This window comes from Podarcis raffonei, chromosome 1 (genome assembly GCF_027172205.1).
Source record: "Podarcis raffonei isolate rPodRaf1 chromosome 1, rPodRaf1.pri, whole genome shotgun sequence".
In the NCBI taxonomy this organism is placed as follows: Eukaryota; Metazoa; Chordata; class Lepidosauria; order Squamata; family Lacertidae; genus Podarcis; species Podarcis raffonei.
This window is the reverse complement of record NC_070602.1, coordinates 12,497,995-12,629,248: the sequence shown is the minus strand read 5'-3', so window position 1 is coordinate 12,629,248 and position 131,254 is coordinate 12,497,995. Positions and strand designations below refer to the sequence as shown.

Below are 131,254 nucleotides of genomic sequence, written 5' to 3'. Positions count from 1 at the left end.
TCCTGATGGATAAACCTGCCCACTAGAACTGATCTTTCTCCATAACATGCAACCATAGAGGGATGTTAGGTGTCTCCAAACAGCGGCAGAATTGGGCTCTCAGATTTCAGCAGTGCCCTGTTTGACACTATAATTCAGTGCCCACCCACCAACCCACCTCTCGTACTCTGTTCTACAGGATTGTTTTGGGCAGCGCCTGGTGCAACTGCACCAGGCGCCTCTGCTGCAAAGATGCAATCTGAGGTCCCAAGTGGGTGTGACATTGGAGATCTGGGTGGACCAGAGCATTTGGGAAAGGAGAGTTAACCATACGGTATGGGGAAATAGCAGCTGGGGTGGGGGGCTTTGGGGAAATAGTGCAGGGGAAGGGATTAGGCAGTTTTTCCTCAATGCCATACTCCCAATCCAAACTGCCCTGCAGCTAGAAGCGCTCTAAAAATTCAATTTGCAGATCTACCACATCATGTCAAGTTTGGCCCTTAGTTGGCACAGGATGACAGTGGCCCAAGAACCATAGCAATACCAGGTGTGAATGGAGTGTGTACCCAGAATCCTGTTCAACACACAGCCAAGCTGCAGCAGTGCCTTGGCAGGCAACATGGAAAGAGTCCCCTCAAGGCAGAAAAATCTGAAAGCCACCGATGTAGCGTAACAACTTGAGTGGCTATGGTTAGAAACAGAAATGTAGGACAAGCTCGTTTGCATCTTTAGATAGTATAAGACTAACGAAAGCTGATGGACTACATGGAACTGGCGGAAATGACTGGCAGAATCCGAGACCAGGGAGAAGAGTCGGTGGAAGAAGATTGGAAAAAAATTAAAGTATATTTACAGAAATATTGTAAAATTAATGAATGTTAGAAGGATGCTGGAATGAATTTACATGGTTTCAGCAGAAAGGTTATAAAGAATTAAGTAAAAATGGATTGTTAATGTGTCAAAGTGTAAAATTTAAGGTCAAACTGCGTTAAGATAAATTATAGAACAAAATCTGAGAAAGAGGGAAAGGACTTGCTGAAACAGTTAATTGAATTAGAATACAAAAAAGGGAGGTGTGAGGAAGTCGAGGAAATAAGTAAATGAAAGATAAAGATATGAAAATATCGGATGTGGTTTTTTAAAAATGTTTTTGCTTTTAAATGTTTTTGTTTTTTTGTTTTTTTATTGTTCTGCTGTACTGTTTTTTTTTAAAGTATTGTAACTTTTTTATTGTTTGCTTTTTCTTTTCTTTTTTGTAATTGTTAAACTTTAATAAATATCATTTTTTTAAAAAAAAAGACTAACGAAATGTTCCGACAGCTGGAAGGAAAGAAGACAACTGAGCTTGGCCAGGTAAGCAGATGGACTCTTTAAGTTTTTATGTTCTCCCCCAAATAAAATCACCCGTCTTAACAGAACTGGTTCTCAGGATGTTTCCGTGCAAATTTAGTCTTCCTGTTAAGTATTGTGAACTCAGTCTCCTCACTCCCACCCCTTGCCGCTTCAGCTTAATAGCCTTAAATCTCTCACCTGAGTCAGGGCTCTCCAGTCTATGTTGGCACTACCAAGAAATACGTGTTTCATGTCTACAATCCAGAATTTGGTGTGCATGACACCTTGGGTGAGCTGTCCAAAATTAATCCTTTTTATGTGGGCTCCTATAGAAAAAATGTTGTTGTTTTTTAAGAGATCGAAGAACTGTTTCTTGAGACGCTCTCAAGCCGTAACACACATTTACTTCACTGGAAGTCCTTATGCAAATTCACTAAATACCCCCTACAGAGTTGCGGGACTGAGGCACGTAGTAAGACTGTTGATCTCAGAAGGATCTGGAAACCAAGCCTTATGAGGAACGGTTGAGGGAGTTGGGTATGTTTAGCCTGGAGAGGAAGACACTGAGAGGAGCTATGGTGGTGATCTTCAAATATCTTAAGGGCAGCCACATGGAGGATGGAGCAAGCTTGTTTTCTCCTGCTCCAGATGTTAGGACTTGAACCAATGGATTCAAGAGAGATTCTGACTAAACATCATGAAGAACTATCTGATAGTAAGAGCGGTTGGACAGAGAAACGGACTCCCTTGCGGGATGTACTCTCCTTCCTTGGAGGTTTTTAAGCAGATGTTGGGTGGCCATCTGCCATGTATGATCTAGTTGAAATTCCTGTAGGGGGTTGAACTAGATGACCCTCGTGATCCCTTTCAACTCTACAATTATATGTTTCCACGATTGTATGAAATATAATAACAAAACAGCAACTAGCTTTGAGAGGCAGTACGTAATCATCATGACTAGTAGGTGTTATGTACTGAAGTTCTCACCCTGGGCCAGCAGGGGGATACTGTAGATAGTTATGTAAATAAGGGATCGAAAGTGACGTTCAGTGATTGGATAGTTTTAGAAAGTTGCTACAGTTACGTTGTACTGGAGCTCTATATAAGCAGGCTGACTGAGCCCTTCAGTTCAGTTCTGTTCTGGCCTCTGAATAAACAAGAGCTGTTTGAAGAATTGCTGTGTCGTCTGATATGTTCACCCACAACTTAACAGCAGGCTTCATTTAGTTCCCTCTTTGCTCACCTTTTGGTGTGCAACAAAGATATGGCAGTTTTAAGAGGCCCTGCAGTTTAATACTTGTGTATTAATTCTTGTGTAAGATTTTTAGTTGCTGGATTTTATGTTGTTTCAGTGGGATGGGGGGTTGTAAGCATCTTATGACTGTTTTCATGTTGTTCGCTGCTGGGCGGGGGGTGGGTGGGCTGCTCTGCCAAAAGGCAGAACAGAAGTATTTTAATAAACAGTTACCTCTTTTCTCCAGGACTTCAAGATCAGTTGAATGTTTAGCCTTAGATGGCACGCTTGTTGCAATAAACACAGACACGTTCTTCAGAAGCAGGCTTTTGAATTTCTTGAGAACATCTTCACCCTACAGAAGGCAAATCACTTACTTGTATCGAACGAGGGGCGGCACATGCCAAATTCTGCATGGGAAATATCCCCCCAGATCAGGGGATGCGAGACTGGTTGGTTTGTCGACAACATGGTGGTAAAGTCTTCCCATCCTTGAAAATGCTGCCTACACACAGCTGCTGATTTTATTATTATTACCGTATTTTTTGCCCTATAGGACGCACTTTTTCCCCTCCAAAAATGAAGGGGAAATGTGTGTGTGTCCTATGGGGTGAATGCAGGCTTCAGGAAGCTATCCGCAAGCCTGGGGAGACTGGCGCGACTTCCCGCCGGGCTCCCTAGGCTTGCGGATAGCAGCCTGTTCTGGGGGCTGGGGTCGGGGGAAGCTCAGGCTTCCCCCACCCCAGCCCCGCGCCTGGGTGGGAAATAAATTTTTTTTCTTTATTTCGCCCCCAAAAAACTAGGTGCACCCTATGGGCCAGTGCACCCTATGGGGCGAAAAATACGGTATTATTAAAAAACAACCCTTTCTTATCTCACCTGCTTAGACGATGTGTCATTTACTCCAAGGTCTTCTCCAGTCAAGCTCCAATAATAAGAAGCCACATGAATGCTTTCCTGGGTTATATTTAACAACTCCATCCATGCTTGGTATAAAGGCTTTGCAGCACTGCTGTTTGGTCCATAAGGCATGTCCCAAGGAAGGCTTTCCACTAGCTGGAAACTGCAAGAGCAAAGGGGTAGCAGAATACTTCGCAGTCAAAACAGTTGCCGCCAAGACAACCTGAGCTAAGTCTCCAATTCACAGGGTAGACTTCAGGGTGAGAGAAAAGCTTGGTAACATTTTTTTCCTGAATTAGCCACATCTGTATCATAATGTCAGACCAACCAGCCTTCCGGATTGTTTTCAAAATGGCTTGTGTAAAAGGCAAGATGTCGAGTCCCAGATTATATTTTACTTTTAGCTGCCTTAAAACAAAAAAAGCAGTAGTGGAAGTTAGAATCAGCCTTCTAGCGTGTGCATGCTTGGTGTGCTAAATGTGTGCTAAAGAGCCAGTTGAGGAGTTCAGTGATGCATTCCAGCCACTCCGGGAGGGAGCAAAACAATCCCTCTGCTGTGTGTGTGTGTGTGTGTGTGTGTGTGTGTGTGTTTCCAGGCTTTCTGCCTGCCTAGATGTGTGTGTGCCTGCCTGCCAATTTTCGTGTGTCATAAGCGTAGCAAGAGTTGGTGTGCACGTCAATGGGTTGGCGGCGGCCATCTTTGGCACACGGCCATCAGAGGGGTGGCCAACCCTTAAAACATCCCTCAGGATGAAAAGGTTTGGCCACCCTTGACTGAAGGAATTTGCATACCACCCTTCGTAAACATTTATTCCAGGGTAATTTACAAATGAATGGGATAATATAGAAAAGATGCCCTTTGGCTTAGTAACAGACATGCTGTCTGCTGCCTCAGATTGAAAGAAATGTGTTGTTCCGCTTGTGTCAGACAGTTTGTGGCTGCTCACACACAGGACAAGGGCTGAGGCCCAGTGGCAGAAGATCTGCTTGGCACACAGAAGATTCCAGACTCAACCACTGGGACCTCCAGGTAGGGCTGGGAATGTTCTCATCTAAAACCCTGGAGAGCCACTTCCATTGTCAGTGTAGACTGAACTAGATGAACTGATGATCTGACTCCGTATAGGGTAGCTTCCTATGTTCCAGGCTTTGCAATTATGCCAAAATTAACCTATCACATCCAAATTAGAGAAGGAAGGAGTATGTAAAACAAATTCATTCCAATATAGGTGACAGCTGTAATTTTGATCAGTTCCTTTATTCAATCACATACACTTTTCTCTATAATGAATGTGTGTGTATAGGACAGTATCTCTATTATAGATTGGTATTGATTTTGTATTGACTAGGAGAAGAGGGCCTTCTCTGTAGTGGCCCCCTTTCTGTGGAATTACTTCTGCCTTGAACTTGTACAGTCCCAACACTTTTGGATACTCCAGTGGCTTTTGAAGACATATCTCTGTTCCCAGGTCATTCCTGTGAGATAGGACTGCCATACATCTTGATTTCCCCAGACATTACTGGGATTTCAAAGGCAGAGGGAATTTCCAAAAGGTGGCGCTTTGTCCTGAATCTCAGGCAAGTCAATCATGGGATTTTGGGGGGTGTTTTTATTTTTAAAAAGCTCAACAACTTTCAGGGTGTCCTGGTTTTTACTTTTTGAAATGTGGCAACCCTATGTGGGGTGGAATTATGCTGCTTTTGCCCTGGATCACTGTTGTATCTTAGTTGTCAAAGATTTTAACACTGCTTTAATGTGTTTAACGAATAATTGCATGTTTTCTTTTGTGCACCGCCTTGGGATGCTCTGTGAAAGTCAATATGCAAATACCTAAATAAACATGCCAATTAAAAAAATAAAATAAAGTAATACTACATACTGTATCAGGCACATTCACAACACTTCCATTTTAAAAAGAGAAAGATGGCGGCTACTAGCCACAGCAAGTGTGGGAGTGGCCGCCGGGACCACATAACACCGGTCCTGAGAGATCTGCATTGGCTCCCAGTACGTTTCCGAGCACAATTCAAAGTGTTGGTGCTGACCTTTAAAGCCCTAAACAGCCTCGGTCCTGTATACCTGAAGGAGTGTCTCCACCCCCATCGTTAAGCCCAGACACTGAGGTCCAGCGCTGAGGGCCTTCTGGCGGTTCCCTCATTGCGAGAAGTGAGGCTACAGGGAACCAGGCAGAGGGCCTTCTCGGTAGTGGCACCCGCCCTGTGGAACACCCTCCCTTCAGATGTGAAGGAAATAAGCAGCTATCTTATCTTTAAAAGACATCTGAAGGCAGCCCTGTTTAGGGCAGTTTTTAATATTTAATGCTGTATTGTTTTTAACACTCGATTGGAAGCCGCCCAGAGTGGCTGGGGAAACTCAGCCAGATGGGCGGGGTATAAATAATAAATTATTATTATTATTATTATTATTATTATTATTATTATTATTATTCCATGCTCGAAGGCAGTGTGGCTCTGAATGCCAGTAGGTGGGAACTGCAAATAGGAAGAGTGCTGTTCCTTTTTGCGAGCTTCCCACAGGCATCTAGTTGGCCACTGTGAGAACAGGATGCTGGACTAAATAGGCCACTGGCCTCATCCTGCAGGGGCACTTCTTAAGCTGGGACCCAAAAAGGCACTGGAAACACACACACACCCCAGAAAGAAAGAAAAACCTTCTTTGCTTGTCTTACTTGCATGAATCATTGCTTCTAGGGCTGCTGTCCTTCTCAATCACTCTGTCTCTTTCTGTGTTTCGGTCGTCGTTATTGTGGGTGTTGAGAACCCAGTCTTCCTCTCCCAGAGAAACTGCAGTGGAGGGTTTCATGACATGAATTCTTATCACAAACAGAAGCCCAGCCGCTGCAAGCAGTCCAAACACCTGGAACATGGAAAGAACGCGCATGAAATGTTGTCTGGCAGCACTCCTCCAAGCCAGTAGTGATGTATGGAAGTGAGAGCTGGACCATAAAGAAGGCTGATCACCGAAGAATTGATGCTCTTGAATTATGGTGCTGGAGGAGACTCTTGAGAGTCCCATGGACTGCAAGAAGATCAAACCTCTCCATTCTGAAGGAAATCAGCCCTGAGTGCTCACTGGAAGGACAGATTGTGAAGCTGAGGCTCCAATACTTTGGCCACCTTATGAGAAGAGAAGACTCCCTGGAAAAGACCCTGATGTTGGGAAAGATGGAGGGCACAAGGAGAAGGGGACGACAGAGGACGAGATGGTTGGACAGTGTTCTCGAAGCTACCAGCATGAGTTTGACCAAACTGCAGGAGGCAGTGGAAGACAGGAGTGCCTGGTGTGCTCTGGTCCATGGGGTCACGAAGAGTCGGACATGACTAAACGACTAAACAACGACAACAACAAATGAAAGATGGAGGAGGGACAAAAGAGCCTTGCCTTGAACAGCCCAATAACATTCTGGTACTGCTGAGATTTAAATCAGGGATCTTGTAACTCCTGCTCTTAACCACACCAGCTCCTGAGATTGAGTAGCCTTTTGGCAATGTCTATTAGCCCATAGGAAGGTTAGAGTGTGAATCTGTTCCTTCATAGGTTTTATATAGTTAAGTAGATCAAATTCAGGATTTTGATTCTATTCCTTTGGTACACACATAATCCATCCTTTTACCACATTTGCAATTTGGGGAGGGAGGGAATGGATTTAAGTCTCATTTCAGTTCTCAAGCTCAAAACCAGTTTCATTTATTAAACAAAGTGAAACTCTGCTAACCATCCGCCTGTGTCATATAGCAGGTGGATGAGACTTCCTCTTTATATTTTCATCACAGTGCGGTTATAATAAAGTACAGGGAAATGTCAGCGCAGCCCACCTGCAGGGCTGGAAGCAAAACATTTTGCTGCCTGAGGAGGACCTGCAAACGGTGCCCCCTCTCCCCGCAAACCAAAGTGTATGGTGCTCAAGGTTAGGTGGGTTATTTTGGCACCTGAGGCAGAAAACTCCACAAACACCTCTCCCGGGAAGTAAAAAATAAATTAAATAACTAACAACTTGCTGGGCTTTCATTAAACAACCAGAATAGGCAACCTGAGGCAGCCAGGCCACTTCACAGCGACCAATGGCAGAGGCGGCCCTGCCACCCAAATCAGATGATTCTGCTTGGTATCTAAATTTGCTTGCACCTCCACTCCTTTCCCTTCTGTATTATGCTAGCTAGACTGGGAGCCTGTGGGCAGGGACTGTCTTTTAAAAAAGGTTAAATGCTTTATACATAGTAGTAGCACATAGGAAGCTGCCTTATACCACTGGTCAGTATTGTCTACACAGACTGGCAGCAGTTTTCAGACACAGACTCCAGCACTGGGGTATGGCCCTTCTCCACTGACCTACAGCCCTTCTGAGTAGTAGCAGTAGTTGCAGTAGAAGTAATCTCTTTAGGGAAGGTAATCTACCATTACTGATCTCCCTGAGGCAACATTTAGAACCCAGGTTAAACATCCTTAATTTCTTCAACATTTCATCATGGGCCCTGTTTGGGCTAACATTTGCTGTACTATTCAGACATCAGTTAATATATACTGGATGTCATGTACTGGATGATGCAGAGGAATGGAGGGAGGCACCAGCTGGGGAACCCCCAGGGGAAGAAGACTCAGAGCCCAGGGGTTGGTGGTGGGACGATGGGTGTGCAGAGGGAGAAGAGCTGGAGGAAGAGGCATCAGAAGCTGAAGAAGTAACGGGGCGTAGTGAGCAGGGAGAGTCTGTGTCAGATCAAAATCCAGAATCAGAAGCAGGAGAGGAGGGAGGTCAATAGGCAGAGATGAGTCAGGCCGGTGACGAAGCCAAGGTGTTGTCCCCTCCTGCTGTGACAAGCTCCCCTCCCCTTGGGTCTCCCAGAACCAGAAAAGGTATGAAGAGGGAGGAACAGAGACAGACGTGCCGGCGGAGTCTCAGATTGCTTGGGAAGGACCCGGGAGAGGAGGAGGCTTAGGCAGCTATGGAAAGGCAAGGACCTTCAGTCTCCATAACTGCTTCATAGGGGCAAGACTTATGAGGAAGAGTTGCTTTGCTCATTAGACCAGGCACTCCTGAGCAACCTTGTTTCTTCTGGTAAAGAGTTGACTTCATTTACTCTGTGTGTTTTATTGCTGACCCACTCTTGACATCCTTCACTGTGTAGCCTGAAGGTTGCTTCATCCTGTTCTATGGCAACTCAGTAACAGGATTGTCCTTCTGCACCTCCTGAAATGGTGCCTGTCTCTTTGTCCTTCAGTAGTCCCTCACCCCACCCATCACATGAATGACGGTCAAGAATCCAAGAGGAACCTGACACTGAAAGACTGGAGGGGACATTCACCAACCTATTCCCACCCCTCTCTGACCACCCTTCTCTGCTGGCTGATGACTGGAGTGAAGGAACTAGTTTTGAAGTAAGGTAAAGGTAAAGGTAAAGGTAAAGGGACCCCTGACCATTAGGTCCAGTCATGACCGACTCTGGGGTTGCGGTGCTCATCTCGCTTTGTTGGCCGAGGGAGCCGGGTCATGTGGCCAGCATGACTAAGCCACTTCTAGCGAACCAGAGCAGCACACGGAAACACCGTTTACCTTTCCGCCGGAGCGGTACCTATTTATCTACTTGCACTTTGACATGCTTTCGAACTGCTAGGTTGGCAGGAGCAGGGACTGAGCAACGGGAGCTCACCCCATCGCGGGGATTCGAACCGCCGACCTTCTGATCGGCAAGTCCTAGGCTCTGTGGTTTAACCCACAGCGCTACCCGCATCCCTTTTGAAGTACAACCCTCCTAAAGACTTGACACAGAGGGTTATATTCTTCAACCGCAGGACTAAGATTCTGTCTTAGTCAAGCTAATTCAGAGAGACATTTTATTCACCGCCCAGTAGGTGCAACTTGGTTTTATTCTGGTACTTACCATATTAATGCATGTTTGCTCGCTTGGGTGCGATTTCAAACAAAAGGGCCTGTTTGTCCTCAGTGCGTTCATCGGGGAGTGTTTCATGATCTATAACACAGAAACGCATGGCAAGGAACTGGAGGAAATAGAGTGAATGGCTTCAGTGCTCCCAGAAAGTCTACTTCAGATGAAATTGCCTTATGCAGAGTCAGATAGTTGCTCCATTTAGCCCAGGGATGGGGGACCTGTGGTTGTCCAGGTGCTGTTGGACCCCAAGACCCATCAGCCCACAGACAATATGACCAATGTTCAAGGACAATGGCAGCTGGAATCCAGCAACCTCTGCAAGGTTCAACACACCACAGGTTCTCCACCAGATCTACCTCAGCTGGCAACAATTCTCCAAGGTCTCATGTTGGGGGTCTTTCCCAGGACCTGCTGTGTAAGACCCCCTTCATTAAGAGGAGTTACTAGGGACTGATTTTCTGCACACAAAGACATGCCCTCTGTTACTGAGCACCCCAACTCAAACCATCTCTTACCTTCACTAATGCATTTAAGTAATCAGTGACCAATTGTCTCCGAATCATTCAAAAATGCTCACCGTCTTAGGTCGTTCCAGCTAGAAGTCTTTCTACCTCCTTCAGAGGAGGAAGTAACACTCTGCTACTATTTGAGCGGGGTTTCATCAATTGGCCACAAGCCGTGCGTGTTGCTTTTCCTCCCCCACAGTGCCACAAGTGGAACTTCCCCTTTCAAACCAGAATTTCACAGCTGCTAGATTTGAATAATAGAGACTATCTATCTGTGGCTATCTGTGCTACACACACTGCCTCAAGAAGTGAATAGTTTTGCATTAAATCTCTCCAAAAATGTCAGGAGCATTGTAGAGGCATCACTCCCCTTAAGTGTATATACTATTGTCATCTCTGGTCAAACAGGTAATAATAATAATAATAATAATAATAATAATAATAATAATAATAATTTATTTATACCCCGCCCATCTGGCCGGGCTTCCCCAGCCAGCCTGGGCGGCTTCCAACAAAATATTAAAATACAGTATATTATTTTGAGCAGGTTTCTGAAAGGCTGCAAAAACCTGCTTGCCAGAGTACTTTGTGGGATGAGAATAAACACCACAAGCATGTCATAGCACTTTGCACAAACAGAGGGCGGTCGGGAGGACATAATTTGCCTCTTGAGGCACCCCTTTGCAGTGCCCACGTTTGACGCCGTCTAGCAAAAGCTGGTTTTCAGCAAGATCCCAAATCCGTGCTCGATCTGGAAGAGAGCATAAAGCCAGTGTAGGAGTTTAAGGAGTGGGGAAGGAATCGGGCAGCAGGGTGATGAATAGAAATGACACAATAGAAGGCTAGAAAGGAGATTACAGTAGTCAGGGGGAAGAGTTCAACAAGTAGGACCTGCAACAAAATGTGGGATACTTCTTCTGTTCAGGGTCCCAGCCATCCATCCCTTTCAAGAACACTCCATTCCATTCTGCCTCACCCTCGGATTGCCTCCCCTGCCCCGCCCCATCGACATGTGAACACTGAGCATGCTCTGTCCTCTTCAAACTGATTTTTTGCTCCCCCATCCATTGCTTTTCATCCCCCAACTTCATCATAATTCTGCAACCTTCCTCTTGGGAAGCCCTCAAGGTTGTGGAGCAGGGCCAGTCAGGAGTGTGGCAGCTTGGGGGAGAGGATGCAAAGCTTAGAGAAAGCCCTGGGGACCAGTTAGGGAGGCCTGGAGTACTGTGCTTGTTCCCTGAACCTGAGGTTCTCCACTCTTGTATCAAAGGATAAGGCCACTAGCCATCATAGTCATCTAAGCCTTCCCCCAAATTTACATTTGATCCAGGTTGGCTGCGCTCCCAAAAATGAGGTGTATATATTTTTTTCCCTTTTTCACCCTTTCCCTGACGTTTACAGTGGTACCTCGGGTTACAAACGCTTCAGGTTACATACGCTTCAGGTTACAGACTCCGCTAACCCAGAAATATTACCTCGGGTTAAGAACTTTGCTTCAGGATGAGAACAGAAATTGTGTGGCGGCGGCGCGGTAACAGCGGGAGGCCCCATTAGCTAAAGTGGTGCTTCAGGCTAAGAACAGTTTCAGGTTAAGAATGGACCTCCGGAACAAATTGTTCTTAACCTGAGGTACCACTGTATTTCACTGTATTTAATTTATTAAAATTAACTCTTGAAAGGACTTGAGAAAAGATATTTTTGGAGATGAAAGAAAACCTCTCGTGGAAAACAAAAAAGAATGATTTATTATAGCAAATTTATGATAAAATTATATAAAATAACAATTTATTTTGTTTTTAAAGACATCCACAACATCACCTTGGAACAAAAATATACAGATAAGTTGCCTATCAACCAAATGAAATAAATTACCATATTTTATTTTATTTTTAAAAAAGAAAAAATAAGGGAGGATGGGAAATGCCCCACTATGTACGAATTGACGGGGGTATTCCAGATTAAAATTATACAGAGTATTTCAAGAGAGGGTGTGGAAACGAAAGAAAAGACAAGTCACTGAAACAGTTTTGAATTATACAAAGTTGAATTTCTGCTATACAGGCCAGGTTGCATTTGTGTCGCATGCAGATGGAATGAATGACTCCATGAACAGTTTGTGTGTGTTTCTGAACAGCAGAAAATTATTTCAGCAGCATAACAACAGCATATAGTTAGGCACAATTCAGCAAGGGGCACATCAGAAAGTGAACAGGTAGTTAATGTACATTTTACAGCTGCAATGTATACATTTGCTGGATTCAAAATAAAAGAGAAAGACCTCGCATCAGTTTACCAATATCAGTAGCATCTATGCACTCATACACTTTTATCTTTAAAGTAGGTAATCTGTAAACGTTTTCTTTAACTCATTGAAGGATGAGTCGGGGGCCATTCACACATTATGGGTTTTAGGTGTACACCTAAGACCTGTTAAGTGCATCCCAAAATAACAAAGTGTGTGTGAGAGGAAAAGAGGAGAATAGGTCTAACATGCTAATACAATCAGTGCACGCTCCCGTGACAAACCTTATTTTGCCTGTAATGTGTGAAGATTCCCCACGCCCCAGCTGATTTGCAGGTCAAGTTCTCTCAGGTTCATCAACACAAGCCAATTCCACTTCCAACCTCCCCCCAATGGACATGTTTGGTCACTGAACCTGTGAACAAAGCTCCAGAATTTAGGGGTGGGGGTAGAACCCTGCAGGGTGAGTGAATCTCAAACATCTTGGGCTCATCATCTAGGCACATGCCGAATTGTTGGAAGAGAGTGTTTCGAACTTTTGCAAAGACTTTGACCTGGTTAAAAATGGTCCTGCGAATTGCCACTTAATTCAGCTTTGTCGTCATCAGCAGCATGAGAGTGACAGGCTGCACATTATATGCTCAATGCAACCAGGTGCGCTCACTCTTTCGCTCTCAGATATATACATCCATTCCATCATTATGAACAACAAGAATGTAACATGTTAACATACCCAAAATAAAACTCACTCCCCGCTCCCAACATATAGGACCAAGCTCAGTTTTCAGAAAGAATCCTGAGGCAAACTGATACCCACCTCACCACTTAATTTCAACGGGATATGGGCTTTTTATTTCTCTGAAAACTTACGAGCCAAAGATAGATGTTTAGCATAAACATTTGAAGAAGAAAAAAACAGAGCATGACAATACATGTGAAAACAGGAAGGGGTCATTGAGCCAATGGATTAATCCCGAGGCACTCTAGGAAAGAAAGAAACCACAAAAGTTGAAACCCTAAAGTAAATAGGATCTGGACTACACAAGAAGTATCAGGACAAAGAGTTAAGAAAGAGTATGCAGCATAAAACTGGGGATTTGTGTATGTATATGTCAGAGGGACCCAAAGCTGGACAGAGTTTAGAGTCATAAGGTTTCCTCTTTGGCATAACTACATGTGACAATTTAATACAGCCCAGACTGCAGGCCCTGTTTTGATTAACCTGCAATGCAATGTGCAGTAGGAAAACAGACTGGATCACCCTTTGCCACCCAGATGCTAGAGTCAAGAGAATATCCACATGTAAATGTAGTATCTGCCTAGCATGTGTGCACAAAAAAATACCTCACATTTAGACCTGAATGACAGGACCACTGCCCAGATTTATTTATTTTTTAAAAAAAGGTAAACTACAGTGTAGTTTGGGTCTACATCTGTAGACCCTATGAAAGCATTACAACCTATGTGGGAATATCCAAGAAGTTGGCAGATACTATTCTCCTTCCCTATGAGTGTTCTAAGCTTGTTCAAACTCAGCCTATGTTAAAAAAAAATTACAGCATTATATTAAGAGAGAATCACATTTAGACTTGGTGTTGGCAAACACAAGAGTTGTGTTGCATCTCTGTTTCATCATGGGGAAGAACTGGGGAAGTGATACGGTTGTGTGATCCAGCCACCTCCTCTGGGTTTGCTTATTACTTCAAAGTCCTGGAATAATGTCCTGGAATATATTACTGAATAACTTGATCAAGGGGGAGGCAAAAAAAATAATATCTCAGCCTAAAAAACCAAGTGGATACAGACAAGCATTGGCCAGGTTACAGCCTCTTCTCAACCTCTTGTGGGACAACCCAGTCTGAAGTAGGTCTTTAGGTGAATTTGATGTGCTCCACCATTCCCATGTGGTTTACTGATTTCACAGACAGGAACAAATCGGCTGACCACATGCCGAGATCAACAGTTGACATCTCCTCAACGTGGCTGGATGCACCCTAAGCTGAGTTGGCAAACACACACACCCCATGTGGAACTGAAGGTCCGATCCACACCATATATTCAAAGCACATGGCTTCTCCCAAAGAATCCTGGGAACTGCAGTTTGATGGGAATCGTACCTCTGGAAAGGCTAAAACTACAGTTCCCAAGAATCTTTCGCGGAAACCCATGCCCTTTAAATGTATGGTGTGGATTTGACCTATATAACTGAATGTGTAACTTGCTGGGTCCTTCTGTAAATAGAAAGAGCTTTGGAAACCTTTACTGCTGTGTCTCTACAGCAATGGCAGCATTTGTTATTCTAAGTTACACAACCAACTGATCTAAGAAAGACACATGCCATAAAACTAAAACCAGTTAGACATCATGGGTCTTCCACAAGCCGTTAGAGAAACACAGGGAGGCTGCATATGTTGTTCACTTGCCAGACCACTTTGCCTCCTGCCATCTTATAGCATTGTTTTAAACAAATTCCATTTAATAGACTAGCCATCTTCTCTACTGAATACAGCCACTATCCCCAGGCCCACATTACCAGTAGGTTCCCACCTATAACAACAACCACCACAACCCCCTTTCCTAACCCCCATCTACAGCAACTGGGGATCATCAGACTAACAGCGCCCCTCCCCCAGAAAATCATTCAGTTTCATTCATTTTCAAAAAGATGGACACGAGATCTACCCCGGCAGCGTTAAGACATTTTGCGTACAATTTCACAGACTTAGGATGAATACATGAAACCTACTGCTTCATAAATAGCTATTGCAGGGCTGTATGTACAGTCCTCTGTATCACTCTGGCAAGTGATGAAGGGAATTTGACTCTACATTTGCACCTTGTCAGGAACCCAACCAGACCGGGGAGTAGTGAAATTCTCCTTGTCAACTGCCAGGGCCATGCAGATAACCTGTTTGTTAACCAAGCAACACAACAAAGTAACCTAGCAAACAGTCGTTAGGATAAAGAGCATTACCTCTTTGCAAATGCCCAAGATGTTCTAACTGCAATTGCTTAGATTTCCTGTCTTCTCTCCTTACCCACATAAGTCCCATAAGAGATGGGGGTTAAGTATACATAACTGGGGGAGAACCCAAGACTACAGAAGTCAGTTCTAAAAAGAATTAGCTTTCTACCACCAGAAATCATAGATGGTGCTGGTTTGCATCATTAGTCCACCTAGCTTAGCCTTCCCCAGCCTTCCAGATGTTTTAGCCTACAACACCCATCAACCCCCAGGAGTTGTAACACAAAATGTCTGCAGAGCATTGGGTTGGGAAAGACCAAGCTAGTTCAGTACTGTCTTTTTCACAATAAAGACGCACGTTCCTTATTTTATTTTTTTAGCTACTTAGGCAAAAGAGGAATATTGTAATAGAAAAAAAATTCACTGGCATCTCAATAAGTGCAGCCCCCTCCCAGTCAGCAAGCACTAATTTGGCAAGTAGGAGTGGGAAATAATGATTTTTTAAAATTATTATTATTATTTTAAAAATTGTGTTTTTATTAGCATACACCTCAGAATTGCTGCAAAACTATCCTTGGCCTTATCCGAGATTGTATTGGTGGAAGTATTAAGATCATTTCAATAATACTGTATTTAAAAGCCAGCCACTTCACTCACTTAATTCTTACTAGCCAGAAGAGCTCACATATCTGGATTCAACAGTGACAGGCTGGCCATAGTGCTTGAAGTAAACTGAGGTTTCAGCTGTTTGTGCGTGTTGCAGGAGGAGAGCGAGAGCAATACATTCACCATTAGTTTGTCCGGATTTGCCAGCTCAAATTCTCCATTCATATTGGTAGGAATGCTTGACACAACATACAAAATGGGACCAAATAAGGTAACAGAGACAACACGAGGGTGAACTCTGAACCCACCTATGGAAACTCCAGGTGGGATGCTTCTAAGACGGACTCCCGAAATCCACATTCATGCGATCAACGTAAGGCAGTACAAAATTGGAATCTCACCACGATTTGCGGCAACTTTTATTATTGCCAGCCTGCATTTTGGGGTATTGCAGAAGGTGCCGTGCCTGCGATCGGTGATTGACAAGCTGCCAAATGATTGACAAGCTGGCCATTTCCTAGAGCACAAAAGAGTAGCCCAGGGTCTTGCTGGCTCAACAGAGCTGCATGAGAGCCCCCAAGGAAGTTGGAAGCAGCACAAGACAATCCTCAATTTGCACCCCTCAAGCTCTATTAAGGAGGCCTCCATTTAGCATGCCTCGCAGGGTGAGGAACGAGGCTCAAGACAGGATTCCCGTGAGTGCAAAAAGCAGCTCAACCCTTACACTCTTAAACTTCCTACGCATGTCAATGAGGTTTAGAAGCACAGGATAGTGAGTTATGATCAAAATCTTAATTGCTCACACATGGAATACTCAATTCTTTAGCCCCTTCAGAATTCTATGCCGTAAACAGGAGACTTTGTGGACTGCATTAAAAACACATTTTGACCACCCGAAAACTTAGTTATGAAACAACTGCCATGTAATAGTACAAATTTGGCAACTTCACTATACAAAATCCTGACCTTGTGACTAATTTGCCGCCTCCTCTGCACCTGAATTTCTCCCCCCACCCTCTCTCTTTTACTGATTACAATAAGGGAATCAAAAATGCGAACTTAATCACGGCCTCTCCATCATCTGTACTCTTTATTACTCATTCCCAGAGGAATCGCAAAAGCTGTGTGATTGGAAGCGGAATGATTCAATGTCATCTTGGTTTCCTTTTTGGAGATGTTTGCAAATTAACTGCTCTTGGATCTCTGAAAGGAAAAGGGGAAAAAAAAGACTTCCACGGTGCATTGCTCAGCTGACAAGCATGAGAGGTGGGGGGGAATCAGTTTTGGCTGAACCATTTAACGATTTGTATTTAAAATTAAATATACAGCAACAGCCAGCCAGTGCCCCCAAAAGGTACATTTTCAAAATGGAGCCTCTATACAACTAAAACAGACAGCTATAAACAGGCTAAATACAATAACATATCAGAGCTTCGGCAGTACAGAGTGAAGAATACGCAAAGCCTGTTTGCTATGGCACATTGGAGAAATTATGCATCACTTGCTTTCTGTTAAAAAAAAAACCCAGAGTCTGCCTCTGTGCTGAGTATGTGCTGTTCCACAGTGCTAGTCCATTTCCCCCCCTTCCAAAAGGCGTATACACAGGCCTGCCACTCATGCTCACACAGCAGAGATTGTACCTTTTCTTTTCCTTTTCTTTTGTGCAATGTGTTAGCAATCTAAACAACTGCTCCACACGGACTTGCCCACAACCACTCGTACACAATACTAACACCACGGCAAATTACATACAAGAGGAAAAGCGACAGAAAACTTTCTTGCTAGATCACGTATTTCTCCCCATCCGGAACAAACGTAGCATCCTGCAGGCTAGCAGAGCCAAAGTTTGATTTCTGCACATAATTTCTCTTCTTGACAGGAGACAACGCCTCCAACATGGACCCGGAAATGTTGTTAGCAGTCCTGATTTTAGCCGCCACAGACTGTGTTGTAGCAGAAGACATTTTGTTATTGGCGAGCACATCCAAGTTTCCACTTGGGTCAATGATGGCATTTATAACTGCAGAAAAGAGGGGGAGAAAGCCAAGTCAGACTTAAGATGGATTTATAGGGCTACACATTTTCATTCCTTCTCTCTCTCTCTCTCTCTCTCTCTCTCTCTCTCTCCCCACTCAACGCTAACACCCAGTTACTTCACACTTGATGGCTGGCAGCCAAGCAGATCAAAGTCTCCTATTTTATTTTGTTTGTTAAGTATTATCTGTTTTATCACATTTATTATTATTATTATTATTATTATTATTATTCTGTTGGGAGCCACCCAGAGTGGCTGGGGTGGCCCAACCAGACGGGCAGGGTATAAAGGATCTAGGAGTCTTGGTTGACCACAAACTTGACATGAGCCAACAGTGTGACGCGGCAGCTAAAAAAGCCAATGCAATTCTGGGCTGCATCAATAGGAGTATAGCATCTAGATCAAGGGAAGTAATAGTGCCACTGTATTCTGCTCTGGTCAGACCTCACCTGGAGTACTGTGTCCAGTTCTGGGCGCCACAGTTCAAGAAGGACACTGACAAACTGGAACGTGTCCAGAGGAGGGCAACCAAAATGGTCAAAGGCCTGGAAATGATGCCTTATGAGGAACGGCTAAGGGAGCTGGGCATGTTTAGCCTGGAGAAAAGGAGGTTAAGGGGTGATATGATAGCCATGTTCAAATACATAAAAGGATGTCACATAGAGGAGGGAGAAAGGTTGTTTTCTGCTGCTCCAGAGAAGCGGACATGGAGCAATGGATTCAAACTGCAGGAAAGAAGATTCCACCTAAACACTAGGAAGAACTTCCTGACAGTAAGAGCTGTTCGACAGTGGAATTTGCTGCCAAGGAGTGTGGTGGAGTCTCCTTCTTTGGAGGTCTTTAAGCAGAGGCTTGACAACCATATGTCAGGAGTGCTCTGATGGGTTTCCCCAGCCCCTCTGGGCGGCTCCCAACAAAATATTAATGATAATAATAAATAAAAAACATTAAAACTTCAAACATTAAAAAATTCTCTAACCAGGGCTGCCTTCAGATGTCTTCTAAAAGTCAGATAGTTGTTTATTTCCTTGACATCTGATGGGAGAGCGTTCCACAGAGTGGACGCCACTTCCGAGAAGACCCTCTGCCTGGTTCCCTGTAACTTTGCTTCTCGCAGTGAGGGAACCACTAGAAGGCCCTCGGAGCTGGACCTCAGTGTCTGGGCTAAACGATGGGGGTGGAGACGGTCCTTCAGGTATACTGGACCGAGGCCATTTAGGCCTTTAAAGGTCAGTACCAACACTTTGAATTATGCTCAGAAACATACATATGTTCTTCTTTCCCTTTTATCTGTGGTTGGATCTACACTCATGGTTTATAATGTTAAGAAAGAGTTAAGGGATGATTTTCAAAAGGTAAGGGTCACATTACGTTTTGCTAAGAAGGTTAATAAGGCGTTAGTAAATGTGACACTGCAAGAAGATCAAACCTCTCCGTTCTGAAGGAAATCAGCCCTGAGTGCTCACTGGAAGGACAGATTGTGAAGCTGAGGCTCCAGTACTTTGGCCACCTCATGAAAAGAGAAGACTACCTGGAGAAGACCCTGATGTTGGGAAAGATGGAGGGCACAAGGAGAAGGGGGCGACAGAGGACGAGATGGTTGGATAGTGTTTTCGAGGTTACCAGCATGAGTTTGACCAAACTGCGGGAGGCAGTGGAGGACAGAGGTGCCTGGCGTGCTCTGGTCCATGGGGTCACGAAGAGTCGGACACGACTAAACAACAACAACAACAAATGTGACACCAGAGGGCGCTGCAGAGCAACCAGGAACCAGGCAGTAAGGGGAACTGCTGTTACAGAGGAATAACGATAAAGTAATAAATGTAATTTTTGCAGTATGCCCTGTAATGTTTTAGAACGGCATAGGCAATATCGCTCTAATGACGTTTAAAAAGGTCAGTGTAGATAAACTGCATTTAACAATAAACTGCATTTAACGCAAATCAAAGAGAAACAGGGAAGTCAAAATAAGGCAAACCTTCTAGTTGTTTCTGGACTCTGCGGAGCTCCTTCAAAATTGAGCTGATTTCCTAGTAATAAAGAACGATATGTTTAGTAATTCAAACGCTCAAGGGACTGAGAACGCGTTTATTCTATCAGTGAAAGCAATTTCTGTTTAGCTCCAGATCTGTTCAACTTCCCATATTAAAATATAAACTGGGGCAAAGTTTCTAAATTTGCCTCTATTTTTTTTCTATTTAAAGGTTTTTAAAGTTACGTTTGGTTTTTGAAAGCTTCACCCCACCCACCCTCTAGTAGTAGTAAAACTCAATATTTTGACCTTACAAATGTGCAGATATTGCTGCTGACATTTAAGAGCAGCCATGTACCGGTGCCCTTTCGGGAAAAAAGAAGTGTGAAAAAAGGAGACAAAATTAAGAACCAAAATCTGTAACGAGCCAAGTTTTGAGATTTCCGCTTCAGATGCACATTTCAATGAACGTAACAGAAGAAGAGGCTGCCTAGTCCAACATCATATTCTCAGTGGCTGAAAAGATGCTTAGGGGAAGATCTTGAAAGTGACAGCACTTTCTCCAATTGTGATTTCCAGTAACTGATAATCAGAGGCATAATCCTCTTATGAAGTCACTCAAGTTGGTGGTTATTATTACATCTAGTGGAAGCACTTTCCATAATTTAACAATGTGCTCCATTAAGAAATTGCTTTCTTCTGTCTGTCCTGAACCATTCAGCTTCATTTTGCTGGTTGTCCCTGAGTTCTCGCATAATTTTATACACCTCTATCATGCCCCCCCCTTGCACTCATTCTAGTGCCCTGCATTCATCTCAACTGTGCCATCAATAAATAAAAGAAGGAAGATAGGTTTGCGCATGTAAGTCTAAGGGTTGCAGATCGACAAAGACTTCTTGTAAAACCAAGCACACAGTTCAGAGCAAATATTCCCCACCTTGTTTGAGGTCTTTAGAATTGGCACTTCATTTTCAGAGTTAATCTTGGCCTCCATCTCCTCCCATGTCCGCTCAGTATTCTGGAACAGAATTCTGACACACAACATAAGACAATATTTTGTCAAAAAAAGAAACACGCTCAGGAATAATTGTCTCCAATACAGTAATAAACTAGGGTGGAGAACCTGTGGCCCTTTTGGTCTCCACTCTCTCTCTTTTATTATGTATTTTATCTTCTTCTTTTGTATTTGTATGTTGTGAATCGCCCTGAGATCTTTGGGTGAAGGATGGTCTACACATTTAATAAATTAAAAATTAAATTCCCATCAGGCCCAAGCTGGTGATGGGGGTGATGGGAGTTGTAGTGCAACAACTGGACAACCACAGATTTCCCCACCCCTGGCTTATAGATTTCTACCTCCTATATCTGCCTGTCGATGCATTAAGATCATCCTTAGTTACGAGAAAGGAGATTTCAATGAAACATCAGGAAGAACTTTCTGGTGGTTAAGAGCTGTTTGCCAGTGGAATGGTCTCCCTTGGCTGTTTGCAGTTTAGTAGCGCAGAGAGCTTGCTGGGGAGACCATGCATTAAAAAATAAAGGACTCAAAAATAACTTAAACAAGGTTTTAATAAGAAAAACAAAAACTCCTTTTACACTAAGTACATTAACAACCAAACCAGACCCAACCACCAACCCATCCCCCAGGGTAATGGGAGAGCTAGGTGCTGCTCCTTATATACTACACCCAAATGCTGACACACCTTAATCAAATACAACTCAGCAGCACCTGCTATGCTTCACAGCTGTAAAGCTGGGTCTCATTATCTTACTCTGGCCCTTGCTCTGGCCCCTTAAAGACATACACATCGGGTGCAACAATGATGAACCTTTACATTTAAATAAACCATTCAACATTTCCCCTGCGGTTCATCATTGTGGAACAAAAACATAAAGCATACTTTGTACATGTCTTTCATGTGTAACCTTTGGAAGTGCTTTAGTAAAAATGTCTGCAATTTGATTGTCACCTGGAACATATTCAAATACAATCATTTCGTCAGCAATTAGTTTCTTTACAAACTGCAAACGTAACCGTAAGACTCTAGTGCGCTGCGTATTGGTCTCTGAACACAGGATAGCAAGTCCGCTCTGGGAATCAAGGTAAACTTTTACTGGTAGTGTTACTTGCATCTGTAGGTCTGCAAATACTTGCAGATACCATTCTACATCACGAGTGGCCTGAACGCATGCACATAATTCACTCTCTGTTGTGGAAAGACAAATAATGGTTTGTGTCTGGGACTTCCATTCAAATGGACAACCGTTATAACAAAACACCATACCAGACACACCCCTGCAATTATTTTGTTCCACTGCATGAGATGCATCGCAGAAAATTTCAAAACCTTTGTCAATACATGTTGTAAACTGCAACCTATAATGTTTGGTGTGTTTAAGGTACATTACCACTCTCTTAAGAGCAGAGAAACATTGCATAGTGGACTCTTCCACATTGTGATGCATCTTTTAACAAAAGCTTAACTGTTTCATATTTTACGCTTGGTGAATAACACAAATCATAATCTTCGCCTGGAATTTGTTGAAAACCCCTAGCAACTAATCTTTGTACCTTACAACTTCATTTTTGTCATTCATTTTAACTCTATAAACCCATTTTGAATCAATAAGTCTCATATCTGGGGTTTGTGGTACAAGAGACCAAGTGTTATGCTCTTTTAAAGAAGCTATCTCAGAGTTCATAGCTTTATACCAATTTGCAGCTTGTTGCTTAGGTAATTTCTGAACATCATTGTAGCTTTTTGGCTCAAAAACTGCCTTATTGGCATACACAGTATTAAAATGTTCATCTGCAAAACGTTGTGGCTTCTGCCTCTTTCTATCTGAACGTCTTAGTCCAGAAGGAGAGTCAGACTCCTCAGACTTAATGGGACTAAGTGAACCACTAGTTTCAGGTTGTAAATCATTGTCAGATTGAAGAGATGCCTGTAGGCTAAGCTCACGGTCAGAAAACTCAAGAGAATCTAACCTCCCCTCGGGTGCCTGTGACTTTAAATCATCAAACAAATCAGATTCAACAGACTTTTTGTCTTTTTCCATTAATTCAGAAGCACCATTTCCTGCTGCTGCTGCTTCTTCCTCTTCTTCCTCAGTATTATCTATACCATCAGTATCTTGGAAGACAGCAACTCCATTCCAATTTACAGTTTGTATCATGCTTCTGGTAATATGAAATTTGCCAGTTGCTGGTATGTAAATTCTGTACGCCCCCTGCTGGTAGCCCATTAATTTTCCCTGGACACTACGTTCACCCAATTTCTGCTTAGCGGGATAATGCATAATTACATCTGAACCCCAAATGCGTAGGTATTTCAGATTAGGGCGTTTTTTAAACAGCTTCTCATAGGGGGTGACATCTAAACCAGAATGATAACTGCGATTTCTAACATAACAAAAGGCATTGAGCGCTTCAGCCCAAAAGTCTTTGGGCAGATTAGCATCGTGCAGATAAGTTTTAACCCCTGCCTGTAGGTCACGCTGCACAACTTCAACAAGCCCATTTTGCCAGGGACTTCGGGGGCAAGATAACTCATGAGTAGTCCCCTGCGCTTCCAGGAAATTCTCAAAATCCTTAGAAACAAATTCCCCGCCCCGGTCAGAAAACAGGTTCTTAATTGGTTTGTTAAAGTGAGTTTTTACCCAGTTGCAAAAAACTTTGTACTTCTCAAATGCTTGGGACTTCTCAGCTATTGCATAAGTCCAACAATATCTACTATACTGGTCTATCAGAGTAAGCCAGTACTTAGAACCTCCTAATGATGGTGGGAGTGGCCCAACTAAATCACAATGTACACGCTCAAATGGCTCATTTACTTTCCTATCTGAGCACCTACCCTTGCGTGCAACCTTAATCTTATTCTTGCAACAGGATAGACATTGCATAAAAAATTTACATGGTTTTAAGTTGAGGCCATTAACAATATTCTTTGTCTTAATTACATCAGCAAAATTCAGGTGTCCCAGAATTCTGTGTGCCTCGTGGACACACCCGGAATGAGGCCTTACATTCCTCAACCCCTGGCTTGACTGTGCTGCTCTGCAATTTATAGGCGATTGGGAGTAAGTGCGAAAATACAGTCTATATAAACCATCAGATTCCCGGGCATATAATAGACGTTTGTTCCCATCGAAAAACTCACACATTGACTTTAAGAAACGCACAGTTATGCCTTGACTAGCAAAACACCTTACTGATAATAAATTGTCCACTGAAGGGCAGTAAATGCAGTTCGCTATTGTAATGTTTAAAGAGTCAAGTTTAACAGTACCCCTGCCAAGCGACTGCAAGACTTGTGAATTGGCTAAATGTACATTACCAATTTCCTCTTCGAAAGAAATAAACAAGCTTCGATCGTTGCAAATATGCTGAGATGCTCCTGAGTCCACAACAAAAGACTTCCACTTGGCACGTTTAAGTCTTTTACGATCTGTTGTCCTAGCATGGAAAACTCGCGGCTCGTTTCTGTCTCTACTATACGATGTCGGCTGCTGGGCTGACAACCGTGACTGACGAACAGAAACAGGCTTGGGAGTACTTTGCTTTCTTTTGGATCTGCAGTCCTTTGCAAAATGTCCTTGTTTATTGCAGAACCAACAACGCTTTGCAGCTTTAAATGCAGTTGTATCACCACAGGTTTGCATATGGCGTTCCTCATTCTTTCTGGAAATAGGAGTGCTTATGGCACAAGCCTCCCTTCTATCCAACTCGCCCATTAATCTTGCCGTTACCCCTTCCACAGTTAATTGTGCTGGTGGAACAGCAGATATCTGGCTAGCTATACCATCGAAGTCCTCATTAAGGGAACATAGAATGATAAAAACATACTGAATATCAGGTATGTCCATGTCCCTTCGAATTAATTCGCCGCGTATTGCCTCCAGACGTCTCAAGTGTGCTGCCAAATCACCACCAGGCTGCAACTTCGTCTGGTACAACTGCTTGAAAAACGTCAATGCAGATGCTGACTCTTTTCTAACATGCACTGCTGCAAGACTGTCCCACATTTCTTTGGCAGTTTTCTTATTTCTTATATAGACTACTTGCTGGTCGCTGACTGCCAAATTAATTATCGCCCTGGCTTTTGCATCTCCTTTCGACCAAGCATTAGTCACAGGGTCAGGAGGGTCATCAGTTACATAGGTCCATACTTCTCTAGAGGTCAAAAGCGCCTCCACCCGAAAAGACCATAAACTATAGTTCTCATCTGTTAGCTGTGGGAAGACCAGAGCCTTCTCAGCTTCAGGAACCCGGTCAACCATTCTGGAACTCTTCCAGACCCACAGAACTACGCTAACAGGAGAAGGAGTTTTCAAACCTTTCTCAGAGTCCAAAAATATGCAGTCATCCACTCAGCAGCTGGGCCCATAACCAAAGATGTTGGCTTTTTGCAGTTTAGTAACGCTGCAGAGAGCTTGCTGGGGAGACCATGCATTAAAAAATAAAGGACTCAAAAATAACTTAAACAAGGTTTTAATAAGAAAAACAAAAACTCCTTTTACACTAAGTACATTAACAACCAAACCAGACCCAACCACCAACCCATCCCCCAGGGTAATGGGAGAGCTAGGTGCTGCTCCTTATATACTACACCCAAATGCTGACACACCTTAATCAAATACAACTCAGCAGCACCTGCTATGCTTCACAGCTGTAAAGCTGGGTCTCATTATCTTACTCTGGCCCTTGCTCTGGCCCCTTAAAGACATACACATCGGGTGCAACAATGATGAACCTTTACATTTAAATAAACCATTCAACAAGGTTGTGGACTCTCCTCTTCCTTGGAAGTTTTTTATCAGAGGTTGGATGGCCACCTGTCATGTGTGATCTATTGAGAATCCTGCACTGCAAGGGTTTGGACTAGATGACTCTTGGGGTCCCTTCCAATTCTATAATTCTATGATTCTATCAAAGACCGTTCTCTGAGCTCCCCTGCATTCTGAAGTCAGGGGCATTGGGAGGGAGGCAGCAGTTCCAATTTAGGCTTCTAAATGAGCCCACAGAAACTGTATTATAAAGAGAGGGAGGGATTGACATGTATAACGACCTGCTACAGTGCACATTCAGAAGGCCTCGAGGAGAATGTGCACATAATATTTCAAGAAGAGGAAGAGGAAGAAGAGGCGGAGGAGGAGGAGTTTGGATTTGATATCCCACTTTATCACTGCCCTAAGGAGTCTCAAAGCAGCTAACAATCTCCTTTCCCTTCCTCCTGCACAACAAACACTCTGTGAGGTGAGTGGGGCTGAGAGACTTCAGAGAAGTGTGACTAGCCCAAGGTCACCCAGCAGCTGCATGTGGAGGAGCGGGGAGGCGAACCTGGTTCACCAGATTACGAGTCCACTGCTCTTAACCATCACACCACACTGACTCTCGAATTGTCCACATTTCTCTGTCAATATACAGTACATTATCTCCAACAGGCCTTGGGAAATGTGCAGATCTTGGCCGGCAAAAACCTTGCTATTTGAATCAGTCATCTCCTTGAGACCAGGAGCCTGAGGTAGCGTGCAACAGGGTTCCTCCACAGCTTCACCACTGTGAAGTTTAGACTGAGGGCACCCACTCACTTCATTTTCTCCGCCAGGTTCTCTGTGTGTTCCCGGATGGTGTGGGATAACTGGGACACTGGATTCAGCATCAAGTTGTCAAAGATTACCTGAAACGCAACACCACAAACAGCAACATTTCGTTCAGCAGAAGCTGGTGTTTATCAGAAGTGATTCTACAACAGGATTAGACCCCTGCATTTGGAGGATATATTCATGGTGTTTTCCCAAAGGAAACAATGTTTTGTGTTACTGACAACAGAGAAGGGATCAGGTCTTCTTGTAGAACAGCGGTTCTCAACCTGTGAGTCCCCAGATGTTGTTGGACTACAACTCCCATCATCCCTGAGCTCTGGCCTTGCTAGCTAGGGGTGATGGGAGTTGTAGTTCAACAACATCTGGGGACCCACAGGTTGAGAGAGGCTGTTGTAGAACTTCACTGGCAGATTATAACCTGATATGATAAGTGCCAATAGGCTGAATACAAATGGTTGCATGGGAAGCTTGGTGTATACATTTAGAACTTCATAGGATCCTAGCCAATGTACTTTTTCCACACAAGCTGGTTTTAATCTGCTGAAGCTTCCTGAAGTCCTTCCATGATTTTAAAAACAATTTAAAAAAATAATCACAAAAAAGGCTACTGCTCGATCAGCTAAACTGAAACAGGGATAGGAAACCTGTGGCCTTCAAGATTATGCTAGATTGCAACCACCATGATCCCTGACCACTGGATCATGTTGGCTGGGCTTGATGGTATACCTGAAGGAGCATCTCCACTCCCATCGTTCAGCCCGGACACTGAGGTCCAGCTCTGAGGGCCTTCTGGAGGTTCCCTCACTGCGAGAAATGAGGTTACAGGGAACCAGGCAGAGGGTCTTCTCGGTAGTGGCACCCGCCCTGTGGAACGCCCTCCCATCAGATGTCAAGGAAATAAGCAGCTATCTGACATTTAGAAGACATCTGAAGGCAGTCCTGTTTAGGGAAGTTTTTAATGACTGATGTTTTAACGTATTTTTAATCTTTTGTTGGAAGTCGCCCAGAGCGGCTGGGGAAACCCAGCCAGATGGGCGGAGTATAAACAATAAATTATTATTATTATTATTATTATTATTATTATTATTATTATCCAGGATCTAGAAAGTCACAGATTCCCCATTCATGAATTAAAACAAGCTGCTGATAAATGAGGCACAATTCATTTATTTTTGAAGAGCTATCATTTTTAACACTAATGCGCTGCTCCCAAACGACTGTCTACAATAGCGGTTGGAAACCTCCAGGTCCATGGGCCTGATTAGAACGCAAGACCTGAGCCACGCCCAGTTTCCCTACATGCCCTGGGGATCAGCTGATCAGCTTGCCTAGAGCTGTGCTCTATGCGACGTCAGGTGACTGACAGGTGGGCGGCCCTGTAACTGCCAGCTTTGACAACCTGGTGTTAAACTATCCGCTGTGTGGCTTGTGAGCACACTTGACAAAAACTTACCTCTTCCCTGTTTCTCATCCTTGTTTTCCTTGTGAGATCCTCTTCTCGGCTGTCATTCATATTTTGGTCATAATCGTGGAATCCCGTTGAGCCAGGAGGCACCTTCTGGTAGTTCAGGCTTGCTTCTGGTATGTGCTGCACCAGCTTTGAAATACATAACGAATGATGAGAGAATTTATTGTATATCGCCGTTCGGGACAGAGGAATAAAAGTGTAGGGTAAAGCACATAGATCAGTGATGTCCAAACTTTTTTCAAAGAGGGCCAGATTTAATGAAGTGAAGGGCCATGAGGGCCGACCAAAGTTGACAACCTTTTTTATAGGATAGAAATTGTTCACCTTTTTTATAATTTTACCCCAAAATTATAAAATTATGAGAGTATTTTTGGGATTTTACCCCTGAAAATAAACTGCCACAGGGGATGGATTAAACCATCTGGTGGGCAGGATTAAGCCCCCGAAACAGACTCTGGGCATGCCTGACATAGGTGAACACTATGCCCTGCTTCATCTAGGCCGAACTACATGTTACATGTGTCCCAGGGAAATGTCTGGAAATGGCAACCCCACCTCTACTTCTTTCCCTCTTTAATGCGTACGAAAACCCTCCATGTGACCCAATGACATCGCACAGCCCGTTTTCCTGCCCTAGTTTGACAACACCAGCTACAACCACAAGAAAAACTCATAATGTGATGGTGTCCCATCACAGGTTGAGTAGGGAAGAACAGATTATTGATGCAGCAACACTTTCAACAGCATTCCTATGTCATGCGTCTTTTCAGCCTTAGCCATTCCAAAATTTTGAGGCCTTTTCCCAACGCCCCCATTAGGTTTAGTCAAAATTTCACTATCAAAATAGCACAAGGCATTCTGCACACCTTTTTCTATTCAGCTCACTGCTCAGTTAACCCATTTCCCAGGCAGTTCTTACGTTTGTTTGCATCTCTCCAGGGATGGAAGGAAAAAACATGTTCAGTTCGCAATTTAACATGGAGCTACCCAACTCGCCCTTTCCACGCAAATACCCAAAATGTGACAACCAGTCGTTCACCGAATTTTGCGGTGCAGCTCTCCCACCAGCAAAAAATGCTTTAGTAAAGAAGTGTACATTGGGGAAAGCGAGGAGACAAAATGGTTCTATTAGTGCACAAGAAAGCATCAAATTGAGGGGGGAAGTGCTTGCAAACAAGAAAAGTGTATATTAGGCAAAATTGCATAGGAAAAATGTGTACGTGAGGTGAAAGGGACACCAAAAATGCCTACAAATTTTCATGTGGTCTTTTTTTTTTTTTAATGTAAACTGATGTGAAAATGGGGAAAAACAAATTGACAAACGTGAAACAGAGAGAAACCAAAACAGACAGATCTGCACATCCCTACATCGCAGCTGAACTGGGCAAAGCCAGCCATGTGGCAGGCAAGCATGCTCCTAGTCTGCACATGCTTGCTGTCACGTATTAATAGTGCATATCAGCTTAGGTTACCGTGCGCATAAACCCAAGGAACATACAACCCTTACCATTTTTCAAAAAATGCCCTTTGCACTTTCACTGCATTGCAGGGGGTTGAACTGGACAGCCTTTGGGGCCCCTCCCAACTATACAATTTTGTGATGCAGGAACATGCAGAAGAGGGAAGGGGGTTGCACCCAGGGACCACGGGCTCTGCTTCCCCAATCTCTGCGTGTTTGGTGGGAGGTCTGAACGAGAGGCCTACGTGGGTGCAGTGCTAGGTTCCTCAAAGCAGCTTGGGATCCGTATTGTGCAAGGTTGCAAGCCGTGTGGAGGAAACTAATGCGCATACAAACAGCCGGCTCTACCGTTAGGTATAGCTGCCTCAAGTGGCAGATGCTGGGACCGGTGTGTGTGTGTGTGTGTGTGAAAGACACAGCTCTGTGACCACACAGTCTGCCCTAATCTGGCCTGTAGAGCTTAGGTGCAGCGATGGACACTGTCTGGTCCCCAGCGCTGAAGTACCGTATTGGCACGAATATAAGCCGCACTTTTTCCCCCCAAATTCCAATTGTGAAAAGTTAAAGTGCGGCTTATATTTTCAACCTTACACCGCTGGCAAAGCGGTGCAGCTCTTCCCCACCCACCCCGGAAGCAGCCCGGGAGTGTGGGGCAACGGCGCCTAGCCCGTCTACCGCTCCCAAGCCTCCCCCAAGCCGCCGAATTGTAAAGGTGTGGCTTATTTGCAAGTGCAGCTTATATTCGGGCCAATATGGTAGTAAAATTCAGCTGTCAGTCCAGGCAGCTTCTCTATATGGAAATTGCCCTTTGTTTCATGCAGTGAAATGGCTTGAACTAGCCCTGGGTATACAGTTATATGCATGCAGGCTTTCAATTCGGAAGTTCCACCAAACAAGCAGAAATTGGGGCAGGGGGTGGCACGTTTTCTTTGGGGATGGGGCTATCAAGTTCACTCCACCTTCCACAATCCAGCATTCTGAAAAGCCCGAAAATCAAAGGACAAATATTTCACAGGCCTGGCATAGGTGAACAGAACTCTAAGTGCATACATGCCATGTAGATGTTGTGTCAAACATACTCGGGTCACGGGTGGGGAAAGTTGGGGCAGGAGCGAGGAGGACTAATCGGCTCCCTATTGCATCTTTTCCTAATTGAACGTCATCTTTAATAAATGTGTAACATAACCAGATCAAAGAAATGCAATTAATGCAATGCTAGAAAATGAAGGGAGGAAAACAAAGGCAGAGAACGGTGATGCCATAAAGATTAGCCAAATAATAATATTTTTTTTTAATTAAAAAAACCCTACATCCCTAACTTAAAACATATTAATTTGAATGAGGTTTTTTGTTGTTGTTTTTAGAAAGCAACTTTAAAAGCGCTTTAAAAAGTAGAAATAAGTGGGATGGAAAATACACCTGAGATGGAATTGCTGCCCGCAAGGATGAATGAGCAATCTGCATTTAAAAAAAGAAAAGAAAAAGAAGAGATAGAAAGAGAGAGATCAATGTTGATCATAAGAGCAACAGAATCTACACACATATATACAGAGAGGGTGAGCCAAAAGGCAAAAGTACAGAATAATGTAACTGAGAAAGCAAAAGGCAAATCAAAGAAGCGGCAATGTTATCATAGAAAGTTCAAACATAGCATTCAAGCATGCAAAACTGTCCCCTATTGAGTTAGGATCTATGTTGTCTAGAATTGTCTGTTCTGATTGGCAGAACTGATGGCGGTTCCTTCCCAGCCCTGGTACCCAAGATCCTTTTAACAGGAAATGACACTATGATGAGTCAAGATTTACTAGCCAAGGTATTCTCCGGGGGGGGGGGGAACCATCATGAATATGTGCAGATTAAGGTACCCTTCTGAAAAATTATGGAAAACAGAAAATTGTGCAAGATATGGCTTTAAGATGGCAGGGACTCTTGGTTGCTTTTAAAGAGCTGTGTTTAGACACCAAAACTGGACTGGAGCACAGAGAGAGGCACTCAGCAGATGTCCCAAAGCAACAGAGAAAAGCCCTTGAACTGCTGCTAAAATCTTACACTGAGCATCTTTTAAGGACACTGTAGGGTGATCTTTGGACTTGGGGTGGGAGTCAAGCCTGCAGGCTGCTGGACAGCAACTAGTGTTAAGGGAGGGAGGGACAAAACTCCCCAAGTAGACTGACAGCATCAGCCACGACCTCTTGTCTCCGGGTTGGTGATGGGAAGGAGGCAGCCTTTATTCTGGGCGGGGGGTGTCCCCCTTTCAGGTCCCAGGGTGAAATCCAAACCCACTTTGTGCCAGGCTGGGGAGGCTGGATTGCACAGAGGCACTCCACTGGCATAAAGTTCCCCATTATGCCCACCAAATGTGCAGGAGGAGGGGGCATTGCTGTTGGCAGGTTCCCTGCTGCTGGGGGCAGCCAGCCAAAAGCCCCAACATGGGGGTGCAGAGTGGCTGAGCTGGCCCCACCCACCGTCACAGGATGGCATTGGGTTCAATCCAGACCCAATTGCTGCACCATCTCCATTAGTTGGGGTTAGGATTGCACCTATAGCTCAAACAAACAAACAAACAAAACGTTCAGGTAGGGGTTATCATATTTTAACGGTGTTTTCCTTTGAACTTTAACATCTTAGTTCTCCAACCTTTCCAGCAGGTATCCTTATTAATAGAAACAAGATCAAGTCCCATAGTTTACAGACCACCACATGCATCTAAGCCAAGCTTGCTTGTATGAGAGTGGGAGCTACACGGTTTCTGTTCCACCTACAAATCACTGCTATTTCAACCAGATTTTAAAGGTGGGGAAGTACAGCAGGTCTACAAAACACCACACACACACACAAAGACTTCTCTATACTAATTTCTATTAATATTTTACTTACAGGCAATAAAAAGTCCATATGGAACTGAGAGATAAGAGGGAGAATGGTTATTTGGCAGCTTCAAACGACAAGATCTGCAAGTAAGTAATTTAATAACCCAACTTCACCCATTCTCTGCTGGGAAAATATCGCCCTCCCAACTGAGTGACCCGGGTTCTGCCTTGGTAAATCATAATATACCACCACCAGAAGAACATAACAACAGAACTAAGGCTTTTCTGATGGTTTACAGTAGGGGTTCTAAGTCCAGTGTGAGGAGGCCAAGACACTATCTACACATGTATGATTATATTTCTACCCTAAGGTCATTGAGCGGGCTTCATGGCTGAGTGGAGATTCAAACTCTCGTCTCCTGGGTCCTAGCCCAACCCTCTAACCACTAAACTGTGCCGGCTGTATTATTAATTAGCTAAACTTTTCCTGTCTTTGCGTTTAGAGGTGCTGAGTTGGATTTGTTGGCAGTACCCTTGAATAGCTATTGTTGCTAAAAGAGGAATTGCTCTTCTCAAAACTGCCTTGGCAGAACAGGCTCCTCCTGCTCAGGAGCTGCAGGGGGCAACCACTGGACGGAGGTCTCAGACTAGAGAGATGCAGGGCCATGCAAGCGAGATTTCAGTTGCAAAGCAATCACGTTTAATACCTTATTAACCATGTCCCCATAATTAACCAGTCCCCTTTAACCATGTCCTCTGGGCAGTCCAGAAATTGCATTTCATTGAATTTAAATACCATCACGAAAACAATCAATATAAAAGCAGCACCTACATAAAATGAGCAAAAACCAGCGAACAAGGCAGCATAAGATCAATGCAACAATACTACAACCGACCAGGGGAAAAACAAAGTAGTTGTAAGAACTAAAAACATGAAAAGGTCTCCCCGCTACCACTGAAAATTCCCAATGCAAACTCCAGGCCAACCTCTCTGGGGAGAGCATTCTAGGAACAAGGCATCACCACTGAGAAGGCCCTATCCCTAGTATCCATCCAGCTCACTTCACTAGGTGGGGGAACCTGAAAAAAGGGTCTCCAGTGAGTATCTTATAGTCCGGGCAGGTATGTACAGGGGAGGCAATCCTTCTGGTATCCTGACCTCAAGCCATTTAGGGCTTTAGACATTAATCCCAGTACTCTGAATTGGCTAGAAGCCATTGAAGGTGATGAAACATTGGTGTAATGTCCTGATCTTGCCCCAGTCCCCGTTAACCACAGTTGCATGCTCCAAGAGTTTTGGTACTTTTGTTTTCAAGAACAGGAGTCTGTTACCCCTTCCCTCCCTGTCTCCTCTCTCACTTCCTCCTGTGTTGAATTTCTGGTCATAAGATCCTGGAGGAAGGGACCAATTCGCTCGAACTCTGTAAAGAGCCATGCACAATAATGGTGCTATGACAGAGAGTCCAGCTGGGAAGAAGTAGCTCTTACTCCCTCCTTAACTGAAAAGATACACGTTGCAGCTTTACATATGAATGTGCATGCAAAATGAATGATCGTGGAATATAAAACTTGGATGTAATGTAGAAAAGCTAGCCGGTTACTGAATCTTAGTGAGAAAGGGTGTGTGTTTGTGGGGAGTGCACCATGTCATATAAAAATCCCAAAACGAAGCCTTGACTTTCAGTGGGGAGAGCTGACAGCAGATTTCCAATATCCAGCATGAGAATGGAGGTTTCCAATATCCAGCACCAGAATTCTTTGTGAAAGGGAAACTGATTGCAGAACATAGGGAGGAACAAGATGTAACGTCACGGCATTGTGCATGTTCCTACCCCAACCTAACAGCAACCCATAACCAGCCACAAGGAGTGGGAGCAGAGAAACACAGGGTGTGATGAAGACAGGTCACACATTTCGGGAACCAAGCGTCACTTGGAGAAGAGGCAGAACTGGGCACGGGACTGCCGTTACCACCACCCCATGCCTGGCATCCCATCACAGTCCCTGTTCCTGGTCCCCATTATTGGAAGCTGCTGAGTGGGTTGCGGAAATACGGCAGGAGTCTCTGTAACGAAACATTTTGGGGAGAACTGGTTTTGTGTCCCAACAGCTTTTGACCTCATTTTGCTGCAAAAGAAAGAACTAGCGAAAAGGGCATAGGTGGGGTGAGCTAAAGTTAATTTTACTAAATTGAGAGGGCTTGAGAGTGTGGCGTGTGTTTTTCTTCCCCTGCTCCCAAGAAGGAGAGGAAATCAAGGGGAAGGTAGATGGGCCTTAGCAAGTACAGATTTTCTGAAACAGGGATGGAGTCAGTTACAGATAGGTAGCCGTGTTGGTCTGCCAGTCAAAACAAAAAAATTTTTTCCTTCCAGTAGCACCTTAAAGACCAACTAAGTTAGTTCTTGGTATGAGCTTTCGTGTGCATGCACACTTCTTCAGATACACTTCTTCTTCTGTGTATCTGAAGAAGTGTGCATGCACACGAAAGCTCATACCAAGAACTAACTTAGTTGGTCTTTAAGGTGCTACTGGAAGGGAAAAAAATTTTTGTTTTGAGGGATGGAGTCGACTGGGAGCCTCTGCCTCAGCTTTTCCCAAACTTGGGTCTCCACCTGTTGTGGGACTACAACTCCCATCATCCCTAGCTAGCAGGACCAGTGGTCAGGGATGATGGGAATTGTAGTCCAAAACCAGCTGGAGACCCACGTTTGGGAAACGCTGCTCTGACCTAATGAAGCTTCCTCTAACCTCTGTATTTTGCTTGCATTCACTACCGCATAGGTCTTAAGCCGCCGTCTTACCTCTTCCCTTGCTGATATGGTAGAGGCAGGGGTGTTAGGCACAGAACTGTGGGAGGTGCTTGGCCCCGTTCCCGATGAGCTCTGGGAATCTCCATCTCCAGCAACGTCATGAATCTCTCGAGCAAGGATCGCTACGTCCTTCACCAAGGTCTGGCTCAATCTGGAGGAACAGCATGGAGAACTTAAGGACTGAGGAACGTTCAGCTACAAAGCCATCATGCTCAGCCCTTGTCTTCATCTTATCTAGACAGGGGATATACAGTGGTACCTCGGATTACATACGCTTCAGGTTACAGACTCCGCTAACCCAGAAATAATGCTTCAGGTTAAGAACTTTGCTTCAGGATGAGAACAGAAATCGTGCTCCGGCGGCGTGGCAGCAGCGGGAGGCCCCATTAGCTAAAGTGGTGCTTCAGGTTAAGAACAGTTTCAGGTTAAGAACGGACCTCCGGAACGAATTAAGTACTTAACCTGAGGTACCACTGTACTCAAGAAAAAACTGAAACTATAATTCTCTCTCTCACTCATTCTCTCTCTCTCTCACACACACACACACAAAGGGAAAGATCCTTGCCCTTGAAAAATGCAATTTAGCTTTGCAGTTACACTTATTAAATTATCAAATTGCAGAACGTCTATTTTGCTACCTCAGGACAACACATTAAAATCTGGTTCTTGCATCATCTCTTCTGTTGTCTTTTTGTGGGGGGGGGGGGTTAATTGATCATCGTTTGTTTCTAACCAAATGATTTATTAATCAATGACATGTAAATAAATTGGAATTTCCCAACACCTTTCTGCGATACTAAATGAAGCATGAGTTAAGTCACAATTTGATCAAAACTGTCACTTGTCATTACATGGAAATGTCAACTGTTAACATTTTCTTTTTGAAATGCCTGATTGGTGCAACAAAGCAGAATAAAGATAATCTCAGAAACTAGGCAAGTGTGCTCTGAATGTTCAGTTTCACTGATGAAAACTGGTCTCCTGAAAATTTATCAGCTAAAACTTTTGTTGATTAATTTACCAGCTAAAGGGATTGAATGTTGCAGTCCTGTTTTCTATGCAGTGAATAAGATTCCGCAGAAACATGCAAGGTTATAGAAATACGGTACCTTTCAGCTGTTTCCTTGGAAACAAAAAGGCACAAGTAAGCTAAAATGGAGTAATATTCAGAACTGCATGACTAATTGAATGGCTAGGTTTGTCTGGGGCCGAAGCAGTTTCTTCTGGTGCCTCAATTACGTGATTAAGCCCAGTGTAAACAAGGGGGACTAATTTCCCTTTGAACCCTCACTTGCTATTCTAGACTGTGCCTCCCTGTTGATTCAGAAGCCGCGGCAGAGGCGGGAGGCAAAGACTGCAATTATGGGGCGGCTTCTTGCAAAATCCGGCAGAGCACTTTCTGCCCCTGACGCCAGACGGATCACAGGCAAGCATGCAGCCTTAGCTTCTGCAATCTGTGAGAGCTGGTTTCTTAAGCACAAAGTATTTATAGAACACAGAGAGCTGTGTGATGCTTAAGTTCCTGAAGAGCTGCCATCCCTTAAACACCCAGCTGTGCCATTATCAAGAAGACAACGTAACGCACCAGAATGAGCAGACTGCCAGATTTATTCAGCGACTACAACGGCAAGATTGTGTATCGCAACCTTCCCACAAGGCTTCCCCGTTAACAGCTGTGCAACCTGAACTTTTCCTACGCGTTTTTTGACGCATATGATTTTTTAAAAGGAGAATGCTAATAATATAATACTTAACCTTATTATAGTGTTGAGGGGGATTATCATTATCTCAGTAAGCCTTGCAGCAACCTTTCATATTGGTAAAGAAAGTTGCCTTACACTGAGTCAGCCTAGATTGATGCTTACGCTACAATAAATCTGCTTGTTCTTGTAATAATACTTTTTGTAATTTTGATTCTTCTTTTTCAAATCCTATTACTTTATCCTGGTTGAATATTTGTGCAATTTGGTGATATTGTAACCATGTGGTACAGTATTGAGTCACCTCATCGTATGGTCTTAGTTTTAATTGGCCGTGTTCTTCCTTTAGGAGCTGCTGGTAAGTTGCCATTCTTCCTATAGTATTTTTCTTTTTAACCGATATTACTTCTAGCGGTGAGACCCACCATGGGGATTTTGGTTCTAACAACCTTCTATGCCTCACCCAGACCTTGTATAGTGCATTTCTAATTACGTGGCTTAGAAATTCTTTATGGACTGCCACTTTGTTATAAATTAGATAGGCATGCCAACCATATCTGTTGTTCCATCCCTCCAAATCCAAAATGTCACTGTTATCCTGTTATCCAATTTGATCCAATCCTTGATCCAAGTAAAGCATGCTGCATCGTAATATAGTCTCAGGTCTGGGAGTCCAAAACCTCCCCGCTCTTTTATGTCGGTTAATAATTCATGTTTGATCAGTGGCTTTTTGCCTTGCCATATAAACTTTGTTAGGTCCATTTTCCATTTTTTAAAACAATCGTCTTTACCTATTATGGGAATCATTTGAAAAAGGAACAGAAGTTTTGGTAAGATATTCATTTTAATAGCCGAAATTCTACCCCAGAGTGTTAATTTAAATCTTGTCCAAGTTTCCATTTCTCTTTTTGTTTCTTCCCAATTTTTTTTATAATTATCTTCAAACAAATTTATATTTTTCATTGTTATTTGTATACCTAAATATTTCACTTTTTTTACAATTTGTAATCCAAATTTTTCTACCAGTTCCTTTTTCTCTTGATCTCCTATGTTTTTTACCATTAGTTTTGTTTTTTCTTTATTCAAAGCAAAACCTGATACCCTTGTTCTTAAGGTGCAAAATGAATAGTTTGGACAGTAATAGTTTGGAGAACAGGCCCTTTTGCTCAAGCACACAAAACCCTTCATTCCTCCCTTTGCATCATGAGCAACCAGGCTTCTAATTAACCATGGTTTCCCAGAACCATAGTTGCTGTCATATCGACAGTGGGTTGAGTCAAAACCAAAACCTATTGTCCTCCCAGACCTACAATTCCCAGAGTGGTTATCAATCACAGAATCCTAGAATTATAGACTTGGAAGGGACCCCAAGGGTCATCTAGTCCAACCCCCTGCAATCTCAGCTAAAGCATCCATGACAGATGGCCATCTAACCTCTGCTTAAAAGCCTCCAAGGAAGGAGAGTCCACAACTTCCCAAGGGAGGTTCCTCTCTCCAGGCAACACTGGGAATTGTGGGGTCCCCTAACAACTCTCAGCACCCTTCACAAACTACAGCTCCCATAATTCTTGGGGGGGGGGAGCCACGACTGTTAGAAGTGGGGTGGGCTTTAAATGTATTGTTATAGATTTGGGGGGCAGGGCTAAAGCCAAGAAATTAATAAATGGTAGGATTTTGATGATTTGGGATGTGAAGGGTGAAATACAAACTACAGAGGAATTCCTGGGCTAGAATATGCAAATTGACCTGGCGATGCTAGGGCCACTAAGAAACGATACAGGGCCATTGAGAGCCATTGGCAATGCAAGAGAACTGTCCTGCCCCGCTGCCCTTAGTTGTGAACAGAGACTGGAGGTTTCCCAGCGTGTCCATCTTGGGCAGGCTGTCTGCAGCCAGAACTGGTCTGTGACCGTAATAACAAAATAAAATATGTGTAGTGTGCATAGGAATTCGTTCATTTTTTATTTTATTTTTTTCAAAATATAGTCTGGCCCCCCACCAAGGTATGAGGGACAGTGGACCGGCTCCCTGCTGAAAATGTTTGCCGACCCCTGAGCCCAGCTCTTTCTACCTTGCATAACACTACACAATATTTTCCCCCCATTCATTCCTACCTGACCCACAGTGTGCCACCAATGGTTTAGGTTCCAACGGCTCAACACGCCGCCGCAACCCATCTCTCACCTGGCAATTTCGGCAATCTCCGCCGTCTGCGCGATGAAGTTGTAGGGGTCGTGATCGTCGTAGTCTTCGTCTTCCGTCTCCCTGCTGTTGCTGTGCTTCTGCTTATTCAGCCCGGAGCCCCGGGTCCTGGGCGTCTGGGTGGCTGTTGAAGTATGGGAGCGTTTGTGTTTAGGGGAGCTGTGGTTTGAGCCATACTCCTCCTCGGAAGTGGAAGTGTAATCTGAGCCCTGCGGCCGCCGCCTTGAAGCTTATAAGAAATGAATTGGTTTCGGGCAGTGGTGGTGGGGAAGAAGAATAGGAAGGAGAGAAGGCAAAGAAAAAGACTTTTGAGACGGGCTTCAAAAGGTTAAGAAACAAACAAAAAACCGTGAATGCAAAAACAGCCCAAGGAGGAGGAGGAGCAGGAAGGTGAACTAGGAAACTCCTGTGCATCCCACCAAATGCAGAGAACTTTGGAGGAATAAAAAGATGGAATTGTTTGCATTTTTACTGTGGGCGAATACAGATGCCACCTTTTTTTAAAAAACAACCATATAACGTTATCGCACTTCCGCACCTGATCTTTAATTGACTGGCATTCTAACTGACGTTGGAATTTTATAGATTTAACAGGTTTTCATTTCTTTCGCATTGCCCCTTTGTAAACCGATTAAGGGACTACTGCAGTTAAGCGGCATATAAGTTGCTTAAACAGATAATAAAATATGTGGCTCCCTTGACAGGAGCTCATTTGTAGCATAGAGGCAACCTGAGGGTCTAACCTGGGCCTCTCAGGCTTCCCCCACAAACCTGTCAGACTTGGTCCCATTGGCCAGATCCTGCTCCCCACTTCTGCCTTAAGAGCATTAGCGGGGAGACGAGTGAGAATATGGTACCACATGCCCATTTGGATCACAACAAGGAACGTATGTGAGGACAGCTGGCTCCACCTTCAGATTTCTGCCTGACTGGCGGACGTTTGGAGGGGTGAAGCTGTTAAAGGTGATTGATTTATTGCTCAGATAAATCCTGGCGTCCAGCCAGCTTCGGCTGTGCAGCTCCTTGCCAGGCCTCGGACTTCAAAGGCCACATTCCGATGCTCTGAGCAAAACGCAGAGTTAAGCAGCAGCGGTTAGAGAAAGCTGTAAGCTTCAGTGCTTTCTTCAGTGTGCTAAATAAAGTCCACTCAGGATCTTAGCAGCTAAAAGCAGTTTTATTTACAGCAGACTATCCATTGTCGAACAGCATCCTCAAAAGCGAAAGTAGAGAGAGACAAAGGGTTTAGTCTCTCTCGGATATGACGAACCTCCCCCCTCCCAACAGTAGGCAGGGCGTACACTCTGAGCTGTTTAACCCTGTAAGCTCAGGTTCTCCTCACAGAAGCCAAGCAGGCAGATGATACTGAGGGCTGTGTCCACCAGCCAGTCAAATAGTAAGGAGAATTTTTTTACCACAGATCAGGTGCAGACGTGTGATAATTTTTTTGGCGAAATGGCCATTTGTACCCGCCCTCTGCTTCCACAAATTAACCAGTCGCAACAGAGAAGGCTGCTGCAATTCTATGGTGGCAAAATGTATACGCTCATGTTACAAATTTCCTGTGTGGAAGGCACCTTGCGTGAATCCCTGTACGGAAGCGCCTTCCACTGGAGGAATTTCCCAGCGTGGGGTGTGGTCCTGAATCGCCACATGCACAGGAGGCCCCAGGAGGAACCATCAGGCAGGTTAGACTTCCAGGTGTCCCCCCTCGGCAAACCACCAGTTCAGGTGACTTCATTTCCACACAGGTTAAGGACTTCCAAGATGGAGAGCAGAAACAGCTGGCTTGTTTACACACTCAGGAAACCCCTGGTCTGTTTACAGAGATCCAGTGTTGTCATCCTTAATCCAGTGGTTCTCAAATTTAGTGATGGGCACAAATGGCATGAAGGGTGGGGAGTAGAGGGGTTGAGGTGCTTGCATCAGGTATACCCAAATACACTTTCCTCCCAATAAACAGATGACGATGAATACGAGTGAGTACCCTTGGTCCACCTATCTCACTGTTGTCTTCACTGACTGGCAGGGTTTCTGGCAGGGAGTTTCTTCTAGCTCTAACTGAAGAGGCCAGAAATTGAACCTAGGACCTTCTGCATGCAATGCAGATGTTCTACACCACTGGGCTATTTCCCTTCTCGGCAGGTTCCCCACCCCTGATTTAGGCCAGGGTCCCTAAAGCTGGAGCACCATCATACCACTCACGGCCTGCTTACTTACATTCTAAAAAAGCCTTCCTGAACCTGGTACCCTTCAGATGTTTTGGACTAAAACTCCCATCAGCCCTGAAGGCATCATAAAATCATAGAATGGTAGAGTTGGAAGGGACCACAAGGATCATCTGGTCCAACCGCCTGCAATGCAGGAATCTCAGCTAAAGCAGCAATGACAGGCAGCCATCCAACCTCTGCTTAGAAACCTCCAAGGAAGGAGAGTCCACAACCTCCCAAGGGTGGTTGCATGGCCATGTGTCATGGATGCTTTAGCCGAGTTTCCTGCATTGCAGGGGGTTGGACTCGATCACCCTGGGGTTCACTTCCAACTCTACCACTCTATAATTCTATGAGTCTGTTCCATAAAACATCTCCTGATTGAAATTTGCACAATGCTGGCTGGGGTAGCCCAAAATATGTGGAAGGCACCACGTTGGAGAAGGTTCTTTCCAAATATCATAAGCTGCCTTCCAGCAAGCCAGATCACTGGCCCATCTATTATTGTCAACTCTGACTGGAAACTGCTCTCCCAGGGCTTCAGGAGACAGGGGTCTTTCCTAGTCCTCTTGCTGTGGATAGAACCTGGGACATTCTGCATGCCAAGCAGGTGCTCTACCACTGAGCTAGGGGCCTTCCCCCTGAACTCCCGTCGCATCTCTTGACACCCAACGCAACAGCCATGCTAAGTTACTATATGTGGTTATTTGCCTTGAGATACAACAGTGGCAAATTCAGAGGCCTGGTGGTTCCAGAGGGATCTTCCCTTACTTTTGACTTGCTTCATGCACACCATTTAACAACTCCATGAGTATTAATTGCCTCGGGATTATCAACTGTGTAAACAAGCTCAGCCAAGTGAAAGAGGAAACTTCAACCAGAAGGGCAGCCCCATTTGGAGATTGCTCACATCATGTTCATGGTCATAATTATTTCCATGAGATCCCTGGGTTTGCCCTGCAGCATTTACATGTCGCATTTGGCTGCAGTTTACAGGCAACACCCTTATACACCCAAAACAGATGTTCCTGGTCAAGGGGAGAGAAACCACTCATTTTGTTTCCCTGGAAATTCTTTTCCCGGGCTACGGAAAGATCCTTTTATCAGCTTCAAAGTTATTGTGCTTTATCAGAGTGCACCAATTCTGATAAGTGATTATCAGCTGCTTTTGCAGCAACAGTGCGGTGTTTACATTTCTCCACGTTGACTTTTTTCTCTTATCCATTTGCTCACGAGAAAAAAGACACATAACTGGGAAGCTGGAACACTGTCGTCTGGTTTGCACAACACACCACGCCAAACCTTGGCTTAGTGCTCTTGCACAGGCTCTGGTAGAGGAGATTGCGACCGCTTTGCTCACCCCTGGTCATTCTGCTGCTGCGCAGAGCCCACAGGATCATATGAAACTGCCTTAAACTGAATCAGACCATTTGAGTCCATCGAGCTCATTATTGTCTACACCGACCGATTTTCCAAGAGCTGAGGCAGGGTTCTCTCCTGGCGACGCTGGGATTGAACCAAGGATCTCCTGTGTACAAAGCAGATGTTCTACCCCTGAGAGCGCCTGGAGAGAGCTAATCCACAAGCCTGGCTTTGGAAGGCATGCTAAGGCAAAGCGTAGCATAGCTCAGCACAACAGTGGGACAAGCAGCGAGGAGCAAAGCGGCCACAATCTCCTCTCCCAGACTCTGAGTGTGAGTGTAAACAGTGGGGAACCTCTAGCCCATGAGCCAAATTGGGCCCGCCAGCCCTCCCCATTTGGCCCCAAAGGCTGTTTCAGCCGAACCACGACCAACATGCTCCACCTCTGACATTTTGTATGACATCAGGCATGGGAAAGGTAAGGACGAGGCTTGGCCAAAAGGGGCTTTGCAAGCATGGATCACTTTGCAAGCCCCATGCTCAGTGCTCCCCAAGTGACAAGCACAGGGCTTGCAAAGTACTTCTGCACTGCCCCAAAACAAGCCAATTGTCAGTACTTGGGATGTGCTACCCAAAGGGTTTTGCAGGCACAGCCTTTCTGCCAGGGCCTGCCCTTATGTGTCCCACACCTGGCACCACATATGACATGAGAACCAAGCGTAACGCCTGCACAAGGTCCATAACCCCTGTGGAATTAGTAGGTTAGTCGTGTTAGTCGTATACTGATGCGTAGTAACTCCCAAGGTTAATTTGGCACTAAAACCCGGTTAGCCGTTGGGGCAAAGGAAATGGAAGACAAAACCAATTCATTTGGAACAAGATTAGGCACGGTTAGGATGGGCCGTCATCTTTCGGCAGAGCGACTCGGCGGTGTCGCCAGGCGGTGAGTCGCAGGGTTCCTCGAGGGAAGTCATGGCGATTAAACCACTTCAGCTCTGCAGTACCAACAATGCACACCGCGATCCCTGCCTTTATTACACACACAGCACCATTAAATCACAGTGTCATCTGCAAAGTTTAAATCATTGGAGTGGTGAACGGCTTAAGCATTATCCAGCAACAAGCAGCAGCTACTCATAATTAAAAGGAACTGCATCACCCAGGGCACAGCCGCTAGGAGTGCATCAGGTCAAAGGAACTTCCTGCAATCTCAGTTTGTGCTTGTGCTGAATGAAAAGTAATAGGAATTAACTCCTGGGAGGAGCAGGAGGTCAGTTTGCAGGATGCTGTTGGGAGTTCCATTCCTATCAGCCTCAGTCAGCATGGCCAATGGCCAGGGTTGTTTGAAGCTGTGTCCCGAGAACACCTGGAGGGCCAGACATTCCCCCATGTTCAATGCAGATGGGTGGGGAATTAATGCTGGGAGACTCTTGCAGCTTGCAAACGTCTGACAAGACATATGATTACTAGGGTTATAAACCTTTTTTACAACCTTGTGTTCCTGTAGATTAGTTAGATGAACTTTCCCCTAAAAACAAAGGAATGAACTGTCATTTCCAAATCTTTTGAAAAGAAAGGTGACCCCGAAATCAATAAATCATTTTTTGTATATGTAACTGTACAATGTATTATGTTATATACATAGCATGTACACAGGAAAAATAGGGCTTGCAAACTTTCTAATACTTGTACAATGTTTTGTACAATGTACATTATTGCTTAGAATCAATCAAGGTTACAGTTTGCCTTTGTTTCCGTTGCAAGCACCATAAAGTTCCCGCATCACTTTGACTGCACATTCTACACACTGATTATTTCTTGGTATCTGGAGCTTGGGTGGCTCCTGCTTCCAGTGATTCTCCAACACAGTTTCAGGAAGTTCCAGGCAGCTGTAAAAGTTCTACACAGTTCCATACACTTATTAAAAGTGCTAATACTAATATGAGTAGTAACGGTTACATATATGGTGAGCCCAACTTTTCATTTTGGGGTGACCCCCCCTTTTTTTTTTACCACTGAGAAAAATTAGTCCCTTTTTCAGTGTTTCTAAGCAAAAGTTCATCCCTTTATGATACAGGAAATTGGGGGGGGGCGGTTGGGGGGGAGTCAAAAAGTTATAATCCTAATAATTACATGTATTGTGTCCCACCCACCCAAAATAGACATACGAAACATTTTCCTCTGAAGATCTGACTTTATGTAGAGCGAAAAAAATAACCTACTGAAGATAGCCTTGCGAAAAGAAAGTTCTGCAAAAATTGCTGGTCCACAAGTATTTTACTAGCCTAAGAAATGTTTGTGACTGATTAGCACATTGCTGGCTGAAAAGTTTCAAACTCTAACCTTCCTGCAATTCCACAAGTTCCCCTGTCTGGTTGCCAGGAGAAGATCTGTACTCACCGCAAGCGACGAGGCAAGCCTGACGTAAGAACAAGCAGCTAGTGAGTATTCAGAGGTCACAGAACAATTCAAAGCAAGGGCACTGAGAGTATATAATAATTACCTTATTGCAACAAGCCAAGAGTCCACCCCAGTTCAGCGTTTTCTGTCTATACCACCAGATGATTCAGGAAGCTATCAAGCTGGGTTATGCTAGAGAATTACCAGATGTTGGGCTATCAGAGCTTCTGCATTGCAATGGCAGCCAAATTTCGCCACAGATACAAACCAAGGGAGAAGGCAACTCTCTTTGGGTTATAAAATCCCAGCGCTTAATATTTAAAAAGTACAGGGCTCTGTATCTGTTGCAAAGGGCTGCAGATTTATTTCCAAATTGTTTTCTTCTGGCTTGGAATTTTTTTAAATGGAAAACACATGTGGAAACATAGGAAGTTGCCTTATAGCATAGTCCAGGGTTTCCCAAACTTGGGTCTCCAGCTGTTTTTGGACTACCAGTTCCCACAATCCCTGGGAGTTGTGGTCCATAATCATCTGGAAACCCACGTTTGGGAACCCCTGCGCAGTCAGACTCTTGGGTGCATGTAGTTCAGTAGGGTCTACACTGACTGGCAGCAGCCCTCCACCGTTTCAGACAGGTGACTTTTCCCCAGCCCTACCTGGAGATGCCAGGGATCAAACCTGGGGACCTTCAGCACGCAAAAGGGATGCTCTACCTCCAAGCAATGGCAGAATCAAGCACTCCACACACACACACACACACACACACAGTTACTCACTAGAAGAAGAGGAGTATTTGACACTGCTGGAGCGTGTCCTGCCGAAAGGCTGCTTCGAAGCAGCAACTGCCGCCGCCGTTTTCCTAGCGGCGTTCCTGGCTTCCGACACGGGGGGCTTCCGGGTAGAATAATACGACTCTGCGCTGCGCCCGGAGAACGTCGGCCTGGTTGGCGCGCTCTCCGAGTCGCTCGGCACGGTGAAAGACCCCGCCCGTTTCCTTGGCATGGCCAGGATGTCGAGCCTCGACAGCTTCTTGGCCTCCGCCGGCTGCTTGGAAGGCGCCACCGTTCCTTCGTGGTGAGGCGTCGCTTTCTCGGTATCGGCGCTCTCATTGTCCGAGGTGTCCCCCAGCCGGGCCCGGCGAAGTTTGGAGGCTCTGGTGGGCCTCGGGGTAGACAAACTATTGGACCTGGTGAGAACCTGCTGGATCTTTTGTACCGTGGGCGTCACTTTGCTGTGCTCCTCTTTGGTGGACTGCGAGAAGGGCTTTTTCCTGGAGATAGGCCTCGAGGTGGATTGCTCATGGTCAGATGAGGCGATTTCATTCGCCGGCAGATATGGGAGGCTGCTACTTCGTTCATCATCTGTATAGTCCAGGGAGCCCCCGGTCCCTGGGCTACGCTTCACTTGGAAGCGCCTCGCGTTTTCACCTTTGCTCCCTGCCTCAAGCGAAAGAGTTTTCCGCTTCTCTGAAAGCCTCTCCCTTGCGCTGGGTTGAAGACTCTGATCTTGGGCAGAAGGCGTGGGAGAAGTCTTCTCTTTTTGCGAGGTTGTCACGGGTTTGCCCTTCGGCGAGTGGCTGGGTAAGTTTTTGCCGCTCACCAAGCTGACGGTGCTAGCCGTGTCCACGTCAGATTCTCCGGACAAGGAGTCTTCCAACTGCCCCGGCGAATTCTCCAGAGTGTCGAGCTGGTTGGTTTGGCAGAGTATTTTGGCTTCCAGGGCGGCCAGGGCAGTTTCGGTATCTTTAAGGAGGAGGTGGGTGTCTGGGTTATAGTCCATGCGATTTGCTCGGGTGACATCGAGATCTTTGAGCAGAGGGTGGCTTGAGATATGCGGCAGCCGGTTTTGAGGAACGTTGCTGCTCGATTTCTCTTTGGTAAAGCTTTCCTGCCGGACAAAGGACGACGCTTCTTTCGCAGCCGCGACTTCTTGCTCTGGAAGCGGAAGCCCCTGGTGCAACGAAATCACCATTTTCCCGTTGGAGCTGACGTAGGTATTGCTGACACCTTTGGCCACCGGCTTCCCACACTTGAAAAGAGCCTCTTCTTTTTCCGCCTGAGTAGGAGAAATGCTGGAAGGAAGTTTCGAAGGAACCCCGACTTCCTCTTCATCGTCGCCAATATAGAAAGATGTCGACAGCGGGTCGCTGGAAGCTCTCAGACCCGAAAGTTTCGGCACCGTGTGCTGGTGGTTTTTGGCTTTCACGTTTTCCGCCTTTCCCTGGTTCTGCTCCAATGTTTTGGTGCTGTTGTGGCTCTTCCTTCGTTTTTCCAAGCCAAATCCGTCGTCAGATTTGCTGGCGTCACTAAGGCTATCAGGATCCAAATCTTCCCGGACCGCCAGTCGGCTGGCAGGATCCACAAACATTTCTGCTACGTGGCTGTTAGCAGCGTTCCTTGGTGAAACGTCAGAATATGCCTCTGGACAAATCAAAATGGTTGGCGTAGGGCTTTCTGGCTTATCACCCGGTGGGAGCTGAGGAAGAAGACGCCTCGTCCGTAACGCCAGGGAGCTCTCAGACTCTGCCACTCTGGGACCGCAGTCCTTTTCTAAGGGGAATGAAAATACATTTACTGAGACTATGCAGAACTAGATAAATTAACAGGAAGGATTCGAAACCTGCGGGATCAGAGATTCTTAGAAGACTGGAGTAAATATACAAACTATTTGAAAAGTAATTGTAATGAACAGATTACGCTAGTAGGACTGCAAGAAGTTTTGTAAGGAGGATTATCTGGAATATTGCAAGAATGACTATGAGGAGAATTATTCGTTAATAATAATTAAGAATAATAGAGAAATTAAGAAATGCAGAATAAGTGATAAAGAACAAAAAATCATCAGAGGCGTTGACAGAAGTCTAAAACATTGTATAAGATAAGAAATTATGTTATATGATTGTTGGAAATGATATGTTAAAAAAAAAACCCAGAAAAAATATACAAAAAAAAAGAAAATACATTTACTGAAGACAAGACAACAAAAAAGGAAGTTTAGTAATGATGATGATGATGATGATATACCACCTTTCATCAAAAGATCTCAGGGCAGTTTACAACATAAAATTACAATATAAAGAACACAAAATACCTTGGAAGCCGAACGCCTTGGCTCCCGAACAAATTGGCTCCCGAACGACAGAAACCCAGAAGTGAGTGTTCTGGATTTCAAACAATTTTCAGAAGCCAAACATCCGGTGCAGCTTCTGATTGGCTGCAGGACGCTCCTGCAGCCAATTGGAAGCCGCACTTTGGTTTTCAAACGGACTCCCGGAACGAATTCTGTTCAAAAACCAAGGTACTACTGTACACAATAAAAATAAGAACAAAAACAAACCAATAATCCCCTCGCCCACAACCCATTTAAAAGGGCATAGGATGTCAATCAACCAAAGGTCTGGTTGAAGAAGAATGTTTTCACCTGGCGTCTAAAGGTGTATAATGAAGGCAACAGCTGAACCTCCCTGGGGAGAGCATTCCACAAACAGGGAGCCACTGCAGAAAAGGCCCGTTCTCGTGTTGCCCCCTACAGACCTCTCAGAATAGAACATTGGGCCTAAGCATCAAGCAGCAGAAAGAGGAAACACGAACCAGGGGCGCTTGTCACTTGTCCCTTTTTAGGTAAAGTCCTTTGGCAATGTGAAAATGACGCCAGGTGCTGTACTTACCTATGCCAGCCTGAGAGAGGGGGCCCTGCAGGTGAGCGTCCCCAACTCCAGGAGCAGATCCTGAGTCTGTATAGCTATCTGCAAGGCTTGCCCATCTCGATACCCATTTCTGACCACCTTGAGATGCCAGAGGTAACTGCGAATAGAGAGAGGAGGGGAAATCCCACACCGTTCATACAAACTCTCACCATAATGCACAGTATTTGGCCATTTTGTTTTTGGCAACATTTGCTATGGCTCAATTCCCAGCAGGAAATGCTATGCTATGCCAATATATAATCCTTGAAGAGAACTGATACCTGGATCCACGAGCCTTCTGTAACCAGAGAGGCGCTATTTGTCTGCTTGGTTTATTTTGAAAAACTCAAAATCACCCTTCATTAAAAAAAGATCCCAGGGCAGTGTACAATTGGATACAACCCATCATTGCCTGAGGATATCCACAGAAAACAAGCATACATTATGGGGCAAGACTCAAGTAATGATTTGCGCTAGCATGAGCTGGCAGAAGTTCTGCTATCGCAATGGGGCTTTCTCCCTCCCCGATGTCCCCCTCCAAACTGGCTTGGGGTGGGTGGGAGAATGTGCAGAACAGCGCACAGAGGAAGGGGAGGGGAGATTTGGCACACAGAAATTATTGAGCCAATGGAATGATGCTAATGTGCAATGTTGAATTCAACCCTACATGCCTACTCAGGCGTAAGCAAAATTTGGATCCAACCGGTTTATATTCATTTATTTATTTCATTTATTGGAAAAGATCTATACACTGATTAACTCGACAAAAGGTTCTTAGTGGTTTAGGTAGAGCAGGGTTTCCCAAACTTAGATCTGCATCTGGTTTTTTGGGGGACTACAATTCCCATCATCCCTGACCATTGTGGTCCTGCTAGCTAGGGAAGATGGGAGTTGTAGTCTAAAAACAGCTGTGGAAAAAAGTTTGGGAAACCCGGATACACAGCAATATAAAATATTTGTTGAAAATGCTGATAAAATCAAATTGACGTGAAATCATATCAAAATATAAGCAAAATCAATAGCTTTAGAACATAGATACAGCTATGTAATCAAATTGCATGCCTGGGCAGGCTTGCTGAACAAAGAAGTTTTTAGCAGGTGCCGAAAGCTAGCTAATTAACTGCTGTTTGGTAATTTTAAATTATTAAGGTTTCGACATGCAGGCAGGGCTTGCGTGTGCCCTCTGTTCCACCTAGGCTCAGGAAAGTGCTAAACTCTGCTACCCGTATAAATGATGCAAATATATCTGCTTATTTCACATAATTTATTCTGTTCCTGCAAAGCATGGAGAAGAGTAACAAGCTATGAAGGGCACTGAAGTCTTGTTCCCTGATCTCTTCTGCAAAGCCTGCACCATCGCCAAACTGCCTTCGGCGCTTTAGCAAGATTTACAGTTCCATTAGGTTGCAAGCCTGCAGGCAAGGCTTCCGCATTATTCACCGCGCAATACTTGGGAACAAATAGTGATTGTTACCAGCAAAGTCTCGCTCACTTACTTTCACCTGCTAGTCTTTTTCATGTAACTTGTTTTTAAAGGTTTGCTTCTATAAGTATTTTTAACAAGTTTTTTCTAAATCACTTACTGGTCTTTCGTTTGAGGGCCAGTCAATGAGGTCTACAATTTTGTTCAGTAAATAACAAAACAAAACCTTCGCGGGCCACGAGGACCAGAAATAGGCATGCGAGTTGCCCTCAAGTGCAAGGAAAGTCAAAGTGAGAGCTGGGCCCTTCACACATTCACCGTACCTGCATCTCCGTGTGATGTTCACTGGCAACTTTGGAAGCGATGACCTGCATCATGGTAACCTTGGGGCTTGAGCCATTTTCGCCGATCAAGTGAGCCAGATCCTCCTTCTCACCTTTTATGACGGGCCTGAAGGCAGGGGAAATTCTGGAAAATACCGGAGACTCCAAAACGCCAAACACCTGATAAACCCAAGAGAAGGGGGGGAGGCAGCTTAGAACAAAACAGTGAATATCCTATCCACGAGGTCAACAAGCATTACATTTATGATGCATGATTCATGCGATGGTCACCTCCAGGCTTGACTACTGTAATTCGCTCTACGCGGGGCTGCCCTTGAAGCTGTCCCAGAAACTCCAGAGGGTGCAGAATGCTGCAGTGAGGCTCCTCACGGGGTCTCTACCATGGGATCGCATTCATCCAGTGCTTTTCCAGCTGCACTGGCTCCAGGTGGAGTACAGGGTCAGGTTCAAGGTGCTGGTTTTGACCTTTAAAGCCCTTCACGGCCTAGGACCCCCGTACCTACGGGACCGCCTCTGGTATGCCCCACGGAGAGCCTCAAGGTCCATAAATAGCAACACGCTAGTGGTCCCGGGCCCTAAGGAAGTTAGATTAGCTTCAACCAGAGCCAGGGCCTTTTCAACACTGGTGGAACGCTCTGCCTCATGAGACCAGGGCCCTGCAGGATCTGATTTCTTTCCGCAGGGCCTGTAAGTCAGAGTTGTTCCGCCTGGCCTTTGGCTTGGAGCCAATTTGATTCCCTCCCCCTCTTTCTTTTTTCTTTTCCTTCTCCTCCTGCGATGAGGCTACATTTTAATGTTGTATTTTAATTTTGTTTTTAAGTTGTATTCATTCAACTTATTTTTATTATTGCTTGTTAGCCGTTCTGAACCCGGCCTTGGCTGGGGAGGGTGGGGTATAAATAAAAATTATGATGATGATGATTACATTTGCCCTGGGCCTTGCTCTGTTTACAACAATTGCTGCAACTATCAAGGGGGCCAAACTACGCAAAGTTCAATTTTCTGAAGAACGGCAGGCTCACCTGATCGATCATTTTCCGAGCCTCTTCGACTTCTTTATCTTGCGACTCCGTCTCAATGGTATACGTGCCCGTTTCACTCAAGCTGTCATCTTCCTCTTGCTTCCTCGCTTTGACCAACTTAGGATCGGCAGCCACTGGCTCAGGGACTATTTCGGGCGCTGGTGGCGGCGGCGGAGGCGGCACTACAACCCGTGGGGTGAACGGTGCCGGTGTTGGGGCTGGCTTCTCAACGCTAGCCTTCCCAGCTTGAGAGCTCTCCCTTAAACACTCCGCAGCAAAATCCTGAGCGATCTTCGACTTTCTCCCCACGCTACCATGATTCTTTCCAGAGGTCCTCGACGACGACGAGGAGCTGATCCTCTCCTCCGTCTTCTCCCGCTTAAAGGATCCGGCTCTGGGGGCTGTGAAAGAGTTGCTTGGCCCCTTGGTTCCTGCCGCAGGCAGATGGGATGAGAGGACAGAGCTCCCCGGTTTCTCCGCGGGCACGGTAATCTTGCGCTTCTCAATCTTGGTCTTCAAGGCGGGGTCCACGTCGTTCTGGTTGGACTGGCCGCTGTGCGTGAAGGACTGCGATCTCTTCTTCCGAGGCGTGTCGTCGTCGAAGAACTCGATGACGAAGGCCTGCTGGTTGTGGAGCATCTCCTGGGGGTCGCGGCGGATCTGGCGCTGGAGACGGGCTTGCTCAGCCAGATGTTCTTTACTAGGAGTCTCATCCTCTTTGGGGGCTACTGGGTCTTCAGAGTCACTCTGAGTTCCATCTTCATGCCTGTTCCCTGCGAAGTGGATGTGAAATTAGAGTTGTCCTGGGACAGAGAGTACTTACTGCTGTGCCACTGCCCCAAACAATAACAGAAGAGCCCATCTAATCTTGCAAGCAGGACCTGGGTGGCCAAAGCACTTTCTCTCCATTTGCAATTCCCAGCAACTGGGATTTGCAGGAATACTGCCTGCAGCAGGAGACGCAGAACATAGTCATTGCAGCTATTATCCAATGACAGCTTTATCTTCCATGACTTTGTCCCCTCCTCTTTTTAAGCCATCCAAGTCGGTGGCCATACCTACATCTTGAGAATGTGAATTCCATGGGTTAACCATGCACATGGTTTATTTCCCTTAGGAAACAACTTGTTTTTTCTGAGCTTACTCAGTGAACTGTCCCCCATAAGGGCTTCTAATCTTTTCTGGGTGGAGGGATACATGGAAAGCAACCCTTCCCCTTCCTTGCCAGTCTCCCCACTTCCAAGCAGACCTATGCTTCCAAAGGACAGGCAAACTCCTGGCAGAGAGGACTCGTTGAGACCACAAATGGTCTTGCAGACTTCTGTTTAAAGGTAGACAACATCTGCTGCTGGGGTTCATGGCTTTCTGTGCCTCCCAGTTCATGTTTGTGAGGAGTCACAGGACCATAGCTGTCAACTTACAGATTTGAAAATAAGGGACTAGCAACCTTGAAAATAAGGGATCAGCAGCCAAAACAAGGGATTTTCAGAGCACAGGTATGTTCAACTTCTGAGCCAAAGGCAGAAAGCCCAGCCAGCAGCCAAACGAAGCCTCAAGCGGTGGTTCCCACAGTGCAGCATCCCGGCAAAGGGGATGCAGCAAGGAAAACCACCGTCACCTCTCCGCTGGGAAGCACTGAGCAAAGGCGAGCCCTCAGGCAATGCAGCTGATTTGATCGGCACAAGGCATGCAAGCTCCACCCCCCAGTCATTCTTAGACACCTTATTGGGTGAGCAACGCAGCCAAGCAACACAGCTGGAGCCTCCCTCCTCCCTGGCCGGCAGGAAGGAGAGAGAGGAGCGGCTTCCTTTGAAACCCGGGAAATTTAAGGGACATCATCAATAAGGGACAGCATCGGGATATGGCGCTGGGATAAGGGAGTTTCCCACCAAATAAGGGACAGTTGACAGCTATGCACAGGAAACTACAAATCCGATGAACCCTGGCGGGATGATGCTCCTGAGCATGCTCACTAGCATAAGCAGACCTGCAAGATTTCTTGTGCACCCAAAAGCAAGACCACCCAGCTCCAAGAAACTCCTCCCTCGCTTTGGGAAGGATGGGAGAAATGGAACAGAAAGATGGCCGGTAGCAGGACAAACCCCATGACGAACAAGGGCCTAATGCAGAGAATGAAACTCAAGTTCACAATGTACCAGGGATTTCCAAACTGTGCAAGTTCACATTCCAAATGTCTGCAATTTCAAATGCGCCCCATCCCTTCAAGGAAGAATAAGGAAGGCCTCTATAGCCAACGAACGCCCTGGACCACAGCTAGCAACTCTAGCAAAACTGGCATTTACCTTTCAGAGTCCTGACGTGAACTGGGAGGTCGCTTTTCGTACTGTACACGTCCTCTCCAGGGGACGGCCTCCTCATGAGACTCGGGTCGTTCTGCACCAGCCAGTCGGCCACTTTGCTCTCTGCCGAGATCATTTCCGCGTGGCCGCCTTCTTTGCCGAGGTTCCTTCTCTGCCTGAGCGAAAATTTGGTGACGTGATCTTTTATCTTTATTTTACCCGGGGTGCAGTCGTCAAACTCTATGGTGAAAGAGGCGTGGCTCTGCACGACGGGCAGCGCCACCGCGTCAACGTCTTTGGTGGGGATTTCGTGGACCTGGGCCTCTGGAGTTTTCACCGGCTGCTGGAATTCTTTCGTCGGGATTTCAAAGTAACTAGGCTCCCTTCGGAAGGCGTAGACAGAGTCGCCTTGAGGATCGCTGTAGCTGGTGATGTTCCCATTGATTTCCTCTCCGTGCTGACCTATGTCTTTTGTTCTCTCTGCGGGGTAAAGGGGGAAGTATTATTTATTCTTTTAATTTGAAATCAAAGCTTTTTATTTTTATTTTATTTAATACTTGCCTTCCACTTTTCCAACAACGCAGAGCAGAAAGCAGCTCACAACAATCACAGCAGAAGCATAAAAAACCCCAACAGCAAACATCACAATATCAAAATCAAAGTCTACGTAGAAGTTTTGAAAGTTTCTACGAGTTTGAATCCGTTTTAGTCTATTCTATTGCAGTTTTAACTTTCTGTAGGTTTTAAAATATGGTTGCAAATCTTTTAGTGATCATTTTATTTCTTTATCTTTTTTGTAAACTGCCTTGAAGTGTGTGTGTGTCCCCCCCCCACAATCAAACGGTATATAAATTGTTTGAAATAAATAAAATAAACCAAACACAGTAGAATACAGCTAAAGCACACAACACCAGCAAATTATTGAAAATGAATTAATGCAATTAAATAAAGTCAGTTATATAAAGTTCCTATTCACACTATTCACCCTTAACTGTTGAAAAGAGAAGCAGCAGGTATATTTACCTGGATACGGCTCTTCTTGCCTTCTGTCATCTGCTGACTCCAACTTATTGTTTTCATCATCTTCCCCCCACCATGAGGGCTGGCCGTAAAGGGGTGTGCGATAAGTAGTTGTCGTCTCTGGAGATAGACAACACACACACACACACACACACACACAAAAGGCAGCATTAGTTTGCTGGCAGCTATTGCTATCAAGTTCAAGATGGTGGCAAAGGGACACCTACTCCAAAAGACACCTTTTAGAAAACTAAGGGCAACCATATTTAATGAAAAGTGTTCCATAAACCAACTGCTCACCGCTTAGGCTTATGAAGTAGTCAAACTGGCTTTTAAATGGTGCTACTTGACGAAATGCAAACCTTGGTTATTTGGAATACCTGGCAAGCTAAGTCACTTGAAGACACGTATGTAACTTGATTTTCATTTTTTATTTTTAAAAAAACCATTGCAAGGCATATACTGAAAACACAGCATAGCACACAGTCAGAAGTCTAAAACGTGGACTATTATTTAACCTAGACCAACCAAAAAAGTCTCGATTGCCTGCAGAAGTTCTTTATTATTATTCATTATAAAACACTACCGGTGAGTTTTAAAGGAGTCTCTGCGTCTCTGTACTTCAGCTAGTGGTATTTTGCTTGGTCAATTTCTTTGTCAGGGCCAATTGCCAAACTTTGTTAAGCCAGTTCAATAAGGACGCCCCTTCCAAGCCTTTCTAAAACCGGGCTGTTGACAAGTCCTGATGCTAACAATGTATTACCAATAAGAGATTTAAAGGAGACAGATATATACAGTGGTACCTCGGGTTAAGAACTTAATTCATTCCAGGGGTCCGTTCTTAACCTGAAACTGTTCTTAACCTGAGGTACCACTTTAGCTAATGGGACCTCCCACTGCCACCACGCTGCCAGCGCACAATTTCCCTTCTCATCCTGAGGTAATGTTCTCAACCCAAGGTACTATTTTTGGGTTAGTGAAGTCTGTAACCTGAAGCGTCTATAACCCAAGGTACCACTGTAGTTTTAAACCTGCAGAAGGCTTACAAGTATTCTTTTATCCATCCACAGACTTCTTACAGCACAGACAGCAATGCTAAGTGGGGTCAGGAGAGGAATGGCGTCGTAGATCTTTTGTTGGGGACTTTTGTTGGGGTTCGAAACCGGGAAAGGGGGGGTGGGGCTTTGGGAATCCAAAGGGTGTACAATTATATTCTGTTTCATTTAATTTTGTTTTGCCACTAACATAAAAATGGGGAATTTGTGGAAGGGAATTGGGGTCGACCTTAGAAAAAGATTTTTAAGAATAAGTATTGATGTATAAAGATTGAGGTTTATAAGTTAAAATTGGTTAACTAAAATGAATTAAAGAAAATAAGGTAAAGTTTGGGGACAAGAACTTGCTGAGCTAAAAATTGGAACTGGAATACAAGAAGGGGAGGTGTGGGGAAGTCAAGGAAATTGGTTATTGATAGTAAGAAATGTAAATTTTATGTGTCTTTATTTTTTTTGTTTTTTCTTTTTTTTTTTTGAAAATTTCAATAAATATTTATTAAAAAAAAAAGGAATGGCGTCGTAGATCTAGAATCACATCCAAAACCCTGCCAGTTCACACCAGCCAGGGAGATAGTGGCTTAAACTCAGTACCACGCATGCAAATGGGCACATGGGCACTTAAATAAACAGCTTCAGCTACTTGAGAGCCATTTCCCATGCAGGAATAAGCAAAGGGAACAGGAAATACAGGTTCCTTGGGCTTCCAGTCATCATAACACACCCCACTAAAAATACACACAAGCACTTATTGTCATATTGGGAGAGCCGTGCAGAATCACCTCCACATCCCAAAAAGCAAAAAGGTACTCTTGCAACTGCTTTCTTCGTGCAGCAAATTCAGGCTGCACAAAGACATTCGCTCTGGGTGACTGGCCTCCCTAGTAACCCACCACTCCCTGAACTTTATCTTCAGAAGACAGAGGTTGGTTTGTGGGGACCGGCATAAGTGGTTTAAAAGGGGGCTGAAATCTTCAGCACAGGGGTTCTGCTTCAGCCTGACATGCTCAGTGCCGGATTTACGTATAAGCTAAACAAGCTATAGCTTAGGGCCCCACTCTCTTGGGGGCCCCCCAAAAAAATTAAAGGGGGAAAAAACTGCATGTACATTTCCAAAATATAAGATAAAAATAAATAAAATAAAACCTACATACAGTTAGAGCTTAATAATTATTTCACTATTAATATACTTCTTAATTGTATTTCACTATTAATACACTTCTTAATTGTATTTCAGTTCAACAATTACTTTGATAAAATACCTATTTTGTTATGTGCAAATGTGTTTAGATACCTATTAGGTCCATAAATTACCATACAGCATATAAAGGTAAAGGTAAAGGTACCCCTGCCAGTACGGGCCAGTCGTGTCCGACTCTAGGGTTGTGCGCCCATTTCGCTTAAGAGGCCGGGGGCCAGCGCTGTCCGCAGATACTTCCGGGTTACGTGGCCAGCGTGACGAAGCTGCTCTGGCGAGCCAGCACCAGCACAGCACACGGAAACGCCGTTTACCTTCCCACTAGAAAGCGGTACCTATTTATCTACTTGCACTTAGGGGTGCTTTTGAACTGCTAGGTGGGCAGGAGCATATATTCAACACTAAAAACAGTGACAATTTGTTGTTGACAAAAGGCAGCTGGACATATAAAGGGCCCCATTACCTTCAGTAGCTTAGGGTCCCAGAAAACCTAAATCCAGCCCTGGACATGCTATGTACCCTTTTAAAATTATAATTCACACCCCAAGAGTCGAGGATAAAGCAAGCTAGAACTTGAAACGCATAATTACTGCTCTCTTTCTGGATGCCTCCCCTGAAATCTCTTTCCATGATGTGTACCGACTTGCCCATCCTTCTTCCATCATTATTAATAAAAGCAACGCTTTTTGTAGCACTTTTATCTCACAAAAGACTGCTGTACTCTACTGTTTTGCCATGAATCAGGGATGGGGAAGCTCTGGCCCTCCAGATGTGATCAAGGACTATGAGACTTGCAGTCCGACATCTGCTGGGCTCCAGGTTTCCCCCATCCTGGTCTTAAACCACTGCTTTGAGGTAGGTCATTATTATACCCATTTCACAGATAGGGAGAGGGCCATTATGCTCATATTCCGCTGGTGGGCTTCCCAGAAGTAGGAGGTTGGCCACCATGAGAACACCATGCTGGATTAGATAAATCTTTTGGTCCAATACAGCAGGGCTCTTCTTATGGAGACCGGGGGGGCGGGGGCGGGAAGGGTCAGGTTAGAAATTACTCTACACTGGGGACAGGCAATATGGTGCCTCCAGATAAGGGTAGGCAACCTAAGGCACCGGGGGCCGGATGCGGCCCAATCGCCTTCTCAATCCTGCCGGCGGACAGTCCGGGAATCAGCATGTTTTTACATGAGTAGAAAGTGTCCTTTTATTTAAAATGAATCTCTGGGTTATTTGTGGGGCCTGCCTGGTGTTTTGACGTGAGTAGATTATGTGCTTTTATTTAAAATGCATCTCTGGGTTATTTGTGGGGCATAGGAATTTGTTCATATTTTTTTTCAAAATATAGTCCGGCCCCCCACATGGTCTGAAGGACGGTGGACTGGCCCACAGTGGGAAAAGGTTGCTGACCCCTGCTCCAGAAGTTTGTGAGGAGGAGGAGGAGGAGTTTGGATTTGATATCCCGCTTTATCACTACCCTAAGGAGTCTCAAAGTGGCTAACAATCTCCTTTCCCTTCTTCCCCCTCAACAAACACTCTGTGAGGCGAGTGAGGCTGAGAGACTTCAAAGAAGTGTGACTGGCCCAAGGTCACCCAGCAGCTGCATGTGGAGGAGCAGGGAAGTGAACCCGGTTCACCAGATTACGAGACTACTGCTCTTAACCACTAGACCACACTGGCTCTCACTTGTGGACTCCCAACTCCCATCATCCCTGACCACTGACCATGTTAGCTGGAGCTGTTTTATATTGTAATCCTCGGGGGAATGGTGTTATAGAAATTTTAATAACAACAACAGTTTGTGCTTTTATATTGTAAACCACCCAATGATCCTCAAATGAAGGGTGGGGTACAAATTGAATGAATGAATGGGCCCATGGGCTAGAGGTTCTCCACTGCTGTGATAAGACCATCAAGTCCAGATTCTAAAACCACCGAACTGCACCACTGCAATAGGGTTTCCGGGAAGTTTCCTATCCCAAGCACTGATCTCACCTGGACCTGCTGAGGCAGCAGCCATGCCCTGGAGCTAAAGGTTACAGCCTAAACCCCCTAACCCACAGCACATAAGAAGCCTACGTAAAGAGTCAACAGGCAGTGCCTGAAGCTTCAGTGAAAAGTAACTAAACAGCTCTGTCGTCCTAATTGTATTAGAGCCAGTGTCTGTGAGCCTGGCTCATTAAGCACCCATCCGCCGCCCCAACCCTCTGCCACAACTTTTTATGCCAGCCTGTCCAGATGGCTCCAATTCATTCAGGCACTTTTCTTGGCTCATCAATCCAGCCAGACAGCCCAGGGAGGGCAAAGTGGGGAACAGCATCCCTTTAAATGACAGGATCGAGGTCACTAGTCTAGATAAATATTGAACTGTTGGGTGGCGGCAGCGATACTACAAACACAACCGACATTTGGGGGCGGGGAGAGAGCGAGAGTGGGATTAACAAGATAAAAATGGGCAAGGAAAAAAGATGAAAAGAAAAGACAGGGCACCGCCAATCAAAATTATCGAGTTCCAGTAGACTGTATTTAACCCAGCAAAGCATTATGGGAGTTCCAGAACAAGGTGTCATCCATCATGTATATACTAATAACGAACTTAATTCTCCAGGAGCCAATTATTAGGTAGGCAAGGAAGGGACAAGAGGATGATGGGGGAGAATCTCAACATTTGCAGAAATACAACAAGAAAAGTTGGGTGGTAGAATCAAGGCTCAAGAGGGGAGAATCCACAAGACTGTGTGTGTGTTCAGTGGAAAACTGGTGGCGGAGGGAGAGATGGAATATACTGGGGGGAAGGCATGACTAGCTCGCACCCTGAAGAGGAGCACTCCATGCTGCAAAATTTGGCCGCAGGTCCCATTTGCCACCACTCACAGCTCAAGACCCTCAAGGACTTCCTCTCCCCATAAGAACCAACCTGGACCCTGCGATCTTCCTCCGTGGCCCTTCTTTGCATGTTTCTCCCACGAGAGGTCTGGAGGGCAGCAATATGAGAACGGGCCTTTTCTGCAGTGGCTCCTTGCTTGTGGAAAGGTCTCCCCGGGGAGGCTTGTCTGCACCTTCACTACGTATCTTTAGGAGCCAGGCAACAACGTTGCTCTACAACCAGGCCTTTGGCTGAGCAAACAATTGGTTTTGTATTGTTGTTCTTATTAGAGCAGGAGGTTTTGTATGGGGAAGTTATTGCATTGGGAAGTTTTTAATGTTTGATGTTTTATTATGTTTTTATATGCGCTGGAAGCAGCCCCAAGTGGCTGGGGAAAGCTAGCCAGGTGGGGAGGGAATTAATAATAATAATAATAATAATAACAACAACAACATACCACTGAGCCATACCGATTTAAACAGGGCATCCCAGAAATTCAGAAACCATCCTGGCTTCTGAGTGGATCATAGAATGTCCCATTTTTTTGGTCCAGAGCTCCTGGACTCCTGTGAGAGCTTGGGACCAAAAAAACCCTGAGTGCTCCAATTTGGATCACCTGGATGTTGGAGGGTACCTTATTATGATATGCATTCTGTGTTTTCACTTTTTAAATTTATTCTGTAAACCACCCTGTGATCTTTGAATGAAGGACGGTGTATACATTTACTAAATAATAACAATCATCACTGAAGTTAAAGCAGCTTTGTCCCACGAATGAACAGTGCTGCCTCACCTGAGCCATGGACGGTTTCTTCCTGGCACTGCCAGCACTGACTGGCAGCATCTCTTGAACCCACCTCCCTTGAGTCACAAGGGGGTGGGGGGCAGAGTCCTTCCCAATCCTGGTACTCCTGAATTTCCGGGGTGCCCTGTTCGGTTCTTTGGATTGAACTCTTTTGTTCAAGCTCACGGGAGAAGGAATTTGAGGGCCAATGGGAGTACTGGGGAAAACATTGCTAACAAATCCATGGGATGAGCTGATTGCAGGAGGGTTAATGCACAAAGGCAGCAAACTGCGGTTTTTGGGACCTGAGTGGGTGACGGCAACCAGAGGGCGCATCACACACTTGAAAGGGCACGACGTGTTGGATGCGCTTTAGATCTATGGCGTGCAAGTTCTGCAGAGTTTGGAATTCCCCAGCAGATGTGGCAGAAAGTGGTAAAGAAAGAGAGAGGTGGGGAGGGGGAGCCATTAGCCATAACTGGGACGGGAGGCCAGGAGCCACGTTAGATCAACCCAGCAGTGAGTTAGGAGAAGCAGCGCGGCACCCAACCCCCTCTCTGTCCCACTAAAAAGTCAATAAAAATAAAACGAGCGATTGCAAAGAGGGCACTGCACCAGCTCTCTCCAGACAATGAACTTGAGTGCTGATCTAAAAATACTGTCTGGGCAGATCAGAGGAAGGAGAGCCAGGCATTGAAATAAGGGCAGTTGTCCCAAGAGACAGCTTTTAATTGATGGTTCCTGCAGCTTTGATCATGGCAGCGGCTCACTCTATTTTCTCTGAAACCAAAATATTTCTGAACATTTCCCCCCCACAAAAGTAGCACACGAACACACACACATACGAGTGCCTGAGCTGCCAATGGAAGTTTTTAAGTGACCCCTCTCCCCCCCACACACACACACCCAAAGAAAGGAAAAGCATCCTTCAGAGACACAAAGAAAAAGTGGCGGATTGTAACAAAGGCATCTCTCTCAAAATGAAAATCCATACCACTGCAGTCTAGCCTTTTCCCCATTCATTATTAACAGCTTCCATCTCCAGCAGACACAGATAACGAATGGACTGGCAGTGGGGGGGGGGGAATTGCAGAAAAGCAGGGTGGGAAATCTGATTCGATCTTTGATGGTTTAAATCACAGGTCTTCAACGAGGGGGTCGGGAGCTAAAGGTGGATCATGGGGTCACAACACCAAGCGGATGCTGTCATGTTGGACTCCACCGAAGGCCAACTGGATCAAAGGAGCATTACACATGATGTCCTGGCCAGGGCACGTTCTTCTGATGAGACACTCATTCAGTTTCCATGTGTACTGCAAGTGCTTGTGAAACATGGACCACTTATAAACGCCGTCTCCAACTCCTCGAAAAATTCCATCAACGGTATCTCCAAAAAATTTTGCACATCACTTGGGAAGACAGGCAAACTAATGTCAGTGTACTGGAAGAAGCAAAGATCACCAGTGTCGAAGCAATGATTCAACATCAAATTCGCTGGGCTGGTCATGTTGTTCGGATGCCTGATTATCATCTTCCAAAGCAGCTACTCTATTCCAAACTTAAAAATGGAAAGCATAATGCTGGTGGTCAACAAAAGAGGTTTAAAGACTCTCTCAAGGCAAATATAAAAAAATGTAGTATAAACAACAACAACTGGGAAACACTGGCCTGCGAGAGCTCCAGTTGGAGAGCAGCCTTTACCAAAGGTGTCATGGACTTTGAAGACACTCTAACTCAGGAGAAAAGGGAGAAACCCGCTAAGAGGAAGGCACACTTGGCAAACCCTCACCATGATCAACACCTATGTCCCCACCATGGAAGGATGTGTGGATTCAGAATTGGCCTCCACAGTCACTTATGGACTTACAGTGGAAACCATGTTCATGGAAGACAATCTTATTCGGCTATGAGTGATCAACAAAGAAGAAGAAGTATCATAGAATTGTAGAGTTGGAAGAGGCCCTTGTGTTCGTCTAGTCCAGGCATAGGCAAACTCGGACCTCTAGATATTTTGGGACTACAACTCTCATCATCCCTGACCACTGGTCCTGTTAGCTAGGGATGATGGGAACTGTAATCCCAAAACATCTGGAGGGCTGAGTTTGCCTATGCCTGATCTAGTCCAACCCCCTTGGCAATGCAGGAATATGCAGCTGTCCCTTACGGGGATCAAACCTGCAACCTTAACATGACCAGCACCACACTCTAACCAACCGAGTTATCCAGCTTAAAGAGCAGGGCTTTTCAGCAGGTATGTATTTCCGGCCAACCACTGCCCCCATTTTCCTATTGCTATGCCTAGAGTGAGGAAGCTCTGCATGGAGAAGGGATCACTTTCTGGCATATTTCTATGGCTTGCTAGACTTCTCCTGGAGTGAACAGAAGCTGTGGTGAGGAAGCCCGGTTGCCTGGCAGTTTCCATCATGGCAGTTGCTGCGGGGTTCAGAACATGGTGAGGGGGGAAAGTAGGCGCTCAAGCCTTCCCCCTATCCACCTGTCCCTCAAGAATTAGAGGGGCAGTTAATCCTTTACAGCTCAGGGGGCATCCAGTCACCTCCTCCAAGAGTCCAGTCACACAAAGAGATATGCTCATTCACATATTTTCAGACACACATCATTCTCGCTGGTAGGAGAGGAACTGCATCTTGAACTTCAGGGATTAAATCAGAGATCTGTCCTACCAGCCACAATGTACCAGCCACACATCCTTTGTGTCCAGGCAAAACAGGTATTGCAAGGGATCAGGAAAAATACCAAAGCCTTCTTAGCAGAAGGAAGAACAGGAGAAAGAAAGAAAGAAAGAAAGAAAGAAAGAAAGAAAGAAAGATGATAGATGATAGATGATAGATATAGATAGATAGATAGATGATAGATAGATAGATAGATATAGATAGATAGATGATAGATTAGATAGATAGATAGATAGATAGATAGATAGATGATAGATAGATAAATAGATAGATGATAGATAGATAGATAGATAGATAGATAGATAGATAGATAGATGATAGATAGACAGATAGATAGATGATAGATAGATGGATGGATGATAGATAGATAGATAGACAGACAGACAGACAGATAGATAGATAGATATAGATAGATATATATAGATAGATAGATAGATGATAGATAGATAGATAGATAGATAACACAATAAGAGCACATCTCTTTGAAAACCACATTCATTTCTCAAAAAAAGTAGGGGGGAGATCATTGTTAATGCTAAGCAAATTTAGCACCCAAGCGAGTGTGCCCCATGGAATAGAGTGAGGCTATTTCACATTAGATATACTTAGGGCCGCACCACGGTTTAAAACAGTATTTTGGGCTGACCAAGAGAACTAAATCACTTCATACCTGCAAAGTATCCACAACACCGACTGCCAAAGTCCTGTGCTATTCCACAAATCACTTCCAAAAGACGCAACTTTGCAGCCAGCTTCCATGCATAAAGGAAAACAAATGGTAAAACCTACCGGGGGCTCAGGAGAGAAGGAAGATGACTTCAGAGCTGCAGGGTGAGCCCAGGGGCAAATCATGTGCTATACTCCTTCCTAATCTAATCAGGGGGATCAGCTAATTCCTAAATCGCAAGAGGACAGAGCTCTCTTTTCCAGTCTGTTTTTATGAAATGAAAACAAAATATTGCAAAGCACAGGCCACTGACGGTCGACAATTGAAACAGACTTGGGTCTCAATAAAAGTTCTCAGGACTGTGGAATGACACTTGCTGAAGTTGGCTTCTGCGATGTATTGAGAAAAGGTAGCAAAATAATAATCATCTCATACAAACTTTCACTGTGTTGCTTTTGCAACATTTTACAAAAACGTATTGCAGGCAACAAGAGGGAATGAAAGAGGCTTTACTTGTTTGGATTTCTAGCTCAGTTCTCCTGGGCTCTCAACTTCCAACAGAAGGAAAACAAACAAATGAAATTTGCTCACCTCGGAGCTCGCTTCAATTTGCTAGAAGCAAATTACTAAATACCTACAGGCTTAACCCAGCAGTTTTCCTTCCAAAGCTTCTTTTCCACCATGACTGAGTAAGCCCACTTTTCTGCTAAAGGTATTATGTTCTTTATTCCATTAATGATTTAAACCCACTTCCAATCCTCAAACTTAGGGAGGGGGACGACTAAAAGGGTCTACAAGAGCCGGATTGGTGGTGTAACGCAAAACCATACACCTGTTGCACGAGACTTTCATTAACGGATCAATGCGTTGAGAAGAGTGCAATACAGCCCTCGTGGGATCGTCGTACTCCTTCAGAATAATGAAGAAGGGATAACGTAGAAGCATAGAATCAGAGTTGGAAGGGACCACGAGGATCATTTAGACCAACCCCCTGCAATGCAGGAATCTTTTGCCCAGCATGAGATTCAAACCCACAACCCTGAAATTAAGAGTCTCACAATAACACAATGGAATTCATAGCAGTGGCAATTAACTGAACATTTATTCAAAACCCCATTAAAACTAATCGGTTTAAAAATCAACCCAGCAAAACGGATCAACTATTTATTGTTTAAATTTGTAGGCTTCATCCAAATACCTTAGGGTGGTTCACAGCCCTGAACATGATAGAATGCATCCCCCACATAAAGCCCTGTACAATTCAGGACCACTGCAACTGAAGAAAGCCCTTTGTAGGAGGCCTTTCTCCAGGTGAGCATCAGAAATGAGGCAGGTGCCTTCTCAGTGGTGGCCCCACAACTATGGAATGCTCTCTCTAGGGGAAGCTCACCTTGGGACTACTCTGCTAGCTTTTCTGGCACTGAAGACCTTTTTCGTATTTTCCCAGACTACTAACTCTGTAAATGATTATTCCTTCCTTCCTTCCTTCCTTCCTTCCTTCCTTCCTTCCTTCCTTCCTTCCTCTCGCCTTTCCTCAAAAAGAGATTCCTTGCCTGTGGAAAGCAAGCAATTTTAGACCAAAGGATTCCAGAACATAGACTGTGCCTGAGCCTGGTATCTAAATTTGTGAGTGACCTGAGACAAGCGAGTGCTCAAGCCCTGGAGCCCTGTTCCGCCTCAGAAGTGAATGGGGTTGTGCAACATCAGGTGTTGTAATTGGCAGATATTATGAAGCCTCTGCATTGGCGAGGCATGGCAGAAATAACAGGGGCCGCACCTTTACCTTTGCCCAGTCAGTCTACCATGTTCCACCTGCACTGCAGGGCTCCCATTGAAGTCCTTGCTCTGGTGGGGCGACATCCGCACAATACACTTAAAAGCAGCATGACACCACTTTAAACAGCCATGGCTTCCCCTAAGAATCCAGGGAATTGCAGTTTGCTAAAGGCGCTGAGAGCTGACAGCCAACCCCTATTCCCCACACAGAGCTACAATTCCCAGAGTGGTTTAGCAATCAAGGAACTCTGAGAATTGTAGCTCTGTGAAGCGAATAGGCATCTCTTGACAACTCTCTGCACTCTTTGCAGAGCTCCAGTGATGCTTTGGGGGGAGCCATGAGTGTTAAATTGGCGCAATAGTGCTCTGCAGCAGGGGCAATCAGCATCAGGTATGGTTGGACTACAACTCCCATCAGCCTCAGCCAGCAGTGGATGATGGGAGTTGTAATCTAACAACATCTGGAAGCCCCACATTGGTTACCCCTGCTCTGCACCCTTAACAAACTGCGGTTCCCCAAGGTACTTCGCATCACTTTTAGAACGCACACTTCCAGATGTGGATTTCGATACAGCTACCCACTTGCCCAGGCAGGTAGAAGAAGAGTTTGGATTTGATATCCCGCCTTTCACTCCCTTTAAGGAGTCTCAAATCGGCTAACATTCTCCTTTCCCTTCCTCCCCCACAACAATCACTCTGTGAGGTGAGTGGGGCTGAGAGACTTCAAAGAAGTATGACTGGCCCAAGGTCACCCAGCAGCTGCATGTGGAGGAGCAGGGAAGCGAACCCGGTTCCCCAGATTACGTGACTACCGCTCTTAACCACTACACCACACTGGCTCTGATATGGTGATATGGACAGACATCTGCCATGGCAGGGAAGGCAAGACCACGTCTATTGGCCATGGCTCCAAATACCTAGCACCCAACTGGTCACACCCCAGGCACCCAAGCAATGCAACTGTACACACTTAGATCTTCTTCTTAGTAATGCTGTACATAGAACCATAGAATTGTAGAACTGGAAGTGTCATCTCGTCCAACCCCTTGCAATGCAGGAATTTCAACACGCAGCCTCCCATCCAATCTGTAACCATACCGGACCCTGTTTAGCTTTGCAAATGTGCAGGCAACAGACAGGCATGGCCAACAGGCTCAAAAGCAGCAGGATGGCCTGCAGACCTGTAAAGTTGGGTTCTAACAGAACTCTGAGCATGCCGAAACTTCCCACCAATTTTCAACCTACTGCAAATGTTAGTTTGCAAGGAGCTGGTCCATAAGGTGCATAGTCAACATGGCAGCCTTCCAGATGGTACTGGGCTGAGACTCCCGTCAGCCCCAGCTAGCATGCCCAATGGTCAGGGATGATGGCAGCTGCAGTCCAGAATCTGGATGATGGCACATAGGCTGCCCCAGATGTAGGCGAACTTGTGTAATCTCCAGCAGCCGACAAGATAAGACAGGCAAGGGATGCAAATTAATTACTCTGGGGATTGACACGGGAGGGCGGTTGTGCTTTACAACGGCACGGCAAGGATCTGGCTTGCATGACATCTATTGCCACCGGGAAGTTTCCTTGAGGCTGAGAAGACAGTCGCTTCCTTTCACCTTTGTCTGCTGTCGCAGCTCATCACGGCAAGCGGCTCCTGCTGAACGCAAACTCCTGGCTCGCTCCGAGCAATGCAAAAAGGAGCTTGTCATGTCTGCTGGAGACGTCACAGGTAAAACTGACAGCCACCAGCCACACAGGGCTTGCTCACCCTTATATTTTGCCCCTCTCTTTCCACCATTTAAAGCTCAATGTCCAAGCATTTATATCTATATTTATATTTGCCCCGAACTTTCCCCACAGAAACCAGCTCTTTTAAACTGAATCCGAGCAAACATCAATTTGGGTTTTCCTCGGACTGACGGTTTGCTCCAATCGAGCTTTAAAAAGAGCTGGGGGGGGGGGTTGGCAGGGAAAGCTCAAGGCAAAAAAGGGCTCTTGGACCTGGAGCTTCAAATCACAGGCTGTGCCTGGAAAGAACGGAGGAAAGGTAAATGGAGACAAGCCCTGAAAGGGAGGAGGTGTGCCTTTTGAACACAACACATGGATGAAAAAGAGGTAGATGCATACCTGCGAAATCTCTCTCTCTCTCTCAGCTCAAATAAAGAACAGGGAAAGGATGGCTCTAATACCTGATCCCAGCTTAGAGAGGATTTTTGCAAGGACAAATACGCCCGCATGGAAGATTAAGGTCACGAGAAACTGCCGTCACTGAGACCAGCCTCCACAAGTCCAGCAAAGGATCCCTTTCCCTTCCCTTTGCAACTGAGATGAGCTTTAAGGGTGAACTGAAAGGAGACTCCTGTCAGTCTTAATCATAACAATAACTGCATTATTTGCACCCCGCCCATCTGACTGGGTTGCCCCAACCACTCTGGGGCGGCTTCCAGCAAATATAAAGCAGAATAAAGCATCAAAACTTCCCTGTGCCAGGCTGCCTTCCTTCCAACACACAAGGGGTTGCCAGGGCAACAACTGGCCTTCAAGACAACTCTAATAATATGTGGTTGAGGGGAGAGGAAGAGGTCGGTCGGTCTCTTTAGCTTTCACCACCCCTGTCCCATACCTTTTGGAATATCGCTAAAGCTTTACTGAGGTGTGCACATTCTTATAATATAATCACTGTATGTTCTGGCGTATAAGACAACTTTTGAACCCCGGAAAATCTTCTCCAAAGTTGGGGGTCGTCTTATACGCAGGGTATGGTTGTGGCAGGTGGAGGTGGCGGCGGCTGGCTTGGTATGACGGCGCGCAGAAGGATGGGAAGAGCCGCTCCCACCTCCATCCATGGCAGCCTCCCCTTCCCACCGCGAGGTGGTGCACGGCTTCGGCCGGGGCTCGCCCGCCCTGCCACCCTGGGGACTGCTGGATAGCAGGCAGAGCAGGGGCAAGGGCCAAGAGGGGGGCATCGCCTCCGCCTGGCTTGGAATGGCGACGGGCAGAAGGATGGTAAGAGCTGCCCCCCACCTCCATCCCTGGCTGCCTCCCGAAGAAGCAGCAACCGCGGCAGCCTCCCCTCCCCACTCATAACTTTTTCCTCCACGAATCTGCCAAAGTTAACACCACCCAAGCCCATCGCTGCCTCCTGTGGGAGCGAGTTCAAATCTCATGCAGATCTCATTTTGGCATGGGTAAGGAGGGGCAAGGTTGCGTTGCACCAGATCCACGATGGCAACCCCACACTCCTGCTGAACGGCTAACTCCTAATCACCAGCAAAATCAAGACTTGCAACAGAGAGGGGGAGAGAGAGAGAGAGAGAGGCTCGTTTTGGTCCCCGGCCAACTGGTTTTCCCATACAGGTACCTGTAATTGCTTTCTTCTCGCCTTTCTCCAGCTTCGCTTGGGGCGACTCGGTCTCTCCGCCGTGCTCCAAAGGCTGCTCTACCCTTTTCATGACTGCGCTTTTGAAGCTCATCTGAAGCTGGCTGGTGTATTTCTCATGCTGAAGGGCAAAAGAGAGACACACAAACGTCTATAGCGCAAGGGTGGGGTAGGGGGAAAACCTATCCCAGCCCAAGGGCAACACTCCCTTTCTGAGCAAGCCTTCGGGGGCCGTGAGACAATTTTTGGGCAGAGCAAAATAAGCGTTAAGTTTATTCACGGGCAAACTTATTCATACACTCTTTAGCCACTATCCAGGCAAGCAAGAAGTATTGTCGGAGTTCAAGGACAGGGCCGGATTTAGATTTGACGAGGCCTTAAGCTACTGAAGGTAATGGGGCCCTTTATATGTGATATTTTAGGGAGCAGGCTAGCAGGCGGGGCCCATTACTTACATCATAGGAGCCTAGACAACACAAAACACTGTTGCTGTATGTAGATTTTATTTTATTTGTTTTTTATCTTATATTCTAGAAATGTACATTCAGGGGGTTTTCCCCCTTTAATTTGTTTTTTGGGGGGTGTCCCAAGAGAGTGGGGACTTAAGCTATAGCTTGTTTAGCTTATACGTAAATCCGGCACTTTTCAAGGACACATTCCAGCCAGGCAAAAACAAGTCGGGGATGGTGAGAGGTGCGACTTGGGTGGCTGTGTAGACACAAGAGGAACACCTGATGTGAACACCTGCAAACAGGTTGAGGTGAACGCTCAGGGCATGGGTCTGAATGCATATGAAGCTGCCACTGGGACAAAGCAAAGCATCTCTGGGCCTAGTCGGTGCTTGGATGGGACTGTCTGGCCAATTGGGGGGGGGGACACACCCAGAATCATAGAATTTTAGAATTGAAAAGGAACATCAGAGTCATCTAGTCCAACCCCCTGCAATGCAGGAACCTTTTAATTGAAATTAATAATTTGTTGCTGTTACAGTGTGAGAATTAAACAGGAATGAGGAAATGGAAAAAAATTGGTAGTATTTTGCAGGGGGGGTGCACAAAGGGAAGAAGCTTGAGGAGAAAAGGGGCTTCTTTGCAGTCCTGGGGCAGTGCATATAGACACCATGGCAGCCTCAGATCCCTTATTTTTAATATTTTAAAAAACTGACAGGGTTGAACTTTTAAGGTGGTCTGCCTGCTTGGGGAGAGCCTGCCTACTTGTGTGTGTGCGTGTTTTATTTTTTTGTGGGGGTTGTAGATGTTTTGCCTGTTGTCGTTCAGAAAGGCGATCATCACTAGCTTTTCTTTCTGTGAAATGGGCTTTGTTTGCGTGTCCATGGCAGCTTCCTGGATTTCTAAGAAGGCTAGAGACATTTCTCATAACCCGTTGCTGAAACAAGCCACTGTTTCCAAATACAATCCCCCCTCTCTCGATCTTTTGTGAAAGCTCTTTTGCCCTGCCTCAGAATTCACACAAGATCTCCAGTCTGCACTGTTGTGTTTCTTTCTTACGATGTGTGTATTATTTTCTCAGGCTCGGGCAGCCAAAACATGGCCCGAATCCTGCCCGACAACTTTGCCTGAGCCATGGACTTTCACAAGAACCTCGTCACTGGCTGGCTTTAAAAGAAAAAGTACGGTAAGTGAAATTGCTAGAGCTCATGACTCTGGGCCAAAACTTTGACAAGGTGAAGGCAGCCTATCCTATGGAACAGGTGGAGGTATATAATAATCAGCGAAGTACCAGTCTTGGCAAAACATGGAACTGCCAGATAGGGATTAACTCTGATCTAAGATTGTTTCAGCATGCTGCACCGGATGTTTCTCATGGGAAAGCTCTGAAATAAATGGGAGTGGTGGTGCAAAGGTGCATCTGTGCTTTTTGCACAACACCTGTTCTCATCAACAAGGCTGAATGAGAAGCTCAGAATGAATTGTGCACGCCACACTCACGCTCCTCCACTGGGGGTTAGATGACCATCAGTCGTGTATGATCTAGCTGAGATTCCTGCATTGCAGGGGGTTGTACCGGATGACCCTCCCAACCCTATATGAACATCTGGAAAGCCAAATGTTCCCCACACCTAAGCTTAAGCCAATACTATCTACCCGGATGCAGGGGGAGAGTCCGTTTGCATTTTTTAGTGCAGAAAGTATTGATCTGATGTGTACAGATCTTTCCTATTCCAATTGATTCAATTGGAAGCTTCTCTGTGTGAAAGAAACAAGCAGAAGGTTCGTGGTGTTTGGGTTATTCCTTCCGAGAAGCTGAGTGCAGCTGGTTTAAACTGGTTCTGTTATCTCTTTGAGTCAAGGTCATGCTGACTTATAAAAGTAAGGTCAGAAGGAGCCTGGGCTTCACTTTCTCTTTCTCTTTCTGTCTCTCTTCCTTCTGGTGTGGTGTTCTGTACATAGTATGCTTAGTGCTAAGGTTTAGTCTTATTATAAGTTATTGTAAGCTTAAGTCTGCTGCAACTGGATTCCTTATGGACAGTGCCAATCCTGAATGTATTGGATTTGTGACCATTATGCTCATTTGACTTGAGTAGCAGTAAAGCTCTGCTGGATGAAATATTAATTGCCTCTGGTCTATTTTTTGGTAATCCTGCAACGTGTTTAAGTTTTTACTCTGCTAACTATACGTTGGAATCTGCTCTGGATCAATATTGTGTAGAATTCCCTGACACTCTCTACAGGCACAGAAATGACCTTCCCAATATCAGCCAATCTCGTTATCCATGGAAACATGCAGAGCATGCATCCCACCACTGAGCCACACAGCCCCTCATTTCTACTGCTAGGAGAGCTATCAGAGGCATCAGATCCCACGCCTCCTATGAATCTAGGAAATCCCATTTCCCCGACACCCGTTTTGGGGGGGTTTGCAAGCTAAGCAGCAGGGAAAAAATGGTGTCGAGCCACTTGTGCAATACCCCTGAGCTGTAGGAATACTTCACTAGTGCAAGAAGCGTGTTATAAATAGCCCCCCTTATTCTCATCCCACCCCCCCCCAAACAAACACAAAAAGGAATGCAAATGCTCACCTTTAGTGCTTCTTCTGGAACCTTGTGCTGGATGTGTTCGAGCACATACATGTTTGCATGTAGAGAACACGTTAAGGAAAGAGGCAGAGGGTTTTTTGCAGGACTCATCTACTGTAACATTATTAGAAGCCAACGGCAACTCCTCTCCCAACACAGTCATGTCAGATGATTTCAAAGGAGCCAGAAATAAACATTCATCATACAGCGGCTGAAAAGGGAAAGTGTGTAAGGGGATGCAGATTCACCACCTGTGACAAGACTGGTTTGCGATGCGGTGCATATGTCAAAACTGAACATTGCTGTTATAATTGAAGTGCATTCCAAATTTTCCCACTCCCGCCAGCGGGGAGCTATCAAAACATCTGCAGGCCTGCTGTTCATGACAGCTGGGGTGGAAGTTGCAGAGCAGGATGATCAGCCCCAGATCAGGGCCGATGAAGTGATGCAACAGCTTGGGATCCAGCAGATCCCTGGCCGTCTCAGCACAGGCCCAACAGAGCTTTAAGATCTTCCAAGGAGATCCTGTTAGCCATCCCATGACCAGCAGATTATCACTTATCGATGAGGAAGCAGGACTTCTGGGTTGTAGCACCTATCTTTAGAATACTGTCCCCCTGGTTGTTTGAGAGGAAAACAGACGCCAGCTTTAGATGCCACTTTAAGAAGTTTACGCAATATTTCAAGCTCTCCAATTCTCAACTTTCAATCGTACACTGCCCAGTTTTACTTATAATACAGTTTCATTCTGTTTCTGCTTAGTTTTTAGAAAGTGTCATTTGTTATTGTTGTATATGTACATGAAAGGATATAGAAGAAGAGGAGTTTGGATTTGATATCCCGCTTTATTACTATCCGAAGGAGTCTCAAAGCGGCTAGCATTCTCCTTTCCCTTCCTCCCCCACAACAAACACTCTGTGAGGTGAGTGGGGCTGAGAGACTTCAGAGAAGTGTGACTGGCCCAAGGTCACCCAGCAGCTGCATGTGGAGGAGCGGAGACGCGAACCCGGTTCACCAGATTACGAGTCTATCGCTCTTAACCACTACACCACACTGGCTCTCGACACTAACCCCCCCCCCATTATATCTGCTGATCATGATTTGCATAAAGAGAGAGAGAGAGAGAGAGAGAGAGAACAGTATATAAATTCTACAAATCAATGAAGAAAAGTCACTGCATCTTCAAAAGAAAAAATACACAGCACACCAGCTAGGATCACCTCGCAGCGAAAACTTACATCATTTCTACAAGGAAGTAAAAAAACAAAAACCTCAGGTGGTCAAGAGAGGAAAAACAGGTGATTCAGAATCACAGGAGGAGAAAGTTTATGCGATGACATCATTCCTTTCTCCCTGCCTGCCTCTCCCCCACCCCCACCCTTCCTGCCAAGTCCTCTTACACCTATCCATCCAGCTGCAATTAAATTAAACTATACTTCAATTGGCAAGGAGGACACTTGAGAGCCCCTGAATGGCTGCGCCAATCCAGAGCATACCCTTGCAACAAGCAGAGTGCATTCCATTCATTTCAAATGAGTTCTCCTATGAAGGGTTGCTCACACTAAAATATTTTTAGAAGAAGAAGAAGAAGAAGAAGAAGAAGAAGAAGAGGAGGAGGAGGAGGAGGAGGAGCCACCTAGGAAAATCCCTGCTGGATCAGACCAAGCATTTGGTTCTCACAGTGTAAGGCCATCCAAGTCAATGGTCATCACTACTGCACATAGTTCGAAAAACCAATGCTGTCGCGCAGGCCTCTTCTCAGACATAAATGTGGTACCTTAAACCCAGGTTATGGGTGCAACAACGGAATGTCTAGGCATGCCTTTTAAATAACAAGAATGCAAAGCTGAAAATGAATGAACAGCAGCTAAAATATTACGTTTGTTTAGTCCTTCCCCCTGCCCACCCCCCATAATATTCTTGTATTCTTCTCCAGTCTTCGGAGAGTAGCTGGAAGCGGGGAGGCAGAAAAAGGTCCTCCTTTCCTTCCACTCTGCAATTTTTAACTTGAAATCCTAGGCGCAGTACTGCGCCCAGAGCTCAGAAAACGCTCACGCTAATGAAACTCCATATCGCAAAATGTGCCTAGAACAGCCATCCCCAAACTCGGCCCTCCAGCTGCTTTGGGACTACAATTCCCATCATCCCTGACCACTGGTCCTGTTAGCTAGGGATGATGGGAGTTGTAGTCCCAAAACAGCTGGAGGGCCGAGTTTGGGGATGCCTGGCCTAGAACAATGGGAGTTTCGAACGCTACTATACAGGCCATACGTCCCTGCTTGGTCACTGCTCAGCAGAGGCAGCTAGAAAGTGCACACCCTCTTCCGCCACCTTGACCGCCATGTTGCCAGACACTGTGGCACACGGGCACTGAGCTGTCCAGCTTCCAGAATCACATGGGAAGGGCAGATTCGCTGCCAGAGGAATCCTTGGCTAGGCCTGTTCCACTCCGTGCAAGTGAAAGGCAGCACCCTTAAGAGCAAAGAGGGGGATGTTTGAGCATAGCTGTCAACCGTCCCTTATTTGGCGGGAAAGTCCCTTATCCCAGCGCCGTGTCACGCTGCTGTCCCTTATTGATGATGTCCCTTAAATTTCCCAGGTTTCAAAGGAAGCAGCTCCTCTCCCTCCCTCCCTGCCAGCCAGGGAGGAGGGAGGCTCCAACTGTGTTGCTTGGCTGCGTTGCTCACCCAATAAGGAGTCTAAGAACGACTGGGGGGGTGGAGCTTGCATGCCTTGTGCCGATCAAATTGGCCTCATTGCCTGGGGACTCGCCTTTGCGCAGCACTTCCCAGCAGAGAGGTGACGGTGGTTTCCCTTGCTGCATCCCCTTTGCCGGGTTGCTGCACTGTGGGAACCACCGCTTGAGGCTTCGTTTGGCTGCTGGCTGGGCTTTCTGCCTTTGGCTCGGAGGGGCTCAGAAGTTGAACATACCTGCGCTCCGAAAATCCCTTATTTTGGCTGCTGGTCCCTTATTTTCGAGGCTGCTGGTCCCTTATTTTCAAATCTGTAAGTTGACAGCTATGTGTTTGAGAAACCCAGCTGCGGGTGGTCCAAGTTTGCTCAGGTGACAAAAAGGCTTTCCAGCCATGTCCTGGGCCCCTCAATCTCTCTCATCGCCAACAAAAACTAATAATAGATAAAGAACCTACCCACGTGACGCTGACACCAAAACCTCACACACACACCATGTAAAAATACCAGTTTGCTATCTGCCCCCTTTCTCTCTCCTCCTCCTCCAGCCTCATACTGTCTGTTACATTACAGTGGTACCTTGGTTCTCAAACTTAATCTGTTCCAGAAGTCCGTTCCAAAACCAAAGTGTTCCAAAACCAAGGCGCATTTTCCCATAGAAAGTAATGCAAAACGGATTAATCCATTCCAGACTTTTATAAACAACCCTTAAAACAGCAATTTAACATGGATTTTACTATCTAACAAGACCATTGAACCATAAAATGAAAGCAATAATCAATGTACTGTACTATAAAATAAATAAGATAGTATTGTAGATGATTAAAAAAAAAAATCTTACCTGCACTGACGATTGTTTGGATGGGGGGCTTTTATCCATTTCTGCAGTCATACAATCAGTAGCTGAACTGGGTTCCACGCAGTCACAAAAACAAATTAACCGGAAAAGCCTCAAAAATGAAAAATAAATAGCAAAAACAAAAGCACCAAACTTAATCTATTCTGGAAATCTGTTTGACTTCCAAAATGTTCGAAGACCAAGGGAGCAGCTTCTGATTGGTGCAGGCACCCCAGAAACAACAGCTGACAGCCGCATCGGACGTTCGGCTTCCGAAAAATGTTCGGAAACCGGAACACTTACTTCTGGGTTTTTGGCATTTGAGAACCAAGGTATTTGCGTGCCAAGGAGTTTGAGAAATGAGGTACCACTGTAGTCCCATTGAATCTGTAGAAATGGCTCTATGAACTGAAAGCAGAGATGCTATAAGCACTTTTGTTACTCAATCTGTATTTTTTTATTTTTAAGGAAGAAAGGAAAGGCTTCCCTGTTGGTCACAATCAAGAGCAGGCTAAAATAAAAGTTCAGAGCTCCACCATGAATTTGGTGCCCATTACCCAGACAGGCTTCCAGGTTAAAATGGAACACAGGACTGTATCCTGGGAGCTTTGTGTACAGGTAGACGGTGGAACACCTGGGTTGGAGAGAAATGAGAAGGCAAGGCAGGCACACGAATAAAGCAGCATTGTGCAAAAATGCGTCTGCCACACCCAGACACCAGGCTCTGCCTCCGGAGCAATAAGTATAGACGCAGCACAAAAGATTGCCCCGTCAAAAGCACAATGAACCGTTTTAAATGGGCGACGTTGACACAGCTCACATTACAGCTGCACAGAATAGCTGGCTTGCACTTCACCGACAGAGGAGGGTGGGAGGTTGTTTGGGAATGTTTGGAACCGCAAGAAAGGATTGTGCATGTTGCTTTTAGAGAGAGGGGAACAGACCAAGGACAAGGGCACAGTTGGGGAAACCGGCCAGTTTTTGTCGCGGCCGGCAGATGCGTCGCCTTCTGCATGAGAACACTGCTGACTCAGGCAATGCGAGCTATAAAGAGCTGAACTAGAAGGGGACAGGCAGAATGCTTTTTTGGAAAATGCCCATCAGATGGTAGGGAGGGACCAGAGTAAATTGCACCAGGTCGCAGGAATTAGGCATGCAATTTCATCTGCAAGAGATTCCATTTCAGCAAAAGGTTCTCCCTAGCCCTGCAACCACCGCTGCCCTTTCTCTGTCTCTCTCCCTCCACAAACACACCACAAGGATCCGAACAAACGCCAAGGCCTGCAGAGAGACCCGTGTCTGCTGCCAAGATGCACTGAAATGCCAGCCCCGCCACACTATTTGGGAGAGAGAACCTTGCTTGTCCACAAAGCATGTTAAAGCGGAATAATGCCCGTTTTTGCACTCGACAGAAAACACAGTGTTGAAATGTAGACGAATTTAAGAAAAAATTAAAAAGCCAGAAGTGGGTATGGACCATGGGGTAATTCAGGAACCTGCTTAAAAATCAATGCCTTGCTAATCAGGAATTTTTTGCCCATTGACCTGATTTTAGCATCAAGGCTGTTTAATGAAAGGAGGTCGATATAAATTAGGGGTGGATGGGAATAGGCTGGAGGCACAAGTCACACCAGAGAGCTGTTCTCCAACACCACCGTTCATCGTACATATCGCAGGATAAGCACAGTTTAGCATCCCCCCATCCCATTTACTCTCGGTACCAGCATAATATTATTTTACTATTTTATTAAATTTATAATGATATAAATTCATATATTTATATTTCATATATTTATATTTCATATATTTATATCAATACGGGCCAGGTGATTTTTCCCCTGTGGTCATACGTCCCTTGAACCCACAACATGGCAAACAAATCAAAAAAGGAAAAGGGCATGGACCAAAAGAATCTCAGGCGTCATGAACTCGCGTACGTGAAATCATCTTCCTGGCCTAATCCCTTATTTTTCTCCCCACCCACCCCACAGTTACAATTCCCAGAGTTCCAAAGGAAGGAGGGTGGGTTGTTGAAGGATTCTGGGAATTATCATACAGCACAGGGAATAGGGTTCTCCTAGCACCCTTAGCAAACTACAGCTCCCAGGGTTCTGTGCAGGGAAACCACGGATGTCTGAAGTGGTATATGAGCATTTTAAATGCATGAAGCAAACCTGGCCTTAAACTAGGTCAGGCTATTTGCTTGTCTAGACCAGTGCTATCCATTCCAGCCTTGCATTTAAGCCTGGTAGCCATAAAGCACTTAGTATGGTTGGACTGGTCATGTTATGCGGATGCCTGATTATCGTCTTCCAAAGCAACTGCAGTGGTACCTCAGTTTAAGAACAGCCCTGTTTACAAACTATTTGGTTTATGAACTCCACAAAACTGGAAGTAGTGTCCCAGTTTGCGAACTTTACCTCACCCTAAGAACAGAATCCAAATGGTAGAAGGGCACCTGCGGCAGGAGGCCACATTAGGGAAAGTGTGCCTCAGTTTAAGAACGGCTTTGGTTTAAGAATGGACTTCCGGAATGGATTACGTTTGTAACCCGAGGTACCACTGCACTCTATTCCCAACTTTGAAATGGTAAGCGTAATGCTGGTGGTCAACAAAAGAGGTTCAAAGGCTCTCGAAAGGCAAATCTATAAAAAAAAGTAGTATAAACACCGACAACTGGGAAACACTGGCCTGCGAGTGCTCCAGTTGGAGAACAGCCTTTACCAAATGGACTTTGAAGACGCTCAAACTCAGGACGAAAGGGAGAAACGTGCTAAGAGGAAGGCACGCTTGGCAAAACTTCACCGTGATCAACTCCTGCCCGGAAACCAATGTCCCCACTGTGGAAGGACGTGTGGGTCCAGAATTGGCTCCACAGTCACTTATGGACTCACTGTTAAGACCATGTTCATGGAAGACAATCTTACTCAGCTACGAGTGATCACTAAAGAAGAAGAAGAAGAGTATTGCAAGCAGGCAATGAAGAGCTGGAAGCAGAAAAGTGAGGAGACTGTGCCAAGTATGGAAACCTAGCCATGTGCCAGAGGCAAAAGGTCCTCTCAGCCATGCCCTTCCTAGCTCTCTCCATCCCTCTCCTACCAACTTGCCCCAGTGCCAGCTAGAGTTAAAAACTCAGATATAGAATCTAATCACCAAATGGCACCTTAAACCTGAATGGCGGTTGTCACCATGGAATATCCAGGTGCTTTTTTCCCAATGGGAATTGTTATTGTTATTATTAATTTCATGTCTATACCACTTTATATTTTAAAGAACAAATCTCAAAGCGGGTTACAATACCTTAAAACATCAAATGATCCAAAATTAAACCAATTCAAGCTTCAAGGAAAATATTTCAGGTCCTACTCTTCCAAGTAACGTTTTGCTTTCCCCAGTTGCCAACCTGGCATCCATAGAGGTCCACATGGTCGCAAAACACACCCGGCTAATTTCTAACACGGGGCCTGGCGCACTAGTAGTAATTGCTGCAGGCTAGTAACTTCTGGGGGCTTATTTACAAGGCTGGTCTACTCCAGCTGACAGCAGCTGCCTGGATGTCAGGCAAGAGATCTCTCCTGGCACCTGCTAACCTCAGGTGTGCAGGATTTAACCTGGAACCTTCTTCAGGCAAATCATGTGTTCTATCACAGAGAAAATGGTCCGTCCACCTGCCAATTGTTATTAAAAATCCTGGCCTGGGGGGACCTAGAGCGCACACAGAAAGCGATCGCAACACTGGTAACTGGCTGAAGATACCAGACAACTGGGAGATGATGCTCTGATGAAGAGGTTAAAAGCCCAGCCTCAAAAGCTTCTGCAGCTCCATCTCACAGATGTTTCCAAAAGAGTTAAGCAATTGCATTCTTTCCCTCTGGAGCTGATGCCAAGTGAGTTTTTTCAACCGATCCCGGTTTGGGAGGCAGGGATGGAAAGCAAGAGTGCTGCTGTTGCCAATTTAGGGGGATCCAGAGGGAATTCCCCACTGAAGCCAACAAAATCCACTGTTTGGCTTTGCTCAAGGCCAGGATGCAAACATTTTTTCAGTTGCCAAATGTCCAAAACCTCCACGAGACGGAGGGTGAAATCCAAAGGATGTTCTTCCACAAGAGTCTCAGGGAAAGAACTTTGCTTTCATATCCTGCATTTCATATCCTCAGAGTGACCTACATTAACTCACTGTCCAATTACAAACCGCCACAGGCATTGGCGAGGGGGCAGGATAACACACACACACACACACCATGAGGATTCAAACTGCCTTAGTGTCCCCTCCTCCCTCCCATTTTCTTTTCCTTGTGTGTTGTGTCCTTTTAGATCAGCGGTTCTCAACCTGTTGGTCCCCAGATGTTGTTGGACTACAACTCCCATCATCCCCGAGCTCTGACCTTGCTAGCTAGGGATGATGGGAGTTGTAGTCCAACATCATCTGAGGACCCACAGGTTGAGAACCGATGTTTTAGATCGTGAGGCTGAGGGCAGGGACCGTCTTAGGACAGACGTTTGCGAGCTACTACTTACTGGCTACAAATGCTGCAAATTAATAAATGAACCGAGTTACAAATTCTGCAAATAAATACGCAAGTTATAAATGCCGCAAATAAATAAACGAGCAAGTTGCTCACAGCAACCCTGTGAAGTACCGTACTTTTCCGTGTATAAGACTAGGTTTTTTTCTTTAAAAATTATGCTAAGAAGTTTGGGTGGTCTTATACATGGATTTTGCATAGGGTGCACGTTTGATTGGTTGCTGCCACGGCTGTCAGTGGCTATTGGGCGTGTTATTGGTTGCTGCGTCAATGGGGGGGTGTTGACTGGCTGACACTGCGGTAATTGAGCGGTTGATTGGCAGTTTCTGTCGGTGAGGGAACAGATGAGAGGCGGATGTTGTGACACGTTGGGGCGGGCAATTTTTGGCAATCCCCCCTGAGCAATCCTCCGCAAAAAAAAAAGCAATCTGGGCAATCCTCGCCCCAAAAAAGTTCAACAACTCTGTGCCATCTCCCCCCATTTTCCTACATTTGGGTCCCCCAAAATAGGGGGCGTCTTATATATTGGGGGGCGTCTTATACACAGAAAAGTACGGTTAGGTTACACTGAGTGCTAGCAATAGGCCTCAAGGTCACCCCATGAGTTTCACAGATGAATGCAAATCTCAACCTGGGTCTTCTCAGTCCTAGTCCAAAATTTTAACCACTATACCACACTGCCTCTCTAAAATGAGGCTGCCAGAGAGTGCAATAACCGTAAATTTCATTAAGGAGTGTATTAATTTCATTGTACACAGGTTGTACATTGACAATAATGGTATTATTATTATTATTATTATTATTACGGACTTTCAGGAGTGGACAGTGCCCCATGAAGTCAGGATTGGCTCACGGTGGGAAGGAAGGACGTTGCTAAGGGTCCCACAAAATTCTGCCCATAGAGCACTCCCAAAAAGGATATCATAGCCGAAACGGATCACATCGTTCAGTCTTAGCGTGATGTACTTCTGGTCTGGAATCCGCACATCATTCACAAAAGTCTGTGGAGAATAAGGGCAAAATGTCATTTAAAAGACTGTTGTTGTTGTTGTTGTTGCTAAAATTTGTATGCCACCCTTCACCACAGGGCGGTTCACAACAGAAAAATACAAAATGAGAATACAAAATACATAAAACAAAACCAATAACAAACCAATAACCTCCCTCTCACAAACATACCATTTGTGGGCCTGAATATAAGCCTCACTTCCCCCCCCCACACACACAAATTCCAACCATGAAAAGTTAAAGTGTGGCTTAACTTCGTGACCTTACAAAAATTGGCTTTTACGATATCGCTGCTGAAACAGACCTAGGGTAAAACGAAACGGGTGTGAGTGCCTGCGGAATTTTAAGGGAGTGGCTTATATTCGGGAGCAGCTTATATCCGGGCCAATACGGTATTTAAAAATCCATAGAATGCTAATGAGTTGAATGCCTGGGAGCAGAGAAGCGTTTTCACCTAGCATCTAAATATATGCAGTGAAGGTGCCAGGTGAGCCTCCCTGGGGACAGCATTCCACAAACAGGGGGCCACTGCAGAAAAAGCCCTTTCACATGTTGCCATCCTCCAGACCTCTCAGATGATGATTGCAGGGTTTGGGTCGGTTCAATTGTGCAGAGGCTGTCCTTGGAGTATTGCCGTCCTGAGCCATTTAAGACTTTATAGGTCAACAGCAGCCCTTTGGATTGGGCCTGGAAATTAATTGGCAGCCAACGAGGCATCCTTCAGATGTTATGGACTACAAATCCCATCATCCCTGACCACTGGCTGTGCTGGCTGGAACTGAACAATACCCGGCTAACCGAACACCACACTGACTAACCCTGCCCAGGCAATGCGACAGACACCCTTTACTGCGATTGCTGCAATCACACACACACAGTTTATCCGCCTTGAGAGAGATTCAGAGAGATGCAATTGGTTTTTGCTGTATTTGTTAAACAATCCATGTGCGGAGAGGCTTTCGGACTATTCACCCAAGCAGAGTACGAATTCTACACATCTGCAGGCAGACCACGGAATCACAAAGCGGTTTCGCCTTCTTGGCATCACAGCAAGGAAGAGACTCTGAAATTTGATAAGCGGGCGATGCTAGAGAGCAGCCGCCGTCTAGTAAATGTGTTTGCTCTGAACTTTAGAGCAGAGTGTTCTCAGACGTCGGCCTGGTGAGCTTTCATAAGTCAAGACCTTGGGCTTTTGAAATAAAACCTATTTGAGGCCCCACGAAGATAACAACGACAAAGCAGCAAACACAGACAGTTCAGCTGGGAAGAGCTATGTTCGTTCTAAGCCCAAAGGTGGGCAGCACAGGAAAATGGGGAAAGGCCATAAGATCTGTAATAATAATAATAATAATAATAATAATAATAATAATAATAATTTATTTTTACCCCGCCCATCTGGCTGAGTTTCCCCAATCAAATGTTAAAAACAGTACAGCATTAAATATTAAAAACTTCCCTGAACAGGGCTGCCTTCAGATGTCTTTTAAAGATAGGATAGCTGCTTATTTCCTTCGCATCTGAAGGGAGGGTGTTCCACAGGGCAGGCGCCACTACCGAGAAGGCCCTCTGCCTGGTTCCCTGTAACTTGGCTTCTCGCAGTGAGGGAACTGCCAGAAGGCCCTCAGCACTGGATCTCACTGTCCGGGCTGAACGATGGGGGTGGAGACGCTCCTTCAGGTATACAGGACTGAGGCCATTTAGGGCTTTAAAGGTCCTGTATACCTGTAATAGAGCATAGCTCAGTCGGTAGAGCATGAGACTCTTTAATCTCAGGGTCAGGGGTTTGAGTCTAACGTTGGGTGATAGATTCCTGCATTGCAGGGGGTTGCACGAGATGATCCTACAATTCTATGATTCTATCTGCACTGCATACAGATGGTTTCAGGTTCAATCCCAGCCATCTCCAGGTAGTGACTGGAGAGCAGCTGCCAGTCAGTGTGGACAACACTGAGCTAGGTGTATAAGGCAGGTTGCTATGTTCCTAAAATGACAAGAGTACAACAATGCAGGCAGCACTGCAAGCATCTTGAGATCTAGGAGCCAAGGATGCCAGGATGGGCAATGACTTCCCTGCCATTAAAAGAGGTGGGTCCCTTTGCAACTGTAGCCCCATCCAATGAGGTGCCCTCAAGCCATCTGCTAGGGGCGTTTAGGGAAGGGAAGGTCAACCAGCAGTGAGGGAAGCTGTCTCTTGGTGGAACAGGTTGCGTTCCACTGCAGGGTATTCAAAGTGGAAAGCTCACTGTGCATATTCAGCCATTGGCACCTGCCCACGGTGTGGACCAGAATGAAATCACACAGACTGCATTCTGGGGACCAGACATACAGCTCTGTTTTGTATCCTCAACATAAAGGTAAAGGTAAAGGTAAAGGGACCCCTAACCATTAGGTCTAGTCGCGACCGACTCTGGGGTTGCGGCGCTCATCTCGCTTTACTGGCTGAGGAAGCCGGTGTACAGCTTCCGGGTCATGTGGCCAGCATGACTAAGCCGCTTCTGGGGAACCAGAGCAGCTCATGGAAACGCCGTTTACCTTCCCGCCGGAGCGGTACCTATTTATCTACTTGCACTTTGACGTGCTTTTGAACTGCTAGGTTGGCAGGAGCTGGGACTGAACAACGGGAGCTCACCCCATCACAGGGATTCGAACCACCGACCTTCTGATCAGCAAGTCCTAGGCTCTGTGGTTTAACCCACAGCGCCACCCGCGCTATGTCCTAGCCCTTTCCAATTAGGCCAGCCAAATGGATTTGCCACTAGCCAAGGCCAACTAATTGGAGCAAGCCTGCCAACCGCCCGGGGTGCCAAATTCCCAGGGGTACCTAAGCTCCGTTGTGCAAATGTCTTGTAGAGAGAAAGTTATGGCCTGCACTTTTGAAGGACAAGCACAGAGGAAGCTGGGCAGTTCCTTGGGCTGGATAAGATCCTCCTCCTCCTCCTCCTCCTCCTCCTCTGCTTCGCATAGCTTGTAAAAGCTTGCGGAATTCAGATTTTCTTTCCCTTGCCATTTTCACGCAGCGGCAGCTTGTGGCTGCTGGATTAGGTGGGGGTGCAAAGAGGGCACAGAGATAGGTCTGAGTTGCTCTGGTTTTGTCTCCCATCCCAAGGGCCAGAAAGAGAAGCCTAGGGAGCCACATTTGACCCCTGAGGTTTTTCACTCAAGGCACTACTGGAGGTCTGCTGCAAAGACAGCTTCCGAGCCCCTGCCCTGAGCCTAAACTACAAAGCCGCTCTGCTCATTCAAGGGTGTGCACGTGCAAAGAAACAAATGCCTTCTCTCCACCCTTAAAATGCAAATACGTTGCAAGCATGTGCTGGCACGCTGGAATAGCCAAGCCACGTACAGCTGCACTTGGATTTGGAAATCCAGAGCACAAGCAATCTTTTGCAGATGGGACTCGCACAGCAAACAGAGACAGGAAATTATGTGCCGCCGTATGTTGCCACAGCGACAGCACAGATGTAAAACAGTGGGGCTCACACAAGGTTAAGAAGGAGGTTTGGGGAGCCAAAAGAGAGAGCTCTGTGCACCAGAACATATCTGAAATCATTTAAAATCATTTCACTATGCGCCTTGTGCAAGCTACATCTTTTATGCAAGCTAAGGCCTGTTGCAGACATCAGTAACTCTGTTGGGTGGGTCTCTTACCTACAGCTTGGAGATCTCATGGGCTCAAACACTCTGTCCTGCTTCCTTCCTCTCTTTCTACCCCCATCCCCTTTCATTCTTGAAGCTAACCATGGTGCAGCGTGCTTTTGCTATAACCACGGTTGTGCTCCCAATCTCAATTTGAAACAATGCTTCAGAAGTGGATTTCTGCTTTAGAAGTGTTAGGCCAGGGTTTCCCAAATTTGGGGCTCCAGCTGCTTTTGGACTGCAACTCCCATCATTCCTGACCGCAGGTCCTGCCAGCTAGGGATGATGGGAGTTGTAGTCCCAAAAAAAAAAGCTGGCGACCCAAGATAAAGAGCTGCCATATTCATCTAGCCCCAGCAACAAGGTCTACCCCAGGGATGGGGAACTTCTAGCCTTCCAGATGTTGTTGGACCCCAACTGATTATGGGAGATGGCGTTGATGTCCGTATCTGTACATGCGGTAGAATACAGGGGCAGAGTAGCTGGGAGATTGTCAACCTGGGAGAAAGTCATGCGTGAGTCAGTGGTTCTGCATGTATCTCTCTATATGAAATACTTGTATTTCCAGTACACAGTCACATTGACTGAGAGTTCCTCTTCCTTACAGGATCTGCAAAGTCACATTCCTTCTCAGCAAGAAGCTCAGCCCTCAGTTCTTTCATTTCATGTCATTGAAAACTTTTCAAAGCTCGTTTCTCCATAAAGCTTTTTCTTTCTTTTCTTTTTTTTTAAAAAAGTGTTTATTTAGTTTTCAAAAGTTTATATACTTTACCACCAACAATACCTCTGATTTACCCATGGTTTCTCTGAAAAGTTGTCTTCTTTTATTTCAGAGGTCAGGTCTTATTTCTTTAGCGATAAAAACTTCCAAATGTTTTCTGATGGAATTACTCCCTTTCTAACAGCCCAAAAGTGTTTTTTTAAAATGCAGCTGTTTATTTTATTGCAGGCAAACTCTGGCCCTCCAGATGTTTGGGACTACAATTCCCATCATCCCCGACCACTGGTCCTGTTAGCTAGGGATGATGGGAATAGTAGTCCCAAACATCTGGAGGGCCGGAGTTTGCCTATGCCTGTTTTATTGCTTACCAGCAGGCACAGATACTCTATAGAAAACTATGCACATAGAAAGGAATAAGCAGTATTCAACGAACCTATTTTGCTACTATTAGGGCTTGTGCAATGGTATTTGCTCCTGAGGGTTGTGAGTAAACCTAGGACATATTTAGGCTGCATACAAGGGGAACAGAGGGAGGGCATCACATCGCACATGGAGAAATCCTTTTGCCAGCAGAACATTCACCTTAGCAGCACATTGAATGCAACCCAAAACTTTCTACTAAAATGACAAATGAAGCTGCCGGTAAGGCCAAATACCTTAATACAAGGCAAGTCGTAATACGGATAGACAGAATTTAATTTGGACAACAGAAATATCTGAAATATGTCAATTAGGAACATAAGAAGAGCTCTGCTGGATCAGCTGAAGGGCAGAATCCTGTTTTCACTGTGGTCAACCAGATGCCTATAAGAAGCCTGCATGCAGATGGTCCTTGAACCTGATCCAGCAAGTTCTTCTTAAGTTCTACAGCAGAAGACACAACTCAGAAGTCTTGTTTCAATCCACGAGAAAGCAGAACAACCCTTGCCAGCATTGCTACCAGGCAAAATGTCTTTCAGGCCTTTGCGGACCTTCCATAACAGGAGGAGGAGGAGGAGGAGAAAAACTGAACGTCTGGCAGATCTAGCCAAACACTATGAAGCATCTACGGAGGTACAGCTGGGGCTGTACAACATTACCTGCTAGGGTGTGTACAGCTGGGGCTGGCCTTTCCTGCAATATACCCAGGGGTTCCACCAAAATACTTTGGCCACCTCATGAGAAGAGAAGACTCCCTGGAAAAGACTCTGGTGTTGGGAAAGATTGAGGGCACAAAGAGAAGGGGACAACTTTAATTGTCTTTGTCCATGGAGTCCAAGCAGAGACATCACCTTACCAACAAAGGTCCGTATAGTTAAAGCTATGGTTTTCCCAGTAGTGATGTATGGAAGTGAGAGCTGGACCATAATGAAGGCTGATCGCCGAAGAATTGATGCTTTTGAATTATGGTGCTGGAGGAGACTCTTGAGAGTCCCATGGACTGCAAGAAGATCAAACCTCTCCATTCTGAAGGAAATCAGCCCTGAGTGCTTACTGGAAGGACAGATCCTGAAGCTGAGGCTCCAATACTTTGGCCACCTCATGAGAAGAGAAAACTCCCTGGAAAAGACCCTGATCTTGGGAAAGATGGAGGGCACAAGGAGAAGGGGACGCCAGAGGACGAGATGGTTGGACAGTGTTCTCGAAGCCACAAACATGAGTCTGACCAAACTGCGGGAGACAGTGGAAGACAGGAGTGCCTGGCGTGTTCTGGTCCATGGAGTCGGACACGACTAAACAACAACAACATCCTTCCATGATTAGCACCAACCCGACGGACTTCGTGTTGAGATGCTTCAATCGCCATCAGCACATAGGTCTCTGAAGCGCTCCCAGCAAAGCAAAATGGAAACGCACAGCCAAACACCAGCAGGAATGAAGCCATGCCACCCAGCAGCCGACTTCCTTACTTACCCCATTTAAGCTTCCCAAATCCTTCACCCAGTGCTCATCTTTCTCCTTGTCGTAGTTGATGACGGCATGTTGCTTATCCACACTGCGAGACTGGGGGAAGGAAGGCAGAGTTTTGTTTTAATAATATTTAATTTTATTTTTTTACCAACAACCAAAACCCCCCAGGTGTCTGATACATTGGGTATACATAATCAATAATAACATATTCAAATCAATCATATGTACAATTCTATATACCTTTAACACTCCTCCCTCCACAAGGTTTATTTAACTTTTAACATTTTAATTGCCCCCAAATTGTTCAAACCTACCCAAATAATTCAATATCTTCTCAAACCAATCCTCCTCCTTCTCATTGACCTTAAACCCTTTCTTTTTATGTATCTTCACAATTAGATATTCTAAGATTATAATATTTTTCAATTTTTTCCTCCATTGGAAGGGGGTACATCATCGATTGCATATCATTTGCAGACTGGAAAACAACAGCAGCAAATGCCAATCGTATTCGCTGGATCCATTCTGGACAAAGGTAAGTTCTGCTCCCGTTTACAACATCCCTAGTCCAGAGTTTTAACACCTCATCTGCATCTGTCTAAGAACAAGGCTACACCAAAACAAAACAAATGTCAAAAAGCAAAGCCATGTTACTTAATTGTGTGTTTTAGGGGGACTTCGCACTTCACAGCACATAGCAGCCCCCGGCGCACACAAAGGACTTTGTATAAATTCCTAACATGAGAACTTGCAGCTTCTAATTTGCGCAGGGTAAACATTGACACAATCTGCACCCTGCCAACCCTCTCTAAATAAATGAACAGAAACAGGAAGTTAGTCAAAGCCGCCATGTGTGTTTTCTTCTAATAGGGCTTGAATGTGCAATTAAAGCTTCACAGATGCTGAGCAAGTGTTTCTATTTCCCTGCCGCAACCCAGAAGCAGGACCAAGGCCACCACCCTGCAAACTGGCAGGATGGGAAAAAATGGATGCAAGGAAGGTTTGTTAGGAATGCAAGGGCCCTGAATACAGGAACATAAGAAGAGCCTATTGGATCAGGCCAATGGCCCATCTGGTCTGCCAGGATCCTGTTCTCACAACAGCCAAGCAGGTGCCTGTGAAAAGCCTGCAAGGTAGACATTAACACAACCGCACTCTCCCCACTTGCAGTTCCCAGAAACTGGTATTCGGAGCCACAATGCCTCCGACAGTGGAGACAGCCAAAGGAACAGAAGTCTTTAAGTGATGGAGAGCTCCTTTCAATAATAATAATAATAATAATAATAATAATAATAATAATAATAATTTATTTATACCCCACCCATTTGACTGGGTCTCCCCAGCCACTCTGGATATTCCAAACAAATATCAAAAACAATACAGCGTCAGACATTAAAAACTTCCCTAAAGAGAGCCGCCTTCAGGTGTCTTTTAAAAGTAAAATAGTTGTTTATTGCCCTGACATCTGCTGGGAGGGCATTCCACAGGGTGAGTGCCACTACCGAAAAGGCCCTCTGCCTGGTTCCCTGTAACCTCACTTCTGGTAGCGGGGGAACTGCCAGAAGGCCCTCGGAGCTGGATCTCAGTGTCCGGGCAGAACGATGGGGGTGGAGACGCTCCTTCAGGTATACAGGACCATTATGGGGCACTGTCTGCCCTGTAGCCTAGCTATCTGCCTCATCCAGCATGCTGCTACAGTGGCATGGGGCAAGGAAGGACAGGTGTGGATGCCAACTGTGTCCCTCCAGGCCCCTATTTGGCCAGCGTTAGAAATTAGCTAGGTGCCAGGCGCGTTTTTGCGACTGGGACAGGTCCAACTGAGACCAAGTGGAGATCTCTGAATGCCAGGCTGGCAACTGGGGAAAGCAAAATGTCACCTAGAGGAGGATCTGAATTATTTTCCTTGAAGTTTGAATTTGTTTTATTCTGGACTGTTCTATTTGATGTTTTAATGTGTTGTCAACCACATTGACAGTGGTTTTTGACCAGTGTGCCGTGCCACCCTGGGTGCCTTGAATGATGGTCAGGGGCACCGCGGGCAACACTGGCCTCTGTCTCTCTTTCCTTCCCTCCCTCCTCTGATGCCCTCTCGCATCTCTGCCACCCAAAGGCTTGCAGGGCTGTTTGTTGCAGCAGCCCTGGCTACAAGCTCTGCAGGCGAATGGTGCCTCTGGGGCTGGCTGGGGGGTGCTTCCCAGGCCCCTGTAGGGCAGTGTGAGGAGGCACCTCTCTTTGGGTGAAGGGGGGTGCAGCTCAGAGAACAGGGGCAGGAGCCGCTGCTGCTGCCCAGAGGACTCCCAAGGGAGGGTGTTCGAAAAGGGGTGAAGGGCTGCCAGCCCTGCAGGCAAGGGGTGACTTATTCTGTTCAAGTTTGGGCCTATGGTGGTAGCAAACTCCACAGTTTAACTATGCGCTGTGTGAAGAAGCCGTTCCTCACCTGTCCTGAACCTCCCGGCCACAACAAACAATACAAGCAACATGAAGACCAGTATACTAGATAGCGCTGCAATTCTTATTGCATGATATACACGATTTAGTACAACAAAAACACAATGTGTACACTTGTAAATTCTCTACATATCCTCGACCACTGCTCCATGTGCATTTTTCTAATCTATGGGTTGTGCTGAAGAAGATTCCAGCGAAACAGTCAGATTATCCGGGATCACTGTCCTACGTTGTTATTCACTTCAGCACCATGAACGCCTTAAAAAAGTTTTACCGCTTAGCCCACAGGACAGCATCTATTGTTTTGTTTCAACCATAGACTTATTATACTTCTACGGACTTTCCAAGATGGACAGGCGTGTGTTCGTTTATTTCAAATATATTAGAGAATTAACAAGTGTACACATAGTGTTCTTGTTGTACTAAATCATGTATATCATGCAATAAGAATTGCAGTGCTATCTAGTATACTGGTCTTCGTGTTAATTGTATTGCTTGTTGCGTCAAGTTTGCAACACAGGGGTTTGTTGTTCCGAACCTCCCGCCATTCAGTTTCACCGGACGGCTGCGAGCTGTAGAATTACGAGAGAGGGAGAGGAATGTCCCTCTGTCCTCTTTCTCTACACACATTTTACACCCTTCTGTAATTGTCGTGAGTTATCTTCACCATCGAAAGAAAGCTGAAAAAACTACACCTTGAAGGCAGAAAGTGTGCATTACGGACAGTGGGTGTCAAAACCCTACGATGTTTCCCAGAGGAGAAGCTATTGGGAATGTGCCGACATGAATGAATATGATTTTACACTGACTCGTAGCCTTGGTTTCTTGTGCAATTCATAGAAACGGAAGGAGCTGCCTTACACCAGGAAATACTATTTGCCCCTCCAGGGCAGGATCCCTCAAGTATTGCATCCTGGTTCTCAAAGGTCACAGGGAGATGTCTTTCACATGCTCCACGGTCCTTCAACTGGGGAATTACTTCTGAGTGGGCCTGGTTAGGACCGTGCTGTAAGAGCACTAACACTTGACAAAATATATAAAACCAAATACAAAGCTATCATTTCAAGCCAGCTGGCGCTTCTCAAAAAGGCGCTGCAGTCGTTTAGAAATGGATGTGGCATTTGATGAGTTGCATCCCCTCCAAATCTACTGCTTAAAGGGTAAGTTATCTATATTTCATTGGGCAATTAATTGCATGGTATGCGCTATTCCAAACATAAACAAGGAAGCAAAGCATGGAGGTGGGTGTAGCGTCTCAAACTGCTGCAACCTGCCTTGAGACTTTAGAGCAAGAATGACAGGTAATAATTTGAAATAAATAATTTTTTTTACGTACAATGGCACAGGTCGTTTTTCTGGATGAAAAGTGGGGGGGGGCACACAGTTCCCTCATGCTCAAAAAAATATACATATATGCAGACATATTTCTCTATCAGTCAACAGGTTGCCCACTGCAAAAAGTCCCACTTATATCGCTCCTTTTTCCCCTTTGTGCTGTCAATCATGGCTCACGGATAGGATAAGGGCTTTGGGGACAATTTTATTTATTTATTCATTTCATGCCATGCCAATTCCATCCCACCTTTTACTCCAAGGAACTCGAGGTGGTTCACATGGTTCCCCTTCCACCTCCTCATTTAATCCCCCACAACAACCCCTGCGAGGTTGGTTAGGCTGAGAGGCAGTGACTGCCCCGAGGTCACTCAGTGAGCACAATGGCCAAGTGGGGGATTTGAACCCTGGTCTTCCAGTCTGATGCCCCAACCAATGATCCTGGGATGCTCCCATACCTGTCAGCTGCAGCACAGATGGCATCAAAGCATCCTAGCGCATTTGGGTAATTTTAATCTTTGGAATCTTTGAATCTTTAATCTCCGGGGGAAGAGCTTAGCATTCTATGCAAAAGGTGCCAGGTTCAATTTCACCAGGTAGGGCTGGGAAATATTCATTGCCTGAAACTCTGGAGAGCCGCTGCCAGTCAGTGCAGACAATACTAAGCTAAATGGACAAAGTATGAGGACACAGTATAAAGTCCTTACCCGAATACTTAACTTCTGCATCAAAATATTCCTATCCTGCCTTTGGAACAACAGCAAAATCTCCAAGGCAGCTCGCCAATTTCAAAATCCAAATAGCCATTAAAACAAATTTGCAAAACGAAAACACAAAAACAGAAGCAGGACATAAAACAACCGATTTGTTAAGCGGCTTCTAACATGCATCTAACCTTCAATTCCTCTTGCAGCATACAAACTTTCCACACACACGCTCTTTGGGCATCATTATACTCTTGTTCACTGGATCCCTAATAAATGCAAGACATGCAGCTCCAGTCCTGTGCAGTTCCATTGGTTTCAATGAGGCTTACTCCCTAGTAAGCCTATTTAGGGTAAGCCTATGGCACCTACAGACAATTTGAGGGAGACCTGCCTATCCCCTCCACAAAACTTCTGGCACCCATGACTTGATCTTTTGGCGCAAGCACACAAGCCCGGAACACTGAGTGGACATGTGTGATCTCTGCAAGTCTGGGAGCATTTCCAGATCTAAATACAACACTCAAAGCAGACACCCCACTGCATTTCTGGCACACAAAGAGTGGCAGAATTCAACCTGCAACAGGCGCTAAGCACCTAACTCACCTCCCCCAGGAAAAGAGCAAATGCATGCTCAGTTTTCCGCTAAATATTCTAATCACAACCTGAAATTCAGCAATACATGCTACTTAATCCTCACAAATATTTTAAGTATTTCCAAGCCGTAAAGTAGGCACAGAAGGTTTCCTGAAAGATTAAGCTTCTTTCCCCCAACAGCAAAATTTATTTAAATACCCAAGCTTCGAGACTACCACCTTCTCCAAGCTCCATACTGCCCCCAGCGACTTTTCTAAATTCATGGGTGAAATCAAAGCAAACAAGGGTTAAGTACAGAATGTGTGCGGAAGAACGATGCTGAGTACCCACTTGCAAATGCTTTTTTTTTTTATAGCTACACATGCAGGTTGGGATGCTTGCTTGGATGAATGGAACAGTTATAAAGATGAATGAAGAAGTGCTGAATCAACTGAATGGTGTTAATCCATTCATTCTTATACTGTCCCGTCTTCCAAAGGAGCTCATCAAAGCCCCTTCTTCAACACACACAGAGAATTTATCCTAACAAACCTATGGGGTAGATTAGGCTGAATGACAATGACAGCAAGCAGCCCAACATCACATAATAAGCTGAGCATATGAGAGGGGATTTGAACTTGGCTGCCCACATTCGAAGTGCAACACTCAAACCACCACATCACGCCAGAAATCACAATTTCTGTACTCTTTCACTGCTGATTCACACAAGGTTTCCCTCAAGGTTTTCTTTCTAGCAGTTTTGATCACTGGGAAAATACATTAGTTGGTGATATATCGTGAAGCTGAAAACCAGCTATCGCCCAGCCCCAGTCCTGCTGCACAAAAATCCATGTCTGGTTACACTCTCTGCCGCAACTTCCTTCGTTTTGAGCTTCCCATATAGACACCTGTTTGGCCACATGAGAATTGGATGATATGCCATCGGCCTGATCTAGTTGGTTCTTCCTGGTGCTCAGCATAATTTATCCTAATTTATTATTTATTGTATTTATGAATCACCCTTCCTCCAACAGAGCCCAGGGGCGGGGTATGAAAAAAGATAAAGAACCAGCGATTTAAACAAATACAGAACTGAAATATTCATAAGAAGAACCAATCTACTTCCGGTTGCCCAGAGATCTACCCATAAATCCTAATCTACCTTTCGCTAATCTAACTCATGAGTTTTACTAAGGCACCTCAGGCAGATTCCTAGTCAATCAGTCTTACTATTTATCCCCTGCTGAAATACGGGGATAATGTTTAATTATTTATTTTGTAAGAAAATTTATAAATCTCCAGCTCTCTCGCGCGCGCTCTCTCTCTCTCTCTCTCTCTCTCTCTCACACACACTCACACACACACACACACACACACACACACACACATATGTATATGTATATATGTATGTAAGTATGTATGTACGTATTGTGGTGCTATACAACAAAACCATCAAAATAAAAAAAAAGTTAAATAAAATTTTAAAATACAGAGCAAACAACCACTCCTGGATCAATTCTGTAAAAACTCTCAAAGAAATGAAAAGAAAGAAAAAAGCATTTTCAGCAGGTGATAAAATACCAGGATTGTAGCTGCCAAGCTGATTCCAACAAGAACAAATCACTGGTGTCACCATGCTAAAAGTATTTGTCTGCATAGAAATTGAGCAACTACGAATACCACCAAATTTTGAGCACTCAGATATGCTCTGTACATAGACCCATAACGTTTTCGGTTTGGGGGCACATGCTAAGTTCTACTATTGCATTTGGAGTCTCAAGAAAAATCCGTATTTGAAGCACCCACACTACTTCAACAGTAAAGTCAGGACCCTTAGCAAACTAAAGTTCCTGAGATCTCCACAACTGTTAAAAAGCGTGTACTACAAGTGTTCTAAATGTACAAGGGGTGTGTGTGTGTGTGTGTGTGTCCTTGCTCTTTTTCAGAGATGAAACCCAAGTTGTGCTAATTATGAGAACGAAGGCATAATCACTTACCTGGAGCATCAGCTCACAGTCTTCTCTGCCAACAAATATCATCTCCCGAGGGAGCCGGTGGCGAATGCCTGCACTGCTCACCAGAAACCATGACGTCACACTCATTTTGGTGTTTGGCACTTCAACTTTTCACCATCCTAGATGAGAGAGAAAAAATAGTTCCAGGAAAAAAATGTGGACCAACAAAGGCAAACAAACCATGTCAACTGTTAGGAGCACAAAAAGCATGACCACTAATTCCTTTACCACAGCATATGAGGGCAGATTTCAAGATCTACTTTGCTTTTTACTAATACGCAAATATCTATCGACTGGAGTCAGGAGCTAACAGCATGCATTTAGGATTAAAGCATCCTGAGTCCAGGAATTTGTTCTGGGTACCAAAGCTATGGTTTTCCCAGTAGTGATGTATGGAAGTGAGAGCTGGACCATAAAGAAGGCTGATTGCCGAAGAATTGATGCTTTTGAATTATGGTGCTGGAGAAGACTCTTGAGAGTTCCATGGACTGCAATAAGATCCAACCTATCCATTCTGAAGGAAATCAGCCCTGAGTGCTCATTGGAAGGACAGATCCTGAAGCTGAGGCTCCAATACTTTGGCCACCTCATGAGAAGAAGACTCCCTGGAAAAGACCCTGATGTTGGGAAAGATGGAGGGCACAAGGAGAAGGGGACGACAGAGGATGAGATGGTTGGACAGTGTTCTCGAAGCTACCAGCATGAGTTTGACTAAACTGCGGGAGGCAGTGGAAGACAGGAGTGCCTGGCGTGCTCTGGTCCATGGGGTCACGAAGAGTCGGTCACGACTAAACGACTAAACGACAAAACAACAACAACCAAAACTGAACCGAGCTCACAGACAGAAAAACCCGCTCCTGGTTAGATATTTTGATATTGCCATTGTTAAATAACTGGGAGTCAGAAATCCCTGCGGATCTACTTCAAAATCACCCAGAGATGCACCAACAGTACAGATCCTAATGCATCCTTTGCCCACCTCTGGTCCCCCAGGTGCAGGTGTGCAGAAATTCGGAGCTGTAGTTCGGCAACCTTTGGAGGTCCAGGTGTTCCCCAGCCCCATTCTTTGCTGACCAAGACCAACTCTCCAGGGTTTCAGACCAGGGAGTTTCCCAACCTGGAAATGCTCAAGAAGGAACCTGGGACTTTCTGTGGGCAAAGCAAATGTTCTACCACTGAGCCAGGGAGCCTCCCAACTGGTAGTTCACAGAGTTACCAGTATTATAAAAGGGAAATGAGAAAATATCCACCCAAAGCCAACTAGGAAGACAAGCAAAGGTTTGCTGAAATTATAAACCACTTCCCACAACATAAAGTCCTGAAAAGCAAGACTTTTTACAGCAAGAATAAAAAGCCTATTAAAAACACAGAAGAAAAATATCCACTCACTGGTGATGTCCAGTTGCCAAGGAAAACAAAAACAGACTTTGCCTGGCGCTGAAACATGGCAAAGTTGGCACCAGGCGGGCCTCTCCAAGGAGAGTATCAGTGGTGGCCAGAAATGGCCCCTTCTTTCATCACCATCCTCAGAGGTGACACATGAAAAGGGCTTCCAGTGACAATCTCAAAGCCCAGGAAGTTCAGTAGGAGCCAAAGCCCACCAGACATCAAGTCTGGAATCATGCTTAAAGCACTTGAGCTTGGGTCTCGAACACCTTATAGCAGTAGTTTTCAACCAGTATGCCTTGAATGATGGTCGGGGTGCCACGGGCAACACTGGCCTCTGTCCCTCTTTCCTTCCCTCCCTCCCTCCCTCCTCTGATGCCCTCTCGCGTCTCTGCCTCCCAAAGGCTTGCACAGCTGTTTGTTGCAGCCCTGGCTACAAGCTCACCAGTCGAATGGTGCCTTCCCAGGCCCCTGTGGGGCAATTTGAGGAGGCACCTCTTTTTGGGGCAGGGGGAGCAGCTCAGAGACCAGGGGCGGCAGCTGCAGCTGGCCAGAGGACTCCCAAGGAGAAGGGAGAAGAGAGGAGGCTGAGGAAACACTCCCCAAGGGAGGGTGTTCGAAAAGGGGTGCGGGGCTGCTGACTCCCCAGGCAAGGAACGACATAACTGGGCTCCTGAGTACCACAGAAAAAATGTAGTTAGTCAAGGGAGCCATGGACTCAAAAAGGTTGAAAACCTCTGCCTTATAGACTTTCTTAAAAGCAGCCTTTCTCTTGGCCACGCTGAACTTTCAGTGCTAGGAGGATTTACATGCACAAAGCATTCAAGAAGCTCAACACAAAAGGAGGCAGGAAAACACAGAATGCTCACAGAATTCCATGCACAACATCCACACACGGAAACAGGCAGAGCAGGTCATACGGAACAAGCCAGTCTATGGGATAGATTAGAGTTGAGTGCCTTCCTTCCTGGTTACCACCTGTGCCTCACCTGGAAGGCCCACCTGATGCTCTAGGGAAGACCAAAGTACAGAGAGGCATTTCAAGTTTTGACCTATAACCTGATCCTACACCTTTAACAGCAGACTGACACACAGGAATTCAGCACTCTTCCCACTTATTATCTCCACACCTGTGGTTAGAGCAAGGATGGAGCACCTGTGATCTCCAGGTGCTGTTGTTGGGCTGCAGGTCCTACCAGCCCCAGCCAGCACAGCCAACAGGTAGGGGTCATGGGAGCTGTAGTCTGATCTCTGGAGGGCCAACCCATCTCATTCTCGGTGAAGACTGTTGGACTGACTGGAGGGAGCTGGGCTCAAACCCTTACTCAGTCATGGAGCTCATTAGGTGACCTGGAGTTGTCACTAGCTCTTAGCCTAAGCTATGACCTGGGGAAAGGCCGTGGCTCAGTGGCTGAGCATCTGCTTTGCATCCGGAAGGTTGAAGGTTCAATCCCTGGCATCTCCAGGTAGGAATGGTCTCAGTCTGAAACCCCAGAGAGCTGGTGACAGTGTGGGACCAGTGTGGATCAGTGTTCTGACTCACTATAAATCAGCTTCCAATGTTCCGGCTTATAAATGATGGCTCAGCTGGTAGAGCGTGAGACTCCTCTTAATCTCCATGTTGGGCAAAAGATTCCTGCATTGCAGAGGGTTGGACTAGATGATCCTCGTGGTCCCTTCAGATTCTATGACTGGGGGAAGAGAGACCCTGTGTGCTGTCCTGAGCAACCTGGGGTGCAGAGTTCAAGGCTTAAAATAAACCCCATTTGTTTATTTCAAAGCACTTACAAACTACGGAATATTCAAAACCTCTAAGTACGTAGTGCACAAAAATCCAAACATACAAAAGCAATTTTTAAAGTATCATGATAACAGAGATGAAAGACAGACATCTGGTCCAATCTTATGGGTCAGGGAAAAGCAAATATATATTTTATGTGCAAGACGTCCAAAGCAATTGACGGGTGATGCTTATTTTAAAAGGTAATAAATAGATGTTTCTGTGTGTTAGGCTGCTGTGAAAGTGGGGGGCGGGGAAATAAGTGTCAAGCCTATTATGTTCCAACTTCCTAGTTTTTATAAATCCCCCTGTAAGAGGTGGGGCAGGAAATTTAACATATCAAGGGAAAAGGCTGCCTTGCCACTGAGCTGATAGAGGAAGGAAGGTTCTCCAGCATGGAAGATTTCACTTGTAAATTTGCTCCCTTTGCGCCTCACTTAATTCAAAGCAGCTCCCCTCCCATGCCTCCATCTGCATACCATGCAATGTTCGATGACTGAAATAAGTACACTTTTGAATAAGTACTTTTGTTAGTAGGCTATCCAGCTATTTCTGTCTTAAGGTGCTGGATCTATCTGCTAACGTCCCCTCCTGTTAGGTGGATTCGCAAGACACTACCTATCAAGGGCTGAAGTGAACTAAATTATTGCACCTGCAGAACAGGACTTTCACACCCTAGACTGTTGCAAAATCACGGGGAACCACCAGAGCAAATTTATGGGGCACACAGGGGAGAGAGAGAAAGAGAAGGGGACCATCCTGTTGCACAAAGCCAAATGCTTGCACTGATGCAAGGTTAGCCTTAGCGCTACATTTTCATAGAAATATAGAGTTGGAAGGGACACCTAGCCCAACCCCCTGCAATGCTGGATTTTCCATGCAATTGTAAGTGCTTTGAACATTCACAAAGCACTATGCAAAAGCTAAGTATGAACCTAAGAAGCTGCCTTATGCCACTGGTCCATCTAACTCACTGCCTAAATTGACTGGCAGGATCTCTCCTAGCCTCACCTGAGGATGCCAGGGATGGGTCCTGGGTCCTTCTGCATGCCTATCAGATGCACTGCCCCTGAGCTATATAGCCCTTTCCCAGGAAACTGCCGAAACCCAGGCCTCACACGCTGCATTTTCCCACTCCCTCTTCCAGTGCATGCTAGGAGCTGCAGGGGCATGTTGGCATCTGTTGCTAGGAGGAAGGGAATAAACACTCTGGGCAAGAGCCCCCATTGGCCCACAAAAGCAGACACAAGTCAGAGCAGCGACTGAAGCCTGCAACTCTATTCTCTCTCCCCCCCCCCAACGTTTTTCATTTTTCTTTTGCTCCGCGGCTGTAGCTTTAATCAGCTCGCCCTAACCCTTAGCAGCAGATTCTGCCACAACTAATGCTTATTATGGACATTTTGCCAGCAGGAGGGGAAGATTTAAAGGAAAACACACAAGCCAGGCCCACAGATCGAGCCCACCATAAGCCACCTGATTGTTTTTTCCCCCTCGTTTTCTTTTTGTTGCAGGCTTTAAAAAAAGAAGAGGAGAAATGAGGAGGAGGAAGGGGTGAGAAGAGGAAAGGGGTTACTAAATGAAGCGCGTGATTGGTGGAAAAGCATTACAAGAGGAGGAGAAGGAGAAAAGCCAGCTCACATAACAAGCAAGAGGGAGAAAAACCAGCTCCAAAAGATGCTTAGCATTTGGGTTGCCTGGTGCTACCAGATGCCAGTTCGACTGGCTGAACCAGGCGATTCCTCCCAGATCTTGCCACCATTACAAAGCGATTGCCAGCAGCTATCCACACCCAAGGAAAGGATTGGGGGGGGGGGAGAATCCGAAGCTTCGCCACCAGCCCCAGCCAAGGTGCAACAATAAAGCCGCCAGCCAGCCAGCAGGATAAATCTGTCTCTTTTTTGAGGGGTGGGGGAGCATTCAAACCTCCAGGGGGTTGTGGATAGATAAGTCGACTGGAGGGACCCTTCGTCTCTTTGTTTAGGAAGAAGTCTGGGGCTGCAGCAGGAATCCAAGCTGGCGAGCGGTGTGAATCCCTGGGAAAGGGGGGGGGTCTTATTTTGGAAGGAAGCTAGCAGGGAGCAGCAGAATCCGGGGGGAGGAGGAAGAGGAAACCTCCAGCTCTATGGATCCCTCGCCGCCAGTCCCTACCCAAAGTGGCCTTCTGCTCTTTTATATACCTCTCTCGTCATTGAGAGATAAAAGGAACCTCCTACCTGTCACGCTGGATGCACTGACATCCCCCCCCCCATTATCCAACAGCTGCGACCCCCTCCAAGGCTCCGGGGACCCCATTTGGGAGAGGATTTGGCCACAATCCACGCACAAGCTCCTCGCCTGGCCTCCCCTTCCCTTCCCTTACCTGGGCTGGGCTCTGTACTTGCGGCACCAGCGGCCATCTCTCAATGACACCTCCCCCATCTCAGATGCTCCCCCTCCTCTGTCCCCATAGATGCACCCGCTCCCATTCAAAATCTGGCCTTAGTAGCAGCAGCAAGCCCACCTCCTTTTGTGTCTGAGAAAGATGGGGAGGGAGGGCCTGGCCAAGCTCCACCAATTCTATACACCCCCCTCAAAATAATAATAATAATAATAACAATCACCTTCCAAGAGGTCTGCTCTCCATCCCCACCTCCTCTCCCCAGCCCCGATCCTGCAGCAGAGGGAAGCGCGCCTTTCCCTCCTCCTCCTCCTTCTCCTGTGCAGTCCCCGCATGCCCTGCTCTCCAACCCCGCAGACAGGCAGGCCCTTGACCCGGCCGGGCTGGCACGGCGCATCGCAACGCGGCCAGGTGCTCCCTGCGCCTCCGGAGGCCGCAGGCCAAAGCCCAGCAGGCGCGATCAGCTGTTTCCTGTCTGCGGGGCGGACCTGCGCGCCGGCCTGCCCGCCTTCCCCAAGGGTGGGCTCCGCCTGCCCCGACCACCACCGCCACCCCTAACTCGGCTCAGCCTTACCCGGCGTGGCGGCCCCCGGCTCTCCGCCCTCCAGCGCTGCGCCAGGTGCGGGGCGCCCGATCCAAGCCCCAGGGCGCACCGTCAGCCTCCCCTAGCCTCTCCGGATCCGGCGCTGCTGGGCTTCTGCCATGGCCGCGCACCGAGGGATCGTCCTTTCTCTCGCCCCGGGGAGGAGGACACAAGCAGCGCCGCCGCCGCCGCCCGCGCTCACTTGCACAGCAGGTTCCAGACGTCAGGAGGCGGCTCTTCGCTTCCCTCGCCCTCCTCCTCCCTCTCTCCCTTCCCTCCACCCCTCCCGGTACTCCCAGCCCAGCCCTGCCCTTCCCTCTCGGGCTGCCTCCTCCGACAGCCAAGCCGCCAGGTTAGATCAGGTGACGCCGTCGAGGCTTCTCCGTGGCACAAGCGTCGTGCGCGCCCGTGCGCCCTCGGCTGCTTGGCGCGGGTGGCGGCGGCGGCGGCGGCGGCGGCGGATTCCCCGTCTCTCCCTCTCCCTCCCTTGGCTGGTGAGGAGTTTGGTTGCGACGGCAGGGCGGGCGGAGCGGAGCCGAGCACCCCGGGGGCGGGCTAGGCGAGGAGGAGCACGCGGCCGCGTTGCTTTTGCTTCTTTGAGCCCTAAGCGGCGAGACGAGAAGCTGGGGGGGGAGAGGAGAGGTGCCATTTCTTGCTTTCCAGGAGCGCCAACTTGAATAAAATATTATTCTGCCCCCCTCCCGCGCATAATCGACCACATGTCACCGCACTCCCACGCTATTTGAATGGCAATAGGCCTGGCCATTAACTTTGGGGGAGCCCAGCCCCTCAAATATTTTATTGGGTGGGGTGATCGCGAAGGGACCTCAGCCCCTAGTTGTTGGTTACTATCTATATCTATCTATCATCTATCTATCTATCATCTATCTATCATCTACCTATCTAAGGTGCCGGGGCTCTGGGTACCCACAAAGGGGCTGGGTACCCATGAAGGGGCTGGGTACCCACGATCGTGGGGTCAAGTTGGCACTCTATCTGTCTATCTATTATGAAAACCAGGATGCAGCCCCCTTGGCTAGTCGCCAGAAAACTGGAGGATGATCCAGGTCAGTGAAAGGGTGTGCGGGAATAATCCAGCAGTTCATCTTAAGTTTTCTTTGTTCCCCATACATGCATCGGTTGTGGTGGGTCACCATCATAAATAGGACTGGTGTAGTTCTCACCTTTGAACACTGCTAAGCATTTTCTCTTGTCTTGGCCGAGTAAGGAAACCTTTCTACCTGTTAATAATTCTACACACCGCTTTGTGTTGCACTTGGTAAAGTAAAAGTAAAAGACCTCTGGACGGTTAATTCCAGTCAAAGACGACTTGAGGCGCTCATGCTTTTCAGGCCGAGGGAGCCGGTGTTTGTCCACAGACAGCTTTCCGGGTCATGTGGCCAGCATGACTAAACCGCTTCTGGCGCAACAGAACACCATGACGGAAGCCAGAGCGCATGTTAATGCCGTTTACTTTCCCACCACAGCGGTACCTTTATAATGAATGATTTTAGAGTGTTGTTTGTGTTGTACTTTTGTATTGTTTTATTGTTGTTAGCCGCCCTGAGCCCGGCTTCGGCTGGGGAGGGCAGGATATAAATAAAATTTTTTATTATTATTATTATTATTACCTATTTATCTACTTGCACTGGTGTGCTTTCGAACTGCTAGATTGGCAGAAGCTGGGACAGAGCAACGAGAGCTCACCCCCGTCGCAGGGATTCGAACTGCCGACCTTCTAATGAGCAAGCCCAAGAGGTTTGGTGATTTAGACCACAGCACCACCCTACCATTGCAGTTGGTATTGTGACCCAGAAAAAGTTGGTGCGAAAAGATCTATGGATCAGCTGGAGTGCTTAATCATTCCTTAAAATGCATGCGTGGAATCATAGAGTTGTAAGGGACTCCGAGGGTCATCTAGTCCAGCCCCCTGCAATGCAGGTATCACAGATAAAGCATCCATGACAGGTGGCCATCCGACCTCTGCTTAGAAACCTCCAATGAAGGATAGTCCACCACCTCCCGAGGGAGACCCGAGGAGCTCAAGGTGGCGTAGACGGCTTTCCCCTTACTCACTGGAACTCTGCAACAACCGTGTGAGGTAGTTGAGGCTGAGAGGTAGTGAATAGCCCAAGGTTACCCAGTGAGCTTTTTAGGGTCTGAAGAAATCGAAGAAAAGTGGTTTCAAGCATTTCCATGCACCTAACACCCTGGCGGGTGGTGCTGTGGGTTAAGCCACAGAGCCTAGGACTTGCCGATCAGAAGGTTGGCGGTTCGAATCCCCGTGACAGGGTGAGCTTCCGTTGCTTGGTCCCTGCTCCTGCCAACCTAGCAGTTTGAAAGCACGTCAAAGTGCAAGTAGATAAATAGGTTCCGCTCCGGCGGGAAGGTAAATGGCGTTTCCGTGCGCTGCTCTGGTTCACCAGAAGCAGCTTAGTCATGCTGGCCACATGACCCAGAAGCTGTACGCCGGCTCCCTCGGCCAATAAAGTGAGATGAGCGCCGCAACCCCAGAGTCAGTCACGACTGGACCTAATGGTCAGGGGTCCCTTTACCTTTACCTAACACCCTGGCATCTTCAGTTCCAGCTTCGTATGAGCCACAGCCAAATCAGATAGCTTAGATAATTGACTTTTCTATTGGGGATTGTGCACTTTGCTTTCACATCACCTTTCCATTCAGAGGGGCCTTTTGCTGACTATCGCAGCACCTTGATTTCCTTTAGTGCCATAGTGTACCAAGTAGGCAGCCTTGATGTTGCTGCCATCCAGCTAATTAGGAGAATATTTTTGGGCCCAGTGATCTGGTGCAGGGATTAGCTGAGCAGGTTGGAATTCCTCTCAAATCAAGTTACTTAGCCGAGCCCTGTGACAGAATCACTTGGAATGATACTTCTTGATGGAATGTATTTAACAGCGATCAAGGAGGGATTGGGCTAATCTTTGGGGTTTGCAAATCTATGCAAATACTTCGTTAACAAAAGATGCCATGTTTATAACAAAGGGAATAGTTGTAAGTAACTCATTTGTTTGTTTGTATTATTATTATTATTAGTCTCTGATGGCGTTTGTTGAAAATTTGTTGATTGCAATTATATCCCCCTGTTTTCTCCAAGGAGCTCCAAGTGGCACACATGCTTGTCCTCCTCCTCATTTGATCCCTGCAACAACCTTGTGAGGTAGGCTAGGTTGAGGGGCAGGGACTCTGCCAAGGTCACTCAGTAAGCCCTAAAATGAACTGCAGGATTGGCAAATGTCCTCCTTTGATGGTCCTCCTTGAGATGGCTGTTTATATCCTGCTTCCTAGTGGTAATGATGAAGCCAACACAGTCAAGAGTTCTTTACAACAGTGACTCTCTGCAGACTTTCCTGGGAGTAAGCCTCATTAAAACACAGTGGGACTCATTTCCTCGTAAACACGCATTGGCTCGCACTGCGCATTGTCCTTCTCTCTTAGGGAGTTTCTAGACGCGGGCTTAATTTGCCGCGGGGTCACTGAGATATCACAAGTGGGTTCTTAGCAACCGTTGTTTTATATATATATATACAGTGGTACCTCGGGTTAAGAACTTAATTCTTTTCGGAGGTCCGTTCTTAACCTGAAACTGTTCTTAACCTGAAGCACCACTTTAGCTAATGGAGCCTCCCACTGCCACCACGTGATTTCTGTTCTCATCCTGAAGCAAAGTTCTTAACCTGAGGTACTATTTCTGGGTTAGCGGCGTCTATAACCTGAAGCGCCTGCAACCCAAGGTACCACTGTATATATATAAGATTCCCCCCCCCCCCAGGGTAAATCTGGATTAAAAGAGAGGAAAATATGTGCTGCCATTTTGAAGCCAACAAGGTAATGTAAACGCTGCAAACTTTGTTTTTTTTAAAAAGATATTTAAAGTTTTAAAAAACAGAACAGAAAACAAAACAAAAAAAATCATGACAAAAAGAGAAACATACAGAAAAAAGGTTACAAAAAATACAACAATAAAAAACTCAAACACATAACAACACAAAAAGAAAAATGATTAAAAATCAAATCAATTTTTCACATTTTCCAAACTTCTCATTAGCTTATTTCTTTGACCTCCTCACACCTCCCTTTTTTGTATTCCCATTCACATCCTTAGTTCGGCAAATCCTTACCCCTTTTTCTTTATAACATTTGACTCAATTTTCAACAAATTTACATCTTTATACCTTAGGCAATTATCAAACCATTTTTGCATACTCTTACTGGTCTTATTGCTAAGTCCACTTAGGTCCAGTCGAACATCATTTTAACATTCATTAATTTTGCGATATTTCTGTAAGTAGTCTTTAAATTTCTTCCAGTCTTCTTCCACCAGCTCTTCTCCCTGGTCACGGATTCTGCCAGTCATTTCCACCAATTCCATGTAGTCCATCACTTTCATCTGCCATTCTTCCAGAGTGGGTAAATCTTGTGTCTTCCAATACTTTGCCACAAGTATTCTTGCTGCTGTTGTAGCATACATAAAGAAAGTTCTATCCTTCTTTGGCACCTGTTGGCCGACTATGCCCAGAAGAAAGGCCTCTGGTTTCTTCAAGAAGGTATATTTAAATACCTTTTTCATTTCATTATATATCATTTCCCAGAAAGCCTTTATCCTTGGGCACGTCCACCAGAGGTGAAAGAATGTACCTTCATTTTCTTTACATTTCCAGCATTTATTATCGGGCAAATGGTATATTTTTGCTAGCTTGACTGGTGTCATGTACCACCTATATATCATTTTCATAATATTCTCTCTTAGGGCATTACATGCCATAAATTTCATACCGGTGGTCCACAACCATTCCCAGTCAGCAAAAATAATGTTATGTCCAACATCTTGTGCCCATTTAATCATAGCAGATTTAACCGTTTCATCTTGGGTATTCCATTTCAACAGCAAGTTATACATTCTCAAAAGTATCTTTGTTTTTGGCTCTAACAATTCTGTTTCCAATTTTGATTTCTCCATCTGGAAGCCGGTTTTTTTGTCCAAATTATAAGCTTCCCTTATTTGATAGTAATGAAGCCAGCCTCGCACTTTATCTTTTAATTTGTCAAAACTCTGCAATTTCAATTTATCTCCATCCTGTTCCAAAATTTCCCAATATTTTGGCCATTTGGCCTCCATATTGAGCTTTTTCTGAGCCTTTGCTTCCATTGGTGACAACCACCTTGGGGTTTTATTCTCAAGTAAATCTTTGTATCTTTAAATGCTGCAAACTTTGTGTTCATGCTGAGCACTGATCCCATAGGTAAAAGGTAAAAGTAAAGGACCTCTGGATGGTTAAGTTCAGTCAAAGGCAACTATGGAGTGCAGCACTCATCTTGTTTTCAGGCCAAGGAAGCCAGTGTTTTTCCACAAACAGCTTTCTGGATCATGTGGCCAGCATGATTAAACCACTTCTGGCGCAACGGAACACCATGATGGAAGCCAGAGCATATGGAAGCACCGTTTTAAATTCCTACCTCAGCAGTACCTATTTATCTACTTGCACTGGTGTGCTTTCGAACTGCTAGGTTGGCAGGAGCTGGGACAGAGCAAGACCCCATCGCACAGATTCGAACCACCGACCTTCCGATTGGGAAGCCCAAGAGACTTGGTGGTTTAGATCACAGCGCCACCTGCATCCTAATAATCCCATAATAAATACCTGTCTGTAAGCACCCTTCATACTAGAGAATATCTCTCAGGGTCTGGGGTTAGCATCCCTGCTTTAAGAATGAACAGGCAGTCACTCAAGCAGTCTTCCGCAGTTTTCTGGTTTGCCAGACCCCATTGAACATCAAGGCATATCATCAAATTATTGCTTCCTTAATGCTGTTTAAGTGGCTAGTCAGTAAATCCTTTGTTGAGGAGATTGCATGTTGAGGAGATTGTGCTGGCTGATGGGAGGTGAAGGATAGAGAAGATGGTCATTTGATACCAGAAGATCTCAGGTCTGTGGATGGTAAAATTGACCTACCAAATCTCTCATTGTCATGTAGTGCAGTTTGTCAGGGAAGTTCAGAGAAATGCTAAAGGCAACTGAAATCTGGTCTGCCTCCTGCCCCAAAAAAGGACCACCTCTTCTATTCATTCCCTATGATATGCATGACAGCATCACTGGCATTCATTAACACCACTACATAAACAAGAGTTGTAATTTTCTGTCCTTGGGGTGGCATACATTTGAAAAGAAATTCTGCTTCTTTGTCATGGACTGGCTGGATACGGAGGGGGAAAGGCTCAGAACCCAGGAAGGAGGTGTTGGAAACTGAAGAGGTAACAGGGTTAGTGAGCCGGAGGAGTCTATGGCAGAGCAGACAGGTAGGAAGGTCAGGTGGTACACAGTGTGAAAAATTTCTTGTCACCCCCCCCACACACACACACATTGTGGAGGTTTTTTGTGGGGGTTTTTGGCCTGCAAAAATGGTTTTACGTCATTTCATATTTTATTACAAAGGGATGTGGATTCTGGGCCCCTGATAACAAGTAGGCAACTGTGGACAGATACTTAAATCTACAAGATGGATTGTGTTTTGGCTCCACTGAATTGAAATTTCAGCCTTCGTGACATATGAAAACAGCCAAGTAAACTGTTATTTTCGTGGAGGAGGGTCAAGATATTAACTGATATGCATGAAATTTCAGATATAGCTATATAATCCCTAGTGTAGTAAAATAAGACCTTTGGAGCAGGCATTTTTTAAAAAAAGTTTTTTTATGAACCGCCCTAAGGTAAAGGTAAAAGCTCACCCCGTTGTGGGGATTCGAACTGCCGACCTTCTGATCGGCAAGTCCTAGGCTCTGTGGTTTAACCCACAGCGCCACCTGCGTCCGATGAACCGCCCTAGTAGGGCAGTAATTGTTCCTTGATAAGTTGTCAAAAGAAAAAAATCATGATGGCACTGGGGCGGAATGCCCCCCCCCCCCCGCCCGCCCTTCCTACGCCCCTGTGGCAGAGAGAAGTCAAGAATCAGAGGCAGAAGCTGACAGAGGGAAGCCAAAAGGCAGAGATGGGCAGGCTGGTGAAGAAGCATGGGTGTCTCCCCCTCCCGCTGCGACCAGCTACCCTCACCCCTGGTCTCCGAGGACCAGGAAAGGTATGAAGTGGGAGGAGCAAAGGCAGGTGTGCCAGCGTAGTCTCAGATTACTTGGGAAGGACTTGGGGGGAGCAGATTTAGGCACCTGTGTGAAGGTGGGGACCTTCAGCCTCCACAACTGCCTCACAGGGGCAGGACCTACCAAAGAAGAGTTGATGTTCTCATTAGGCACTCCTAAGAAGACCTTGTTTCTTCTAATAAAGAATGTACTTTTCGTACTCTGTGTGATTTATTGCTGGCTTGCTCCTAACATTCATGAACCAAGGTGGTTGTTTTCCCCCAGCCTAAAAAATTCCTCTACATTCAGAAAGGAGATACCTGGCTGACAAGCTAAGGCAGTGCGCACACTATACTTTTAGAGCACATTCAAAGCACATTCTTCTTCCCCTCAAAGAATTCTGGGCATTGCAGTTTTAGTTCCCCGCAAACCTTAACACACTACAGTGCCTGGAATTCTTTGAGAGGAGAAATGCGCTTTGAATGTGAAGGACAAAAATGTTTTCACCTGGCGTTGAAGGATTGCAGTGTGGGAGCCAGGCAAGTCTCTCTAGGGAGAGAGGGCTAAGTTTGTAGACTCAGCAGTGCTGTCCCTGCCAGGTGCCCAAGACCTGTGGCACCAACCTCACTCGGCCTAATAGAGCCTGCCCTGTTTTTGCTGCTCCTGCCTCCCAGACATCTTTTATTGGCCTTAACGCTTCCTCCAGATCTTCCAAGATACTGCTGACTACCGCCTCTGTCCTGAGTCACTGACCTGCCTGTCACACTCTCCATTTCTCAGACCTTTCATTAACCACCCAGTTCCCTGTGAGCCATGATGATGATGTTGTAGTAACTCGCTATTACATTAGCACACCACGAACTGCATTGTTTTCTATGGACATCCATTGCAGTTCCCTTTTATCCAACGCTGGAGCCACTTCGCTTGCCGCTTAACTGGATTTAAACAGGCTTTGCCACCCAGCTGAGCTTAATTTAGTCTTCTCACTCAGCAATGGGCAGTTTCAAATTGGAATTGACGGACAGAATAGAAACTGGAAAAGCACCAGAGGGGTTTGTTTATTTTGATCTATTTATTGTTTTCGTTTCCTCATACCCGCCCCCCCCCAATAAAATAAATTTTCCAATAATGTTGTTGTTGTTTAGTCGTTTAGTCGTGTCCGACTCTTTGTGACCCCATGGACCAGAGCACGCCAGGCACTCCTGTCTTCCACTGCCTCCCGCAGTTTGGTCAAACTCATGCTGGTAGCTTTGAGAACACTGTCCAACCATCTTGTCCTCTGTCATCCCCTTCTCCTTGTGCCCTCCATTTTCCCCAACATTAGGGTCATTAGGGACTCTCAAGAGTCTCCTCCAGCACCATAATTCAAAAGCATCAATTCTTCGGCGATCAGCCTTCTTTATGGTCCAGCTCTCACTTCCATACATCACTACTGGGAAAACCATAGCTTTAACTATACAGACCTTTGTTGGCAAGGTGATGTCTTTGCTTATTAAGATGCTGTCTAGGTTGTCATTTCCAAGAATAAATTTGCATTATTACAATAAGTGTAATAATACAACTCTGGCCAGTGTAGAAGTTTCAGCACCAATAAATATTTTTAGCAGGAAGTGTGTATCTGCTTCAGGTACAACCTGAACAACGAGGGCTATTTGGTGGTGTTCCTCTGAAGCAAAGGAGATGAAGGTGCTGCCAGAATCATAGAATTGTAGAGTTGGAAGGGACCACAATGGTCATCTAGCCCTGCCCTCTGCAGTGCAGGATTCTTCTGCCTAATGTGGGATTCGAACCCAATACCCTGAGATTAAGAGTCTCGTGCTCTACCAACTGAGCTATTCCTGAAGTTAAAGTCACCTGGTCCTGAGCCTTTGGACCAGCTTCAGTGGGCATGGAATGTCAGCAAGGAAAAGGAAATTAAAAAACGGGATGGGATGGAGAGACAGCAACTCTGATCGGGGAACACTCCACTCTGCAGCATTTTGTTGCAGATCCCACTTGCCCTGTAAAAACCCAGCTGGAAGGAAAGTCATTTTGTGGGCGGTAATCCTAGAATCTGCTGCAGAGTGACGCCTGGCTTTTGTTTAAAACAGGTTTGACATAGTCCTCCTCCTGTTATGGTTGCCTGTAGGGAACGAGATCATTAATCATACATGTACATCCGAAGGTCATAATCACTCAGGACAAGGCAGTCTGTGCAAACCAGGATGAGGCTACTGTGTAATATTCATTATTTATTGTCTAGCCCTTCAATACAGGTATCTCCTCCCTTCCCTAAGGTAATTCCACACACACACACACACCAAGAAACAACAGCTCCCCCCCCCCAACACACACATACTTTTTTATTTATTTACTTACTTTTCTTGAGGATAATGAGTGGGATTTACAATATCAAAAGTTCATGCATGGGCGAGCCTGATTTAAAAAATGCATTCTGCTTTGCATGCATCATTTTGGGCGCAGCTGGAGGATGCTGAGGGTTTATCATAGTTGCTTTTTCTTTTCTTTTCAAGGAGCAGTAGACCGGTGTTTGACAGTCATCTGGTGTTCCTGAGCACACTCCCTGGGGTCGTCCTGGCCTCTTGTGGCCTGCTTGTAAAACTGTGTTATTTATTTATTTTATGCATTGAATATATATATATATATATATATATATATATATATATATATATATTTCCAACAATAAAGCACGTAAAAGCTGTTCCAAGTGGAAGAGAAGGGCACGAATTTAGCAACAGAGGTGGCATGTCATTTTTGTAACCTGCTTTGACCCCCCCCCAATCAAGTGGTATGTACATTTTATATAATGATAAAGGTAAAGGGACCCCTGACCATTAGGTCCAGTCGTAACTGACTCTGGGGTTGCAGCGCTCATCTCACTTTATTGGCCGAGGGAGCCGGCGTACATGTGGTCATGTGGCCAGCATGACTAAGCCGCTTCTGGCGAACCAGAGCAGCGCACGGAAACGCCGTTTACCTTCCCGCTGGAGCGGTACCTATTTATCTACTTGCGCTGGCGTGCTTTTGAACTGCTAGGTTGGCAGGAGCAGGGACCGAGCAACAGGAGCTCACCCCGTCGCAAGGATTCAAACCGCCAACCTTCTGATTGGCAAGTCCTAGGCTCTGTGGTTTAACCCATATTTCAAAAAGTTAAAAAAAACTGGGACACCCAGAAAGTTGTTGAGCTTTTTTATTTTTATTTTTTACACATACACCCAAAAAATTCCACCTTTATAATCATGGTAATGTCCAGGAAAAATTGTACATTTGGCAGCCCTATGTACTGATGCTAGCTTCTATTACCTATCTTTGAAGACAAATAATGGATACCAAAGGTGGATGGCTATGGAGATACATTTATTGAGAAATATAAGCTGCCTTGCTTAACCAGCACAGCTGTCTTAATTGCTTTCTCAGGTGGTCTTCAGAAAACCTCACCCAGTGGTTTCACCCACTAACTTCTGCCAGCCAACTTCCACAGGGTTTCATACTGTTGGTGTATTGCCAAAATAAACTTGAAACAAGCCTTGAAGCACGCCTAAAACATCCACTTAGCCATGAGAATTCTCCCCAGCCACAGGCGTCTTTATCAGGGCATATCTGGAGGAGATACCGTGAATTGTGAGGCAGTCAGGGTTGGTCAGTGTGTGCTATAATAAGCCTGTGAGTCTGTCTCTCTCTGGCCAGATGGCCGAAGGGAGCAGAGATCTGTACATAGTTCTGCAGGCTGCTACTGTTATTCAACTTGTAATGTAAATAATAAAGACTTTAGAGAAAAAATTGGATGAGTGAGGTGGTTATTCCTGTCACGGGAATCCACCAAGAGAGGGGTGGACTGCTGCTGCTGCTGTGAAGATGTAGGAAGACTTTCTGAGTAACTCTTCTGAGAGGAAGAAAAGAACCCCAAGAGCTCACACATACAACTGATATTATTCATATAACCCACTTAAAAGCCATTTGGGCATGTGAGTGGTACATAAATTAATCAAAGATGGTGATCTATTCAGGAGTATCAACAAATTTCGCTTCGCATATCACTTCCACACTCAGGCACACGCATTTCGCCTCTGCCATATTCAAAACCTCCATTCATTCACATTTATTCCCAGGCTTCAACCCACAAATTTCTACCAGCTTCTGTCAACCGGCTTCTGAAGGTGAATTTCAGCCACCTTCCATCCCCAGACACCAGCCCCTTCAGACAGATTGGTTGCACAGTCCTAGTTCTTCTTTCTTCTATGGCAATCACTCGTAGCCAAGTAAGATTGTCTTCTGTGAAAACAGTTTTAACAGTGAGTCTGTAAGGGACTGTGGAGGCCAGTTCTGGATCCACATGTCTTTCCACAGTGGGGGCATAGATTTCTGGGCGGGAGTTGATCACGGTGAGGGTTTGCCAAACGTGCCTTCCTCTTAGCTCGCTTCTCCTTTTTGCCCTGATTTCGTACTTCTTCAAAGACCCCAACACGTTTGGTAAAGTTTATTCTCCAACTGGAGCACTCACAGGCCAGTGTTTTCCAGTTATCACTGCTTATACTACATTTTATAAAATTAAACCTCTTTTGTTGTCCACCAGTATTTCACTTTCCATTCTTAAGTTGAGAATAGAGTAGTTGCGGTAGTGGCGCCCGCCCTGTGGAACACCCTCCCATCAGACATCAGAGAAATAAACAACTATTGGACTTTTAGAAGACATCTGAAGGCAGCCCTGTTTAGGGAAGCTTTTAATACTGGATGAATCATTGTATTTTAACATTCTGCTGGAAGCTGTCCAGAGCGGCTGGGGAAACCCAGCCAGATGGGCAGGGTATAAATAATAAATTATTATTATTATTATTATTATTATTATTATTATTATTATTACTTTGGAAGATGATAATCAGGCATCCAAACAACATGACCAGCCCAGCGAGGTTGATGTTGAAGAATCATTGCTTCAACACTGGTGATCTTTGCTTCTTCCAATACACTGGTATTAGTTCACCTATCCTCCCAAGTGATGTGTAAAAAATCTCAGTGCTAGTAGCAAGCAGCTCACTGTACAAAAGGTAAAATGTAATCCCACTTTGGCCCTGTCCACCACTGGTATGTGGCCCTCAGAAACTGCCCAGAAGGGAATGTAGACCTCAGTCTGAAAAAGGTTCCCCACCCCTAACTTCATGAAGATCAAAAAGAGCACCTTGAACTTTGGCTGGGAACAAGTAACAGTGTCCTTAGCTGGAAGATGACTCATACTTTGTGAGAAGCTGGGAGGAGACCAAAGACCAGGCCTCTGTAAGTACAACAGCCTCATTTACATAACAGAAGCAAGCAGGCTGGTTTGTGTCATGGAAAAACACAGCTGGGAGAATCATGCAGTCCTGGTTCACCCACTGGGTTGCAGGGCACCAGGTAGCCAAGCCCAGAAAGAAAATCGGCGGTTATTTCTTCCCTGTGGCTCAGAAATTCCCAGGAATGCTTTAACCACTTTAGCATGAAAAGGGTTCCCCCCAATGAAGTCACGGTGGGGGCATAGGAGAACCCCGCAACGTGGTGGCCATCATCCAAAGATCTCAGAAGCCCATTAAACACTTATCCAGCAGCACCAATAATGGTGTTTGTTTTATCCATTGTTTCTAGACATACACTTACACAGTCAACATTCAGACATATTGCTTAATGTAACCACTCCACTGAGAATTCTGAGCGGTTGGAATAGGGAGGTCTTGATTTTGGCCATTAACATAGTTAAAGAAAGGGGTCCACGTTTCTCAGAAAGGTGTCTGTATTCATTATGCCTTTAATTGCCTTCCTGTGTCTGGTGAGACGCTCAGACGTTGTTGTTGTTTAGTCGCTTAGTCATGTCCGACTCTTCGTGACCCCATGGACCAGAGCACACCAGGCACTCCTGTCTTCCACTGCCTCCCGCAGTTTGGTCAAACTCATGCTGGTAGCTTCGAGAACACTGACCAACCATCTCGTCCTCTGTCGTCCCCTTCTCCTTGTGTCCTCCATCTTTCCCAACATCAGGGTCTTTTCCAGGGGGTCTTCTCTTCTCATGAGGTGGCCAAAGTATTGGAGCCTCAGCTTCAGGATCTGTCCTTCCAATGAGCATTCAGGGCTGATTTCCTTAAGAATGGATACGTTTGATCTTCTTGCAGTCCATGGGACTCTCAAGAGTCTCCTCCAGCACCATAATTCAAAAGCATCAATTCTTCGGCAATCAGCCTTCTTTATGGTCCAGCTCTCACTTCCATACATTGCTGTATTCCAAATATTATTTTCCCATATGTATGTTCAGGGGCATTTCAGTCCGGTTCTTCCATTGTTGAGAGATCACTAATGGCGCCACAGTCAGTAAGGAGCCTACTAGTTCTCTGTGGCACAGAGTTGCTTTTAAGTTTTTTATTCTCTTACATGAGATTGCCTTAAAAGAGAGAGAGAGAGAGATTGCCTTATCCTACTCAGATATCTAGAATGACGGCATTTGAGGTTTCTTACAATCAAACAGTACGGTATATAATTTTATGAAATGAATGAATAAATCAATTGCCTTGAGATAGCAGTTAAGAATTGTAGAGCTGGAAGGGACCACGAAGGTCATCTTGTCCAACCCCCTGCAATGCAGGAACCTTTTGCCCAATGTGGGGCTCGAACCCACAACCCTGAGATTAAGAGTCTCATACAGACTCATAAAGAGCTAAGCACTTTTGCCGGAGTAGCAGGCAGGCAGGCAGGCAGGCAGGCAGGCAGGCAGGCAAGGCTTTCCTCTCTAAATCCTGCTCCGTGAATCTTTTTCTCTCTCCCTTCTTCTGCTACTCTTTCTGACAGTGTTTCATTTTGCATACGCTCTGCCCTCGAGTGAGAGCTTGAGCTCCTAGCTGCTAAAGGTCCGTGTCACTCTCTGTTCCGTCAGTCGCTCATCGTACCATAGATACCCAGCGCAGGCGTCTTTGGAAAATGGGTCATGCTCAACATACGCTCTTCCACTATCTGTCAGGACCCATCCGCCTCTCCCAAGCTGCCTTGCAAAGACGTCGAGCATCTGAGAACCCTGGTTCACTTGCTGGCAGGATTCTGGGCAACCTTGGTCATAAGTCCAAGCCTGTTCCAAATTCAGGGCACATCTTGCCCAACCCGCAGGTGACGACGGCCGGTGCTCTTTGGAGCTAGTGGGACAAAAATCAAGGAGGCCAACAGTAGGTGGCGCCACAGCCAATGATAAGTGGAGCCCCCAGACGAGCTTTAAACTTTCCTATAGGGAAAGCTTGTAGTGTTTGGGACTTTAGAGAGAAGGCAGGTAAAAGGTGACATGCTAGAAGTATATATAATTATGTGTGGCATGCAGAAAGTGTATGTTGTTGTTGTTTAGTCGTTTAGTCGTGTCCGACTCTTCGTGATCCCCTGGACCAGAGCACGCCAGGCACTCCTGTCTTCCACTGCCTCCCGCAGTTTGGTCAAACTCATGCAGGACAGCTATAGTACTTCTACACAGAGCCCTGGGGCTGGGCAATATACTGATATAACATCCAAAACCGGTTTGCAGTCCATATAGCGATCTTGGTTTCATAATTTTTGACCTGGCGATATATTGCGAATCATGGTGGGTGTCAGGTGGGTATGCAGGAGCCATGCCCTGTGACCAATAGGACTTTGCAGGACTGGGGCTTTCCTAAGTTTGTTTTGAAGAGGCAAGGCGCGGCAGCATAGGTGAGGCCAATTGGTAACTCACAGCACCTGGTGGCAAGAGCTGGGAAGGGATATAAGGTCAGCATTTCCCTTCGGCTCTTTGCCACAGCAACACACTTTCTACCTTGCTGCATTTGGCTTCTTGCTTCCTGATTCTTGAACCTTGGCTTCTTGACTCCTTGCTTCTTGCTTCTTGATCCTCGGACCCTTGACCTCATGACTCCTTGCTTCCTGACCCTCAGACCCTTGGCTTCTTGACTCCTGGCTCTCTGACCCTCGGATTCTTGGCTTCCTGGCTTCTGGACCCGTGTTCCTGCTCCGACCCCGCCATCTTGCCCCCGGGACTGATGTCCCCTGCCAGGACTTCAATCACCTGTGAACTGGACTGTGACAGTGGGTGGGTGGGGGTGCTATGCAAAAATCACAATGTAGGGGAAACTGTGAAGCCAGCCAATGCCTCTACAGAGCTCCATCCTTATTTCAGACATTGTGATATACTTTATCGGTATATTGTGACGTTTAACTGGTGATACAGTATATTGCAATGTTGAAAATCAGAAATCGCTCAGACCTACACAACACATAGTTAAACTATGGAACTTACTCCCACTGGAAGGAGTGATGGCTACCAATGTAAATGGCTTTTTAAAAGGTCCCTATTCCTCTCACACTGGGATGCGGGTGGCGCTGTGGGTAAAACCTCAGCGCCTAGGGCTTCTGATCGCATGGTCGGCGGTTTGAATCCCCGCGGCGGGGTGAGCTCCCATCTTTCGGTCCCAGCTCCTGCCCACCTAGCAGTTCGAAAGCACCTCGAAGTACAAGTAGATAAATAGGTACCGCTTTATAGCGGGAAGGTAAACGGCATTTCCATGTGCTGCGCTGGTGCCGGCTCGCCAGAGCAGCTTCGTCACACTGGCCACGTGACCCGGAAGTATCTCCGGACAGCGCTGGCCCCCGGCCTCTTAAGTGAGATGGGCGCACAACCCTAGAGTCGGACACGACTGGCCCGTACGGGCAGGGGTACCTTTACCTTTACCTTTACTCCTCTCACAGAACTACAATTCCCAGAGTTCCCTGGGAAGGGAGATGGCTTGTTAAGCTGCTCAGGAATTTCTAACTCTGAGTAAGGAATAGGAGTCTCTGGGCAACTTTTGGCATCCTTAACAAACTACGGCTCCCAGAATTCTTTGGGGAAAACCTTGACTGCTTAGAGTATATCATAGTGCTTTGAATGTATGATTTGAATGTGCCCTGCCACACCCATCACCTTTGGCCATGCCGGCTGCTGGGGGTCTTGGGAGCTGGCTGTGGAGGGACACAGATTCCCCAGCAATTTGCTTGGGGAGGGGGCAACTTGCCTGACCTTGTATAAGACAAGTTACTTATGCAGCCATGCAGACAGCTCAGGAAGCCGAAGCACTTTTGATTGCTGCTGAAGCCAGCAAAAGCAGAATCCATTCCGCTGAAAAAGCCATCGGTATGCAATTTAGTTGCTTATTTAGTGCCTAGAACGAAAAGATAGCTTGGAAAGATGGATGCAAATGCAGCCTGAAGTCACTGCTTATAATTTACCATTTGCAATGTAATGGGGGAAAGGCAGTCGCTGAGAGGATGAGGAGTGCGTACTCAGCATGTAAAAGATCCTAGGTTTGATTCTTGGCATCCTCCAGTTTAAACATGGGTGTCAAGCAGCCAGAGAGGTAGTGTAGACACAGGATGAATAGGCCAGTAGCCAGGAACAGCCCAAGACATTTTGCTGCCTGAAGCAGAGCAGCAAGCAACATTTCTCCTGCCCCCTGCCCAAGTCAAAGCACTGTTAGATTATTAGAATAATGCTGTGTGCATGTGGACAAAACCCCGCCTACAAAGCAATCTCAGTTTCATGCAAAGAAATTGCACTGAAAACTATTCAGAAATGGCATCTTATGCCTGCAGCATATTAATCCAATGCCCCACTGTGTTGCAGCGGGAGCAAAATTAAGGGAACTTTCCTCCACATGTGGTGGCAATGCGACAAGGTCTCCTGGGGATTTCATCTTTGTAGAGATTTGTGAAATCAAAGCCCAACACCTACAGAAAACCAATGAACTAGCCCTGTTGAATTTATTTCAAGGTGCATGTTCACTTTAAACCATTAATTGGATATTTGCTGGTTGTGGCCAGGTTGGTGGTTGGCAGTTTTTGGAAGGGGCAACTCTCACAACATGGTGACAGCAAATGACGTGGCAGATTTCTTTAAATGGACAATTTACAAATAAGCTAAAATGGCAAGGGAGGGGAAAGAAAAAAAATCACAGACAAGTTTATGGCCAAATGAGTAATTGAATCATAGAATTGTAGAGTTGGAAGGGACCCCAAGGGCCATCTAGTCCAACCCCCTGCAATGCAGGAATCTCAGCTAAAGCATCCATAGCGGATGGCCATCCAACCTCTGCTTAAAAACTGGTACTGTTTTAATATAAATATGAAGACAGACAACAGGGGTCCTTCTAGCATTTAAAACCTTCTGGCTGGTTTGAGAGCTTCAGTATGCTGATGACAAGGTAGTGTTGTGCACCCTCAGAGGATGACCTCCAAACCATCCTAAATATCTTTGCAGAAGCTTACGAAAAGCTTGGCCTATTGCTCAACAGCCAAAAAACCAAAGTGCTGCACCAACAAGCACAAAACAACCCCTCTGCAGTGCCACAAATCCAACTCAATGGTGTAACATTGGAAAGTGTTGATCACTTCTCCTACCTGGGCAGTTATCTTTCCACAGCGGCCAACATTGATGCCAAAATCCAGCATTGCCTGAGCTCTGCGAGTGCAGCTTTCTCTCGATTGAAGTGCAGAGTGTTTGAGGACCAAGACATACACAGGGAAACCAAAATGCTCGTTTACAAAGCTATTGTACTACCAACTTTATTGAAGGCTTGTGAAACATGGGTCATTTATAAATGCCACCTTCAGCTCCTCGAAAGATTCAATCAACGGTGTCTACAAAAAATTTTACACTTCACTTGGGAAGACAGGCGAACTAATGGCAGTGTACTGGAAAAAGCAAAGATCACCAATGTTAAAGCAATGATTCTTCAACATCAACCTCGCTGGGCTGGTCATGTTGTTTGGATGCCTGATTATCATCTTCCAAAGCAACTACTCTATTCCGAACTTAAAAATGGAAAGTATAAGGCTGCTGGTCAACAAAAGAAGTTTAATGACTCTCTCAGGATAAATAAATAAAAAATGTAGTATAAACACTGACAACTGGGAAACACTGGCCTGCAAGTGCTCCAATTGGAGAACAGCCTTTACCAAAGGTGTCATGGACTTTGAAAAAGCACAAAATCAGAGTGAAAAGGAGAAATGTGCTAAGATGAAGGCGCGTTTGGCAAACCCTCACCGTGACCAACTCCTGCCCGGAAACCTATGTCCCCACTGTGGAAGGATGTGTGAATCCAGAATTGGCCTCCACAGTCACCTATGGACTCACTGTTAAAATCATGTTAATGAAAGACAATTTTACATGACTACGCGTGATCGCCAAAGAAGAAGAATGCTGTTTTCCTTTCATTGCGTTTCATAATCTGCATTCTCTTCTCTTTTATGTGTAACGTAAGTGGTGCATCATAGTTACTAAGAGGAGAGGGTTTCTTTCGTTGTATATGAGCTGCTTAACCTTTAAGAAGAAAAACAAAACAGATTTTAAAAAAATGCTGTTCACACTGTACGCACCAACACGAAGCCTTGCTTACAAGAACTGCATTAATCAACGAAAGGGAGAATAAAGCATTAAAGGGCATTTTGTGTCGGTTTTCTCTTGAGGTTATAAAAAGGTGAGGACTGGCAGCTGTAGAATATTCCTTTTTGGGTACAATCACACACTCCACCCATAAAAGTACGAAAAATAAAAAGTCAATACAGTGGATGCTCGGGTTGCGAATGTGATCCATGCAGGATGCACATTGGCAACCCGCGTCTGCGCACTCGCGGGTTGCGATTCGGCACTTCTGCGCCTGCGCAAAGCGTGATTTTGTGCTTGTGCACATGCGTGACCGCTGAAACCCAAAAGTAACCTGTTCTGGTACTTCCGGGTTTCGGCGGTCCGCAACCCAAAAAAACCGCAATCTGAAGCATCTGTAACCCAAGGTATAACTGTATATTCAGTGTGCAGTAACCAAGCCCGATCAAGTCATTTTGGCACCTGAAGCAGAAAATCCACCTGTCCCTGGCAGTCAAGGCCTCTGAGACCTGTTCGCAAGACCCAAAATCAGCTACCTAAGGTGGAAAGGCTGTTCTTACCCACGGTGTGATTCCATGTGCAGAGTTCTGCACTATATTTCTTTCTTTTGTCTTCACTCCATCTCAGCTGTGAAAGGAGGCACTAGCTTTTTGCCCAGGAGTTCCCTGACCTATAAAGACCCCGTTATTTCAGAATTCCTGGTTTTATCCGTATCTGGTTTTATAATGCTGTTTTACTGTTCCTAACGTACTGTTCTCTGTTGTTTTTGTGTGTGCTTTTTAGGGATTTAAAAATATATTGACACTAATAAATAAATAAATTGGCCGGAGGTGGTGGTGAAAGGTAGGCCAGCTGAGACCCTACCTGCCCGCAGAATGTCTCGCCAGAGTAGTGCATGCTCTTGCTATCTCCCACTTGGACTACTGCAATGTGCTCTATGTGGGGCTACCTTTGAAGGTGACCTGGAAACTACAACTAATCCAGAATGCGGCAGCTAGACTGGTGACTGGGAGTGGCCTCCGAGAACGTATAACTCCAGTCCTTGAAAGACCTCCATTGGCTCCCAGTACGTTTCCGAACACAATTCAAAGTGTTGGTGCTGACCTTTAAACGGCCTCAGCCTAGTATACCTGAAAGAGTGTCTCCACTCCCATCATCCAGCTCAGACACTGAGGTCCTGTGCCGAGGGCCTTCTGGTGGTTCCTTCACTGCAAGAAGTGAGGTTACAGGGAACCAGGCAGAGGGCCTTCTCGGTGGTGACGCCTGACCCTTGGAAAGCCCTCCCATCAGATGTCAAGGAAATAAACAATTATCTGACATTTAGAAGACACCTGAAGGCAGCCCTGTTTAGGGAAGTTTTTAATGTTTGATGTTTTATCGTGTTTTTAATATTCTTTTGGGAGCCGCCCAGAGTAGCTGGGGAAACCCAGCCAGATGGGCAGGGTATAAGTAAATTATTATTATTATTATTATTATTATTATTATTATTATTATTATCTGTAATGAAATCTGCATGACCCATCAGGATTATAGCTGGGATAGCTCAGTCGGTAGAGCATGAGATTCCTACTCTCAGGGTTGTGGGTTCGAGACCCAAGTTGTGCAAAAGATTCATGAAGTGCTTTTTTTCTGGTGGGACGCAGGGGTACACATACCCCTAAACATTTTGTGAATCTAAGTTTGGCCTATTTGAGGGGCGGTATTTCAATATGAGTAGGAAAATGAGAGTAGCCTGAAATATTTTGGGGGGGAGAGCACTGGGTTTGTGCATTGCAGGTAGGATTGCCATATTTTTCAAGAAGTAAAAAATCCAGACACAAAAGTTGTTGATACTCAAACAAACACTTCCCGGTTCTGTTGGCAAAATCCCAGACTCTGCAACTGGTGTAGCCGCTCTGTGAGTCACCTACTGTGGTCCTGTAGCAGTTCAAACTGTTCCAGTAGCCGACGCTGAGTGTTTTCCTGATCCTCAGATCCTAGCCACTCCAGCATCACTGCAGACAGTTACAGCTTGCCACCAACTGCTCAAATGCACAGCCATTGCCTCCATGAACCACCAGGACTCAACAGCTCCCTGCTGAGATGCTGTCAGTTGTTTTGCACTCTGCACATGCTCAGAAACACTGGGCCCATAACCTGTCAGTGTTTGTAAAAAAAAGGAAAGGGTTCTGACCTCCCTTTGTTGCCTCAGCCTGGTCCTCGGACCCTTGTCGACATAAAAGAGTCTACATGAAAAGTATCCTTGCAGAGTACTTTCTGCTTTTATTCTTAAAAGTCTTCCTGCAAAAGCGACTAACCAACTGTACACACATCAACACTACCAGCTTTCACTAACCAACCAACAAACCCAACACCAAACTAACATTTCTCACTCTATATATACAACCCGGTGCAGGCCACTGACTCATGCTGACCCAGCTTTTTAAGCATGAAAGAAACAGCGGCCATTTTAGCTGTGACAATTTCACTGGTTTTTCGAAATTCCCCATGGATTCTAACTTAAAATTAGTTGGCTTGACCTGCCATTGGCTCCGTCTCCCCCTCTCTGCCTTCCAGCCAGCTGTGCCAATGAGTGCCAGTCACCACCGGGTGGCAGCGAAGAGAACCTACTGCAGGGGTCAGCAAACTTTTTCAGCAGGGGGCCGGTCCACTGTCCCTCAGACCTTGTGGGGGGCCGGACTATATTTTGGGGTGGGAAATGAACGAATTCCTATGCCCCACAAATAACCCAGAGATGCATTTTAAATAAAAGGACACATTCTACTCATGTAAAAACACTCTGATTCCTGGACGGTCTGCGGGCCAGATTTAGAAGGCAATTGGACCGGATCTGGCCCCCGGGCCTTAGTTTGCCTACCCATGACCTAGAACAACAAATCCACTTCTGAATAAAATCACTACGGGATTTTGAGGTTTGGAAAGTGATGGGGAATTGCATTGTAAAGCGTGAGATGAACAAATTGTTCCTGGGAAGACGTGGAACACCCCAGAAACAAATCAGAGCTGATTGTTGTCATATAACCGCTCCGCAAATGAAACGAAACTGCAGTATAATTTAGCCTCCACTGTGCAAGCAAATCAGGATGAATGCTGAATAATCCTGACATCTGGAGGAGCCTTAGGTTAAACTCTGGGTGGCCTGAGGTCAAAGGAAAGTTCTGGATGAACCATTCACAAACACACAAGTCATTGTTCAATACTGTGAAATCATCAGCTGATAAATACATATGGTGGGAACCATTCTTCAATTTTGAAATGGAGAGGAACTTCCCTGGATGCAGTGGCCAAGAGACAGCTCATAGAATCACAGAGTTGGGAGGAACCCTGGGGATCATCTAGTCCAACCCTCTGCAATGCAGAAACATGCAGCCGCAACCTTGGCATTATCGACACCACGCTCTAACCAGCTGAGCTATCCAGGCTGTAATGTTTAGATGCAGCTTTTTAATGCAAGACTAGAACTCATGGACATCCAGTGAAGCTGAATATTGGAAGATTCAGGAGAGATGAAATAACATCTTTCTTCATGTAAAAAGGTAAGGGTAAAGGGACCCCTGACCATTAGGTCCAGTCGTGGCCGACTCTGGGGTTGCGGCGCTCATCTCACTTTATTGGCCGAGGGAGCCGGCGTACAGCTTCCGGGTCATGTGGCCAGCATGCCTAAGCCGCTTCTGGCGAACCAGAGCAGCACACAGAAACACCGTTTACCTTCCTGCCGGAGCGGTACCTATTTATCTACTTGCACTTCATGCTTTCGAACTGCTAGGTTGGCAGGAACAGGGACTGAGCAACAGGAGCTCACCCCCTCGCGGGGATTCGAACCGCCAACCTTCTGATCGGCAAGTCCTAGGCTCTGTGGTTTAACCCACAGCGCCACCCGCGATGGAACTCACTTCCACAGGACGCAGTGATGGCCACCAACTTGGATGGTTTTAAAAAACGATTAGAGAAATTCATGGGGGGCAAGACTATCCATGTGTATACTATGTATACAGAAGGACACCAGCTTGGTTCCTGCTGGCACCTCCAGTCAACAGGATCAGGTAAAAGCAAGAGCCCTGCTCTGCCCAAGACCCTGGAGAGATTGCAGCTATCCAGGAATAACCAAGTTACCTCCAGATGTTGCTGCTCCAACAACATCTGGAGAAAACCAGACCAAACCAGACGGAATGGTCCGATTTCCTGTACGTTTTCTCTGACATATCGAGAGGTTTTTTTAGCGTATATTGCGGTGCAAAATGTGATCAGTTTTGACAAGGCTGAGGATCTTTTTTAATGGCAACAAAAAGACACAAGAGGGTGCTCTTGAGTCGCCATTAAGCCACAAAGTTCCTGTTCAGGCTGCTCAAATTGCACGTGCCTTTAACAAGCTTCCAAGAGAGATTAATAGAATCAGATGCATTTACAGTCAAGCAAATGCATAATGTGAAAATAATGAAGGGTTCTGACAAGAGCATCCTTGCGGCTTAAACGCTATTAGTTTGATGTTTGCCAACAAAATCCAGCTACGTTTTTGCAGTCTTCCCCTATCCTGGTGCCTTCCAGATGTTTTGAATTCTAGCCCCCATAAACCCCAGCCTGTGCCGGCTGGGACTGACGGGATTTGGAATCCAAAACATCTGGGGGTCACCAGGTTAACTCAGGGAAGCTGCTCTAGAGTCTGCCTTTAAAATGTTAACACTGCAGGGTCTGGACGATGAAGCCAGAGACAGCTTGGGTTGCAGTTACCTGCACACGGGATCAAACTTTGTATCAAATCTGATGTAAATATGAGATGAGGGAAGCTTTGGTCTTTGTGGGATATTCCTTTGCAAATGCCTAGGCTTACAGTTGATTTGGATTATACAAAAAGAATTGAACAAAATATTATTTCTGGATGTACTGTTGCGCATTCCTTTGATATTAAAGTTGGGCAGGGTTGCCCCAAACCAGCAACACTGGTGTATATTCTGGATTCAATTCTAATGTCTAAAGCCCCCAATAACTTAAAGGTAAAGGGACCCCTGACCATTAGGTCCAGTCGCGGATGACTCTGGGGTTGTGGCGCTCATCTCGCTTTATTGGCCGAGGGAGCCAGTGTACAGCTTCCGGGTCATGTGGCCAGCATGACTAAGCCACTTCTGGCAAACCAGAACAGCGCACGGAAACACTGTTTACCTTCCTGCCGGAGCAGTACCTATTTATCTACTTGCACTTTGACGTGCTTTCGAACTGCTAGGTTGGCAGAAGGTTATAGGACCATAGCTGTCAACGTTTCCGTTTTTTTAAGGGAAATTCCCTTATTCCGAATTGGAAGATATTCCGAATAGGAATATCTACTTGCACTTTGACGTGCTTTTGAACTGCTAGGTTGGCAGGAGCAGGGACCGAACAATGGGAGCTCACCCCGTCACGGGGAATCGAACCGCCGACCTTCTGATCGGCAAGCCCTAGGCTCTGTGGTTTAACCCACAGTGTCACCCGCGCTCAATGACTTAGGTCCAAGAAATACCATCTTCTTGCCTGCAAGCCTTCTCGGTTGTTAAGACTGGCAGAGAGGGCCCTCTTGGTGATCTATTGCCCTCAGAGGTTTGGGGCAATGGCAGTCTGGGAGTGAGCTGTAGAATTCCCGCCCCACATGGGTGCCTCTGACAACTTCATTATGTACATTCCCTCTTGGGCTGAAGAGGCTCTGCTTTATCTCTTCGGCCTTTGGCTCCGAGGACGTTTTCAGAACCCGCCGTCTTCTCTTGACTGTGCAATTTGTTGCCCCATTCCTTCACATAAGAGAATGGTCTGTCCACACCATAATAAATGGTAGTTGTAATTGAAAAAAGCTGCAGTCCTTGTAGTCCAGCATTGGTGACCACATGTTTGAGGTGCCCGGGGGGGAAAGTTTGAGAACCACTGGATTAAGGCAAAAGAAAATACAAAAAAACCTACCGTACAGTAAATACAAATACCAGAGCACAATAAATAAAAATATAAAATAACAAAAACCCAGGCACACCATGTAGGAAGATCTACATGGCTCCATCATTGCTAAGTCTTCAAAAGGACCTTAAAGACATTTCTATTCCAGTTCTTGCTTATATTGTGGAATTCCCTCCCAAGAGAAGTTAGATGGGCTCCCTTTTTGTTATTCTTCTGCCAGCAGGTCCAAAGCTTCCTGTTCAGACAGGCCTTTGAAAACGAAGGAGCAGACAGTGGTGACGGCTAGCTTCCTGTCAAGGCAAACTGTATTTTAATGGCCGGTTCTAAAGGTGTTCTGATGCATTTTAATTATTGTTTTTCACTAGTTTGTTTTTATTACTTTGCATTTTATCATTTTTTAAAATGTTGTAAGCCACCTCAAATTCCAGCTTGGGAGAAAAGAAGGCTATGAGCATATTAAATATAGTGATGGTGGTAATTAACTTCCATGGGCCATGCTTGTAAATGTCGATTGCTGCTGCTTCTACATTAGAAGAGGCAGGGCCATCTTAAGCATATCCGGCGCCGTGGTGCAAAGATCCCTCCAGCTCCCCCTTCCCACCGTTTTCCATAGTTGTCGACCTTTTCTTAGGGGTGGAACCACTGGACTTACTCCCAAGTAAGCAGCTGTAAGATTGCAGCCTCGCATGCAGCTTCTCCTGCATTCTCCCTGCTTCTTCTCTTCACTTTCCTTGAAATGTGAAATCCTTGTGTCTAATGGGGGGGAAATTTACTGACAGCGTTAGGGTTAGGGAGCTCACCCCGTCATGGGGATTTGAACCGCTGACCTTCCAATCGGCAAGCCCAAGAGGCTCAGTGGTTTAGAGCACAATGCCACCGGTGTCCCAGCAGGTGTCCCACATCCTGTGTCACAGCCAAATTAAACGATCAAATTCTTAGAAATGCAGAACGGGTATTATGTGGCACCTGTAGGAGTGCCGGTTCTGCCGATCGCTGGGGTTGTGTGTGTGCATATAGGATTGCTATCTCATGGGTAAACCAGCCCCAAGTTGTTAAGAGCTTTATATACTAATAGTGACACCTTGAACCTGGCCCCAGTAGCAAATTGGCAAACAGAGCAGATCTCTGAGCACGGGTGATATACGCTAACCTCTGCAGGGATTGCTCTCCTCCCGCGGAGGCTTGGGAGGCAAGCTGCACGCCTGCCAGCCATATGGTTGGCAGGGCGCAGTTGGCAGGCGTGCAGGGAAAGGGGAGGCCACTGGCAAAGCCGCACAGCTCCCTCACTCGCTGGGGCGCTCCTGAGAGGCCAGTGCTCTGGCAAAACGCACCACTAAGCCCTACAGGAAAGACAGCTCTGAGAAGAGGTCTTGGAGTATTTTGCTATTGTCCTTTGTGCAGGGAGGAACTTACTGAAGGAATGTCCAACAAGCTCGTTCATCATCATCATCATCATCATCATCTGACTGGGTCGCCCCAGCCATTCCGGAAGGCTTCCAGCATAAACAAAAACATTTGTTGTTTAGTCGTGTCCGACTCTTCGTGACCCTATGGACCTGAGCACGCTAGGCACTCCTGTCTTCCACTGCCTCCCGCAGTCTGGTCAAGCTCATGCTGGCAGCTTTGAGAACACTATCCAACCATCTCGTCCTCTGTCGTCCCCTTCTCCTTGTGCCCTCCATCTTTCCCAACATCAGGGTCTTTTCCAGGGAGTCGAGTCTTCTCATGAGGTGGCCAAAGTATTGGAGACTCAAATGGAGTCTCAAACAAAAACATAATAAAACATTAAACATTAAAAAAAACTTCCCTATACAGGGCTGTCTTCATATGTCTTCTTAAGGTTGTATAGTTGCTTATCTCCTTGACATCTGATGGGAAGGCCCTCTGCCTGGTTCCCTGTAACCTCACCTCTTACAGTCACTGAACTGTTTATTCTGCCACAATATGAGTGTCTGAACTTTCCATGTGTGAGATGCTCAAGTCCCCGGTTTGACATGGTGAATATTCAACTTGATCCAATCACGTGCACAGAAAATAGTAGATCTATCTGAAAGGCAACACGCAGAGACCTGCATTGATCATTGCATCCCTAATCAACCTGCTTCTGCATTACTACCGATGCAGAAATTTTGAGAAGAAAGAAAGAAAGAAAGAAAGAAAGAAAGAAAGAAAGAAAGAAAGAAAGAAAGAAAGCAGACTGTGTAAGCTTGACTCTTACTGAGTTTAGCAGTCCTCGGACAAATGGTCTCTCAAATCATCTCCGTGACTCACTTCCTGTCGATATTTACAGAGTTCCTTTCAATGCATTACGGAAGCTGCTTGTCTGCATCACGTACCGGCAGCCAAACTTTCCACTCAGTTCATTCTGCTCAGTGATTTAATTTGAGTCATGAGCATGATTTGGCATTCGGCACTCCAATACGTTATAATGCGCAGCAGCCAGGAGAGTGACTCAGCTTTTTTTTTTTTTAAGCAAAAAAGAAAGAAAAACCAGTTCCTAATGCTATGCAAATAAAAAGAGTTAACAGGACTTGCCCACATGGAGTTCATAAACAACCCAACCCCTCCCTGGGATTTAGTATTCTCCATTACAGAGGAAACCAAAGGCTACATCCCATTTTGGGTAGCGTTGAAAAATCTCAAACAAATGAAGCAATTTCCACCTGGACACTGTTTCCGATGGCTGAATGGGACTTGCATCTCAATAGACAGAGTTAGGACTGCTGTGTGTATGAAGGTGAAGGTGTGTGTGTGTGTGTGTGTGTAAGAGAGAGAGAGAGAGAGAGAGAGAGAGAGAGAGAGATCTTTTAATAGCAAAAGGAGCATGTGGGAGGGAGCGAAAGCTCTCTTCTCTGCTTCACCTCCCTGCGGCCTTTCAGATGTTGTTATGTAGTAAGTTGAATAGGATCCAAAATGCAGCAGTCTGATTGGTCCTAGAACAATAGGATACAGAATGCAGCAGTCTGATTGGTCCTAGAAGAAGGCAGCAGTATGATTGGTCCGCAGGAGCCACCCAATCCAGCTCCAGGTGGAAGTGAATCCGCACTCCTGATTGGCCAACAGGAGAATCCCAGAATTAGCCAATCACGTGCGGCCCATTGTGTAAATAATGTATATAAAGCAGATATTTTGGGGGAACTCTCATTCCTCCTCACCACTATGACCTGAATAAAGAGCATGAAATCCACACTCGACTCCAAGTATATTTCAGATGTTTTAGCCTGTTTCCAGTGCTGAAAGAAAAACATCTTATAGCAGCGGAACAAAGGGAAGTAAAGGCAAGGAAAGCATGGCTCAACTCCTTCCAGTGTTGAAAGCTTTTTAGGAATTTAACAAGTTCCTTATACTGCAGGGGCAAACTTCGGTAATCTTTCATAATACGGTGCCCTACATGAGGCCAAAATTGGGCGTCCCCAAAGGGATCTTCTCAATTTTGCAGTCCTTCGCCTCGGCGCCTGGTGCACGGGAAACCGCCCCCACCACCCTAAATCCAGCGCTGCATACCGAGTGAAAGGTATTGGTCCATCTAGCTCAGCACTGTCTACTCTGACTGGCAGAGGCCCTCTGGGCTTTCAGACAGAGGTCTCAGCCCCCACCTGGTGATGCTGCAAGCAAGGCAAATGATGCTGGCGGTTGAACCTGCAAGAAAGGCAAATGCTCTGCCACTGAGCTACATTGCATTGCAGGGGGTTGGACTAAATAATAATAATAATAATAATAATAATAATAATAATAATAATAATTTATACCACGCCCATCTGGCTGGGTTTCCCCAGCCACTCTGGGCGGCTTCCAACAGAATATTAAAATATAATAACCTATTAAACATTAAACGCTTCCCAAAACAAGGCTGCCTTCAGATGTCTTCTAAAAGTCTGGTAGTTGTTTTTCTCTTTGACATCTTGTGGGAGGGCGTTGCACAGGGTCTTGGATGACTTTTGGGGTCCCTTCCAACTCTACAGTTCTTTGATTCCATACAGCACTTCCACAGCACAACCCTCGCTTTATATCCGATGAGTGTGGGCTTGGTAATATGCGCACGTCAGGCTTGGCCCTTGGTCTCTGATTGTAGGACGGTAGTCTAAACCACTGAGCCTCTTGGGCTTGCTGAGCAGAAGGTCGGCGGTTTGAATCCCCATGATGGGGTGAGCTCCCGTTTCTCTGTCCCAGCTCCTGCCAACCTAGCAGCTCAAAAGCATACCAGTGTGAGTAGATAAATAGGTACCGCTGCGGCGGGAAGGTAAACGGCGTTTCCGTGTGCTCTGGATTTCGTCACAGTGTTCCGTTGTCCCAGAAGCTGTTTAGTCATGCTGGCCACATGACCCAGAAAGCTATCTGCAGTGCCAGATTTATGTATAAGCTAAACAAGCTATAGATTAGGGCCCCACTCTCTTGGGGGCCCCAAAAAATTTTTAAAGGAAAAAAATCTGGATGTTCATTTCCAAAATATAAGAGGAGAAAACAAATAAAATAAAACAGTGTTTTGTGTTGTGTTGGCTCCTATTTGTTATGTGCAAACAGCTTTAGATACCTATTAGGTCCATAAATTACCTTATAGTATATATTCAACACAAAAAACAGCAACAATTTGTTATTGACAAAGGACAGCTGGACATATAAAGGGCCCCATTACCATCAGTAGCTTAGGGCCTCATCAAACCTAAATCCAGCCCTGGCTGTCTGTGGACAAACGCCGGCCCCCTCGGCCTGAAAGCGAGATGAGCGCCACAACCCCATCATCGCCTTTTACCGGACTTAACTTTCCAGGGGGATCCTTAACCTTTTCCCTTACCTTACCATTTCACCTTTCCGAGACGCACAGTCCTTTTGCCTGCTCTTCGTTGGATTCCCTTTCCTGTTGCTGGAAGTGAGGAGACCAGAAAAGAAAAGAAAAAACTCGCCAGAAAATCGGAACGGAGGAAGGGGAGAGAGTGGGAATGCGGTGATGTAGATGAGGACATCATACGGGCGGCGGAGAATTGATGGAGACACAGGAAGCATACAATCCACATTAAATGACAGTCTGGATGAAGTCATTACATGTACGCAGCTTCGCAAACGAACTGGAGGAGGACACTGGAAACAGAACGGGAGCAACCAGGGCTTTTTTTTCCAACGAGAACTTTCGGGAACTCAGTTCTGGCACCACTTGGGTGGGCACCATTGCCATTCTAGGAGAATAAGGGAGGTGTTCGTGGTGAACTCAGACACCTCTTTTTCTAGAAAAATAGCACTGGGAGTATGTACCCAGCCTCAAGCTCAGCAAGTTACGTTTTCTGCCTGATTCAAGCAGAATTTACATCCCTTAGGAGAACTACGACAGCAGAGAGAGCGGGGGGGACGGACCCACTCTGTGTCCACCTGTCTCCACTTGTGCACTAACCTCTCTTCAAAGAAAAGGGGAATCAATTATTCATTAAGTGAAAATGCAGACTTTTATTATGCCAGATGTTTCTCAGGATGCTTGACACTGCCCATTAACTCACCCTTTGCTTCTTTTAATTGCTTTAACTAATGGTTATACTCAAGGTTAAATGACTTCAGATCTAGTCTTATGTCAGCCAGCCAGGATAAAGACACCAAGCGATGAATGGCCCCCAGCAGACTGGTGGGTGGTTGGGGTTTTTTGCAGGTGAAATTCGCAGCATGACGTTGATGCAGTCATAGCGCGTTATTGTTGTTTAGTCGTTTAGTCGTGTCCGACTCTTCGTGACCCCATGGACCAGAGCACGCCAGGCACTCCTGTCTTCTACTGCCTCCCGCAATTTGGTCAAACTCATGTACGTAGCTTCGAGAACACTGTTCAACCATCTCGTCCTCTGTTATCCCCTTCTCCTTGTGCCCACCATCTTTCCCAACATCAGGGTCTTTTCCAGGGAGTCTTCTCTTCTCATGAGGTGGCCAAAGTATTGGAGCCTCAGCTTCACTATTTGTCCTTCCAGTGAGCACTCAGGGCTGATTTCCTTAAGAATGGAGAGGTTTGATCTTCTTGCAGTCCATGGGACTCTCAAGAGTCTCCTCCAGCACCATAATTCAAAAGCATCAATTCTTTGGCGATCAGCCTTCTTTATGGTCCAGCTCTTACTTCCATACATCACTACTGGGTAAACCATGGCTTTAACTATACGGAACTTTGTTGGCAAGGTAGATTTATCCTGGACCATCCACACATCGTCCTGCTTTAGTTTGTTATGAGATGCTTCCCAAATATTGCTGCCTTATTGCCATCTGGAGGGGCACTCTGGAGGTACAGCGCAATAAAAGCAAGCCATGGACACACGCATACCCCTTCCCGGAACCTGTGTGGTTTGAAACGTTACAGGCTTCCAGCAGGAACAAGCACTGGCTGGAAGCAAAGCAGTATGGTACGTTTGCCCCAAACCTTTCACAGGTGCAAACAGTGGGATTTGTATAACCG

The 131,254-nt window shown here is 45.8% G+C and overlaps 1 protein-coding gene across 5 annotated transcripts; it reads right to left on the bottom strand.

The window, feature by feature from the left end:
- Positions 1-11,582: 11,582 nt before the first annotated feature.
- CEP170B (centrosomal protein 170B) lies at positions 11,583-100,888 on the bottom strand. 5 transcript variants are annotated; one of them, XM_053410519.1, is made up of 19 exons: positions 100,436-100,888; positions 94,301-94,437; positions 87,247-87,336; positions 80,911-80,989; positions 71,937-71,995; positions 68,879-69,017; positions 54,500-54,616; positions 53,480-53,956; positions 51,177-51,949; positions 50,134-50,313; positions 48,370-48,505; positions 45,479-47,251; positions 38,716-38,857; positions 34,823-34,982; positions 27,738-27,881; positions 26,270-26,358; positions 20,616-20,709; positions 19,685-19,736; positions 11,583-17,691 (listed from the first exon to the last, which is right to left on the bottom strand). In XM_053410519.1, the coding sequence occupies exons 2-19, from the start codon at positions 94,403-94,405 to the stop codon at positions 17,453-17,455; spliced, it is 4,848 nt and encodes a 1,615-aa protein (XP_053266494.1). In that variant the 5' UTR covers positions 94,406-94,437; positions 100,436-100,888; the 3' UTR covers positions 11,583-17,452. The 5 variants fall into 5 exon arrangements, 4 of the variants coding, with proteins under 4 accessions (XP_053266494.1, XP_053266219.1, XP_053266421.1 ...); XR_008332977.1 differs by lacking the exons at positions 80,911-80,989; positions 87,247-87,336; positions 94,301-94,437; positions 100,436-100,888 and adding exons at positions 30,631-30,669; positions 32,089-32,112 and having other exon boundaries at positions 11,583-14,539; positions 14,585-17,691; positions 38,716-38,962; positions 71,937-72,038; XM_053410244.1 differs by lacking the exons at positions 80,911-80,989; positions 87,247-87,336; positions 94,301-94,437; positions 100,436-100,888 and adding exons at positions 30,631-30,669; positions 32,089-32,112 and having other exon boundaries at positions 38,716-38,962; positions 71,937-72,038.
- Between the last annotated feature and the right edge of the window lie 30,366 nt (positions 100,889-131,254).

Coding starts and splice junctions, on each gene's coding strand:
- CEP170B (XM_053410519.1), bottom strand. CDS start 94,405: ATGAGTGTGACGTCATGGTTTCTGGTGAGCAGTGCAGGCATTCGCCAC. Junction 34,983..38,715: donor GAGATTGCCGAAATTGCCAG/GTGAGAGATGGG, acceptor CTGTTCCTCCAG/ATTGAGCCAGACCTTGGTGA. Junction 19,737..20,615: donor TTCTAAAGACCTCAAACAAG/GTGGGGAATATT, acceptor CTTTATTACTAG/GAAATCAGCTCAATTTTGAA.